Below are 144179 nucleotides of genomic sequence, written 5' to 3'. Positions count from 1 at the left end.
ATTAAATTGTAAAGCTCCAAAATAATCTCCTTTGACTCTGTCTTACATCTAGGCCACACTGATACGATGGGTGGGCTCCCAAGGCTTTGGGCAGCTCTGCCCCTGTGTCTCTGCAAGGTACAGCCCCTCCCCAGCTTCTTTCATGGGCTGGTGTTGAGCGCCTGTGACTTTTATGGGTACATAGTGCAAGCTGTCAGTAGATCTACCATTTTGGGTTCTGGAAGACAGTGGCCCTCTTCTCACAACTCCACTAGGTAGTGCTCCAGTGGGGACTCGTCTGAGAGCTCAAACCCCACATTTCTCCTCTGCACTGCCCTACTAGAAGTTCTCCATGAGGGCTCTGCCCCTTCAGCAGACTTCTGACTGGATATCCAGGCATTTCCATACATTCTCTGAAATCTAGATGGAGGCTTCCAACCTCAACTCTTGCCTTCTACGTACCCACAGGCTGAACACCACAGGGAATCTGCCAAGGCTTGTGGCTTGCACCCTCTGAAACAGTGGCCTGAGATGTATCTGGGACCCTTTTAGCCATGACTAGAGCTGGAGCGGCTGGGATACAGGACACCATGTCCTCAGGCTGCACAGAGCAGTGGGGCCTTGGGTCCGGCCCACGAAACCAATTTTCCCTCCTAGGCCTTCAGGTCTATGATGGGAGGGGCTGTTACAAAGATCTCTGCAATGCCTTGGGTACGTTTTCCCCATTAACTTGGCTATTAACAATCAACTCCTCTTTACTTATGGACATTTCCATAGACAGCTTGAATTCCTTCCCAGAAAATGGGTTTTTCTTTTCTACCACATCTCTAGGCTGCAAATTTTCTAAACTTTTATGCTCCGCTTCCTTGTTAAATATAAGTTCCAGTTTCAGGTCATTTCTTTGTTTACACAGGTGAGCATAGGCAGCCAGGCCACATTTTGAATGCTTTGCTGCATAGAAATTTCTTCTGCCAGATACCTTAAATCATCATGCTCAAGTTCAAAGTTCCACAGATCTCTTGGGCAAGGGCACAATGTGGTTAGTCTCTTTGCTAAAACATAGACAGGGTGACCCTTACTTCAGTTTCCAATAAGTTTCTCATCTCCATCTGAGAACACCTCAGCCTGGACTTCATTGTCCATATCACCATCACCATTTTGGTTAATTAAATAAGTCTTTAGGAAATTTTGAACTTTCCCTCATCCTCCTGTCTTCTGAGCCCTCCAAACTGTTCCAACCTCTGCCTTTTACCCAGTTTGAAGGTTGCCTCCACATTTTTCAGGTATCTCTATAGCAATGCTTCACTTCTCTCTGATACTAATTTTCTGTATTAGTTCATTGTCACACTGCTATAAAGGCATAGCTGTGACTGGGTAATTTAAGAAGAAAAGAGGTGTAATTGACTCACAGTTCTATAGGCTATACAGGAGGCATGGCTAGGGAGGCCTCAGGATATTTACAATTATGGCAGAAGTTGAAGAGGAAACAAGGCACATATTCGCCTGGCCAGCAGGAGGGGGGGAGGGGGAGGGGGAGGAGGGAGGGAGAGAGAGAGAGAGAGGGGGAGAGAGAGAGAGAGGGAGAGAGAGGAGAGAGAGGGAGGAGGGAGAGAGAGGGAGGAGGGAGAGAGAGGGAGGGAGAGAGAGAGGGAGAGAGAGAGAAAGAGAGGGAGAGGGAAAGGGAGAGGGAGAGGGGGAGAGAAAGAGAGAGAGAGAGAGAATGAAGGAGGAAATGCTACAAACTTTCAAACAACCAGATCTTGTGAGAACTCTATCATGAGACAGCACTACAGAGATGGTGTCCAAGCCATTAGAAACCACCCCATGATCCAATCACCTTCCAAAAGGCTCCACTTCCAACACTCCAGATCACAATCCAACATGAGCTTTAGGTGGGGACACACAGCCAAACCATATCACCTGCCTAAGAGGAAAGGAGACTGAGGTGGATAAAACCAACTCCTAGCACTCATTGGTGGAGGGCTGCTTCTGTGCAGTGTTACTTCTCACTTGCTACATACACAGGCATAATGAGCAGGGTGGGCTCTCACAGCCAGAGAAGGGCCTCATGCCAAGTGATGCAGATGCCAACATCTACAATCCTGGTTGATGTGCCAGAAATGTAATTGCTGAAGGGATATGGGTGGGCATCAACAGCAGCTGCTGTAGTCAAGAATTTTAGAGCCACTGAAATTGTCTCTTACACTTAAAGACAGCAGGACATGTCCAAATAGTCAAAAGTTCACAAAACACATCTTTTAATACAGTACCTGAAGGAAGTGTTACAATGGACTTTGTGGTATAAAGAACTGCAAGACTGTCCCATGAGGCTTTCAACAAGTAGCTCTTCTACCTTATTCACAGAAGGAACATTTCTAAACCGTTCCTGATTTTCTAAATAACACTAATGAAGTTTCAATAAAAATTAATACTAACATTAGTTGAACTTTTGGCATGTGTTATACTCTTCTAAGCACTAGACATATATGATCTCATTCCATTCGCTGAACAACTCTTTGAAGCAAACACTATTATTATCCATATTTCATCGATGACAAAAGCAAAGCAAAGTATAGGTAAGTAAGTTTCCATGTTCTCTCATTAGTAAGTGGCAGAGATAGGGTATCCAGTCTTTGTACCTTGAAATGTGCTCGCTTCAAAATAATAGCCTGTTAAATTCTAAGAGCAAATAAATTTCGTGTGGATGCAGTGTCATTAGAGCAGGCACCATGTCTCTCATGTTCACTGTTACTTCCTCAGGTCCTGACAGAAAGCCTGGTATAGATTAGAACCTGCATATATATTTAACAAAAACTGATTTTCATTGTAACCTGTATTTCCCGCCAATGCAAAGAATCCTATTGGAAATAAGAAATTCTTCCAGAAAAGACTTTTGTTTTCGGACAGTATACCACCACATTGCAAGTTCTAATTAATATTAAAAGACTATACTAAAGGAAAGTAAAATAAAACTATGTGAGAAAACAAATATAGCAAAAAACAAACAAACAAACAAAAACTAAGTCTTAGTGGTGGTAATTATGTTGGTGAAATACGGTAACTTTGTAATTTAATTGTGTTTTCCTCAGTGGGTGTCAGAGAGGATTCAGTCCACAATAGAGTTGAGAAATTCAGAGGTTCTTTGCAGAACAATGAAAAAGTTGGTGATCTAACTATCTTTGATTTATACTTTTGAGTTACAATTAGGTGTACCTGTTGCAGTTTTGGATCCTAGAGGCCTCAGCTCATAACAACAAATCCAGCAAGCCAAAGCAAAGTATAACTGGGTATCTTTGTGTGCACCTGCAGCAGCAAACAAAATGAAATTTTGGGGGTTTACCATTATTGGGTATCCAGGATATTTGATTTAAATAATCCTGCTTGGGTTTAGTCAGGGTTTATTTTTTTTAGAATTTGAACAGTGCCAATTCCAAATTTTGTTGAAAGGATTTATTAAGTCTTTCTCAAAATATCTTTCTTCCTTATATATTGATTCTTAGCTGGCCTGGAACTGGACTTCATTGCACTGAACTAAGGATTGGTTTCACTTGGCCTCCAAGAAGAATGCCAGCCATGTAAATTACTTTTTGTATTTAATAAAGTCTGTATCTCCAATAATGCTAGAAATTATAATTTTAGCACTAATCCCTAGTTATCAACACTAATATGACTAATGCAATATTTTTACATTGTAATGATCCTTTTAGCTGGTATCAGAGAGAAGGTAATTAGACATTTTCATTCCCATTGCCGACCTCTCCAGGAATCCTGATATTTGTCCTCAAGGTAATGGGTCATCAAAATTACGCAAGCTGCAAGTTGTTCTGTGGGTGTTTTTATATCCACCTTTAGGTGGGGGACCTTTTCACCAAATTTAAATGTGTATTAGTGTAACCCATGCTGTTTGTGACTACACTAATAAAATATTACCATAAATTGTAAATGTGATCATTCTATACACTTTACATCACCAAAGACATATGAAAAAATGGGGACAAAACAAAAATAATGTGATAATTGGAAATGAAACACATGACAAACAAAGGAAAGCAGTATCAATCAGAGACTGGATGTATTATTTCCAGAAGAAAAAAATTTACAGAAAGAAAAATTGTTCTAACATTTTAATAGTGATAGGATTAAAGGGCCTTCAAAAAGAGTCAAAATCACTGTAAATATCAGTTAAAGAAAGCTTTAGACATAAACAAACACTTTTCAAAAGAAAACATGTATGTGGCCAACAAGGATATTAAAAAAGCTCAGTATCATTGATCACTAGAGAAATGCAAATCAAAACCACAATAAGATACCATCTCACACCAGTCAGAGTGGCTACTAATAAAAAGTCAAAAAAATAACAATGCTGAGGTTGTGGAGAAAAGAGAACCCTTATACACATTCCCTGTTCATGGGAGTATAAATTTGTTCGGCCACTGAGGAAAAAAATGGCAATTCCTCCAAAAGCTAAAAACAGAACTACCATTCCACCCAGCAATCCCATTACTTAGTATATACCCAAAATAATATAAATCATTCTACTATAAATAAACATGCATGCCTATGTTCACTGCAGAACTATTCACAATAGGAAAGATGTGACATCAACCTAAATGCCCATCATCAGTAGACTAGATAAAGAAAATGTAGTACTTATACACCATGGAATACTATGCAGTCATAAAAAAGAACAAGATCATATCCTTTGCAGGGACATGGATGGAGCTGAAGGCCATATTTTTTAGCAAACTAATGCAAGAACAAAAAACTAAATAGGACATGTTCTCACTTGTAACTAGGAGCTAAATGATGAAAACACATACACACAAAGAGGGAAACAACAAACACTGGGACTTATTGGAAGGTGGAGGGTGGGAGAAGGGAGAGGATCAGAAAAAAAAAAAAAAAAAAAAAAACAACTGTTGGTTAACAGGCTTAGTGCCTGGGTGATAAGATAATTTGTATAGCTAATCCCCATGACACAAGTTTACCCATGTAACAAACCTGCACATGTACACCTGAACCTAATAAAGAAAAGAAAGCTTTACTTCCTGTCCCTGGTTCTATTCCAAATGTGGTGAAACCTTGCCATGGTTCAATTATTCTCTTTTTTTTTTTTTTTGTTGAAAGGGGTGTATGTATGGGAAGGAGCTTCTGTTTATTACTCTACTAGAAAGTAAAGACTTTCACTATGTTTATTAGAAGGTTAATGATCATTGCCTGCAATAGAACTGTCATGTTCTCTTTTATGTTCCCATCTGCCATTCTAGAGATCTGAAACAGCGGAGGATCCACTCTCAGCTTTTTGAGGTCCTACCCTTCTTCCTCCAGCACCCCTTCTACAGTGAAGATCTCATCTGGTGATGAGATCAGGTGTTCTGGGACCTGTCAAACTTAGCTATTTCTCTTAATGTTTCAAGACTCAAACTTCTAAAACTTCAATTTTTTTTCTCACTTTGAATACTTTTTACCATGCAACAAGGCAAGATGATCATGGAGATGCTTTTCTTAAGAATTTTTACACATTCTTGACAAATCTGGAGTGGAAAGACTACGTTAGTTCTGACCTAGATGTTTAAACAAGCTTCCTTTTATTTTCCTATTTTTCTAGTTCGTGGTATAAGATCTTAGGCTTTTCTGTGAGCTTTCCACATAGAAAAGGACAGAATAAGCCATTTGGCCTACATTTGTATTAGGGTTGTGGCTGCTTCTAGCAATTTAAAATATTTTTTTACCTGAGATTAGGCCTCTCTCCTTGGGTTCTACATAAACATTTGGAACCAAGCCATTGTCCTCTGTACATCTGTTTTTTTCACCTCTACTAACTTGCTGAATGAGCTGACAAGATTGAGATATTTCTTAGGCCTTTACTCAATAGCATCTTTAAAAAAAATTTTACTTTTTATGGGTACATACTAGATGTATATATCAATAACATCTTAAAGTCATCTCTTTGTTATATAACATTATTTCAACAAATTAAGCAAGAATAATGCACAGGAAGCATTCAAAGACAAAATCCCTAGTGGAAAGCCAATTTCCAACACTGGGAGAGATATCTAGAGTTTCTGTTAACAAATGACAGGCCCGGTGAACCCCACTCAGAGTCTATGGGAACAAGTTCTCGTTGTGTAAAATAAGGCTTTGTTTGGGGATGAGGGCACAAGTAAGATTCAAATTGCAAGAAGGCAAAGTCTACAGAATGGGAGAAAGTTTTTGCAATCTGCCCATCTGACAAAGGGCTAATATCCAGCATCTACAAAGAACTCAAACAAATTTACAAGAAAAAAAACAACCCCATCAAAAAGTGGGCACAGGATATGAACAGACACTTCTCAAAAGAAGACATTTATGCAGCCAACAGACAAATGAAAAAATGCTCATCATCACTGGTCATCAGAGAAATGCAAATCAAAACCACAATGAGATACCATCTCACACCAGTTAGAATGGCAATCATTAAGAAGTCAGGAAACAACAGGTGCTGGAGAGGATGTGGAGAAATAGGAATCCTTTTACACTGTTGGTGGGAGTGTAAATTAGTTCAACCATTGTGCAAGACAGTGTGGCGATTCCTCAGGGATCTAGAACTAGAATTACCATTTGACCCAGCCATCCCATTACTGGGTACATACCCAGAAGATTACAAATCATGCTACTATAAAGACTCATGCACACATATGTTTATTGTGGCACTATTCACAATAGCAAATTGGAACCAACCCAAATGTCCATCAATGATAGACTGGATTAAGAAAATGTGGCACATATACACCGTGGAATACTATGCAGCCATTAAAAAGGATGCGTTCACGTCCTTTGCAGGGACATGGATGAAGCTGGAAATCATTATTCTCAGCAAACTATCACAAGGACAGAAAACCAAACACTGCGTGTTCTCACTCATAGGTGGGAATTAAACAATGAGATCACTTGGACTGAGGGTTGGGAGCATCACACACCAGGGCCTGTTTCGGGGTGGGGGGATTGGGGAGGGATAGCATTAGGAGAAATACCTAATGTAAATGATGAGTTGATGGGTGCAGCAAACCAACATGGCACATGTATACCTATGTATCAAACCTCTATGTATCAAACCTACACGTTGTGCATATGTACCCTAGAATGTAAAGTATGATAATAATTAAAAAAAAGAAGGCAAAGTTTAAATCAAGCAGAGCTTCAGAGGCTTAATTTGATTTTTAGTTTATTGGTGTCAAGCATTGGCAGATGGTACTACATTGGCTGCTCTGATATTCCTCACTGTTAACTCATTTTGAACAACTGCATCTAGGTCAAGAAAGTCCACCAACCTGGGCAGCATAATTAGACACCATCTCTATAAAAAATTTAAAAATTAATCACATACTGTGGTGTGTGCCTCTGGTCTCAGCTACTTAGGAGGCTGAGATGAGAGGATCACTTGAGCCTAGAGATTCAAGGCTGAACTGAGCTATGATCATGCCCACTCCACTCCACTCTGGGTGACAGAGTGAGATCTTGTGTCTAAGGAAAAGAGGAGGGGAGAGGAGGGGAGAGGAGGGGAGGGGAGAGGAGGGGAGCGGAGGGGAGGGGAGAGGAGGGGAGAGGAGGGGAGGGGAGAAGAGGGGAGGGGAGAGGAGGGAAGAAGAGAGGAGGGGAGAGGAGGGAAGAGGAGGGGAGAGGAGGGAAGAGGAGGGGAGGGGAGGGGAGGGGAGAAAAATCCGTGATAGGGTTGTTGTCTGAGGGCTGTTTGGAGTCTTTCTGTGGTGTTCCCTCAAGGTGCTCTTAAGTTGGCTGTGAATTCTTCACTGCATGTGTTGGTCTGTGAATTTTTTTTTTTTTTTTTTTTTTTGAGACGGAGTCTCGCTCTGTCGCCCAGGCCTGAGTGCAGTGGCACAATCTTGGCTCACTTCAAGCTCTGCCTCCCGGGTTCACGCCATTCTCCTGCCTCAGCCTCCCTAGTAGCTGGGACTACAGGCGCCCGCCACCACGCCCGGCTAATTTTTTGTATTTTTAGTAGAGACGGGGTTTCACGGTGTTAGCCAGGATGGTCTCCATCTCCTGACCTCGTGATCTGCCCGTCTCGGCCTCCCAAAGTGCTGTGTGGTCTGTGAAAATTTGACCCTCCAAGATTTTCTTATACTTCATTAAATTGTCTCTACCTTTGAAATACCTGACTCAGTGTACTACATTTCATCAGATATGTTAATCAGATGGGGGAGGGAGACAGATACTGGGAAATGCATGAGAAATAAAAAATTAAGATCTGTAAACCTCAAGGCTTTGTTTCTGAAGCAGGAAACCTCTATTCTCCAGGCAGTTTCAGTAAAGCTTCCTAATTATGACCAAATAGCAATATTCCTCTATACTTAAAAACGCTACTGTATTACATTTTGAAATTCAGTCTCAGAGTCACAGAGATATAAAAACGTAAGGCTTCCCTGTGTTCTGCTCAGGAAATAGGAGCAGTGTTCTGCCAGCTGACCATCTCTTTTTTTTTTTTTTTTTTTTAACTAACTCTGATCTCTGGTTCTTGTAGGTGAACAATGTGGTAAAGTAGGAAATAAAAACTAAAAAAAAAAGTCACTGGATCAATTCTGAGGGATCTGGAATACAATTTAGACTGCCAGTAAATAGCTATCTAAACTTGGAGCATTTGTAACACCCATAAGCCAAAGTTTGTTTAATCTACAAAGCAAGACTAAGTATTTGTAAAAATTGAATCCAAAAACATAATAATTAAAGCATTTGTAAAATATCTGTATATTAAAAGTGATAAAAGAGTCACACAGTTCTTCTGATTTAAGAAATTACAATCAGATTATTTTGGTGGACATGTTTATCCATGGCTATAAAATTTTAATATATTTACTGTTTGGTTTATGAGGATTGAGAAAATATGGCCATGCTCGGGAAAATAAATGTGTTGATATGTTACAACCCATCTTATCATGCAGTAATATATTCAAGGTCAGCCAACAGCTATATGCAGAGGGGTTTCGTTTTACTTATATCAATAAATAACTATCCATCAGGAAAAATATTATCAAATATTAATAAGTATAGATGTTGAATAATATTCAACATTTTTTAAAAGGTTATAGGTAGGCCGGGTGCAGTGGCTCACGCCTGTAATCCCAGGACTTTGGGAGGCCGAGGCGGGCAGATCACAAGGTCAGGAGATCGAGACCATCCTGGCTAACACAGTGAAACCCCGTCTCTACTGAAAATACAAACAAAATTAGCCGGGTATGGTGGCGGGAGCCTGTAGTCCCAGCTACTCGGGAGGCTGAGGCAGGAGAATGGCGTGAACCCAGGAGGCGGAGCTTGCAGTGAGCCAAGTTCCTGCCACGGCACTCCAGCCTGGGCAACAGAGCGAGACTCCATCTCAAAAAAAAAAAGGTTATAGGTAAGAGAACAATGATGTCAAGGCTAATTATTTGTGGCTGACACAAAAGGATTGGAGTATAAAAGTAATGCCTGTAAAGAAGCCTAAAATATTCATTCAGTTACTCAAAAGAAACATGATGTTGGAACAGGAAGAAGTTAAATTCATTCATTTAATTAAGTATAAGATTAATGGCTCAATAAATAAATATAATAACCTAAAAATATGACATTATATTGAAAAGTGCATTAAAAATGTAAGATTAACCACATAGTTACTTCTGCTTCATTCTAAAATCTCACAAAATGACACTAGAATGATTATTTAAAAAGGCAAATTAAAAGAAACAAGAACAAGCTAGGATGTGATAGCAGTAAAAGTTTGAAACCTATAAAGCACAAGGCAAAAGTGGCAACTGACTTGATGAACTGGAGGAAAAACAAAGCTAAGTTTACAGGATTCAGGTATGAAGATGAAAATTAGCATAGTAGTTACCCCTGTGCAGAGATAATTGACAAGCAAGGCATGAAAGAACTTTCTAGAGTGATGAATATATTTTATATTTTACAGTAGTGATTATATAAATGTTTAGTTTTTTCAAAACTAGACTATATGCTTAAAATCTATGCATTTTCTTAACTATAAATTTTACTGCAATGAAAAAAAATCTGTATTATCTTGTACTGCTTCCCTTTTTTCTCACATCTCTAAAATAACCTGGAATGGAGCATTGTGCATTCAAAAAAGAGAACTGGCAATTACTTTTCTGCAAAATTTTCATCACATTTTTATTTAAAATCTACAACTAATAGCCTCAGAGAGTCTATTACACATTCGGCATCAAGAACAGGATGTTATAATGCTGTAAAATGTAGCATGCAAAGAATAAAAGGTGCTCTTGAAAATTATATATGATAAAATTAAAAGTAAGCAAATAAATCTTAAGGAGGTAATTTATCAAATAATTAAAGAGTGCACAGAAAAGAATTAATGGACAATAAATAGCTTAAACTCAACCTTGAAGTATTGGAAAATACAACTAGTACATACTGTGTACTTTCTATGTACCAAAAACATAATTAGGTGTCACTCATGTTATATTATTTAATTATAGCAACAACCCCGTAAGAGAAAGAATCTAAGAATATGCCTGCATAAGTCACATAGGAATTTAGTACAGCTGAATAATTCTACTCAAATATATCATTCCAAATTCAGGCTTTTAACCACTATTAAAAGCTGTCTATTTTAGGTGATACCATCTCCTACCCAGAGGAAACCCCGAGCTCTTCTAGATGAGGAAAGGAATCTCAGATGAAGGTTGAGGACACTTTTTTTTTTTTTTTTTGATAGGTATAGGAGGGAACACTTGATCTGAAAAACTTCAGCTCTGTCAGTATGACCTTATTTTGGAACCACAAGCTGTTGAGACACTGTGAGCTGTATAGCATATATGGAAAATAAGCTGACCAGATTGTAGAAATGCCTAAATACCAGACTAAGGTAAGCATTATCCTAGAGTTACTTTAGAGTTACTTAAATAAGCAAATTCTAATGCACAGCAAAATTTTCAAATTATCAAATATGTTGTAAATGTGAATGTTTGAGAACAGATATTTTTAAATGGCTCACCTTTGAAATCAATTGATATAAATGAGTTACTGAATAATGTACAACCAAGTACTCACAAGAGGTTAAATTTTAAGTAATCAATACACATTCACTAGGATGGATTTTAAAAGCTTTAAAACTACCAAAAGCAAGTGACTAGAATTATCCAAGAATGTAATTTGACAGTCTTTTCTGAGGATTTTTTGATAATATATAGTATATTTTAACATATCATAAGCAATAAACTAGCAACTTTGAGTGTAGGAAATACTAAACCAAATAAAGATGTATAAATATGTGCACCAATAAACATGTACAAAAATGTTCATAGCAGTATTGTTAACAGTAATGTGATACCAGAACAATCTAAAGGTCAATAATAATAGAAAAAACAATACATTGTGGTATATTTATATAATGAAATGCTATAAAGTAATGAAAAGAATCAAACTAATGCCACATATTATATGGATGTCATTGAAATAGTGTTGAATGAAAGAAGCCAGACATAATAGTGAATGCTACGAAATGCAGATTCATTGTAAAAATCCACATTCTATAAAAAGACACCTGGTACTTTGGGCTTTGATTAAAGACAAACAAATATTGTAAACAGGCATAAATGAAGTGATATGCCCAACATCTTTCAAATTGTATAATATATTGTGAGCAATTTCCTGTGTCATGTAGTCAAGGCCTAGAAAAATAAAGGAGAGAGTCTACAAAATGCAGTGATAGAGCAAATTCTCACAAGCATTTAGATTCTCTTATAACTTGAAATTGATTAAATAATACAACACAGGCATTATCTTGGGTCATATTTTGGAAGAAATAGCTTTCCTGTTGAGCTCATAAAGTAAAATTTACACATCCATACATGTTATCAAATGAATTACATATCAGTTCAAAATATCTGGTCACCAATAATGTACCTACTTTGTGCTGTTTTTGGATATCCACAATATATACCAATATTTTTGGAAGTTTATATTATATCCATTCTAGAAAGATATTTTGAAAAAAATTATTGCTCATAACCAATTCTGCAATTCATCTACCTTTTAGATGAACTATTGGCTGAAATAGTCATAACTTAGGAAATAATAAATAATGTGGTCTATGTATTAACTAAATATCATAAAGCTTAAAAACTAAATTAATTTGAAAAGAGTAAGAGTAACATCCCCCTTTTCTCTCTGTTGTAAACAAATGCGACTCAGGGGAAAAAAACTCAAGAGGTTCTTGAATAGGTAAAAAAAATTACTTAATTTTGTTGTGGAAATATTTTATTTTCTCCCTCAACTTTTGGGAAAAATGCGGAAATTATTCATTTTTCAAATTATTGACATTGGACCCAACCTTAAACAAACATTTTAGAGAGACATAAAATGGAAAATAAGTATTATTACTTAATCCATAATTTAATTTGCATAAAATGAAATAAATGAGATAGGTCTTGTCTCTCACATAAATTAGGAATAATAAAAAAGCATACAGAAGTCCTGCCTAGGTCACAGGAGATGGGAACATTAATACACTTATAGTGGGGATGTAAATTGGTAATATCTTTCTGAAAGGGATATTGCCAGTATGTATTATTTTCTTAAAAAACGTATTGTCAGAATCAAAGGACTTGGTAGTTTTGGTTCTGACAATGTTTCCTGAAGTTATTCAATGAATACAATTGTCAGAATACTCATCATGGGTTGTAAATAGAATAAAGAAAGGCAATATATGTATGTATTTAACAATAGAAATTGGTTATGTTAGCCATGGAACACTATGTAGTCATTAAATAATGGAGTAGAAATGTAGAAACTATAGAAAGCTTTAGTACATAATTAAAGAGAAAAAATAGGAAAGAAATATGTGTGATATAATAATAATACAAGGTAAAAAAATTCTACATGTATTGTTATCAATTTATTTACTAATTATTGAATAATAGACTATGTATATATAAGATTTACCAATTAGAAATATGTTTATTGACTAACAATTATCATGTGAATATAAAGAATTTTATCTTCACTTTTTAAATTTAGTCTGTTATTCTATAAATGCAACTATTATAGAATAAAAATAAAATTACATTTCAAAAGAAATTAATCGAAGAATAATGCTTTTTTCATTCATATAGAGGATACATATTTGTAAAATAAAGTGTCTTGAAAGTGTGGATTCATGTATTATGCCAAAATAAATGTATTTCTATAGACATATAAATAAGAATGTTCCCCTATAACAGTCCATTATTTTACTTTTAAATATTTCTCCTTTTCTGCATTCAAAATGTTTTATACATGTTGTCATTAATCATCTTATTATTCCTTTCTGGTAAGTAGGTGGTGAAAGCTATTTAAAATCACTCACTGCAGAGTAGGATAATTAGGACATGTATGAACATGGACTACAGATTAGGATAAGGAAATACAAGTGCTAACAAAGCACGGTGACCAATTACTGACTTTTTATGAATTGCAAGTCTAATAGCAAAACATTGTGAGCTGCAAATATAAATAAATTTCCTTGTTTTTTTCCACCAATATGATCAACTTGGGGGTTTATTAACAGCTGCCTGCAATGTGCAGAAAGTGGGAGGGGAAACTTCAGCCCATTTCTTTTAAAATGATTATACTCCCAATGACTACAATATAATGTTGGCTCACTATAAACTAATCTAACTCACACTCTGCCTCTCTTGACTTTCAAATCATCCATTTAAGTCCCAAAGCCTCAAATTAAAGGAAAGTAAAAGGAACTCTGCAGTATATTCTGCAATTCCTTTGAATGTAGTTTGCGATTATTTTCCACGGTGGCCTCTCACAATTAACTAAAATAATATTGAATGTCTATGTCTGTCAATATCTCTATCTCAGTCTCTGTTTTTGTGTCTCTCTCCCTGTTTTGTTCTACTTCTTTCACTTTATTGTATGCAAAAGTAAAAACAAACGTATACTGATGATAAATTATAAAATGTTACTTTCTAGGTAAATGCTGGAGTTGCTCAGTGTGCCCAACAAGAGCGAGAGTTAACATCTTCTTGTAAGCTGTATCTTTAGTCAAGATCTAGGAGAGTGACTTTTTTTTGCTTCATATTTCAATAATGTTGTTCTAAATAGCAAGTGCCCAGCATAATTAAAATCTATATTAAGAATTTGATATTTTTAAAATTAAATTTAAAGGACATAAAGAAAACCTACACCACAAGAGTGATGCATGGATCTTTTGCATAAAATCCTTCTCTAGGAAGGGGCGGTACAGACGTCGGATTTTACGTATTTGGTGTTTAAGTCTGTTTAAACTGAAAAGTTACCATAAATTATATTGCCCTCAGAGTGTATGTATTTTTTCCTTTTTTTTTATTGAGACGAAATTTCGCTCTTGTTTCCCAGGCTGGAATGCAATAGTGCAATCTCAGCTCACCACAACCTCTGCCTCCCAGGTTCAAGCAATTCTCCTGCCTCGGCCTCCCAAGTAGCTGGGATTACAGGCATGCACCACCATGCCCAGCTAATTTCGTACTTTTTAGTAGAGATGGGGTTTCTCCATGTTGGTCAGGCTGGTCTCGAACTCCCAACCTCAGGTGATCCACCCGCCTCAGCCTCCCAAAGTGCTGGGATTACAGGCATGAGCCACTGCATCTGGCCATCATATTTTTAAAGTAGAATAAATTACCCTTCACAAAGCCTTCCAAAAGAGAGAAGAGGAAATACTTTCCTCAGCTCATTATATTATGAGACCAGTGTTAGCTGGACACCAAAGCTAGCCAAGGTATTACAAGAAAAAAATGCAGATGAAAATATCTTACAAATATGGATACAAAAATCCTCAACAAAAGCTAGCAAACTGAATCCAGCAACATATAAAGAATCATTATACAATGGATCAAGGATAGGAATGCAAGGTTGATTTAATATCTAAAAAATAAATCAATGTAATACACCATATTCACAGAATAAAAGATAAAAACTCATAATTTTTTTTCTCAGTAGATGCAGAAAAAATATTTGACAAAACCCAACATCCGTTCATGATAAAATATGCAATAGAAATACAATGAAGCTTCTTCTACCTGATAAAGGACATCCTCAAACAACAACAATTACCATTAAAATTAATGGTGAAAGTCTGAAAACTTTACCCTAATATTAGGAATAAGATAAAAATGTCTACACTCATCACTTCTATTCAACAATATTGAAGGTTATAGCCAGGGCAGTTAGACAAGAAAAAGAAATAAAACACATCCAGATGGGGGCCGGATGCCGTGTCTCATGCCTGTAATCCCAGCACTTTGGGAGGCCGAGGCGGGAGTATCACGAGGTCAGGAGATCGAGACCATCCTGGCTAAAAATACTAAAAAATACAAAAAATTAGCCAGGTGTGGTGGCGGGCGCCTGTAATCCCAGCTACTCAGGAGGCTGAGGCAGGAGAATGGCATGAACCTGGGAGGCAGAGCTTGCCGTGAGCCGAGATCGCGCCACTGCACTCCAGCCTGGGCGAAAGAGCCAGACTCTGTCTCAAAAAAAAAAAAAAAAAAAAAAAAAAAAAAAAAAATACATCCAGATGGAAAATAAGTAAAACTACCTCCATTTTCAAATAACATGATCTTGTATATATAAAATCATAAGGAATATACAAAAGAAAAACTGCTAAAATGAATAAGTTCATCAAAGTTGTGAAATATAAAATTAACATATAGCTGGGTGCAGTGTCTCACACCTGTAATCCCAGCCCTTTGGAAGACTGAGGTGGGAGGATCGCCTGGGCGCAGGAATTTGAGACCAGCCTGGGCTACACAGGGAAATCCCCATCTCTACAATAAACAAAGAATGAGTTGGGCAGGGTGGCACACACCTGGGGTCCCAGCTACTCAGGAGGCTGAGGTAGGAAGTTTGCTTGATCCCAGCAGGTCAAGGCTGCAGTGAGCTATGCTTGTGTCCCTGCATTCTAGCCTGTGCAATAGAGTGAGACTCTGTCTCATAAAAAAAAAAAAGTAAAGAAAAAATAATTAACATACAAAAGCAATTGCATATCAATATAATAATAATGGACAACACAAAATGAAATTAAGAAAAAAATCAACTTATAATTACAACAAAAAGAACAAAATATTTAGACATAAATTTAGCAAAAGAAGCATAAAGTATGCATCCAGAAAACTACAAAGCACGTTGAAGAATTAAAGAAAGACGCAAATAAATGGAAAGACGCCTCATGTTTATAGATTGTAACACTAAATACTAAGATAGCAACACTCCTAAAATTGATATATCGATAAAATAGGATCCTTTACAAAATCCTAGCTGGCTTTTTTGCAGAAATTTCCAAGCTGCTCCTAAAATTCATATGTAATTGTAGGGGACCCAGAAAAAGCCAAAACAATGTTCAAGGAGAACAAAGTAAGAAGATCCACACTTTCTGATTTCAAAACCTACTTAAAAATGACAATGATCCAGATATTGTGCTACTAGCCTAAGGACAGAGATAGAGATCAAAGAAATAGAACTGACAGTCAAGAAGTATTCTCTTACATTTCTGATCAATTGACTTTTGACAAGGGTAAAAAGACAATTTAATGGAAAAAGAGTAGGTCTTTCAATACATTGTGCTGGGTCAAGTGGATATCCACAAGCAAAAAATTAACTCGGACTGTTACTTCATACATATATAAAATCAAAATTGATCAAAGATCTAAAAGGAAGAGCTAAAACTATAATATAAAACTCTTCCACAAAAACTTTGGGGAAAATCTTCATAACCTTGGGTTTGTCATTGAGTTCTTAGATATCACACTAAAAAACACATCAATGAAAGAAAAAATACATAGATTCGATTTGGTTAAAATTTTTAAATTGTGCTTCAGAGAAAACCATAAAGAAAAAAGACAACCTAGAGTGGGGAGAAAATATATGATTTCATGTAATATTGAATATGTGATAAGGAACTTGTATCCAAAATATATAACCCAATAATAAAAGAGACAATAACACAATTTAATAATAGGCAAAAAAATCTGAGTAGAAGTGTCTTCAGAGAAGATCTATGGATGGCTAACAAACATATTAAAAATGTTCAGCCACACATGGACACAGGAAGGGGAACATCACACACCGGGGCCTGTTGTGGGGTAGGGGAGAAGGGGGAGGGATAGCATTAGGAGATATACCTAATGTTAAATGACGAGTTAATGGGTGCAGCACACTGACACGGCACATGTATACATATGTAACAAACCTGCACATTGTGCACATGTACCCTAAAACTTAAAGTATAATAATAAAAAAAAAATGTTCAACCAACATCACTCATCATTATGGAAACACTAAACATGAAAATCCCAGTAAGGTATAACCCCACACTCACTCAAATGGCTAAAATAAAAAAGACAAGTGTTGGAGAGGATGTGGAGAAATTGGAACCTTCATATATCACTGGCAAAATTGTCAAATAGTGCAGTCACTTTGGAAAGTAGTTCAGTAGCTCCTCAAAATGTTAATAATAAAGTTATCATATTACCCTGTAATTCCACTCAAAGATTTTTATTGAAGAAAATTTGTATTAGTCCGTTCTCACAATGCCATAAAGAACTACCTCAGGCTAGGTAATTTATAAAGAACAGAGGTTTAATAGACTCACAGTTATGTAGGCTGTACAAGGAGTCATGACTGGGGAAGCCTTGGGAAACTTATAACCATGGAGGAAGGTAAAGGGGAAGCCAGCACATCTTACATGGTGGGAGCAGGAGGAATAGAGCAAATGGGGAAGTGTTGCACATTTTTAAACAACCAAATCTCATTAGAACTCATTTGCTATCATGAGAACAGCAAGGGAGAAGTCCATCCCTATCAGCCAAACACCTCCCACCAGACTCCTCCTCTAACACTGAGGATTACAATTCAGCATGAGATTTGTGTGGGCACACAGAGCCAAACCATATCATTCCACCCCAGGCCCTCCCAAATCTCATGTCGTTCTCATATTTCAAAACACAGTCATGTCTTTCCAACAGTATCCCAAAGTGTTAACTCATTCTAGCATTAACTCAAAATTCCAAGTCCAAAATCTCATCTGAGACAAGGCCAGTCCCTTCTGCCTATGAACCTGTAATATCAAAATCAAGTTAGTTACTTCCAAGACACAATGGTGGTACAGATATTCAGTAAATGCTCCCATTCCAAAAGGGAAAAATTGGCCAAAACAAAGGGGCTACAGGCCCCATGCAAGTCCAAAACCCAGCGGGGCGGTCATTAAGTCTTAAAGCTCCAAAATAATCTCCTTTGACGCCATGTCTCACATCCAGGACATGCTGATGAAAGATTTCCTGGTGCATGGTGCAAGCTGTCAGTGGATCTACCATACCAAGATCTGGAAGATGGTGGCTGTCTTCTCATAGTTCCACTAGGTAGTGCCCCAGTGGGGAACTCTGTGTGGGGCTCCAATCCAATATTTCTTTTCCACACTTCCCTAGCAGAGGTTCTCCATGAAGGCTCCACCTCTGTAGCAGTTTTCTATCTAGACATCCAGGTATTTCCATACATCCTCTGAAATCTAGGGAGAGGCTCCCAAGCCTCAACTCTGACCCTCTGCCCACCTGCAGGCTTAACACTATGTGGAAGCTGCCGAGGCTTGTGGCTTGCACTCTCTGGACCAGTAGCCTCAAACATATTTGAGGCCCTTTTAGTCACAGTTAAAGCTGGAGTGGCTGGGATGCAGGACACCAGGTCCTGAGGCTGTACAGAGCAGCAGGGCCCTGGGCCTGGCCAATGAAACCAGTTTTTCCTCTGGGCTTCCAGGCCTAAGATGGGAGGGCCTGCTGCAAACGTCTCTGCAATGCCTTGGAGGCACTTTCCCATTGTCTTGGTTATTAACATTTAGCTTCTCTTTACTTATGTACATTTCTGTAGCTGGCTTGAATTCCTCCACAGAAAAATGGGTTTTTATTTTCTACCACATGGCCAGGCTGGAAATTTTCTAAACTTTTATGCTCTGCTTTCCTTTTAAATATAAGTTCCAGTTTTAGGTCATTTCTTTGTTTATGCAGATGAGTGTAGGTTTTTAGAAGCAGCCAGGTCAAATCTTAAATGTTTTGCTGCTTAGAAATTTCTTCTGCCAGATACCTTAAATCATCATTCTGAGGTTCAAAGTTCCATATATCTCTTGGGTAGGGGCAAAATGCTGCCAGTCTCTTTGCTGAAGCATAGACAGAGTGACCTTTACTCCAGCTCCCAGTACATTCCTCATCTCCATCTGAGACCACCTCAGTCTGGACTTCCTTGCCCATATCACTATCAGCATTTTGGTTACAACCATTCAACAAGTGTCTAGGAAGTTTCAAACTTTTCCTCATCTTCTTGTCTTTTTCTGAGCCTTCCAAATTGTTCCAACCTTTGCCTGTTACCCTGTTCCCAAGTTGCTTTCAAATTTTCAGGTATCTTTATACCAATGTCCCATTTCTCTGGTACCAACTTTCAGTATTAGTTCATTGTCACACTGCTATAAAGATATACCCGAGACTGGGTAATTTATGAAGAAAAGAAGTTTAATTTACTCGCAGTTCCATAGGCTGTACAGGCGACATGGCTGAGGAGGTCTCAGGAAACTTACAATCATGACAGAAGGTGAAGGAGAAGCCAGCATGTTCTAAATGGTGGGAACAGGAAATAGAGATGAAAGAGGGATGTGCTACAAACTTTTAAACAACCAGATCTCCTGAGAACTCACTCACTATCATGAGAACAGCAAGAGGAAAGTTTGCACCTGTGATCCAATTACCTCCCACCAGACTCCTCCTTCATCACTGAGGATTACATTCAACATGAGATTTGGGTAGAGATACAGAGCCAAACCATATCACAACTGAAAACATATGTCCACACGAAAACTTATAAATAAATATTCATAACAACATTATTCATAATGTTTGTAATAGCCAAAAAGCGAAAGAACCCAAATTCCATTATCTGATAAATGGATAAACAATGTATGGTCTAGCCATACAATGGAATATTATCTGAGAAAAAAGAAAATGAAGTACTGATATATAAAACTACAAACATTAAACTAAGTGAAATAAACCAGTAACAAAAGACCACATATTTTACGATTCCAAAAATATGAAACCTCCATAATATGCAAATATATAGAGACAGAAAACAGATTAGTCATTTCTAGCACTAATTAGTATTAGTGGTAATGGTACTATGTTTTAACAGTACTACAGGGAAGGAAGAATGGGAAGTGACTGCTAATTAGTGTGGGGAATCTTTGGGGGATGATAAAACTTCTCTAAAATTAGGTAGCAATGATGCTAGTACACTTCTGTGAATACTAAACATAACTGAACTGTACACTTTAAAAGGACGATTCAACATATGTGAAAGGTGATATTTGAATAACATGTTATTAGGGTTAGGGGCACTGAACCCCTGCACATTTTGAAAATCCTTGTGTAACTTTTGACTTCCCCAATATTAACTACTAATAGTCTACTGTTGACCAGAAGCCTTATCAATAATATAGATAATCAATTAACTCATGTTTTATGTATGTACTATATACTTTATTCTTACAATAAAGCTAGAGAAAAGAAAATGTTTTTAAGATAATTATAAGGAAGAAAAATATGTTTACTATTCATTAGATGGAAGTAGATTTTCATAAAGACCATCCTCCTCATCCTCATCCTCACATTGAGTGGACAGAAGAGGAGGAGACAGAGGAGGACTCAGTGTTACTGTCTTGGGGTGGTGGAGGTGACAGAAAATTCACACATAATTGGACCTAGACAGTTCAAACCCATGTTGTTCAAGGATCAACTGTATGTCTCAATTAAAAATACTTTTTTCTAGTCCTTTATTAAACTGACCCTATGTTTGTCTAATTTTATGATTAATTTTTGGGAGATATTAGGTCATGATGTCTCTATGCAGACACCATTGAAAGATTATTTTTTTTTTTACTTCGGGAAAATCCAATTATCTCAAGTCCAGGCTCCCCATCTGTGACATAACATTCAAATTATAATAATAAAGGCATCTCACTGTGGTCATTCTCTTTCTCTTATATCTGGTTTCTTTCTCTGCTTATGTGCTCCAGCAAAATCAAACTACTCAGTTCTTCTCAAATGTACCTACTATATTTCCATTTGAATGCATTGATTCACCTTGTTTTCTCATGAGGAAGGGTTTCTTTCCTCCTTATCTTTACTGTTGAAATTCTGTTTTCAAGACCTAGTTGAAATGTCATCTTCTCTATGTAGCTTTTTTCATTTCACCAAACATAAACAATTGTTTTGAAATCCACACTATTATAAACACTTAGTACCACTCATTAACACTCAGCAGATTCTGACTTTATTATCATGAGATATTCAGTAAATTTTGAATTAAATGTCAATATTTTTTATTAACACTGAAGAATAAACCTAAGCAATTTTTAATCCTCTCACCTCAAAATAGAAAAAAATATATTTAAAAGAACAGGGCTAACTTTCTTCATCATGTTCTCACGGTTCCTAACTGCTTAGGGAAGAAAGGCAGGTCAATTGTAGCCACACTGATTGAACAAGCATGTTTTTCTTCAGTGATAGCCAAGGCAGAGTTTGAGTGTAATCGTTCAGGGACTGTGTGACTATTGTATTGGGTCAATCATCTGTTTAAGAAATGAACTGGACAACCTTCAAATGACAATGACTTCAATTCCTTTGAGATTTGAATTGGCCATAAAACTAACAATAAATTGTCGTGTATGTAGTGATTTCCTGTTGGCAAGTTCCATGTACTCTACAAATATGTCTCAACTTAGATGGAAAAGATCATTATTACTATTCAGATTGAGAAACTCTAACACCAAGCCATTAAATGTATCGAGCAAGGTCAGAGACTGAAAATGAGAATATCTCAGAGGTTCCAAGTTTTGGTCTACCTGCCAGAAGATATAATTTCTTGGTAAAAGTTTATTGCTGTGCCCCAGTGTTCTGAGAGCCACAGGCAAGCTCTTTCAAAATGATGTTATGTCCCCAAAGTAAAAACTTTGAAATTAATCTATAATATACCAGTATAATATTTTTATAAAATTTACTCTCTAGCAACCAAAACTTACTGGAGCACTTCTGAGAAACCAAAAAAAGCATCGTAAAAATAATACACTGAAGTCCAAACCCTACTTAAAAGGAGTCCCTCAAACTATCATTCAGTATCCATGTTAGTTCCAACCATCTGATAGTCTTAATATAATAATCCACAGAGAAGTAGTAGAAAAATTGAAAGTGAAAACATATGCTTTTATCACCAGTTTCTGTCAGTTTTGCCTCTAAAATTTATACTTAATATATCTTGTCCTTCTCATGGCTAGACTAACATAATTTCTTATGCCTAGACTAATGCAATCCCTTTCTAACTGGTCTCTTTCTTCCCACTGTTACTTTCCTACATTACATTCTGCACAAGGCAGCCAGGCTTATCTTTTTAAAGTATAAAAGTAATTATGCTTACAGTAGTTTGTATACTACTATACATAATATACTACTATATATAATATACCCTATGTATATTTTATATATATATTGTATATATGTATATGTATATATGTGTATATATATGTATATGTATATATATGTATGTATATATATATCTATGTATATATATGTGTGTGTGTGTGTGTATATATATATAGTAGAGAAAGAGAAATTAGCCAGATGTGATGGTGTGTACCTGTAGTTGCAACTACTCAGGAGATTGAGGTGAGAGGATCATTTCAGCCTGGGAGATTGAGGTTGCAGTCAGCCATGATCCTATTAACTTTATTCCAGCCTGGGCAACAGAGCAAGAGCCTGTCTCAAGAAACAGAACCCCAGAAATCTATTGTTTCATGGTTCTGAAGGCTGGAAGTCTGAAATCAAGGTGTCAGCAAAGCTATGCTCCCTCTAAAGGCTCCAAGGTAGAATCCTTTCTTGCATCTTACAGCTTCTGATGACTGCTAGCAACATTTGGCATTACCTAGCTTGTAGATGTATCACTCCAATCCATGTATCTATCCTCACATGGACAGATCTGCTGTGGGTCTATCTCCCTGTTTTCAAATGTCTCTCTTTCTATTATAAGGACACTAGTCATAAAGGATTTAAAGATCACACAAATCCAGTAAGACCTTATTCTTACTTGATTATATATGCAAAGAACCTATTTCAAATAAGTAACTTTCACAAGTTTCACATCCACATGAAATTTTGCAGCTGCAACATTCAACCCAGTATATCATCTATGGACCTTGTTATTAAGGCACTTGAGGGTTGGTTAGCCCATAGCTTCTCTGTGCATCTATATATATTTTCATGTTAAAACAAAAAAGGAGCCCTTGGATCATATGCAGAGCAATTTTCTTGATTTGATCTGGAATTTCTGTGTGAATTCAAATAATTTTACATTTGATCTAAGTCATGATCTGCATATCATATATAAATAATAATCAGAGCAGATTCTATAGGAGCAAAAGACTTGAAAGAAGCTTCAGAATTCCAAAGTGTTATAGTTAAGCACATTGATTTATTATTAAAGAGACTAGTCATTTTTAGTTTACTTACATTAGCACTATTGAACATATTAGCTATCTAAAACTCTGCTGGATGACCATAAATGAAGAGGAACGAGATAGGGAGAAGAATAAAAATGAAGAAAAGGCATATACTTTCAACACAGCCTGAATAAGAATTATTAAATATTTACAGGCATCTACCAAGTGTTAAGTGATCTCAGAGAAGGTGACCGAAAGGGAATTTTGTTTGGGAAAGAAAAGTGGGGAAGACTACCCCAAGCCAAATAAGCGGCATATATATAGTTTTGGTATGCATTGGAACAAAGAAGGAGCATGTGGGTGCAGAATAGAGAGAAGACTATTGAGAAAAAAAGCATTGTAGCAGATGATGCTTAAAAGTGAGGATGGAGCCACATTGAGCCATATATGTGAAAAGTAAATCCATGGCCATGACCAAATATTTTCCTCAATAAATTGAGAATTCCTTAATTTTGCTACCTGGAAAATAGAATCTTTGTACAGATGGTCTCCAAAGTTCACAGAGAAACAGTTTTATCATACTACAATAATCATTAGGATTTTGGTTTCCACTCATTTCTCAAAGACCATCTCATATTGTTTTTGCAAACAGTGTTCTTTCTTCAAAACAGCCTGATGACAATCTATTTCTAGTAAAGTACTGAGCAACAATATAATAAACTTGGCAAGGTCAAATTCGTTTTTGTCTTTTTGTTTGTTTTTTGAGATGGAGTCTCGCTCTGTTGCCAGGCTGGAGTGCAGTGGCACCATCTCGGTTCACTGCAACCTCCGCCTCCCAGGTTCAAGCAATTCTGCTGCCTCAGCTTTCTGAGTAGCTGGGACATGTACAGGCACACGCCTAGCTACTTTTTTTTTTTTTTTTTTTTTTTGTATTTTAGTATAGACAGGGTTTCACCATGTTGCCCAGGCTGGTCTCAAACTCCCGAGCTCAGGCAATCCGCCCAACTTGGCCTCCCAAAGTGTTAGGATTACAGGTGTGAGCCACCGCGCCCGGCCGATAATGTCAAATTTCAAGACATTTGAGTCCCAATTCCAACCACAATTAGAAAAATTTACCTGTTTATTTTCTTTAATACCATAGTTACTTAACTAAATCTATCTTCAGTATTTAAATGAAAATAAGTAGACCTGAGGTATTGGTGTCAAAACAAATCAAGCCACCCTTGAGTTAAAACTATGGTATTTACACGCTTTGGGTAACATAAACATAAAATTTAAAAATACTCTATCATTTTAGAATTCTTCAAATTCTGTTTTATGTCACTATAAAACTATAATTTTGTTTTATTAGAAAGTAAGTATCCTGCATCCCCTAAATGTTTAATAAGCTACACAGTGCATGTACCTACTTTAATGAAAAGGATAAAATGGACAATGTATTGTATAAGTCTCACTGCAATAATGCTGAGTAAAACTATTAGGTTATATCAAAACATGCTCTTTACAATCAGAACAAAATAATAACATGTCTCATGTAACTTCTGGCAAAGTAAGAAAAGAAAGAAAAATACGGAGAATCAATTAAATGATTTATCTTTAGTTTTGAACAACATATTTTCTATCCCTTGTAAAAACAAAATATATATTATTAGTTTTGGTTAAAAGCTAGAAAATGATGAGAGTTAATTATTAAATTTACATCTCTTTATGTACTAAAATCGAACATATAAAGGAAGTAAAGCTAGCCAGTTTAAAAGTGGAAATAAAAATGTATAATTCTCACTTTAAAATTATTTTAAGGAAGGATTTGCAATGAACAATTTTCCCATAAGCATACTTGTTATTCTCTGCAATTCAAAAGGCCTGACCCTTTCTCCATAATACCCTCTCTGCTTTTAATTTATATTGAGTCTCTCTCCATTATAGCAATCCAGATTGCTGTTTGAGTTGCAAGCATGGGAGGCTTAATTGGCTTGCTCCTCATTTACTATAAAAATATGCTTGGAATTATTCTTCAAGAAAGCAACAATATAAAAAATAAATTTGGCATAGAAGAACAATCTATGATCTCTTACCAACACAATACAAAGTAATCATCTTTCTTATAAAGGCTTGAGTTCTTCTTTTAACACACTAAATTACCTAATGTCATGGGGATTAGAATTTCTAGCGCATTTTGGATGAATTTGATGCAACTGACTCATTGGTGTGTTAATGCAAAAGGAGGCCCTGAGAGCATAATATACTCAAGTGAATAGCAATTCCTTACCAAGTCTGGGACAGCTGATTGAAGACTTTAAATAATATACATAGGATCCACTTTACTCCTATGCACCTGTACACTATGCATTGTCAATTCTCTTTTGAAAAAGCCATTTTTCATAAATGTGTTCTTGTTTCAATTCAAAACCAATATGTGATTTTGAAAAAAAATTATAATTGGCTTCTGGGCATATAGATAATCATCACCTACTAGAAGGGACTATTCCATACACAATTTTTAACTTTAAAAAACTGGAAATACATTTTCCTTTTGTGATGAAAAATTAAGTAGCACATTATTTCTTCCAGAAAATAAATTTGGAATGAAGCAGCAGATAAAAATAAAAGAAAAATAAGGCATTCAGGCGGAGAGAGGGGAAAGGTGTTCGTAAAACAAAGGCCATAAACATACTAATTGTGTGAATTTCCAACACAGGATAAAAACCTGAAAATGTTTTCAATTCAGTATGCCCTAGTAAAACTTAGCATGATTACTTTTTTCAATAGAACAGCCCAGAATCTTACTTGTCATTAGAAAACTCTTTTCAAATACCTTGGGCGTATATAATTATATATAAACATCCTTATGCTTTAGACAAGTTAATCTACACATGAAATTGATTTAATAAGTGAATAGTTGGCATGCAAGGCTTTGAATTCTCCAAAAGCATTTTTTTCTTATACTTCAAAGAAGTTTTAGTGATATTTTCTTGAAATTAACTTTCCAAATGGGGAGTTGGAACTGTGAGGTATACAAACTCATTACATTACAGCTCTTCTTTATACATGCCAGGCTCATTCTCATCCAAGATTCTTTGAATTTTCCTTTTTTTTTTTTCTAAAAGAAAACTGTAGAAAATTTTTCTTCTCCCCCTTTTGGTGTTTAACAAAATGTCAGTTTTCTAGTATAGCCTTCCTTGTTCACTCTAGTTAACATTTTTACCATACCTCCGTACTCCCTATCACCCCTACCTGCTTTATTTGTGTTATTAGCACTTATCATTAATATGCCATATACTTTTTATATGTATCTATTTATCTTTCTATCTGATGTTTTTCTGTCTTTTCCCATTAGAAGGCACACATATTTCTCTCTTTCTTACTGTAGAACCTAAAACAATAGCTGGTAGAGTGGACTCACTAAATATTAGTTGCATGAACAGATAGTCCCCTGCTAACTCTGAAAGCACATGGGAGCCCTGGCACCTCTTAGGTGATTCAAGATATCTTCTTGTGCACTGTTCTGCTTAGAAATAACAAAATGATACACAATTGCTTGAACAGTATTATAGTCACTAAATTTATCATTTCATCGTGCTCCTTATAGATAAGGAATTTTGCAATTATTGGCTTGTATCATTATCAAAATATTATTTTAAGGTAATCAGTATACATTTTACAAATGAGATAATAGAAAGAGATAAAATAACTTGTAGTGATGGAGTATGAATTTGAACTTTGGCCTTCAAAATTCAAAAGCCACTGCCACGTAATGACAATATTCTATTTACAGCTACTATGTGACTGATCCAGAATGTGAGCCCCATTCTGGGTTCACAGTCCATGGTTTTTCACTTATACTATACCACCAACCTAAGAAGTTTCTACACATTGAAACTTGTTATAATATTTGTATTTACTTTGCTGGAGTCCTACAGAGTTCAGGAATCCTCAAGACCTCCATCACTTCTGATACCAACTACAAGCTTGAAGGTTCCCCAAACCAGTTACTTTTGATACCAACTAGAAGTCTGGGCGTCCCCAAGACTTCCCTCACCTGCCCTCACTGCTAGCACCAACTGAAGATTCAGAAGTCTGCCTAACCATCTTGGGTCTGACAGTTCACTACAAGAACTCACATAACTCACTTAAAGCAGTCTTCCTTACAGACATGGTTTACTACGATAAAAGAATACAAATTCAATGTATTAGCCAAAGAAGAGGCATACAGAAGAGGGTACAGGAGAGTTTCTGACAAGGAGTTTCCCATTGTCTTCTCCTAGTGGAGTTGAGTAGAGAGCACTTATTTTTCTAGAAATGATGTGTGACTATAAACACAGAGTATTGCCAGCCAGAGATGCTTACTCAAGCCTTGACATTTAGACGCTATGGTGGGACTCAGTTATCCAAATATAGTTGACCACCCACATGTCTGATCTTAGTCTCCAGCTTCCCCGAGGTCAAGTTGATATCACATGATTCAAGGTCCCCTATCATAAATCACATTGTTAGCACAGACTATCTGGCATGTCCCAATGCTCCCAGGTAAACCAACACTTTTATTAGGTAGGACATACCAAGGGCTTAGAAGTTATCTCCCAGGAATTGAGAGAAAAGGCCAAATCTCTCTTAGGGCAAAGTTGTCTTTGTTGAACAGGCCTAGACTTCAGAAACCACTATTCCCAAGATCTCTGACTCACATTCCAGTAGGAAGATTTTCATGTCCAGTCATCATGAGCTAACAGTTTTCACCAGGAGTAATATCTACAATTGCATTATTTATTCTTCATTTGAAGTTTTTGTAATATATACATTTGCTATTCTCCTATGGCATTCAGAGGCATGTTTTATAATTCAAATTTTGGAAAATTTTATTTTTCTTAGACCTAAAGATGGTCACATATTCTGGAACAATTGAAAATTGTATATATATTTTACAAAAATTCCTCATATATTTTACTATATTAATTATCTTGTATGATATGGCTAAAGCAATATTCAGTATTAAAATTAGGCCAAAATGAATTTTACTACCATTAACCTCTAGAGAGTATATATAACCTGCAGAGTATGAGCCCTGAAATAATTAAATATGAAGTGATACAGTTTGAATATATGTCCCCACCAAATCTCATGTAGAATTGCAGTCCCCAGTGCTGAAGGTGAGACCTGGTAGGAAGTGTTTGAGTCATAGGGGTGGATCCTTCATATTCCTTGTGACAGTGAGTGAGTTCTCAGGAGACCTGGCTATTTAAAACTGAAACTCAGGGTCCATTAAACCTCTTTTCTTTATAAATTACCCAGACTCAGGTACGTCTTCATCAGAAACATGAGAACAGATTAATACACCCTCCCTTTGATCCTGCTTTCACCATGTGAATTGCCTGCTCCCACTTTGTCTTCCACCATGAGTAAAATCTCCTTGAGGCCTCCCTAGAAACCAAGCAGATGCTGGCAGCATGCTTTCTATACAGCCTTCAGAACCATGAGCCAATTAAACCTCTTTTCTTTATAAATTGCCCAATCTCAGGTATTTATAGTGACGCAAGAATGGCCTAACACAGAAAATTGGTAGTAAGGAATAGGGTATTGCTATAAAGATAACTGAAAATGTGGAAGAATTTTGGAACTGGGTAATGGGAAGAGGTTGGAAGATTTTAGAGGGCTCAGAAGAAGACAGGAAGATGAGGGAAAGTTTGGGACTTCTTAGAGACTGGTTAAATGATTGTGACCAAAATGCTGATCATGATATGGGCAGTAAAGTCCAGGCTGCCAAGGTTTCAGATGGAAACAAGGAACATATTGAGAACTGGAGCAAAGGTCGTGCACATTATGCCTTAGCAAAGAGCTTGGCTGAGTTCTTCTTCCGCCCTAGGGATGTGCAGAAGGTTGAACTTCAAAGTGATGATTTAGGTGGCTGGGCACAGTGGCTCATGCCTGTAATCCCAGCACTTTGGGAAGCCAAGGCAGGTGGATCACTTGAGCGCAGAAGTTTGAGACCAGCCGGGGCAACTTCGTGAATCCCCATCTCTACCAAAAATACAAAAATTAGCCAGGCATGGTGGCATGTACCTGTGGTCCCAGCTACCTGGGAGGCTGAGGTGGGAGGATCACTCTGGAAGGCAGAAGTTGCAGTGAGCTGAGATCATGCCCCTGCACTCTAGCCTGGGTGACAGAGTAAGACCCCATCTCAAAAAAAAAAAAAAAAAAAAAAAAAAAGTGATGATTTAGTCTATCTGTTTGAAGAAACTTCTGAGCAACAAAGCATTCAAGATGTAGCCTGGCTGCTTCTAATAGCCTATGCTCAGATGCAGGAGCAAGGAAATGATGTAAAACTGGAAATTATATTTAAATAAGAAGCTGAGCATAAAAGTTAGAAAAGGTCGCAGGCTGGGCATGTGGTAAAAAAGAGAAGCCCAATAACGGGGAAGGAATTTAGGCAGGCTGCTAAGCAATCAATTGCTAGAGGAATTTGCATAACTAAAAAGGAGTCAAACACTAATAGCCAAGACAATGGAAAAAAGGCCTAGAAGGCATTTTAGAGATCTAACAGGCAGGCTTTCCCATCACAGGCCCTGAGGCCTAGGAGGAAAGAATGGTTTCAGGGGCCAGGGCCCAGCTGCCCTGCACTGCTCCCCACATTCAGGATGCTCCAGCTCCAGTTTCAGCTCAGAGGACTCCAGATATAGCTTGGGCCACAGCTCTGGAGGCCGCAAACCTTAAGACTTGGCAGCTTCCAAGTGGTGTTAAATCTGCAGGTGCACAGAATGCAAGAGTTAAAGAGGTTGGGCAGAATTTCAGAGGATATTCCAATTTCAGAGGATGTATGGAACAGCCTTGGTGTCCAAGTAGGAGCCTGCTACAGGGGTAGAGCCCTCACAGAGAACCTCTACTAGTGCAGTTCAGAGAGGAAATGTGGGGTCAGAGCCCACAGATTCATAGGTAAAAGGAACTTGCCTTGTCTCAGATGACACTTTGAACTTTTGAATTAATGCTGAAATGAGTTAAGATTTTGGGAGATGACTGGGAAGGCATGATTGTATTTTGCAACGTGAGAAGGATATGAGATTTGGGAGCCAGGGTTGGAATGATGTAGTTTGAATAGATGTCACTGTTGAATCTCATGTTGAATTGTAATCCCTATATTGAAGGTAGGGCATGGTGGGAGGTGCTTGGGTCATGGTGGTGGATATCTCACAGTATGGCGCTATCCTCATGATAGTGAGCAGGTTCTCAGGAGATCTGTTCATTTAAAAGTGTATGGCACCTCCCGCCTGTCTTACTCCTGCTTTCACCATGTGAAGTGCCTGCTCCTTCTTTGCCTTCCATCATGAGTAAAAGCTCCTTGAGGCCTCCTTAGAAGCTGAGCAGAGGCTGGTATGAGGCTTCCTGTACATCCTGAAGAATGAGTCAAGTAAACCTCTTTTCTTGATATATTACCCAATCCGAAGTACTTCTTTATAGCAATATAAGAAAGGCCTAACACAGAACACCCTTAAAGACTTCACAAGGAGGATTAGTGTTGGTATTTCTCAGAAAGTACTCTAGCATCCGTACTTCTACTTGCTGTTAGATCAATTTCAAGTCATATCCTAACCAGAAATGTTCTCAGCTTACCGAAAGCTGAGATGGAAATATCCCACCTTTTTGTTGAGCACAGTGATAGAGAACATCATTATATAATACTGAGCTCTTAATTAGAGAAAAAACTTCAGAGTCCTATACACAGAGAGGAAGCTGATCTCAGCTAAAGCATATTTAAGTTTGGACAACTAGAGGTTTTGCTGAAAGTTAAAATATTTAAAAGCAAAAGAAAGGTGTGAAAATTTGTCTTGGAATTATTAAAAATAACTTGATAAAAGAAAACAGTATCATAAACAAGTAGAGAATTAGACAGTGGTGGGGAGACACAGCAGAGGAGTAGCTGACATGAGATAATATAAAAGAAAAGCATGCCTCTCTGAACCTATCCTGCCATATCCAGGGGCTTCTTGACTAAAAATGAATAAACAAATGCCATTTGTCTGAGTAGAAGAGACAATTATCTTGGCCATGCCTAATGAAACATTTCACTACTTCCTTTATGATGCATCATCTGGAAGCATACTTTAGCTCACCATAGAGAAATGCATGTATACATTCTCGTTGTTAGTATGGCTTACTCACTTATAGTTAATAGGCTAATGGGCCTAGATATTTTATATATCTTCATATATGTGTGTGTGTGTGTGTGTGTGTATACAAACATAAATATGTCTGTATATATTCAATATATGTATATATGTACATGTGAACATATTTGTATATATTATATATAGAACATATACCCATATATAATAAATCTACACATATATGTAGATATGTGTGTACATATATAATATACACATATATTTGTGTACATATTATATGAACATATATTAGTGTGTGTATATATGTATATACTATTGAATCACCTCAGGTACTGTTAAAGATGAATTTATTCTGACAGGCTGGTTCTTCCAAGATGCTGCTGTGCAGAGTGGGGAAACAATCTGGAGCACTCATCGAATGTTAATTGAGGTGATATATGTCTATAACCGAGTTCTTGAAACACAATAAGCAATGCACATGTGGTGCCTATTACCGCTACTTAAAATTTAAAATAGAGAATTATGTTTTTTACCAAAGAATATCTAATAATAGCTAACATTTGTTTAATCAACAAATAGTTTTGAGCCCTTATTTTTGTTGGGTTTTTTTTTTTTTTTTGGCCAGGCAGGGTGGGAAGCGGGTTATTTCACTTCCTTTTCCTGTACAAGTTTTATATAATCAAATATTTTAAAGAGTGCTGCTTTACTGTGATCACTGCTGTACCTACTGCTTTCTATGGATTATCTGAGGTAATTATTCCACAATGCTAAGGTGTGGGCTTGAATCCAGATGAAAAAACTGAAACAGACATAAAAATTATGTATTGTTAGTAGCAGAACTGAGATAAGAAGACTGGATTCCCTAACTTAAGAGCCCAAGCTTCTAACCAAGGAATCAGTGATTACTACCTCCGTACAATGCCACTTCAGGCAGAAAGAAGGAGACTTGTAGTAGCTTTGGGTTCCATGGCATATCAATTACAGGAAAATACTATGCATATGGAAGCTCTCTGCAAAAGTTTGTAGCCCATTACTGATACACACTAATATTTTCACACTAACTTGTTGAATTAATCAAATCCCTAAAGGCATAAAGAGACACATACATTTTCAGTGACTAAATAATTTTCTGAACAAGTGAAATCCTTATTCATGTGTTAACAGGTATAAACCAAAATCTGTTTGATATGGATAATTTGTAAATACTTTCTTTTAGTATTGTTTCTCCATGAAGGCATGGCTTTATGAACCTAGATATTGCTTTCTGCAAACTCCTCAGTGTAAAAAAGCAATCCAGAAGACCAGATCATAACTTTGAAGCACAACAATGTCAAATTCATTTTTAAATGAATGAGTAATCAGTCTTTTCTTGTTCTGGACTAAATTGTGCCCTCTCCAAGTTTATACACTGAAGCCCTAACCATAGTACCTCAGAATGTGAGTGTGGAGATAGGCCCTTTAAAGAGATGATTCAGTTAATATTAGGTCTTTAGGGTGAGTTCTAATATAAACTGACTGCTGTCTTTATAAGAAAAAAATTGGACACACAAAGAGACACCAGGGATATGTATGCATAGAGAAAAGTCCATGTGAGGACACAAGCAGAAAGTGGCCAAACTGCAAGCCAAGGAGAGAGGCTTCAGAAAAAAACAACCCTGCTGACACCATGCTCTTAGACTTCCAGCTTCTAGAATTCTAAAATAAATTTCTGTTGTTTAAGCCTCCAAGTCTCTGGTATTTTGTTATGGCAGTCCTAGCAGACAAATATACTTCTTTGCTGTCATTACCCAAAATTAAAATTCCTTATATCTGTACATTTAAAAAATGGATTGATTAATTAGGAAAAGGTAAAGTGAGGGAGGACATGGTGGAAAAGCCATTATATTGACAATTCAATATCATATATGTCAAAGGAATCATTTCCTAGCTAATTGTTTCTCTTTTTTCAACTGGTTTTGAACCAAGGGAATGTTATTTTGTTTAAAAAATACAAATCTTATACAAACAATTTGATAAATCCAGGCTCTCTGAGTGACCAAGTAGATGAGATATCTCTGCACAATTTTATTAAAATCTCTCAACCAAGCCCTTTAAGGTAATCAGAAGCACAACTCTAACAGTTAACTCGAATTTGATTTTTTAACTCTGTTAAAAGAAAAACTTCAGCTGAATTAAATTTAAGGGAGTTGAACTGAACAAATATAGACCAATGGAACAGAACAGAGCTTTCAGAAATAATGCTGCATATCTACAACTATCTGATCTTTGGCAAACCTGACAAAAAGAAGAATTGGGGAAAGGATTCCCTATTTAATAAATGGTGCTGGGAAAACTGGCTAGCCATATGTAGAAAGCTGAAACTGGATCCCTTCCTTACACCTTATACAAAAATTAATTCAAGATGGATTAAAGACTCACGTGTTAGACCTAAAATCATAAAAACCCTAGAAGGAAACATAGGCAATACCATTCAGGACATAGGCATGGGCAAGGACTTCATGTCTAAAACACCAAAAGCAATGACAACAAAAGCCAAAATTGACAAATGGGATCTAATTAAAGAGCTTCTGCACAGCAAAAGAAACTACCATCAGAGTGAACAGGCAACCTACAGAATGGGAGAAAGTTTTTGCAATCTACTCATCTGACAAAGGGCTAATATCCAGAATCTACAAAGAACTCAAAGAAATTTACAAGAAAAAAACAAACAATCCCATCAAAAAGCGAGCGAAGGATATGAACAGACACTTCTCAAAAGAAGACATTTATGCAGCCAAAAGACACATGAAAAAATGCTCATCGTCACTGACCATCCGAGAAATGGAAATCAAAACCACAATGAGATACCATCTCACACCAGTTAGAATGGCCATCATTAAAAAGTCAGGAAACAACAGGTGCTGGAGAGGATGTGGAGAAATAGGAACACTTTTACACTGTTGGTGGGACTGTAAAGTAGTTCAACCACTGCGGAAGACAGTATGGTGATTCCTCAGGGATCTAGAACTAGAAATACCATTTGACCCAGCAATCCCATTACTGGGTATATACCCAAAGGATTATAAAACATGCTGCTATAAAGACACATGCACACGTATGTTTATTGCAGCAGTATTCACAATAGCAAAGACTTGGAACCAACCCAAATGTCCATCAATGATAGACTGGATTAAGAAAATGTGGCACATATATACTGTGGAATACTATGCAGCCATTAAAAAGGATGAGTTCATGTCCTTTGCAGGGACATGGATGAAGCTGGAAACCATCATTCTCAGCAAACTATTGCAAGGACAAAAAAACCAAACACCTCATGTTCTCACTCATAGGTGGGAATTGAACAATGACAACACATGGACACAGGAAGGGGAACATCACACACTGGGGCCTGTTGTGGGGTGGGGGGATGGGGGAGGGATAGCATTAGGAGATATACCTAACGTTAAATGTTGAGTTAATGGGTGCAGCACACCAACATGGCACATGTATACATATGTAACTAACCTGCATGTTGTGCACATGTACCCTAAAACTTAAAGTATAATAAAAAAAAATTCACAAATCAGGCAGCCCCCAGAATCACAGCAGATTCAGAGAGACTCCAGGGGTACCTCGTGGACAGAACAAATTTATAGACAAGAAAAGCAAAGTGATGTACAGAAATTAGAAGTGAAGTACAAAAACAGCTGGATTGGCTACAGCTCGGCATTTGCCTTATTTGAACACAGTTTGAGCATTCAGCAGTGTATGACTGCTTGAAGTACGGCTGTTGAGATTGGCCAAGATTCAGCTACTGTTACAGGCACATACTCCTAAATTAAATTTTCAATCTTATCTACTTAATATGTTAGATTGCAGTTCATCCACAAGGACTCAAATATAGAAGTATGGAGTCCTTCTCGGGCCATATTCAGTTTGCTTTAACAACTCTTACTGTAAATACAGAAGAGCAGGGCACATTAGTATAACCACTATGAAAAACAGTATCGAGATTCCTTAAAAAACTGAAAGTAGAACTACCATTTAATCCAGCAATCCTACTACTGGGTAGCTACTCAAAGTAACTCAGGAATGGAAAACCAAATAAATGTTCTCACTTATAAGTGGGAACTCAACTATGAGAATGCAAAGGCATAAGAATAATTAATGTAAAGGACTTTGGGGACTTGGGGAATGTTGGGGGTATGAGGGATAAAAAACTACATATTGGGTATGGTGTACACTGCTCAGGTGACAGGTACACTAAAATCTCAGAAATCAACACTAAAGAACTTATCCATGTAACCAAAAGCCAACTATATTCCCAAAAGCATGGAAATAAAAATTTTTAAAAATCGGCTGATGTAATTTTGACATAAATTATCAGATTCTCCTGGCAAGTATTTTTAAGGCTTCTTTTTCATAAATTTGTCAAATGAAAATGTAATCTGATTAGAAGAAACCCTTCTAACTGCAACTAAAATAAGCAATACACTGTTGCTGCTGTAATAAGGTAAGCCAAAGGGTGATATGAAAAAACATGTACTCATAATACCCTATGTACAGAATTAGTATTAAAATGCTCATTAAACTTATATGTTTGGAAGAATTTTTAGGATTTCTGGGAATGAAGGAGTATTCCAGTGAGTAACAAACAGCCTAAAATACGGTAGTGACAACCAAAATGAGTAACTGAGGCATAATAAATCTTAAATCATCAAGGTTTATTGAGCCAGCCTGAGGGTGCACCCGGGAAAAACTCAAGTCACAGGCACATGTGGCTGTTTTGTCCAAAGAGGTTCTCCAGAGGTTTAGTATTTGTATATTTTATTTAAAAAGTGGGGAGGAGGGCAGCAGTGAAAGGAATAAAAACATACTGGTAAGACTTAAGTTGGTGTTTGGTAAATCTACTTTTTACATAAGATAAAGTGAACATTTGAAGAAAAGGAAGTAGAGGAAGTGGACATCTCAGGGAGGGATGAAGGAAGGATGAATCTCATTTTGTCTTTGTTCTGTACCTGGCGAGACTTTTGAAAGAGCTGGTTTCTGTCTAGCCCTGAGGGAAGAAAGCCTAATGACAGTTAGCAACGGAGTGGGGATATAACGCATGTCTGATCCCCCATCCCATCATGGTCATGAACTCAGCTTCCAAGGTTTCCATGAGGTTCCCCTTGACAAAGAGAGGGTTGGTTCAGTCATCTGGGGGATAAGAATTTTATTTTTGTTTCTCAGTGGGAAATTTGTAAAGACAAAAAATTTTATTATGTCAAATTTTCTTTCTGGGTGACTTTGAATACAACAATGTCAAAGCAAAATATCTTCTCAAATCTTTATTTTTCAAACTACCTAGGAATTTTATTAGTAAGACTAATTAGATGAATGTCTGTTTTAATATGCAAGTTTCTCTTCTTTCATTATGTTAAAAACTGAATAACATTTGGATTTTAGTGCATCAGAATTAAAAATAAATGTTAGAGATTTTCGTCAGTTTTCAAGTAGATTAGACAATGAATATTTCTCATCTAGAAATGCAACAAAGTAAAATACCAGAATTAGGCTTTCTGAAAAAGGACTTTTTCAGATACCAGACAGCAGTTACAGGATATACACATGAAGGGTCAAAGCAAATGGAAATTGAGAACCAGGTACAACAGGTATCTAAGAAAACTGTGTGGTCAACATATAGAAGAATTAGTTCAGAAGTTCAACTGTGTGGCAAACACCATTACATGAGCAGAGGTTCCAAAATACAAGCCACACAAGGAACACCGCTTACAAAAACCAGAGCAGAGCAGTTAAGAATATAGAGGTGAGGTAGCAAAAAAGATGCAGTTGCCTGAAGGCTGACAGATAATATTGCAGAAAATTTCTCTATCAATTAGTTAGCTAGTGTCTGTTTTGGGTAAATAACAAACCTAGTTTCAGAATTTCCATAAATCAGTACGTGGAGCAGTTACGTAAATCTTGAGCACAAGGACTGTGTCATGTGTTCTATTTAATCCCCAGGGTATATTTAGCAAGGTGCCTATCACGTAGGTAGTGCTCAATAAATGCTTGTTAAGTAAGTGACACAAACCATGAACTTCCTAATGTCATAGTCTGTTATATACCACTGTGCTATTCACAGCCCCAAGCACTGTGCTTGTCACAGCTCAGTGAATATTTGTTGAAGGGATGACAGTGATGGCAGTCTTCAAATATTGTCATGAAAGATTAATTTTGCAAGGTTTTCAGGGTGTCGAGCTGTCCCTAGCCTGCTCTGAAATTATTTACAAGGTTTGTAAATCCCACCCATTCTCATAGTGAGTTTTCAGTTCTTAGTCTCCTATTGAAAAGCTGCTTGTCAAAAATATATTTATCTCTCACTGGCTTTTTAACACTTGGGCTTATTAGCCATGTTTTTTATCAAATAATAAAATTAAATTTTACAGTAACTATTTTCTACCAGTAAATTTTGTTTTCTAATTCACCTGTAATTGCCTTATACTTAAGATTTTTTGGATTCTAAAAGTTGTATTGATTGTAAATTATTTCTTGGATTAGAGAGTAATGCCACTTAGAAAATTAAAACCAGAACTACATTCAAGCACCTTAGACCAAAGTCCAGTTTTAAGGCAGTTCTACAAACTGAGGTTATGAGTCATGGACTCAATTTTCACTTTAACCAGCTAGTTTCACACTCTACCCTTCATCTCAGGCATATTTTTAGCAGCTATATATTGTTTAACATCAATGACTTAAGGTATAAAATGTGAATGTCAGTAGTGAATATCCATTTTCACTAAAGAAAAAAATCAAATTGAAGGTTCCATTGATGTTAGAGCAATAGCTTCATTTAAATAAATGAAGTGCAGCACATACAATGTCTTAAAAGCACATTTATTCTGTTTGCACTGAGCTTGTCAACTTATTGATAGACCTTGGTACCATATGAAATACAGGAGGACTCAGAAGATGGGCAAAATAATTAACGAAAAATGTTTTCTTTTACATAAGTAAATAATGCTATAGATCTTCGCAGTACATTGGAAGCACATTCTCTTTTATATGAAGAAATGAGTAAACCTTGGGAAAGTCATTTTACAAAACTTTGTCTTCTTTGGTGCTGTTTGTTTTACATTCTATAAAACAGTGCATTTTGCTAACTAAAGAATACTAACGCTTCCTTCTTTTTCAAAGATACTAATATTCTCCTAATTACATATTCAACTCACGTGTATGATTATATCCTGCCCAAAGTCTCTAATTAAGATGCTCAACATTATTCCAGTTCCATTATCCTTTAATTCTATATATCATTCTGATTTTTTTCCGTGTCAGGACCTATGAACAGATCTGACAGTGAGACGGGAAAGGCAGGCTGGCTGTATGTAAGTCAGCTTGTCTATGCTGAGAGCATCCTTTGCCAACCTGCACAAGCACGGTTTGGTGAATGTTGGACAATCGCTTGTCAGGCATTACTTTCAGTGTGCAATGAGGCAGAGATGAGCCACTTTGTAATATAAAAACAAATGATTAACTGGCAAATAAGCCCAGAAAGTATTTCAAACCAAACCTGACAATACAGTATAAGTGGCTCAGGTAGGAAAGATAGCACGGCATGTCATATTATAGATTTTAATTAGCAGGTAGAGTGGACTGAAAAGAAACAAAAGGAACTTCCTTCATAAACAAAAGGTTTTGCTACAATGATTGGTTAAGATTTGCTCCCGTTTTGTAAGGCCAACATCTAGGGCACATAATCTAAGTTGTCTGTCTTCTTTCTCTCTTTCTTCCCCCTCCAACTGTTCTTTCCCTCGTACTTTTTCAAATATAGCTAATTGGGGGATGAAGTGGTGGGCACAGGCACAGGGGGCTTAGAAGAAAAAGATTGTGCTATGTATCTGGGTGTTGTGGGTTGGTTGTATTCTGTCTCCCTGCCCCTCACAAAATTCATATATTGATGCATTCATCTTTAATAGTTCCGAATGTGATGGTATTTGGAGATGAGGTCTTTAAAGAGGTAATCAAGTTAAAATGAGGTTAAAAGGGTGGTCCTTTTTCCAATATGACTACTGTCCTTATAAGAAGAGGAAATTTGGAAATGAATACAGAGAGAAGACATGAGAAGACACAGAGAGAATATGGCCAGTGGCAAGCCAAAGGGAAAGTCCTGGAACAGATTCTTCTTCGAGGCCCTCAGGAACCAATCCTGCTGACATCTTGATCTTGGACTGTTAGCCTCCAGAACTGTGAGAAAATAAATTTGTTAGTTAAGCCACCGAGTCTGTGACACCTTTTTTATGGCAGCTCTAGCAAACTCATATACTGTTTTTTTACAGAATTCTTTATTCATCGTCAATGAGGCTGTACAGTTTTTTCCAAGTGAGATTGTCTCCAGCTGAGAGTCAAAGTATGTGCTTCTAATGCAAAAAGCACTGTACCCTGGTGCCTATATTGAACTGTTGAAGGCATTTTACAAGTGAGGCCTGTGTTGAATTTCTGAATATTAGTTATACCCTCATCCTGGTTTAATATCCCTTTGGAAAAAAATCTGGTCATTTAAACTTGCCAGTAACTAAAATGGAGAAGGTATCCACATAGATGACAAAACCTAAACAATTCTTCTGCCTCTAGGGAAGTAACCAAACCAGGAGTGGTTGCTGTGGCAGGTTAAAGATGGTTACAAATTCTTGACCATTCCTACCACCCAGAGATGGAGATCATTTGTGTACTTGCCAAATCTGGCTGAGCCAATAAAATACGATGGAAGTGACATTATGCCAGTTCCAGCCCAGTCTTTCGGAGGACTGGAGGCTTCCATTTCCTCCTTCTTGAATGGCAGTCACCATGTAAGAAATCCAACTCCTCTGAGACTGCCATGCGGTGGGAAGCCCACCCTAGTTTCACAGGGTGAGAAGGGCACGTGGACAAGCCTGAGTTGCCACATATGTGAGAGAAATCTTTGTGGCTCTTGCCACCATCACAGCCATTATCCAAGGACAGGGGAATGACAGGCTGTAGCCAACAGCACAAACTGAGGTCACACATATGGCCCTGCCTTTGTCAGTTCAGGCTACTATAACGAAAGACTTTACACTGGGTGGATTATAAAACAAACATTAATTTCTCACCATTCTGGAGACTGAGAAGTCCAAGATCAAACTGCTGACAGTTTCAGTGTCTGGTGAGGGCCCATTTCTCAGTTCATACTCCCAAGGGCCCTGCCCCCAAATTCCATCACAATGGGAATATGATTTCAACATATAAATTTTGAAGAGACACAAATATTCAGTCCATAATAGGCCCCAGGCAAACCATTTTAGCCAATCCACAGGTGTATGAGTCACCCCAACTAACCCCACCTGACTCTATGAAGCAGAGGTGAGCTACTCTGCATGTTTCTGACCCTCAGACTTGGGAGCAGAGATTTGGAGTACTTTTTTATGCAGAAAAAGGTAATTGAAACAACTTAAATAAGCCATTGAGGCTTTATAAAGATGTATTTAGAAACAGTTTTTATGCCATGTATCTTGAATATAAATAGTTTTGTATCAGAGAAAAAGAAAGCATCTGTGAAACCAGATAAATGTTGACAGATTAGGAGCTCTCAAGTAAGTGAGAATTTTTATTTGATTCAGTTTCACTCTTGGGTGCTACAGTGTTAAATAGAACTTTCAACAGCATTACAGTTCTGTCACTAACTTGGGAACCTCTTTGTAAGGGAAGTTCATTAATGGATCCCTTTGGTCGTTACCACAGCCCTTTGGACCTGGTAGGCAGCTTGGAGATTAGCTAGCTCAACTTTACCCAGCGAAAAGGAAGGCTTAGAGAGTTTAAGTGACTTGCCCAATGTCATAGGACCTATATTTGACTGGGGCAAGATCTCGGATCACCTGACATGCAAGGCAGAGCACAGAATCTGCAATGCAATTTTAATGAAACTTCTAAATTATTAAAGATGATCCTTTTAGTAATTCCCATATTTAAAAATTCTACAAAATTCAACATTAGGATGCACCAAGATCTTCATCTTTGTCCAGCACCTTATTGCCACCATGTGTGTGCATACATATACACACACGTGTGTATGTATATACACACACATACATATATTTCAATATGTACTTGTTCCTAGTTTAACTTTTGCATGTGTATATATAAACATACAAATTGTTATAATATGGACATTTTTTCTGTGCATAATGTATTAGTGTCATGAAGTAGGGTACAAAACTTGGAGAATTTCTGGAAAGAGTTCAATGAAATGGAGATTGGTAAGCTATTAATATAATAAAGGCCACTTGTATCAGGCATTACTGAATGAGAAAGACCTGCCCCATCAGTTTAAACCCAATCTTCAGAGGCTGCCAGCCATGTGCAACCAGAGATGATGTGTTCCACTGTGTAGCTGGAGCTCTGCGGATACTGTGATGAGAGTCAGTCGGGACCTCTGCGCAGAAAGACTGAAACTACTTCCACATTACAGTGAACACAAAAGAACAAAAACCTTATTAAACACAGATTCAGCTCATTATTCTATAAATCTCTCCCTGAAAACGAAGCTAATCCTTTGTCCCCGAATATTAAACACAGCACTGATATTATAGTGAAGATAGAGATAATACCCTCCTTTATGTCTTGGCTGACCCCTGTCATATCAATGAGGAAAACATGTAATTGCTGTGGCTAGTGCCTGTGAATAAGAGGGGCTGCCCACTAGATCTGGAGTCAGATTCCTCTAACTGGTTAGCTACACCACCTTTCCTGAAAAATCTTTCCAGACTGATCTTCACTCAAAAGGCCTTCAGTGCATGTTAATCTGGGGTTTGAAGTTGCAAAGGTCTTGGATGGCAAACGTTATGTTTGTGTTCTTTAGTAATTATATTTGATTGAAAACACATTTGCAACTGGCTCTGCACTCAGATTAGGAACTCCCCAGGGCCAGTGTCAACACCTCAGTAAGGCCCCTCAATTCGCACACGATTGGAGAGTAGCTTAGATTTATGCACATCTGCCTTTTTCCCCAATAAATACATTTGTTCGTGGAAATAACAGAATCTCCTCTATTTCTGATGATGTCATGTGCTTAGACTTTTGCTAAGTACCATTTTTCCCTTTCAGAGAGTTGGATGTGAATGTTTTGTATCAGCAGCTGTCCAGTAAAGTTTAGGACTAACTCAAACCTGGGTCTATTCCCAGACAAAGTTGAAAATGGAAAAAGTGTAATTCTTATAATAATTAGTCATTGCCTTCATCCCTTAAACATAAAAGCAAAGTTTTTGATTGATATTTGGTATAAATTGTGGAAAGGAAAATTAATAACAATCAAGAGACAGAGAAAGAACAACAAAAAAGAAACAAGATAGAATTAACGAATAAGGGCTAGAAAACCAAGATGTTCTTAAACTCTAACTATGCTTATTTTCCTGTTGTCAGCTGCTTTATTACTGCCAAACATTTTCTCCATCGGATTTTTTCCATTAAATATAATTGGCAACACAACACAATAGGACTAGACAGATGAGTCCGATTTTATTCCCTTATCTAAATTCATACTCAATGTTCTAACAGCTGGGCTCATACAAATTAATCAAATAGTGGCTCCAAATTTTTATTTTTTTTCAGATATGAGATGGAAGGCAGCTTGCTGGGAACCAATCATGGGTATTGAAATCACATGTCAGAGTGGGAAAAAATTCCAAATGTCAGAGTGGGAAAAAAAACATTTACGAATGTTGCCTCTCTACCTATAAACCAATAAAGATATAAAACTAAATTCTCCTTGTCAGGCTATTGCCATTTTCACAGATGAATTTTCATTTTATGTTGAATTATATCCTCTATTTTTGATGTTTTTTTAGGAAGAAGGTGACGAGTTAAAACTGCTGGTATTTCATCAACAGATCTAGACATCTTTCAGGTCACAAGCAAAGAACGTAGGATTTTCTTACCCCTCATGGACTAATTTCTGCATAAATTACTGTACATTTTCCAGTCTCAAGGTTACTGTGCTTTTAGACAAATGAGATGAAGTAAAGTGGGAAGAGAAAGGCCTCAGGTCTGTATGTTCAGTGACACTGCACACAGAGTAGCTGTACTCATTCATTCAGTTATCAGTTTCTTCCTATTCATCCAGTTAACCTGGGGCAGATACCTGTGCCATTTTCCCATGTATATATTACCTTTCCCAACTACCTATCTTCGTCTTCTCAGCTATTGTCAGTTTATAAACATCTTATCAGTTTTGAAGGACTATTTTAAAAACAGCCTTTTTATTTAATTATGAAAGACTTTTTTATCATCTGGACTCTTATAATATACAGTCAATAACAATCATTTTTCAATTTTAAAAAAATTCTTAGATGTTGCAAATGATATACTGAAATAATTCGAATAAAATAAAAATGTCAAAAAGAAGATCAAATCCAGAAGCTAAAAATCAATAAACTGAAATGTATAAAGATATAAAAGTTCTCTCTGGAAAGTGTATCACATATCACAAAGTTTCACTTCATTTTTTCTATTGATTTTGTAAAAATTACTGAGAAACTTGAATAATATAAAACTATGCAAAAGTATGAAAAAGTAGTTAACAGAAAAAGAAATTTGTGTAATGAACAAAACATAAATATTACTTTACCTATTAAAAAAGATCTAACTCAAATTGACTTATTGTTTTCATTTGTTGTATTAGTCAAAATCCAAAAGTTGAAAGTATCTACTCTTTCCTGCACCACTAAGCAATATGTTGGGGTGATTAACACCATACAGCTGAACTGCTTGTGTTCATAGTATATTTTCATTATTTATCAGCCACATGACTTTGGCTAAGTGATTTAGCCACTCTACTGTGTTTCAGATCCTTCTCTTTAAAATATGGGGCTGGGTGCGGTGGCTCAGTCTGTAATCCCAGCACTTTGGGAGGCTGAGACGGGAGGATCACCTGAGGTCAGGAGTTCAAGACCAGCCTGGGCAACAACATGGTGAAGCCGCATCTCTACTAAAAATACAAAGAAATTAGCCTGGTGTGGTGATACATGTCTGTAATCCGAGCTGCTTGGGAGGCTGAGGCAGGAGAATCCCTTGAACCCGGTGGGCAGAGGTTGCAGTGAGCTGAGATCCTGCCATTGCACTCCAGTCTGGGCAACAGAATGAGACTCCATCTCACAAAAAATAAATAAATAAAAAATTTAAAAATAAAAATAAAGGCTGGGCACGGTAGCTCATGCCTGTAATCCCAGCACTTTGGGAGGCCGAGGAGGGCGGATCACGAGGTCAGGAGATCGAGAGGCCATCTTGGCTAACATGGTGAAACCCCGTCTCTACTAAAAATACAAAAAATTAGCTGGGCGTGGTGGACACCTGTGGTCCCAGTTACTCGGGAGGCTGAGGCAGGAGAATGGCGTGAACCCTGGAGGCGGAGCTTGTAGTGAGCCAAGATCACGCCACTGCACTCCAGCCTAGGTGACAGAGCGAGACTCCATCTCAAAAAAATAAATAAATAATAAAAAATAAAAATAAAAAAATAAATATGTGTAGCGATATAGTGTCTAAAGCAGCGTGAGGATTAAATGAGTTAATACATGTCAAATGTCAAATATAGCAAGTTGTAAGTGTTTAGCAGTGACCACTCTGGAAAGTTAGCTATTGCTGTCCACTTTGGGAGACAAATTTTGTACAACATATATACAAAAAAAATTAGCAATGTTCATCAACATTTTAAATGACAACACTCCTTTACCTAAGAACTAAACTTCTGAAAACTTACCACATAGATTTGATAGAAAAACAAAAATGAGATAGAAAAGATACAGATTGCAGCTTTCTCATTGCACAATATAGATCTAGTATCATAGCATATAAATGAGAAGAAATGTTTAAGTTGGGACTTTAATATAATGGAAAATTATGCAGACTGAAGCTTTCAAAAAATGTGATAGAACCATCTAAGGATATGAAAAGAGTCCCCAGAGTGTCATTAAGTAAAAGAACAGATGTGTAAGATAGGATATGTGCATGGTCTCTTTTGTGTAAATAGAACGACACATACTACACATAGTGGTATGTGTCTTTTTATTTGGAAGAATAAACAGCAAATTAATCCTGGTTAGCTTTGCAGACAAGTACTAAGGAGGTGACGAAGATTTTCTTTGCATAATTTTATGCCTTTCCTAAGTTTTTGAATTCTCTAATCAGTAAAAGTTTATGCTTCAATTTAAAATCACATGAGATTATCTGGTAGGTGAGATTATAGTCTGCTTTTATTTTATTAATTTTCAATATTAAAATATATATGAGGGCAAAAAGAAATCTACTTAAACTTAAAAATTCTAAAAATGTGTTATATTAGAACTTAAAATTCTAAATTAGAACTTAAAAATTCTAAAAATGTATTATATTAGAACTTAAAATTCTAAATTAGAACTTAAAAATTCTAAAAATGTGTTATATGACAGTACCACATTTATTATTCTCTTTTAGAAACATAATCCAGTCTTTTCAGTTTAAATTTTTATAAACTAAGAATATTATGTAATGTTATATACAAAAAAACTGTATATAAAGTTACATGTAGACTGATTACAACTAAATGGAATATTCATGTTAAAAAATGAATACTGGTTAAAAAAATCATCTTAAGAAATATATAAATATATTCAGAAGATATATGCAAAGTAAAAATTTATTACATTGGAGTAGTGTTTTTTAAATAATTATTACCATAGAAATATGAAAAATTATAGTTATATGTTCATAGAATTTTATTGGTATGTCTAAATTTAAACCAATTCCTAATTAGAAAACCAATTAAGAAGAAGAATGAGGCTATTTTGATAACAAAAACTGAAATCAGACATTTGATGACAGATAAGATCTTATATCAACCTCAGCATTTATGAAATGTATACAAAACATTGGTGGTTTAAACCGAACTTTAACTTTCAGGAATTGTTGTGTTTTATAAAACAGACTTTTAGTTTGTACTCTTCAGATGGGCATTTGGTCAATATTGCAGTCGGGATATTTGCATGTTCACTTCTTCCACTAGCTCATAAGCTCCTTGAAGAGAGCAGCACAGAATTAATGCAAACATGAACTTTGGAGCCATATCCAGGTTTGTATCCCGGTTCCTTCCTTTTCTGGAAGGGGTGTGACCATGACCGGATTATTAACCTCTCTTAGCCTCTCAGCCTCGTGTGAATGGAGGGATATTAAGCCTTTCTCACAAGATTTTCTAAAGCATTAAATGAAATGATATGTTAGTAGAAAAGCAATTAGTTCAAAATAAAGTACATACCCCCAAAATCTCAAAGCCTTTTCCCCTTTAAATATGTTGACATTGTCCCAAAGTCTTTTTAAATTATTAAGCATAGTAGGTATTTAATTCATATTCTCCACATGATAGAATTAAGGGATGGAGACAGCGAGACTCCGTCTCAAAAAAAAAAAAAAAAAAAAAGAATTAAGGGATCCTGTAGAACTTATATCTCTTTTATATTCAAGTGGCATGAAGTGGAGTTATCTTGGATCAATAGCAACAGTAAACTAATTTTTTAAAAACAAAACCCCTATTCCAAAAATTGCTTGGCAATTTGATAAGCTGGCTGAAGATGAGATGGATTGGATGAGAAAAAAAAGATAAACTTTCTGCAAATTTGAAGAGAAATCCAGATGCTCTAGCCAGTGAAACAGTTGTCAATGATTTCGCCATTCATACCCCACCCTTTAATGCATACCATAAAATGACAAAATGGTGTATTTTGTTTTCTTGAAAGCAATTAACTGTAAGTCCTGCTCTGATGTTTATGTTAGATTCCCCAGACTCTAACAGAGGTAATGCTGGAATGGGGAAGGTAAAGAATGTGTAGATATGCTGAGTGTCAGTAGTGAGGGCCACATTTTCAGTAATGATGGTCTCAGTTCCTGCATTCACTGAAGCCAAAGCAAAGAAGTATGCGGGTTGGGAATCACCGGACATAGACAAAGTCTCTTTACTGATTGTTTTCTCAGAAGATTCTCAACTTTTGGTAGTTTTTATAACGATAAAGGAAGTTAAAGAACGCTAATGAACACAACCAAAAATGCAGTTGATTGCATTGTCTTAAGTACAGAAACTAAAGCCTAGAGACTTCACTAAATAGATTTCCTCAACTAAAAACACCACATCCATAGATATCTTTTAAATAAAGATTAGTATCTTCCTTCCTTCCTTCTTTTTTCTTTATTTCTTTCTCTTCTTTCTTTCTTTTTGAGAATGGTTTCTCAGAGCATGGGTGTAGACTTTTATTGTGCTTAATCTCCATATTCAGAACTAATATGCTTATATTGCTATTTTGGACATACATATTCTGTCACCCATGCTGGAGTGGCACAATCATAGCTCACTGCAGCCTTGAATTCCTGGGCTCAAGTGACCCTCCTGCCTCAGCCTCTGGAGTAGCTGGCACTATAGGTGCACACTGTCACACCCAGCTAATTTTTTAAATTTTTGTAGAGACAGGGTCTCACTTTGTTGCCCAGACTTAATTTCTATTTTCCAAGCCAAAAAAAAATGTGTTTATTCTCACTAAAATATCAACTTAAATGTTCTGAAATTATAATTCTGAGTGATTATCTTTCATTAAAATATACAAAATGTGAGACTAAGTAGCAGGAGGCCACATTGCTGTATTAAAGATTACTCTCTTAACATTTTTATGATTGAATGTTTAGGCATAGAAGCTGTCTCTTAATTTATCAAAATAGGTATTATAGTGATCATTCTGTTTGGAACTTCATTTACTCTCTTCTCTAGTAGATTGGCATGCATAAATTATTTTAGCATTAAATCGTAGAATTCAAATGTTTGAAGGTAACCTGAAGATCATCTATCAAAGGACTCAGTTTCAGAAGGAAGAAACTGAGCTCCAAAGAAGGTAATGTTTTACAAGTCAGTGGTGTGGCAGGACAAACACCAGGATCACCTCTCTCTTACTTTCATATTGCATGTTTCCTAATAGCATTATTTTATTTAATTCTTTGAGACAGTCCTTCCAACTCTTTAAAAAGCCTGAAAAAAAAGGTCATAGAGATATAGAATAGCAATATCCCGATGGAAGAAAATTTGGATGTAAGCCTGATTGCATTCACACAATATAAATACATCTTTGGAGAGTTAAACTTTGGAAAACAAATTTTTAACAAAATACATTTTACATTGTTAAACCAGGCCATCCATATAGCTATCAAAATTTAATTAATGCAAGGAAAGCTTTAAAGCAATAACATATTTAAATATATTTCTCTAGAATTATTTGATACAATTTCTACACTAATAGCTCTCTCTTACACAGTACAAAACAAAATTGTTCTTTAAAAAAAGTCATTAGCCTAATTTGTCTCAGAGAAACCTGTGGTATCTGAGAGTTCATTGCTGACTTTTTCTTAGAAATTTCTTTTTAAATTAGGGTTAGGATATTATAGAGTATTAAGAACAATGTACTCATAACGTAAGACTATGTGCTTGGTATTCCTGAGACAGTAGTAGATAGGCACTGTCCAAATATTTAGGATTCTAGATGTTGCCCCTTGCTTTCATTAGATTACAGTCCAGCAGGAAGCCTGACATGTAAATAATGAATTCAGTGAAGTGTCATGTCAGAAGTATGCCCATTGGACAATTAGGTCTAAAATTAGAGAACAGTTGAATATCTCTGTCTTTTAACTTCTCTCAGTTCAATTTTCCTCAACTATAAAATAAGATTAGATTGCATCAATGCTGGACTCTAACCTCAACTCTAATATCTGTTGGTTTTATGAGTAAGTATTTCCAGTTTTACATAAAATTAGTCCAAATCATATTTGACTATATTTAGCTCTTTATACATTAGACAAGTCCCTGTGTGGGCCAATTTTTCATCAGAATAGTTCAGAAGCCTAGTATTATCTTCTTTAAAGGGAATGCTTCCTCCATCTATGACTATATAACCTAATTTATTAGATATTAGGGCTAATATAAACAAGGTCACAGGTATGTTCTCCACCTTTAAGCCAGTCAGTTTCATTTGGTTCACAATTATAAACTTTTTATCAGCCAGCTGACTTACATATGCATGCTCATAGTGTTATAAAAATGACCTTTCAGGAAAGTGAAGATGGATTAATGTCACTCTCTTGCCATTTTCAGCAAAAGCACCGTAAGTCATGTCTCTACTTCCAGACATGTGGAGAGTTCTCCCTGTTGTTGATTTTGTTTGTTCTCCTATTATATATGAAAATGGTACAGAAGAAAAAACTTTGGTGTACATAATTCTCATGACTCTGTTTAGTCTAGAAATTATTTGAGAAACAAGTCATTATGTTAGTCAGTGGAATTCTGTTTCCCCTATGAGTGTACTTTAGAGCAGGCAAATATGCTCTCTAAAATTGATAAGTCCAAAATAGCAATATAAGCATATTACTTCAGAATATGGAGATTAAACACCATAAAAATCTAGACAGTTGAAATTGGTTTAATCTTTGGGGAGTCACTGGGGCTAAATTAAGGTAGAACAATGAAGTTTTACATTTAAATATGAGCCTTCAGTACTGTTTTATTTTAATTGTGTGCTATAATGTAATACAAATTACATTATGACATTGTATGTGCAAACTGACAACAATGTCGAGTAAAGAAGTAGAATTTGACCAATAAAGATAGAAAATAAGAAAAAATACTTGATCTTGCATAAAAGTCACACATGTTAGTCCTTCCTAAATTAGAAAAATAAAAGGGGGGGTGCTGTGTGAGGGAATTTAACTTAAACCCTAATAGAAATTGTTTAAAGGCAGGCACTTAAAATATAAATAAAGAGATGAGAATAGCCCACTATAAACCAGCTTGAGCTATATGAAGGGGAGAAAAACACTGTCATTGATTGTAATGTAATAGGCTATCTCATAATACCTAGAATAATATGAAATCAAGTTTAAGGGACTAAATAATCAGGGAACTCTTAGAAATCTCTACAGCAGAAATTTTTGGATCTTCATTCTACAACAAGCTTGTCTATCCCATGTCCCTTGGCCCGCACACGACCCAGGATGGCTTTAAATGCAGACCATCACACATTTGTAAACTTTCTTATAATATTATGGATTTTTTGTGTGTGACTTTTTTTTTTTTTAGCTCATCAGCTATCATTAATGTTAGTGTATTTTATATGTGGCCCAAGATAATTCTTCTTCCAGTGTGGCCCAAGGAAGCCAAAAGATTGGACACTGCTGCTTTGCAGCCTCACCTTTACCTTGGTTCAGGTATTAACAAGAGTTATTGAGAAAGACAACAAGAGAAAGAGTAAGAGAGAGAGAGAGCACAGAAGGAGCAATGGCACAAGCTTTTACTCAAACCTGCTTAGGATCCAGATTGAAACAAACCAATTTAAGAAGATAAACTGAAAAAATGAGAAAATTTTTAGTGCTATCTAATATTAGATAATATCAACAAATGATTTCTTTAATTTTACAAGATGTTAATAACATCATAGTGGTTACGGTAGACAATGTTTTTATCTTTTGGAGATACATACTGAATTACGTATGGATATGTCATGATATCTGGTATGTGTTTTAAAATAGTGTAGCCCAAATGGAGAAACTAAAAAAATCATAATAGAGAAGAAAAAATAAACTTTAAAAACATGGAAAAATTGTGATGGTTGAATATAGGTGAGTTGTATATAGGGATTAATTATACTATTTTTGTCTATGTTTGCATATTTTAAATTATTTATAATAAAGCATTTTTAAAATCTCAATGAAAATGAGCCCAGATACTAAATAGATAATACAGAAAGATAATGAATGCTAATAAATATCTCACCAAAAACACAAATAAATAGCCTTCATAAAACTGGTTCTGAAACAAAAGCAGGAAGAAATCTGATCAGAACTGGTGGATATGAAAAATCATTTTTAAAATCTAAATCACAAAATCAATAAGCAGGATAAATTCTAGGCTGTAGACCATGTAACACAAAGAAGTAAAATAAATTGCAAGAGAGTATGAAAGAATTAATTTTGTAGGAATTCCAGAGAAATTAAAATTTCAAGAGCAGTTAAGAGACAAGAAAAATAAAATGGGAGGATTTTAAAATTAGACCAAAAAAAGTTCCAACAGAATAAAACGGACAAAATGGCACAAAAACAGTATTTGAGAATATGTACTTAAGAACCATTATAGAAAAGCTAGAGTGAGGACTCACATTGAAACATGATTCAGAATCAAATGATATAAATAAAATGACATGTAGTGGGAAGCTGCAACCATCAAGGATAAAGAGAAAGAAAAATCCTCAGTTAACATACTGCAAAGGTACATTCCTGATTGTATCAGTTAATCATTATTGAATGCATTTTTTATTTTTGTTGTTTTTTTTTAAGTAGTGACTATCAAATAAGGCTTTAAAAAATCATTTATTTCTATAGGAATGAGATATATAGAAATGGGCAGTACAGGTCTAAATAGAGTGGGTTCACAATGCCATGAAGTATCTAGCCTCTTTCTCTTAAAGTATGATTTTAAAAAGAAAAAATAAAGGGTATTTTGATAAAATGTGTAATGCCATTAATAAATTAAATAATTATGTAGAAGTGTCAGAGGCATTGGAACCAGAGTGTGTGACTCCATTTTTAATAGTGGCTGAGTAAAATGAAGCTGAGACTTGCTGGGCTGCATTCCCAGCAAGTCATAGGATGAGTTAAGAGGCCTGCACAAGATACAAGTCCCAAAAACTCTGCTGATAAAACAGGATGCTGTAAAGATGCCAACCCAAAACCTGCGAAACCAAAAAAAAACCAAGATGGCAAGGAAAGTGACCTCTGGTCATTCTCACTGCTCATTACATGCTAGTTATAATGCTTTAGTCTGCTAAAAGATACTCCCACCAGCACCATGAAAGTTTACAAATGCCATGGCAACATCCAGAAGTTACCCTATATGGTCTAAAATGGGGAGGAACACTCAGTTCCATTTCTCACCCCTTTCCAGAAAAGCTTATGAATAATCTACCTCTTGTTTAGCATTTAATCAAGAAATAACCAAAACAATAGCCAACCAGCAGCACTCAGGGCTACTATGTCTATGGAGTAGCCATTATTTTATTCCTTTACCTTAATAAACCTGCTTTCACTTTACTCTGTGGACTTGTGCAAAATTCTTTCTTGTGTGAGATCCAAGAACCCACTCGTGGGGTCTGGGTCAGGACCCCTCTCCAGTAACAGAAGCGAGTGTCATGTTTGGAAAAGAATAGTACTAAAAATATGGTAATAATTATTCATAACATATGTAAGGTGCCTACTGTAGTGTCTGACATATATTTAGCTGTTTAATACATTGCAAAAATTGATAGAATGTTTTTATCCAAATATTTAAAAATACCATAAATAAATTACATTATTTATAAACTTTGACAAATAATTTTCTTAAAAGAAATCACTAAGAAGAGTTGCTCGGCCAGGCGAGGTGGCTCATGCCTGTAATCCCAGCACTTTGGGAGGCCGAGATGAGTGGATCACTTGAGGTCAGGAGTTTGAGATCAGCCTGGCCAACATGGTGAAACCCAGTCTCCACTAAAAATACAATGAAAATTAATCGGGTATGGTTGTGTGCACCTGTAGTTCCAGATATTCAGGAGGCTGAGGCAGAAGAAATCGTTTGAACCCAGGAGACAGAGGTTGCATTGAGCCGAGATCGTGCCACTGCACTCCAACCTGGGGGACAGAGTGAGGCTTCGTCTCAAAAAAAAAAAAAAAAAAAAAAAAAAAAAAAAGGGAGTTGCTCAAAGGCATTTAAAGGAGAAGGTTTTGATTGTGGTAGAGTCTTAACTAAGGCCCAAATGCCATTTTTTCATCTCATGTCATTCCAGCAACCAGCATGGCTTTCTGTTAATAGTATATAATTTATCACAGCTAGACACCATGGTATGGACAATAAGTCTACATTTATTTCCAAGGAATTTGAAGATAAGCACCTTTTTTCTGTTTTTTTTTTTCATTCTGCCTTAACTTTAAGCAAGCATTGAATAGAAAGAATGCTACAAACCCTAAGATTGTAAAAGAACATTGACAAGCAAAGCTTGTCAAAGTTGGTTTTCTTCAATGAATCAGTTTCATTGAGCATTTTTTCTTTTGATTTCTAAAATTTAATACTGGAGTTATCTGAGTGTTAGCAGTGAAGAATCCCTATTAAGTCTGCGGCAACTTGATTCTTGCCTCCTCAGAGGAAATAATTTGGCTGAGGGGCATAAGGCAGAGTGAGAGACTGAGGCAAGTTTGAGAGCAGGAGTAAAAATTTACTGAAAAGTTTTAGAGCAGGAATGAAAGGAAGTAAAGTATATTTGGAAAAAGGCCAAGTGGGCAACTGAGAGATCCTATTGCACTGTTCAGCCCTTGACTCATGGGGTTTTATACATTGGCATGGTTCTGGGGTTTCTGTTTTTCTTCCCTTGATTTTTGTCTTGAGGCAGGCTGTCTGCATATGCAGTGACATGCCAGCACTTGGGAGAGGCCACATGCACAGTGAGTTTACTGAAGTTGTGTTCATGCTCATTTGAGGTTTTGTCCCTCACCAGCTGAGCATTCCTAGAGGAAGGTCATATACTGGTTAAACTCCTCCATTTTGCCTCTTAGTGCACATGCTTAAGCTCTCTTGCCCAACTCCTGAGATCTTATCAGGAAGCTACTGATCACCAGCTTCAGGTGTTTTCCGTCTATTGGGAGACTGCCTTTCCTTGGTGCTGGCTGTGACCAATTACTACTTTTAAGAGAAAGTGTAACAACCCCCTGACCATTACCTGATGGTCAGTGGATATTCTGGGGGGATCGGGGGACATCGTCTGCCTTGCTCATATCTGCCTTGTTACCTACTCCAATAAGAGGTTTCTTTTGTTATTGTTGCTGCTGTTGTTCTGATTACTACTATTGATTTACATTATAAAAGGTTCTTGTGCCACTTTAAACATTATTTTGTAACCTAACACAAACCTTAATCAATAATTGAAACATTTAACTAAGCCATATCTCTAACTCAATTTTTTAACATTTTACTAGATTTTTTAAATTTATGTTTGCAAAACCTATTATGATAATAATGTCAGAGCTCCTTGTTCATATTTGATTATATGTGATAAAAGATTGAATATTTCATGCTTCATATAATCTCTTATGCTGACAGGTTCATGAAGCCCCGGTTTGCAGGCCAAATAAATGGTAATCCAACCAGAGGTTTTAAACAGATACTTCCAATCTCAGACTATCCAATTTTTATATATATGCAAATTACTGTTTTAATGATACAGTAGTGTACTAATACATTATTCTTTTTTTCTTGGCATATTGCTTTCCAGAGTTCATATGATAGAGCAATTTTTACCTATTTATTATGGAAAATAAAAATGATGGTGATAAACTGAATACACTTCAGTTTTAAGTTTACCTTGCAAAATACTAGCAATATTTTCTTAGAAGCTATAATTTAGTTCTAACATAGGAATTAATCCATACATTAAAACTAAAACAAAATATTTAATCTTTTCAGATTTTTGACATTAGAACAGTAACTGTAACAAAAAAATAGCATATTAAGAAAACAGTACATGACTTTCAGTTTCGGCTCTAACATATGACTTGGAAGTTGTCACTCCTGTTCTTACAGCAGGAAAAAATTGGATCAACTGAAAATCAATGAGTTTTCTTGAACCTATCAAAGAACTGAGGTTTCAGTGCAGCTTCTTCAAACATCTAGAGAGACAGAAGCATACAGAGAGTTACAACAGAAGCCACTTCTAAAGCCATAAACTGGTAGAGAAACAGAAATATTAATTGTGATAAATTTCTGCAGGGTAAGTGTGGACAAAAATAAGAGTGAGAAACTCTTGGAGTTGTAGTTGGAAAGGCCCCCCATACTTCTATGGGCTTTACTTCTAGTAACTTCACTGATTTCTTACAGATGTAAAATCCTCTCAGGGCTTTGGTTAGGTAAGGGGATAATAGTCAAAAAATGCACCAACAGCTTCTCCATAACAAAGGCCTACTCTTTAGAGAAAAATACTTTGCCAGAGCCTTATCTCAGCTGGGAAAGGGAAGTCATCAGGTTTAAATCTCCCTGAACCTTCCTGCTCCACCTAGGGAAAAAAAGCCACTATAGTCAACAGAGATTAGGGCTTCAAGGAAAAAGATTAAGAAGGTTGCAACCAGCCAAGAAAGTAAGAAACAGGAGAAGATAAAAGGATACCACTGTAGAAACACTTACGAAGTTCACACCTCCAAGACAGGAGGTTCACATAAAGACTGAGGTTTAATCAGAATATTACAAAACATTCTCCTATTTCTTGCCTTACCATAGCACTAACAAACTTCCACTATTATAATAGCTGATTATAGCTGAAAGAGCTTCTAGCACAGGCTCTACTCTGAGAATAGAACTTAGGGAAACCTAAGTCAAGATGGAGGAGAAAAACAAGAACACTAAGTAATTTGAAGTATCTGACACCTATAGCTACAACACACATTTAACAGTTCAACCAACAGCCAGATTGACAATTGCTATTTAACTCAGTTTCTATTACTTGATACAGTATGTCCTGCTCTCAATAAAAAAATTATAAGACATGCCAAAGGTAAGAAAAAACAGTTTAAAGATACAGAGCAATAATCAGAACCAGAATAATATGACACAGATATTAAAATTACTAGACAAGGAATTTTTAATAACTGTCATTAACATAGTAAGTCCCCTAAACAAGTAGACATCATGTAAGAATAAATGAGTAATGTAAGCAGAAAAAATGATACTCTAAGAAAGAATCAAAAGAAAATTATAAATTATTAGAGGTCCTTTGTGGCTCCATTAGAATTTTAGGATTTCTCTTTTATATTTCTGTGAAGAATGTCATTGGTATTTTGATAGAAATTGCATTGAATCTATAGATTGATTTGGGTAATATGGATATTTTAACAAGGTTAATTCCCTCAATATATGCACGAGATGTCTTTTCATATCTGTTATTAGTATCATCTTCAATTTCTTTATCAATATCTTATAGTTTTTATTGTAAAAAGTATTCATTTTCTTGGTTAAATTTATTCTCAGGTATGTTTTTTGCAGCTAGAGTAAATGAGATTGCTTTCTTGATTTCTTTTCCAGATCGTTTATTACTGGCATGCAGAAATGCTACTGACTTTTGTAGCATTTTATATCCTGTAATTCTACTGAATTCTTTTATTTGTTCTAACATTTTTGGTGGAATCTTTTGGGTTTTCTACATATAAGGTAATGTTATCTGCAAATAAGGACAGTTTGATTTTCCCATTTCCAATGTGGATGTCCTTTATTTATTTATCTTGCTTAATTGCTCTGGCTGGGACTTTCAGAACTGTGTTGAATAAAAGTAGTTAAAGTGGGCATCCTTGTATTGTTCCACATCATAAAGAAAAACTTTCAACTTTTTTCTATTCAATATGAAGTTAGTTGTGGGTTTGTCATAATGGTCTTTATTCTGTTGATGTATGTTTCTTCTATACCTAGAGTTTTGAAAGTTTTTATCACCAAGTCATTTTGTATTTGAATTTTGTCAAATGCTTTTTCTGCATCTATTGAAATGATCATATGATTTTTTTGCATGATTATGTTAATGTGATGTGTCACATTTATTGATTTGTGTACATTGAACCATCCTTGCATCCCTGGGATGAATCTCATTTGACTGCAGTGAATAATTTGTTTAATTAACTGTTGAATTTGGTTTGCTTGTAGTTTTTTGAATATGTCAGCTCCCAGAAAGAGCCTGCTGGCCATGAGAAATCAATGCCCACAGCTAAAGCTGATTTTGCTCTGTCTCTTCTCTATGTGAGCAAAGCATTATTCTATTCAGTGCTTGACTGCACTGTGTTTTTCTTGACAACTCTGATACCAAGATGTAGTAGGTAGAAGTGTGCAGAATTCTATTTCCAATAATAGGTGATAGATTCTACTTGCTCAACAGTAGATATTAATCCAATTGTATTAACAATCACTCTAAATGTAAATGGTCTAAACACACCAATTAAAAGATATGTATTTTCAGCATGGAAAAAAATAAGTTTCAACTATATGTTGTCTACAAGAAACATACTTTAAATATAGAAACTAAAGAAGGCTAATAGTAAAGAGATTTAAAAAATACTAATACTAGTCAAAATATTACTGGAGTAGCTACCTTAACTTCAGATACAGCAAACTTCAGAATAACAACAACAAAAAAAATGTCAGTGATTAAGAAGGACATTACTTAGTGAAGAGGTCAAATATTCAGAAAGACATAACGACCCTAAATGTGTATATGGATTAGAACAGAACTTCAAAATACATGAGACAAAAGTGATTGAATTGAATGAAGAAATAAACAAATCCACTATTATAACTGGAGAATTTGAAATATCCAGTCTGTAACTGGCAGATAAAGCCAGCAGAAAATAAGGAGCATATAGGTGATCCAAACAGCACTAACAATCTTGATCTAATTGACATTTATAGAATATCCCATCCAGCAACAGTAGAATACACCTTATTTTCAAGTTCACATGAAATGTTCACCAAAACAGATCTCATTCTGTGTCATAAAACACACTTTAATAAGTTCAAAAGAATAGAAATTATACAAAGTATTATTCTCTGACCATGATGAAATTAAACTAAAAATCGATAACAGAAATATAGCTGGAAAATCCCCAAGTATTTGGTAATTCAACAATATACTTCTAAATAACTCACGAGTCAAGAATTCTCAAACGAAATTTAAGCATATTTTGAACCAAATGGAAATGATAATTAGAGCTGAAATTAATTAAACCAAAAATAGGAAAATAGAGAAAATCCATGCAACCAAAACTGTGTTCTTTGAAACAATTGATGATTGATACATTTCTAGTCAAACTAAGCAGAGAAGGAAAAGAAAAGACACAAATTACCATTGTCAGAAATGAAAGAGGGATCATCACTACTGATATCATGGATACTAAAACAATAATGAAAGAATACTACAAACAACTCTATAATCATAAATTTGATTCCTTAGATGCAATAGGTAAACAGCTTGAAGAACATAAATCACCAAAATTTACACAAGGAGAAATAAAGAACTTAGATATCTCTGTATCTATAAAATGTACAATAATCGAATAAATAATTAAAAGTATTCTAGAAAACACTAGGCCCAAATGATTTCACTGGTTAATTCTACCAAGTAATTAGGGAAGAAATTTATGTACATGTACATATGAATATGCTAGTGTACATACATATGTCGCCTTGCTCGGTCAGTTGATTGGGCTTAGAAGTAACAACACACTAGTAGCAACAAGCACACCTAGTACCCAGATCTTGTTTCTTAGTTGAATTATTTAATAAAAGGAACCAGCCCTCCTTGGAGAAATGGCTGATTCCAGGACTGGGAAAGACAGTATACAAGATGAGCCTGGAACACCTCGTACTGCTAGAAAACACATTGTGTTTTTCTTGGCAACTCTGATACCAAGATATAGTAGGTGGAAGTGTGCAGACTTCTATTTGAGGTACTCAAACTTCTATTTGAGGGACTTCTATTTGAGGTACTTCTATTGAGAGGTACTCAGCGCGTGGGCACGCACACACAAACACACACAAAGATGTGCTTATGTTAAAATGACAAAACAGGCAAATGAAAGAACTTCCAATAGCCAAAGCTGGATCAATTTGAATAACAAAATAAACGAAGTAATATTGGACTATAACCTAATACACAAAATAGGTATATATGATTCATACTGATATAAGTAAATAATTCAATGAATAAATAAATGGAGATGAGACAAAACTCCCATGTAGAAGAATTTTTGAATAATTTATGGAGACACATTGTCCTCAAATCCTTAAGTGTGGGCTGTGCATAATGCCTTCTTTTCAAATAAGTATAGAAATGAGAGGGGAAAGAGTAACTTTTCATTGGAGAAAACTGGCAAACACTACCACAGCCAGGTGATCAATGTTAACATCAGCAGTGGTGAGTCATGTTGATAGTATGTAACTTTGATATGATGTGATAATAATGGTACTTTACCTCTGTGGTCTCTTCCCCCAATACCCATAATCCCAGTCTAATCATGAAAATAATATCAAACAAATTGCAATTGAGGGACATTCTACAAAATACCTTATCCGTACTTTTCACATTGTTAAGGTCATCAAAAACTAGTAAAGTCCAAGAAACTGTCACAGTCAAGAAGATCCTAAATATAATTTTTGACATTCTGAATGGAATCTTGAAACATAAAAACTAACCATATGTAAAAACAAAGAAAAATATGAATAAAGTATCAATAACGGTTCTTTACTTGTGAGAAATGTATCATACTAATGTAAGATATTAATAATAGGGAACACCATATGTTGGGTATGTGGGAACTCTCTGAACTATCTTTGCAACTTTTCTGTATATCTAAAACTATTCCAAACTAAAAACTTGACTTTAAAAATACTATACATACAAAATATATTTTGAGAATATGCTTAAATCGTGTAATGTATTTGACAAAGTAAAGAAAATTTTTCCTGAAGTTAAAAATTCTGAGATATAAAATACATTTAAATGTAGAAATATAGTAATTGACTGCCTTAACTTGTAACTTATTCTAATCGAATGGTATTATGTTTGTAGAAACCAGCCTTAGCAGATAGAATATTTTTTAAATTGTCAGTTTTAGTACTCAGATAATATTGACCAGTTTTTCTTGAATTATAGTATTAAAAATGTTTGATATGAGTTGCAATGGGAGTAATTATTTTATCCCCTTTTTGAGTGTTTCTGGACATAAAATACAATGTTGCTTCTTGCTGACATTAATGATAGTTCTGTTTCTTTGTGCCTCAAGTAGGGCTGCCTTCCTTTAACTTGCGTAAATGCCCTACAGAAGAGCAGACAGACAGAAATGTATCCAATACAAGCATTACTGATTGTGATAAAATTTAAGTAAGCCTTTCTGGAAATGAGTCACTTTGAAAAGATCTGTATTACTTGCTTCATCTAGGTATCTGTTTAACCAAATAATTAAATACACAAACCTTTTTTCAAGACTTAAACTTGAAATTTTAAAATTAAACAATAACTAATTACAAATATCTACTACATTATTAGGAAAATATTACTGCTATAAAATAATACATTAATTTGTAAAAGCGTTTTAACATTTATTGCAAAATTTTGCTATAAGTTGTACCCTTTTTAAATTATATTTTAAGTTTTAGGGTACATGTGCACAACGTGCAGGTTTGTTACATATGTATACATGTGCCATGTTGGTGTGCTGCACCCATTAACTCGTCATTTAACATTAGGTATATCTCCTAATGCTATCCCTCCCCTGTCTCCCCACTCCACGTAAATTGTACCTTTCTAAGAGAAAATGCTTAAAATAAACATACACAGACTTCTGAAAATAATTTTCATGAGAGTGTCTTCCTACTTTCAGTGTAACATAAAGACAATAGCAATTCTCATAGTTCTTTATTACTGTAGATTAATTCATGAAAGCTTGCACAATGTCACAGAGCCTGTAAGCATTAGAGCTGAGATGTGAATCCAGGCAGTCTGGCTCCAGAGTCTGTGCTTTCAACCACTCTACTCTCTCCAGGACACAAGCTGATTGTTGTTAAATCTTAAAGTCTTGTTAATTAAGAGAGATGACAAACAAAAGACAGGAAGAAATATAAAGCTCATATTTTAGGGGTCCTTCTGGGTGTGTCCTGGGGTTGATAATGTATGATTAAGACATCCAAATGTTATTCCCTTGGAAATCTATTCTCAGGGTTTCTTGAAGTGATTCTTAGGGTTTGAGGGAAAGTAGGGGGTATTCCATTAAGGCTAAAATAATCAGGACATTTCAGAGCCTGACTGAAAAATGGCAAAATTCTATTGATTGTAAAGAATCAGAGTGAGTTGTCAGCATGAAGCATGTGATATAGGTAACAAAGAGTGCACATGCTGTCATCCTCACTTGGGTTACAGCAGGAAGTAGTGACAACCTTGCCAACATGAGGTATACTTCTTATTCTTTTGTTCTTTTGTTATCAAGTATCAGGAGAAAATCTCTGGATAGCAACATCATTTGTCAGCCAAAGTTTTCTAAGTATGAGGGAAAATCTCAGGTCTAAACTGATTAACATGTAAGCTCCCTCTAGTCTGACCCTCTTGTATTCCCTTGATGCTATACATTAAATGTTTGTGTCCCCTCAAGAAAATCCGTATGTTGGAATCCAAACCTCAAGCTGATGATATTAGAAAGTGGGACCGTTGGGCGGTATTTGAGTCATGAGGGTGGAACCGTCATAATTGGGATTAGTGCCTTCATAGAAAAAGAGACCACAGAGAGCTAGCTTACCTCTTCCACTGTGTGAGGACACGGATAAAAGAATGAGAAAGGGGGCCGAGCAAGGTGGCTCACGCCTGTAATCCCAGCACTTTGGGAGGCCAAGGCGGGCGGATCACGAGGTCAGGAGATCGAGACCATCCTGGCTAACACAGTGAAATCCCGTCTCTGCTAAAAAAAAACACAAAAAATTAGCCAGGTGCGCTGGCGGGCACCTGTAGTCCCAGCTACTCGGGAGGCTGAGGCAGGAGAATGGCGTGAACTCGGGAGGCAGAGTTTGCAGTGAGCCGAGATCGCGCCACTGCACTCCAGCCTGGGTGACAGAGCGAGACTCGGTCTCAAAAAAAAAAAAAAAAAAAAAAAGAATGAGAAAGTGCACCTTCGACAGAAATTGAATCTGCTTACACTTCGATCTTGAGTTCACAGATTCCAGAACTGTGAGACAATAATTTTTTGTTGTTTATAAGGTACCCAGTCGATGGTATTTTGTTATAGCAGCCTGAATAGACTAAGATACTTCATGTTTATGGCAACTCCTCTGCCCTTTTTGGTCTCTTGAATTGAAAGGGCTGCCTTCCCTCCCTTACCTGGATACTGGGTGAAATGGAAGCTAGAGGATTCTTTCCAAGGTGAGTAAAATAATTTATCCTATTTCATTTGAGGCAAAGTAGAAATTAAAATTAAAAAAAAAAAGACATACAAAGAAATGAAGACCTCACAAACACATAAGTGATATTGCAAACTATAGATTCTTAATTACACTCATACCACTTTTAATGCACCAAAACCTGATCTGAATCTCTGATTTAAATGTTAGCTGGAATGAATGCAGGAGAATGTGGGCTACCCTCTTATACTCAACTCTTAGAGTCTCTAATGGGCAAATCTTAAGGGCATCTTTCATACAACTTAAGCCTGTCACAACCCCTATTGTTTATCACTGCTCCAAAATTCTACACTCTACTCCAGTTCCACCTCCAAGTTGGAAGGTAAGAAACTGATGCTACACATATTAGTTTCCTAGGGATGCTATAACAGAATACCACACACTGAGTGGCTTAAATTAAGGTTGTTCCCTTGTAGCTCTGTAAGACAAAATCCAAAAGCAACGTATTGGCAAGTTCACCCACTCTCTGGAGGCTGTAGGGCAGGATTCTTCCTTGACTTTTTTCTAGCTTCTGCCTGGCAATCTTTGGAGTTCCTTGACTTGCAGCTGCATCACTCCAAACTCTGCGTCTGTATTCATATCCCTTTTCCCCTGCTCATCTGTGTGTCTGTGTTTTCAAATTTCCCACACTTACAAAGACACCAGTCATTGAAATAGGGATCGCTGTAATCTAGTATGACCTCATTTGAACCTGATTACATAAGCAAATACCCTATATTAAAATAGGGTCACATTCTGAGGTTCCAAGTAGACATGAATTTTGCAGGGACACTATTGAATTTGTATCTGGGCCTGGAATCATTAGCTTGTAACCTTGATTCAAGATATTACATTTGTTCTGCCAGCCAGCTGTGTTGTATGAGTCCTTCTTGGGTGGCTAGCAGTGGGTGCAAATATCTTTGGTATATTTCTCCGAAGAACTGCCTCTTTACCATATTGCATCATTTTAGATTTGCACTATCCTAGATACCCAAAACATGTGAGAATAGTAACCTGAATCTTTACAAACAGATAAACATATATGATTCAGTTGTATCATTTTATATGCTAAAGTCACAAAGACATAAATAACTATAACTCAGTATTCAGTGATTCCATGGAATGATCTGTGAACACAACTGTCATATAAAATAGATTTTTTTCTCCCAAAGAGACAAAGCTCCAGAAAAGCAAGGTAAACAATCTGCTTTTGCTTCAGAAGGTTAGACAACATAGCGATTTTAACATCTGGTACTGCAATCATAAGAGAAAACTTCTAAAAACCAGAATGATGAAACTAATGTTCCATAGGAAATAATACTCCATTTTTTGTAGCTAAAGAAATTATTCCAAAAGAAAAAAATATAAATTTTTCTTAAAGAAGTGAAAATGCATACAACTCAGTGACTTTATGTATTAAAAAGTTATGGTTGTTGGTGCCAAGAAATATGTAAAGATAAAAAAATGATGTTACACTAGAGGCCTACAGACTACAAGGAGAAACTGTCAATAATCTGGTCAATTTCTATACTGTTCACAAGGCATTTTAATCATTTTGACTTCATTTCTTTTTCTCCAGTTAAAATGGAGTTTTCATTCCTATACACCAATAATAGACAAACACCCAAATCATGAGTGAACTCCCATTCACAATTGCTATAAAGAGAATAAAATACCTAGGAATACAACTGACAAGGGACGTGAAGGGCCTCTTCAAGGAGAACTGCAAACCTCTACTTAAGAAAATAAGAGAGGACACAAACAAATGGAAAAGCATTTCATGTTCATGGATAGGAAGAATCAATATCGTGAAAATGGCCATACTGCCCAAAGTAATTTATAGATCCAACTCTATCTGCATCAAGCTACCATTGACTTTCTTCACAGAATTAGAAAAAAACTACTTTAAATTTCATATGGAACCAAAAAAGAGCCCACACAGCCAAGACAATCCTAAGCAAAAAGAACAAAGCTGGAGGTATCATGCTACCTGACTTCAAACTATACTACAAGGACATAGTAACCAATTTGGTACCAGTACAGCATGATACTGGTACCAAAACAAATATATAGACCAATGGAACAGAACAGAGGCCTCAGAAATAACACCACACATCTACAACCATCTGATCTTTGTCAAACCTGACAAAAACAAGCAATGGAGAAAGGATTCCCTATTTAATAAATGGTGTTGGGAAAACTGGCTAGCCATATGCAGAAAACTGAAACTGGACCTCTTCCTTACACCTTATACAAAAATTAACTTAATATTGATTAAAGACTTAAACAAAAGACCTAACACCATAAAAACCCTAGAAGAAAATCTAGGCAATACCATTCAGGATATAGGCATGGAAAAAGACCTAATGACTAAAACACCAAAAGCAATGGCAACAAAAGCCAAAATTAACAAATGGGATCTATTTAAACTAAAGAGCTTCTGCACAGCAAAATAAACTATCTTCAAAGTGAACAGGCAACCGAAGAATGGGAGAAAATTTTTGCAATCTATCCATCTGACAAAGGGCTAATATCCAGAATCTACAAAGAACTTTAATAAATTTACAAGAAAAAAAACAATGCCATCAAAAAGTATGCAAAGGATATGAACAGACACTTCTCAAAAGAAGACATTTATGCAGCCAACAAACATATAAAAAAAAGTCTCATCATCACTGGTCATTAGAGAAATGCAAATCAAAACCACAATGAGATACCATCTCACGCCAGTTAGAATGGCGATCATTAAAAAGTCAGGAAGCAACATATGGCTGGACAAGGAGAAATAGTAATACTTTTACCCTGTTGGTGGGAGTGTAAATTAGTTAAACCTTTGTAGAAGACAGTGTGGTGATTTCTCAAGGATCTAGAACCAGAAATACCATTTAACCCAGCAATCCCATTACTGGATGTATACCCAAAGGATTATAAATCATTCTACTACAAGGACACATGCACACATATGCTTATTACGGCGTTGTTCACAATAGCAAAGACTTGGAACCAACCCAAATGCCCATAAATGATAGAATGAATAAAGAAAAGGTGGCACATATACACCATGGAATACTATGCAGCCATAAAAAAGGATGAGTTCATGTCCTTTGCAGGGACATGGATGAAGCTGGAAACCATTATTCTCAGCAAACTAACACAAGAACAGAAAATCAAACACCACATGTTCTCACTCATAAGTGGGAATTAAACAGTGAGAACACATGGACACAGGGAGGGGAACATCACAAACCAGAGCCTGTCTGGGGATGGGGGGCTAGGGGATGCATAGCATTAGGAGAAATATCTAATGTAGATGACGGGTTGATGGGTAAAGCAAACCACCACAGCACGTGTATACCTATGTAGCAAAGCTGGATGTTCTGCACATGTATCCCAGAACTTAAAATTTAAAAAAAAAAAATTTTTTTTAATTGAGGGTTTTTTTGTTTTTTGTTATGGTCGTGTTTGTTTTTTTGAGAAAGAGTCTTGCTCTGTTACCCAGGCTGAAATGCAGTGGGGCAATCTCGGCTTACTTCAATCTCTGTCTCCCAGGTTCAAGCAATTCTCCTGCATAAGCACACACTACTAGCTGGGTTTACAGGCGCCTGCAAACACACCTGGATAATTTTTGTATTTTTAGTACAGACAGGATTTCACCATGTTGGCCAGGTTGGTCTTGAACTCCTGACCTAGGTGATCCAACCGCCTCAGCCTCCCAAAGTGCTGGGATTACAGGAGTAAGCCACCGCGCCTGGCCACAAATGATTCTTCGTATTTTCCACAGAGCCCAGCCTAGTGATTGGCACACAGCAGATCTTAATAAAAGCCTGTATAATGAGGTAATGAAGCAAATTCTGAACGACAATTTTGCTATTCAAGCAATTGTATACAAGTAGCTCTTAAATGAATTGCTATTATAAAAACTGATATAGAAAGTAAACCCAGTAGTTGATTTTCATAAAAATACATTTTCTGGCTGATATTTTCTTTGAGTTGAGTTCTTATTTTGGTGTTGAGATTACTCTAGATGAATAAATATTGAGTTAGATGAAATATAACAGAATAGTTGCATTAAGAGCACAGCTTTTATCAGTTTTATAATTCATCTTCCCAGCACCCTGATGAAGGGCTAAATAGCCAATTCTGTTAGTCTTTGCAGTCACAGCCAAAGCATAACAGTATCTGTGCCTGACAAGGAGCACATTATCAAACTAGATAACAAATAAAACAAAAGAAATTGGCTCCTGGGCTTTCAACAAGTCTATTGTTAATCTTGTTAAGATTTTAATAATTTCCCCATGCCAAACTGGCCTGGTTAATTACCTTTGATTTTGCTGTCAGTTCCATTTCTAACAAATGTTAGTCTCATTTGCCATTTGATTATTGTCGCTTTGATGGAAAAATATTTAAGTTCCCTTGGGAAGGTTATTACGTTGGCAGCAAAGATAAAAGCAGTGAAAAAATAATGATTACTACTAGAAATCCGTTAATATTGAGAATATTGAGTCAAAATGAATGAAAATAACAGCAACTAAAAATTTTAGTAAAATATAATCAGATTTTTATATAAGCCTTGGAAAGCAGTGGCTGTTTCTGGGAGTAAATACACAACCAGGCAACAGGAAGAAACACAATGATACATGCTTCGGTTGAAGCAAGGTTTCAAATCCTTCAAGATAGAGGCGATGTCAGAGGCCTGTCTGCCTAAAACTGCCCTTGGTTCAACACTCCTCCTGGGATCTGCTAAATGCTTCCTCAGTACTACAGAGTGAATAATTCATTCCCTGGGCTTCTCCTCACAGTCAACATGAAAGTGGAAAGGTCTTTGAAAGTTCACTGGTTAGTGAATAATGACACTACTTACAAGTGCACCAGTGAATAAAATACATGTGAGGCACCAGCAAGTGATGGACTAACTCAGTACTGTCCAATAGAAATACAATGCAAGCCACATACAGAATTTTAAATTTTCTAGTAGACACATTTAAAATTAGAAACAGGTGACATTAATTTTAAGAAAATATTTAATCCAACATATGAAAACATTTCAACATGTAATCAATTTAAAAAACTATTGATTACTGATTCAATCTCCTCATTCTTTACTAATCAGCTTAGATTTTTCTATTTCATTATAATTCAGTCTTGGTACATTATAGTTTCTAGGAATGTATCTATTTATTTTAGCTTATCTAATTTGTGAGACACAATTGTCGATATTACTTTCATATGATCCTTTGTATATCTGCAGTATCAGTTTTAAGGTCTCCTCTTTTATTTATAATTTTATTCATTTGAGTTCTCTCTTGTTTTTACTTCAGTGGCCTAGGTAAAGGGTTGTCAATTTTGCTTATCATTTGAATACAACCAACTCAATTTCCTTACATTTTCTATTGTTTTTCTATTCTATTATTTATTCCTGCTGCAGTATGTCTTTCCTTCTGCTAATCAGGGGCTTGGTTTATTCTTTTTCTGGTTCCTGAAGGTGCAATGTTAAGATTTTTCTTTTTCTTTTTTTTTTTTTACTTATTTTAAATTCAGGGGAACATGTGCAGGTTTGTTATATAAACACTTGTCTTGTCTTGGGTGTTTGTGATGCACAGATTCTTTTGTCACACAGGTATTCGGCATTTGTAGCTATAAAATTCCCTCTCAGGACTGCTTTTGCTACATCCTATAAGGTTTTATGTGTTGCGCTTTTATTTTTTAAGATTTTTTTGTGTTTTTCTTTTGATTTCTCCTTTAACACATTGGTTGTTCAAGATTCTATTATTTTCACATTTTTGTGAATTTTCTAATTTTCCTTATATTGATTTCTAATTTCATACCACTGTTGTTGGAAACAATACTTGATATGATTTCAAAGTTTTTTAATTTGTTGAAATGTGTTTTGTAGCTTAATACATGATTTATTATGTAGAATATTCTGTGCATGCTTGAGAAGAAGGTATATTTTGTTGTTGTCAAGTATAATGTTCTGTATGTATCTGTTAGGTCCATTTGGTTTATAGTGTTGTCCAAATCCATGGTTTACCTTTTCATGTTTTCACTCTTTATTATATACCTATTGTTGAGAGAGGGTATTAAAGTCCTTTACTACTATTGTTTTGCTGTTTATTTATCCTTCCAGTTCTGATAGTATTTGCTTTATATATTTAGGTGCTCTGATGTTGGGTATATAACTATTTACAATTGTTATATTTGCTAGGTAAATTTACCACTTTTCATCATATAAGGATCCTCCTTGTCTCTTGCGATTGTTTCTCACCTAAAGTGTATCTTATCTGATATAAATATAGCCATTTATGATCTCTTTTGGTTACTATTTGCATGGACTATCTTTTTCCATTCTATACTTACAGCTTACATGTGTCAAGTCTAAAAAAATCTCTTGTTGCAGCTTTTTTATCTTGCTTTTTAATCCATTCAAACACACTATGTCTTTTGATTGGATAATTTAATCCATTAACATTTAAAGCAAATATTGAGAGTTAAGGACTTACTATTGCCATTTTTAGAATTGTTTGTTTTGGCAGGGATAGACTTTTGCCAGTTAGTCCAGCCTAAAGTTCTGGATAAGTTAGCTAGTAGTATCTGTAGGTAGGCAAAGCTTGCTATCAGAGTCTCTAGTTGGGCAGAGTCACTGTGCTATGAAATCAGGCAGAGCTAAATTCTGAACTCCATAGTTGGGTGGTCTGCTAGCTGAGCTTCGGGTTTAGGCTGTGTTCTGTGGCCAGCTGGGGTCACTACTGGTCTTCCAGTTTAAGAGGGGCTATAGGTTGTACCCTGCAGTTGGAGGGGGCTACAGTCTGGGCTCCTGAATCAAGCAGAACAGGCTATCCGTGTATTTGAGTGGAATCACTGGCTGAGCTTTGTACCTGGGCTGTGCTCTGTAATTCGGCAGGGCCTTAGTTTAGGCTCCACAGGGAGGAGACTGGGCTTTGCCACAAGGCAGGGCCATAAGCTATGCTCCACGACCAGGAAGGTTGCTTACCAATTGTATTAGTCCATTTTCATACTGCTATAAAGAACTGCCTGAGACTGGGTAATTTATAAAGGAAAGAGGTTTAATTGACTCACAGTTCAGCATGGCTGGGGAGGCCGCAGGAAACATACAATCATGGTAGAAGGCGAAGGGGAAGCAAGTCACCTTCCTCACAGGGCAGCAGGGAGGAGACGCGGCAAGTGAAGCCCCGGGGAAGAGCCCCTTATAAAACCATGGGATCTCGTGAGAATTCACTCACTATTACGAGAACAGCATGGGAGAAACTAGCCCCACAATTCAATTACCTCCACCTGGTCTCTCCCTTGACACGTGGAGATTACGGGCATTACAATTCAAGATGAGATTTTGGTGGGGACACAGCCAAACCATATCACCAGGCTTTCTTATTAGGTGCATCTGCAGGCTATGCTCCTCAATTGAACAGGGCTTCTGGCTTGGCTTCCTGCCAATCCAGAACCACACTCTGGGCTCTAAAAATGGGCAGAATTTCTTCCTGGGTTCCTTGGTCAGGCAGGACTACAGGCTATATTCTGCAGTTGTACAGGGTTGCTGAATGGGCTACCCGCTTAAGAAAAGCCAATAGCAATGCTCCAAGGTTGGGCTGGACCACTGACTAGGGACCCCAGCTGGGGAGTACTGAACTACTGGATCAATTCTGAGGGTAGGTAGAGCCACTGGTTGCATTCTGGCTAGATCACACTGCCTGCAGGGATACAATGCCTCTGCCAAGTTCCATGTGCTGACTGCTGTAAACCCACCCCCTTTCTTTGTTCCTATGTGACCCCAAGTAGTCTAGTCCCCCCAGTGCTCTCTGTGAAGAAGGATAGAAGTGGCCCTTCCAGGAGGCACGTCAATATGCTTGGGAAGCTGTATATTGTTCTTGGGCTCTCTTTTCCCCACTGGACAAACTCTAGGCCTAAGGAAATCTCTCATGTGGTGCTGTGCCAGCCTGGGGCAGGGAAAACACAGTGAAGGGGAAAGTGTTCTTCTTACTTTTCTAATGTGGCTTTACGGGGATTTTTGCAGTTTTAACGATGCCTCACCCTCAGGTTCTGGGATTTTCACAAAGGCATCCTTGTCAGTGACTAGTTGCTGGTTGATATTTCTATGAGGAGAACTAGAGGTAGGACCTTCTATCCCTCCATCTTGCTGATGTCACTCTCTAATGGTTACCTCCTAAAAAGTGGTTATGCTCATGAGGCATTTGATAAGATAATAACCCAAGGAGATTTTCTAGAATATATTTATCATATGCTTCTATTTTTTAAAATTAGTCTATACGAGTCCTTAAATTACACCGAATTTTTAAATATGGGAAATTGAAAACAACTAGCATAGAATTATTGGCAAAACTATACCATGTGAGTGTAAAGTAAGACACGGTGTGCTAACCAACTCTTGCTCACAGGCAAATGGAAGTAATTATAAGCCACTTAATCAAGACCTAAATCCAACTTTAAGCTGGGGGAAATAGAGACTCAGAACCAGGGATACAGCACTAAATATTATTACTGGAGTTGTCTTATGAGCAAGGATAATGCCTTAAATATAATATTCATGAGTTTCAAAGGGCCATCTGGTGAGATTAATTAATCCCAAGCTTCCATCTGACAGTAATTAAAAATTACAAGCTAAGGAGATATAAGTAGAAATTCAACTATTATAAAGAGGAACAAAAGAAAGGGGAAAAATGGCAGTTAATTGGAGAGAAGATAAATTTTAAAAGTCTCCTTCTTCCTGAAGAATTTAAAATTTCAGAGCTTGAGTAGGTTTTTTAACACAGAGACCAAAAACTGGCTCCAAGCAATCAAGGAAGGCAGGAACCAAAGTTGAAGACAGTGGTCTTTCTTTCTTTCTTTTTCTTTCTTTCTTTTCTTTTTCTTTCTTTCTTTCTTTTTCTCTTTCTTTCTTTCTTTCCTTTCTTTTCTTTCTTTCCTTTCTTTCTCTCTTTCTCTTTCTTTCTTTTTCTTTCTTTCTCTCTCTCTCCTTCCTTCGTTCCTCTTTCTTTCTCTCTTTTTTTTTTTTTTTTGAGACAGAGTTTTGCTCTTGTTGCCCAGGCTGGAGTGCAATGACATGATCTTGGCTCACTGCAACCTCCATCTCCTGGGTTCAAGTGATTCTCCTGCCTCAGCCTCCCAAGTAGCTGGGATTACAGGCATGCGCCACCACAATCGGCTCATTTTGTATTGCTAGCACAGATGGAGTTTTGCCATGTTGGTCAGGCTGGTCTCGATCTCCTGACCTCCGGTGATTCACCCACCCCAGCCTCCCAAAGTGCTGGGATTATAGGCATGAGCCACCACGCCCAGCCAGTGAAGGTGTGTTCTCAGGCTATGGATCAGACTGGTTCAATAATTTATTGTACTGTGAATAAGGACACCCTGTGCATTTGGGAAATTAGAAATATAATGTCTAAGATGAATAAAATAGTTCCAATTAGTAAAATGACACCTCTACTGAGAAAATACAGAAAGAGAGCAGGAGAAGAGACAAAAAGAGAGAGAGGTCCCATTACTGAGATTTTGCATTTCATTTAGTATTTTTAGTTTCTCATCAATCTTAAAAGTTATATACTTTGCTTGTTTTAATGAGAAGGAAACAGAAGCTTAGAAAAGGTAAGTGAATTTCTCAACGGTAAATAGCAAATCTGCCTAATGCTAGACTCTGCAAACTTGTGAATGTATTATATAGTAAAGCCACAAAGTCTTGCTCTAGCAGAGTGAAAAGAAATCTTTATCATTTATAGAGACTGGCATGTGGCAGAACTGCTTAAGAATTTGAGAAATGAAATAAGTAAATATCAAAGCTTCTGACATTTATTAATGCTGAAGGGTAAGCACATAAAATAAATAATTGTTTGCTTAACAGAGCAACTTCATTAGTTTTGGGTAGTGTCAAATCAGATCCTGAGCTTAGAGTGGGTGAAGTGAAGAAGTGCACAACTCTACATTAGAAAGAAATGAGGGCCGGGCGTGGTGGCTCACGCCTGTAATCCCAGCACTTTGGGATGCCTAGGCGGGTGGATCATCTGAAGTCAGGAGTTCAAGACCAGCCTGGCCAACATGGTGAAACCGCATCTCTACTAAAAATATAAACATTAGCCAGGCGTTGTGGCACACACTTGTAATCCTGCTGCTCAGGAAGCTAAGGCAGGAGAATCACTTGAACCTGGGGAGGTGGAGGTTGCAGTGAGCCGAGATAGCAGCACTGAACTCCAGCCTGGGCGACAAGAGTGAAACTCCATCTCAAAAAAATAAATCAAAAAAAAAAAAAAAAAAAGAAAAAAAAGAAGAAATGGGATTTTAGCACTTGGAGGAGGGATTTCTGGAGAGAAAGATATTTAGCAACTCAAGAAAACGCCTAAGTAAGAGTTAGGGCTTAAGAGTAGAAATTTCCAGAAGTTTTGGATTGCATTTTAGGGTGGTAATATTTAATATTCCACTGTATATTATTGCTTGTAATCCTCTTCTGTTACTCTCAAACCGACCTTTAGGAAAAGTTGATTTAAAAAAATAACTTTGTATTAGTAAAACTTTGTGAGAATAAAAGAATCTGAAGAGCATTCTGACTGATTTGAAGAAACACGCAAAACAATTAGCATCTTAAGGGGCAGAAGTAATAACAGGTAGGAAGCAAGTCAGACTAGACTGACCCAGTAGAGATGACACCCTAGGAAACACTAAAATATTAGATGAGACTTTCTACAGCATGAGGCCGGGAGATACAAGGCAGCATCTTAGAACGCTAAAGCAAACAGCAACCTCAGAAGGCTGAAGGATACAGAGATATTTGAGCTACACAAGAAAAGGGACTGCCACCCTAAGGTAATTCTCTAAGTGTTGGCAATGAATTTTTGAAAGATAGGATCCATTTTACCTAGTTCTGGGCAATAACCCAGTTACTGAGGGGGCTGATGCTGTTTCTGATGGTGGCTCATTTGCCAGTCTGCGGAACTGAGATTATGAGCCTTTGTGGCAAACATCACCATCTCAAACATTTAAATTTTTCCAGTCACAAATTCATAGTACTCTAAAAATGTTTCACAATGTATCATTTCAAAAATAGGTGCAAAAGTGATAACATAGATGTAAATTTGTATCACTCCTTTTGTCAGAAAAAAACCAAATTCTTAAAAATACTGTCTATGGATATTTCTGAGTAATGCTCATGGAAGCTCTGAGGTAAATGAATTTTGGTTTAGAAACCAAAAACTCTTCTGTAATATGCTTTTTCAAAATCTGTGACTGTTAACTACATAGGAGAAATTACATTAAAAATGAAAAGGTTATTTAACAAGCTAGTGAGTGTCTTTTTTTTTTTTTCTGATGAATTCTGTCTTTTGGGAACACTGCAGGGCAAACAAACTTCTGATTGATTAATGACTGATCCAATAAAATTAATACTCTCCTGTAAGTTACATGAAGCACAGGTCCAAGGAACAGATGGTTGAATATATCTGTAGAGCCACACTGACAAACTGCAGATAAAGACCTAATGAAACTATTAAAATAAATTTATATATGTCAAACATCTGTTCTTTTATAGCTAGTACAATAAGTAACAGAACAGCAATGGAATCAATTTTGTCCCCAAAATAATTGTTGCATTGTTTAAATTTTGACATTGCCCAGATGTTTAAAGGTGGTCTCTTGATTAACATATATAGGATTATTCCTTTTGCAAAAGCTTAAATAAATTAAAAGAATGAGAACAAAAGATGGTAGCTAATTTTTCTCATCTGTATATTTCTCAAATACTCAGTGTTATATTTTATATGTATTACCCACAAAGCAGTAACAGTTTTGTCTTCTTACCACATTAAAAACATTTCATCTTTTGCAGAACTGTCTTTACCACTCTTGATGCTGTTGACTTGCAGGCATCAGTGTCTACTGGTGGATATCAAGTTTAGTCCATATGGTCAAAGATAGGTGATGGATTGTTTTAAAATCCTGAATGGATTCAAGAGAGATTTGTTGTCAAAGGAAAGATAAAAATTTAGTGTAATTGTATGTTTCCACAGTGCTGTCACTTTTCACAATCTCTTTACAAACTCCTATTAATTTATGTGAATTTTAAAGTATACTAAGAATATCTCACTAAATATGTTGATGAGTACAACTGAAATATATTATGGAATTTTATCTAAATGTATTACAATTTTCTATAATAATGTGAATTTGGTTAGGGAGAAGCAATTAGAGTATTCAGAATATTTACAACGCAGTTAATTATTTGTTTTTTTACATTAGGTGATTAGTTATGCCTCATGACACCTATTATATCTATTCTATCAAATTTTGAGGGCAGATATTAAGCTGCCTAGCTACAGCCTTCAATTAATATATTTTCTAGGATAGTTCAACCTAATTAGCATGATGCCAAGAGATTATCAAAAGCTTTTCTATTTTACTAATGACTAAAATTTAGCTCTTTTCCACACTGATAATAAATTCAAAATAGCAAAATAATGTGTACGTTTTCTTATTAATGAGATACAATCACAAGCAACTGATTTCCAAAAGTGTCAAATTCTGTTTGATACTATTCCAGTATATCTACAATTTACTAGAGTTAATTTTATAATATAATATTTCGGAATACAATTTTGATAGAGGGCTAAATAATTTAATAATTTAAAAAATTTATAATGTATAGGCAATTTTTAAAAAAGTGGTGTTTCTACTTTTTATACTGTTCTACAGAAAGAACGATAACTTTCTAAAACAGCCTAAGAGTATAGGCAACAATATTCAGTGTGACAAATACGAAAGATATATTTTGATGACAAATCAACATCTCTCATTGTATTTGTTAGCCATTTTTCAATACTACACATGTCATACAAATACCATGAGACCACACTATATAACACATACATCAATAAATAAAGGAAATGTGGAGATTGATTTGATTTTTATTTTTAGTTTACTCTGCTCAAAAATATTTTCCTCTGAAATATGAGATAAAATAAATAAATAAATAAATAAATAACTTTCTCTTCAAACTGTTATTAGAAACCTATAATTTTTAAAAAGGGACAAAAATTAGTAAGTTATTTCTATGTAAAATGAATATTTAAATACCCTAAAAATTAAAACAGCGTAACTTTAAATTGGTATACTCTGTTATTTTTCAAGATACCATATTTTTTTCTTGATTTTTAAAGAAAGAATAAATTGTGAATAACTTTAGAGTTATAGCATATTATTGTACACCTTTTTAATGCAAATGAAGCATCTTTGTGTAGTGTAACTAATATTAAAAGGCAATCATTTAATTAAATTCTATATTCCCTTAAATTTCTAAGTAAATATGGATTTTCTGTATAATGAGAAACAAAATTTCAAAGTATATTTTTCTTAGATTTTTCAATCTTATTAAAATACTTACTGTTACAAATTCACAAATAATACCTTAAAATAGCTTGCAATTTTAAAATACTCATTCATTACCCTGTTAATGATCTGGAGCACATTGACTAGATACAAAGATTATATATTTAAATACTGCTATTCCTAAATAGGTTAAGGGCACATTTTTGATGATTTAACCAAATAAAAAAAGGAAACCAAGCAATTCAGAATTATAAATAACATTTTAGTGCTCTTTGCTCTGTATCTTTCTGTTTGTCTGATTAAAGCTTTGTATAGCTAACCAACCATCTGAATAAACAGAATATGTAGGACTAATGTCAATATGGCAGTCATGAATAAAACAAAGCACCAATAAATATATTCACTGAACTATTACGAAGCTCATATAAGATAATGTACATGAAAGCACTTAGGAAACTGTGAAGCAGTACATAAACGTAAGGTGTTATTATCATTATTATGTGCTTCTGACTGTACGTACACGAGAAGAATAGCAGTCAAATCTATTGTAAAGTTGCATTCTTAGAAGACAATGAACTTAATATTCTAAAGCTGATTCACAGGTGTACTTTTGTATTTGAAACACTAGACAAAATGAGCAATCTGAAAAAAAAATGCTGATAAAACTCACAGACATCCCAGAAACTCTCTCTTATTGAAAAGAACATGTGTCTTTATTTTGTTACAGTATAATGGGAGTTTTTACATGTCTTTTTCGATGCTTTTATAGAGTTAAAAAAGAGTCAAAGATAGGGAATTAGAAATCTGAAATCTGGTCCCAATTTTACTCTAGTTTACTACATGATTACAAGGAGACTTAATCTCTCAGACTTCAGTTTTTACACTATAAATGTGTCTAAAATGGCTTTCTCAGAAGTCTTGATAAACTAAAACATTTGAATACCATCCACTGATCTGATGTGTAATACGTTTAAGTATAAATATTTAAAATAATCTTTAAAAATTTCCCCCTCCTTACCAGCCTGTTATGAACTAATGTTACCTTAGCATGTATTCACCAAATATTTTGGGCACATTGTCTCCCACTTGCTCACACATGGCATCCCACCCTACAAACATTTCCCCAAACTATTTCTGGAAATCTTCCCCGGCATCTTGTTTGGCAGCAATGGAGATGCATAGATCTGACCACTCATGAGTATTCCATAACCAGACATTTTTCTGTGTTTCTCTGGTCAGGACACTCTCCCATACCTCACAGCATATTTTTCCGTGCTCCATTTTCTGAAACCTTTGAATCAACCACTTCCCATCTAACTTTTAGTGGATGATATTTTGTCTGACTTTGCAAAGAAAATAGAGACAGAAGAAGGGTGAGTAAAGTTAACAATATTGCATGCTACACTGTAAAATAGCTACAAGAGAGGATTTTGTTCTTATCACAAAGAAATGAGTGTTTGTAATTTTAAAAATGCTAAATACCTGGATTTGATCATTCCACAATGTATATATGTATCAAAACATCTCACTTTACTCCAAAATACTTACAATTATTATGGCTTTATTTAAAAAAAGGAAAAGGAAACTAATACTACTTTCTTTTTCTTGTACTGCCCTTTTCTCCTTCTCCTGGCTTACAATGAAGTATTTGTCGCTTTTATGTGAGTGTAATCTTTCTACCTGCGCTTTAGAGCAGTGTTCCTCAAATTATCTTTAAAGAACAAATTTTTAAAATTCTCAATCCATACAAGCTGACATTTTTATTAGATTCGACTAATACAAAATGACTGTGTAAAATTAGTATAAAAGTTTCTGAATGCTTATTTTCAATTTCTGTACCTCACCTCACAAATCAGTAACAAACAGTTGATGAATCAAGACCAGTTCTTGGACCTGACTTGAGTAGCATTTATTAGTGTGCAGCACCTCTCATCTTTTTAGGGCCATTGAAGTACGAATTATCCCCTCTTCTGCATCCTTCTCCTCCTGTGTTGGCTTCCTCATTCACATTTAAGCATGCTCATGTTTCTTCTCCCTTCAAGCTACCATTCTATAGCTCAGCTGTACTTTTCATCTAACAGTTTTAAAGAGTGATCTGCAGTAACCATAGGGCTGCCCTCTTCTCTACCTCACTCCTAAGCTTATTGCTGTCTGACTTCCATCTCAATTGTGCCACTGGAACTACTCTTGCCAAACAAATAATCAGGGATTTTTTTTCCCCCTGAGACATCTGGCAATGGCTGAAGACATTTTGTCACAACCGAGGCATACTACTGGCATCTAGTGGGTAGAGGCCAAGGAAGCTGCTAAACATCCCACAATGGACAGAACAGTTCCTCAAAATAAAGAATTACTGAGTCCAAAATGTGCTGAGATTGAGAAACTGTTTTAAAAGCAAGTGCCACATTTCAATCCTAATATATCTTGACATCTTCCAGGATCTGACACTGTCAAATAATCTCTAATTCCAGATTCAGAGGCAGCATCCAGTTGGCTGAGTTCAAGTCATTCACCCAGGCTCTAGCTGACAAGCAACAGAGAGAAAGAATATCTGCTCCCCTTTGCTCCTATGTTTTCTTTCCATCTAGAGATTCCCCTCTAATCTGTATTCAGATGATAGATAAACGAAATGATGAAGGTTGACTATAGCGTCCAAACCAACTATGCATTTCCTCAAACCTTCCATGCTTAACTCATTGACATGGCCCAAACTCAGAGTTGCCACACCAAACCTGCCTCTTTTTCTTTTATTTTTTTTCTCCTCTTCCTCCCTACCATCTAATTACCAAATCATGCTCACTCCACTTGCTATTATCTCAAATCTACTCATTCCTCTTCATCTCAATCTCCAATTTCATTGTCAATAGGAAGGCTGAAGAAACAAGCTTTAAAAATGGGCAGAAACCAAGGGCCTCTGAGTCTGGAATGAGTGACCCAAAGAAGCAGGAGATGGAATAGAAGTCATTCCAGCACTGACAGTGGCAGAAGTGGCTCCCAGCATCTTGTGGCTGTGGTGCTGGGTTATCCAGTCTCGGTGAGACTCCTTGTGTTACATGAGTATTTGCGGATCATCATTTTGCTCCTATACTCTTATTAAAGCAACCTGTATCCTGATTTCTTGCTCTTAACCTCCTCCCAAAACATTCTCAAAACTGCATTCGGAGTTGTCTTTCTAAAATACAAATCTAACCAATTCACCCCTTTTCATTAAAACCATTCAACGGCTTCTAATTCTCCTGTGGATAAAGGCAACCTCCTTTCTAAGCTTTGTCCAGCTTTGTGATCTAGCACCTGACTACTTCTCTGTTCTCAACTTTGATTCTTTAGATTCGACATATGTGTGAGATCATACAGGATTTGTCTTTCTGTGCCTGCTTATGTAATGTAGCATAATGCCTTCTAGGTTCATCCACGTTAATGCAAATGATAGGAATTCCTTCTTTTTTAAAGATTTAATAGTATTCCATTTTTATTCATTCATCTGTTGACAGACACTTAGATGGGTTCTATATCTTGGCTACTGTGAATAATGCTTCAGTGAACGTGGAAGTGTGCATATCTTGAGATAGTGATATTATTTGCTTTGGATATGTACCCAGGAGTGGGATTGCTGGATCATATAGTGGTTCTTTTTATAATTTTTTGAAGAACCTTAATACTACTTTCCATAATGGCTGTACCAATTAATAGTCTCACAAACAGTGTATAAGGGTTCCCTTTTCTCCACATCCTTGCCAACACTACTTGCTCCTTTTATGTTATCAAAGAATACACAGTCCTCTCTTTATACTATTTTGTTATATGTATGTACACATTTTATTTATCTGTATTCCTTCTCCCTTTATGGAGAGATAAACCCTTTCAGAGCATACATTTAATATGTTGCATTCATTGCTTTATCTCTTGTCCCTAGTTTATCACTGGGCACCTGGGAGGTGCTGAATAACCAGTTTATGCGACAATAATGCCTGGATTCTGTTTCCTCCCAGTGCTGCTCCTTCTTTCCTGCCAAGGTCTTTGTTCCCTTGTACCTTGTCATGGTCTCCTTGCTTACCATGGATTCCCCAAGAATAACACTACCTTTCCCAGGGCATACTTTGCCCATTTTTACCCAAAGCAAAGCATGAGGGTTAGGAGTCACAAAACTTTGCTACATTCCGTCAATTCTTCGCTGAACCTGAGTCACACTGGCTCTTATGGAAATGGTGAAAATGCCTCTCTTCCTGGTATAGTCAAACAAGTCCCTGAATCCAGGCTTGGACTACATGCTGTTCCTTCTATTTCTGTCTGTCTTCCACTCCCACCTTTTATTTTGCCTCAGACAATATCTTCAGAAAACATTCTTCTCACATGTCTATCCCATGCCCTCCATATAAATTATCTATATAAATGAACACCAGCTTCCAGCTTACACTGAACCAGGACTACCTCTAAGAAAGAATATATAAAATTATATGCTTGCTCATATTCTTTGATTGTTATAAAATGTCCTCAATGGAAGAATCAGAAATACACCCTCAGTTGAGTAAAAGTTAAAATGTAGGTACAGCATATATAAGCAATATTATTTTTCACATCTTTTGCACACACTAAACTTCCATTTCCATTTATAAGAATCACTTAAATCGGAAGAATGGACCCTCAGCCGACTATAGGGGTCCTTAACCCAAATGTGAAAATGTAATAGATATGTTGGCTCTTGGAAATAATCAAAGAAAGAACATTTTAATAAAAATAAATAGCAAAGTTTCTAATAGTGTATACAATAAATAAAGCATTTTTATGATAAAGTATCACTTCCATGTCACTCGAGAATGTTCACTAATTCTGCATTCTTAAAGCAGAAGTAAAAAGCCAAGATGGGAGCCAGAATTTATGATTGTTATCTACTATGTAACCTCAATATTTAATTTATAATATGAAGAACTCTAATTTTTCTATCATAAGAGGACATTTATAGAATTTTAGTCCTAAGTTTTCAGGAAAAAGAAATGATAGCTTTCAATATTTAATTGTTGTTATTTACAAATATTGCTCCCACTCACAAGTACTAGAAGGGAAATTATTTCCATAAGAGATGTAAATTATCTGTAAATATCTTTATCCATAATGGCACATCAAATCATGAGAGACTAGTAAATCATTTGTCAAGGCACATACAATGATCATATTGAAGAAAAACTCTTTGACGTTCATACTTCATGCAAATTTATTCCCACACTCTACCTAGATCTTTTACCTGTTCATCTGCTTGCATGTGTTGCAGGATTGCTGTTCACCATCTACTTCCATGTCTGTGTATAATTTTCACATTGTTCTGGAATTTATTGAACTATTAAATTTATAGTTCTGACTCATCTGTACAACTTGGGAAAATTTTTGAGACAGAAGCCAATTCTCCGTGGATATGTTCCTTCTTCATTTTATATACTACTCTTAGTTTCTCTTAATCTTTTTCCTGCTGAACTATATCTTCTCTGATTATCATGCTATCTCAAAAGCGGAAGAGTATGTTTCAGATGTTTTTATGTAAAGAGAGAGACTAGCATTCTTATCCATTAAAAATCATTTCTGTGTTTATAAACCAAAGCTGTATTTTCCTCCCTCTCTCCCTTTCTTCCTTCCTTCCTTTCTCCCTCTCACTTTCCCTTCTTCCCTTCTTTTTTCTTCTCTGTGTGTGTGTGTGTGTGTGTGTGTATGTGTATGCATGTGTCTTTCTTGTCTCTCTGTCTGTTTCTTTATTTTCAATGTGGGAATTTGTTTTCTAATTGCATGGCAAATATGCACTTGCTCACTATATTAATTCTTTTGTATGCCTGTGATTAAATCCAACTCTACTGTTCAGTTGCGATTTGCTGGCCTTTTCATTCATACATGTATATATATATGTATATATATATACACACACACACACACACTCAATATGTTATATATATACATATTCATATGTTATATATTATATATACATACACTCATTGATTCATATATATATATATATATAAAATCATGCATGGTCCTTTGAACTAGGTCTCAAAAACTACAGATATATGATTATATGTGTACATATATAATATATATTTATATGTCCATGACTTATGCTGTCCTTTTCATTCATATATATTATATATACATATTCATATATTACATATGCATAAACATATGCATATATGAATAAATATATAATAAATATAATAAATATATAATATAAATAAATATATAAAAATATGAATAATATATGTATATAAATATATAAAAATATAAATTATATATGTATATAAATATATAAAAATATATATAAATTGTATACATATATAGGTATATAAATATATAAATACATATATATGCATATATAAATATATAAATACATATATATGCATATATGTATATAAGTATATAAATACTTCTGTGTGTGTGTGTGCGTATGTGTATGCATGTGTCTTTCTTGTCTCTCTGTCTTTTTATTTTCTTCCGCTTTTGAGATAGCATGAAAATATTTGCAACCTACTCATCTGACAAAGGGCTAATATCCAGAATCTACAATGAACTCAAACAAATTTACAAGAAAAAAACAAACAACCCCATCAAAAAGTGGGCAAAGGACACGAACAGACACTTCTCAAAAGAAGACATTTATGCAGCCAAAAAACACATGAAGAAATGCTCATCATCACTGGCCATCAGAGAAATGCAAATCAAAACCACAGTGAGATACCATCTCACACCAGTTAGAATGGCCATCATTAAAAAATCAGGAAACAACAGGTGCTGGAGAGGATGTGGAGAAATAGGAACACTTTTACACTGTTGGTGGGACTGTCAACTAGTTCAACCATTGTGGAAGTCAGTGTGGCGATTCCTCAGGGATCTAGAACTAGAAATACCATTTGACCCAGCCATCCCATTACTGGGTATATACCCAAAGGACTATAAATCATGCTGCTATAAAGACACATGCACACGTATGTTTACTGCGGCACTATTCACAATAGCAAAGAGTTGGAACCAACCCAAATGTCCAACAACGATAGACTGGATTAAGAAAATGTGGCACATATACACCGTGGAATACTATGCAGCCATAAAAAATGATGAGTTCGTGTCCTTTGTAGGGACATGGATGAAACTGGAAAACATCATTCTCAGTAAACTATCGCAAGGACAAAAAATCAAACACCGCGTGTTCTCACTCATAGGTGGGAATTGAACAATGAGAACTCATGGACACAGGAAGGGGAACATCACACTCCGGGGACTGTTGTGGGGTGGGGGGAGGGCGGCGGGACAGCATTAGGAGATATACCTAATGCTAAATGATGAGTTAATGGGTGCAGGAAATCAACATGGCACATGGATACATATGTAACAAACCTGCACATTGTGCACATGTACCCTAAAACCTAAAGTATAATAAAAAAAAAGAAAAAGAAAAAAAATACATATATATGCATATATGTGTATAAATATATATGCATATATTTATATATGCATATATAATATACATATATTGATGTACATATATGTACATTTTATATATGTACATATAAAATCATGTATGGTCTTTTGGACTAGACGTTAAAACTACAGACAGCTGAATGCATTCTCCCAGTTAGCAGATGTCGATATGACACCTACCAGCTATAGAATAAATGATATTTTATAAACCAGGTTATTAGTTGACAGTTTGAACTTTCTTTGTTTTTCAATTTTCTCCCTATCTAATCTTTACAAATATGCTCTTTTATTTGTTTTGAAGTCTCAACTTCAATTTAACAATTCAGGGTACAAACTATAAGAAAGTTTTATATGGCTGAAGTGTTTTTCATGTTACGTAACTAGCATCTCCATTCTTTAATCAATTCTTACAAATGATTGCTATGGTGTACCTATGTGTTTGGAAGAATTCAAGTTGCTTTGTATGATCCCCCAAGCACTCCAGTACTTGCATTTTTACCAGCATGGGTCTTCTTTTGTCATGCTTGCCTTATATTGAGAATTTTGCATGTTCTTATTTGTTTTGACATTGGTAAACTTTTATGTATTTATTTTAAGTTATAGTTTCCTCGTAGGCTCAAGACAAAAACCCTAAGCACTGTACTGGATTTCTCTTTTTCTTTTACTCCACTCTTTACAATCCCTCAGAACAAACTGTCTACTCAACCTTCAAAGTACCCTCCGTGTCTTAAAGTCTTTTACCTCCTCTAACTGCTCCCCAGTCCAATTCACTATCATACCTCATTTGAATCACTACAGCAATTCAGTACGGGTTTCTCTGTTTTCATTCTTGTTCTCCGGTGCCTATTCTCAACTCAGCAACCACACAGATCTTGATAAACCTTCATTCTTGTGTTAAAACCTATGAAGGGCTTCTAACAACACCTATAATAAAACAGGAAGTCTTTATGAGGAGCAGAAGGCCCTATGCAATAGGGCTCTTAGCCACCACTATATGTTCAGCTTCCCGAATTTCCCTCTCACATGCTGCTCTGACTACACTAGCCATTTTGCTTTTCCACAAACTTGCCAAGTTCCTGCCTGCCTCAGAGCCTTTCCTATAATGTCTCCTCTGTCTGAAATGGTCCATCGCCAGGTCCTCACATGGCTTCTCTTTGTATCATTCAGGCCACTATGATCATATGTAAGTTCTATGTCCTACCCCACATCATTCTTCCATCCCCTTATCTTGCCTTATTTCTCTTGTAGTCTTTATAATTTCCTGAAAATAGATTGTTTGCTTATTTTTACATTATGTATTGTCTGTTTTCTTCTTTAGAATGCAAGTTTCATTAGGGAAATGACTTTTTCTTTCCCTCTCTGTGTCTCGAGCACCCAATAGTAACTGACATATGGTATATAATGAATGGATATGAAATAAGTATCATGTGAAATAGATGTTCTTCTTCTTATTATTTTACAGCTATAGAATCCAAGGTTCAGAAAGGTAAAGCAACTTGTTTAGTGTTAGTTTGCTGGTAAGTGACATAGGCCAGGTTAGGATCTGAGCACTCTGCAGTGTGGGTTGTTACTCAGAATGATAAATATATCCCCTTCCAGCCACTTAACCATTCTGCAGGCTCTGGTCATTATGTGCAGTTTATTCCCATCTGTAATATTAAAAAATAAAGAACTTAATCCTAACCCCTATGGCAGCCCATTCACTGGACACTGTGCATGATAAACACAGCCTTCTTTCTTGGTCTTCATATTGTACTGAACAGTTTTCATGTCCCTGTCATCGAAGAATTACAGACTGTGTTCAAGATGTGATTAACTCATTAATCTTCACAAAACCTAAGCGAGGTTAGTAAAATTATTCTTATTTTACACCCAAAGAACAGTGACCCACAAAAATTATTAGGTGTGCTCAAGGTTATATGGTAAGTTTAGGCCAAGAACTCACAGAGCTATATCCACATGTTTATTAGAGAAGCTTTTAGTCTATGAGATGACATAACATTTAAATTAATAGCAGCAATTTTATTTACAAAAACACACTATGAGTTGTTATTAACAATCAAACATAAGATTAAGTCATACCCTCCCTTTGATTAATCCCATGAAAGAGATGTGGAGTGGGAGCTGATGTTTTCTATAGCCTCTTCTAACTCCATGGTTCCCAGATTTACTCTAAGTATTTGAAACATGGGGCTAGTTGAATGGTGTTTTCATTTTTATTCTGGAATGTAATTTCAGTAAAATCCCAGAAGCATATTGATGTGAATTGCTATTAAAGTACAATGATATTGGTGAGGCAGTGCTGTACAGAATTTGCAATTACCCTCCTGGGTTGATATCCTAGCTCTGTCATGCCTTACCTTTGTCCCTAGGTTAGTATTTAAATCTCTTAATCTGTTTCTTCATCTGGTAAGAGTGAACAGTAGTAATACTGATCAGAGAATACTTTAGAGTGTTCATGACAGAATACACTTTCAGGACCTGGCACTCAGTCAGCTTCCAATAATAAATGGCACTTACTATTATATTTATATTATTATTAGAAGAAAGGAGCTGTGATTATTTCATATAAACAGAACAAAAATTAACATTTTACTATTTGTGAATAATATTTTGAAAAGAAACCACACTGGGAAAATGTGTGCAGAAGCATTCAGCTTCCTTGTGAGCAAGCCTGTTTCAATCACTTTATAAATAAGCATCTATTTGCTTCCACTTGTATGCTTTGTATAGGACTTGTATCTTTTAATGCAGCCAGCAGGACTTACTACTGGTAACGATATACACCATTAACTTCAAGTAACCATGGTAATGTCAAGGTATTAAACCCATTTTTATTGATATTATTTAAAAAAATTTTAAGTGATTATTTTCATCTATTTGGAACTCCTGAGAGTTTGCACTTTGGGTATCAAAGTTGGTCTTGAGAATAGTTTGGTTGCTGAACAGAAACTAGCTTAAAGCAGATTTGGGGTAAGGATCTAAGAACATCTCAAAAGTCTCAATTGCAGTAGGCCATGTGAGATCTCACTGGAACTGATGCACTGTTAGGCAGCTACTCTCTCTCACATCTCATGGAATCTCATGCCTGCTCATGTGTTCATGACTATGCATATGTTTGTGTTTGTGGATTCCATTTGCCTCTGCGAAAGATTCATTTTTTTTTTAACTTCTATTTTAGGTTCAGTGGGTACATGTGCATGTTTGTTACCTGGGCATATTGCATAATGCTGAAGTCTGGGGTACAAATGATCCCATAACCCAGATACTGAGCATAGTACCCAATAGTTAGTGTACCAGCTGTTGCTTCCCTCTCTCCCTTTCCCTTCCAGTGGTCCTCCATTTCTATTTTTACCATCTTTATGTCCATGAATATCCAGTGTTAAGCTCCCACTTACAAGTGAGAACAAGTGGTATTTGGTTTTCTGTTCCTGTGTTAATTCACTAGAATAATGGCATCCAGCTGCATCCATGTTGCTGCAAAGGACACGATTTTGTTCTTTTTTATGGCTGCACAATATTCTATGATGTTTATTCACAATAGAAAAGATATAAAATCAACCTAGGTGACCATCAACGGTGGATTGAATAAAATACTTATTCTTTGCTTCTCCATTACTTTTCAAGTGACTCTGTGTTGCCAGGTCATCTAATCTGGCCTGACCTCACTATGATATCTCAGTCTCAGTACCTAACCCCATTGAACTGATTCAGTACCTGGAGGTTACTTTCAAATTTCTTGGAGACTGCCGTGGACTTTTGTGTCCCCCTAGAAATCCATATACTGAAGCCCTAATGCCCAATGTGATGGTATTAGGAGGTGGGGACTTTGGGAGTTAATTAGACTTAGATGATGTCATGAGGGTGGCACCCCATACTGAGATTAGTGCCCTTATAAGGAGATTAAGGGACTAGAGCTATTTCTCTCCATGTGAGGATACAGCAAGAACCAGAAGGAGGGCTTTCACCAAGGAACCAACTATACTGGCAACCTTGTCTTGGGCTTTTAGCCTCCAAAACCATGAGAAATTAGTGTTTGTTGTTTAAGCCACTCAGTCTATGCTATTCCATTATACCAGCTAAAACTGAGGCAGATATATAATCTGAGTGACCCAGAAATGCTCAGCTTCTCTCTGCTAGTGTAATTATCCACATCAATAATGAGGTATCCTCTCTAAAATGGTGTGTAGCAGGGAGGAAATGATGAGCACCTCTACTAATGATGTATAAGATAACAACTTCACAAATGAAATTGACTTGGTGGTTTGTCTATTTTTTACCTATAGTTTTACAGGACCATTGTTTACTTATTTCTTAAATATCTGGTTTCCCCAGTATCTGCAATTTGAAAAAAGATCATCTGATGAATTGATATCAATCCTGCAACTATACACTGGCAAATTTTATGTGCCACATTCTGCATGGTCCTATGCAGAAACAGGGATTTTAAAAATACTGCTAATTATCTAGGTTATGCAGTAGAAACTGGACGAAATGTAAATAAGTGATTTATAAATCAGATATTTTTATGCAAATGGGTCATTGATTTTGCTTAATTATTGAAAAAGCCTTGGATTGCTCAAATGACTGATGAAAAATAAAGTATCTCAAGATAAAATTATTTTGAATTGAGGATAGACCCTGCGTCCAATGACCGGTGTCTTTATAACAGAAAGGAATAGGAAGTTTGAGACAGAGTCACACAGGGGGAAATACCATATAAAGACTGAGGCAGAAATTGGAGTTATACAGCCACAAACCGAGGAACACCATCAGATGCAAAGAAAGATTCCCTTTTAGAGTCTTTGAAGTGAATGTGGCCCTGACAACCTTGAATTTGGACTTCTGGCCTCCAAAACATTTACTCATATAACACCCAAGACACCTCTCTCACAGAACTATGAGAGAATACATTTCTTGTTAAGTCACCAATTTTGTGATAATTTGTTGTGGCCATTAGAATTATCTCCCACTGCGGTCAGAAAATAATCAGCAAGATAAATACAATTTTAATTGCACACATGTATATGTATAAAAGTTACATAAAGCTATGCACATGCAATACATGATGATTGATTTAATAAATAAAAGTAATAACAAAATGATCCCCAAATGTTTGGGCTATTGGCATTATGTATATCAGTGTTTCACAAACCCAACGGTGCAGTTACTTGTGGAGCTTTTTAACAATACAAGTTCTTTGGGCTCCAGCCCAGATCTATTAAATAAGATTTTCTAAGGATTGAGTTTAGGCGTAGATATTTTAAATCTCCACAAGTAAGAAATAAAAAACCATGCCAAACCTACTACGACAACGTTCTAAAAATGCTGAGCAGCATTTATATATATCTTATAAGATGCGTATTATTTTCTAGAAACAAAAGATTAATGAAAGCAGCTCATAACATTAAGTTTTCAAAGAAAACATTCAGAGAATGGGCACTCTTTTAAAGACTTGGTTTATATTTTTAAAAAATGCTTTCACTGGTACGTTTCTGAAGCAAGGTTAACAAAAACTTCTAACTATTACTTGTTAAATAACTGACTTGCAATTACAAATTACAGGTCAGGCTGTACTCTCCAAAGAAAAATGTCATATTTTGTTTAACACTTGCTAGATTCAATATCATCCAGAGTGCCTACTTCTATTGCGTCTCAATCAGAAGTGTCATCCCCCAAGTAAAGTTTCTTGTCTTTTCAAATATCTGTAGCCAAGTAGAAGGCAGATAAGTAAAAAGGAAAAAAAAACAAAAAAACCTCGATTTTAAAGATGGAAGAGAGATATGTAAAATTCTAACCCCTGTATGGTTAAAATTAACTTTTCCAGATCATTTAAAAAAATCTCCTGAAAGACAGGAGAATTGCTTGAGCCCAGGAAGAGGCAGTTGCAGTGAGCCAAGATTGCACCATTGCACTCCAGCCTGGGCAACAAATGTGAGACTCTGTCTCAAAAAAAAAAGAAAAATCATTTATTTTTGTTGAATAGGACCACTAATTATAAGAATACAAAAAAAGAAAAAAAAAACAGAAAAAGGCAAAGAATAATTGCAGACAGACAACTGAAGTCTGTTAACCTGGAGCACATAGCCAAATAGTTGCATACTAGATAGGGAGGATTTGGATATGAATTCTAAGATAATTCTACCAAAATTCAGGATGTTTTCATATTTTAATTAAGGAAGTGAAACTTCAACTCAAATATGTGGACATTGGAGTAGAATTACTAACATTCTTCAGGAATTTCATATGACTCAACTTATTTTTTTCCTCTAATATATCCATGTTTGTTCATGTAACACCTAAGACAATATGGATGAAAATGAAGCGTAACCTAGATTCTCAGTCTATAAAGTATACTAGATTGATCAATCAGCAAGATTAAATTGAGTGGTCTGAGCTGGATACTACTTAACTATACCCAAGTAATCTTTGCATCGTGACTACTATATATAAAATAACAGAAAAACTATTATCAAACATTTTTATTTGTTAATAATTGTCTTAGTTCAATTTATGTTAACTTTTATTTTCCTTTTGGTTTTCTATGTCTTCTACAGCTTTCCATTTTACCAGGCTCACCCTAACTTGTTTTACATTTAAGATCAGATAACATTTTTCTTAAAACTCTAAGTATATTTTTCAAATTGAATGAAAATTCATCAGAGAGATAAATAAAATTAAACAACAGGACAAAATCAAATGCACTTTCCCCACCTCTCCTTCATCTTAAAGATAAGTTTGTGAGGGGACTCTGATGCAATGAATTTCTCATTGAATCCAGTGATCTCTGGAACTATTAAAAGATAGTTAGATAAAAGATATCTAAAAGATAAACAAAAATTAATAAATTATATAAAATAAAAAATTTAGATACTAGTAGATATCTAAAAGGCAGAAAACTAGAGAGGAAAGGTGATGGCACTGATAAACGAAGGTGAAGTTTTTAACACTTACTGAAGTCAAGGACTTCATTTTGGAGAAGTTAATAATTTTAAAATGTATTTCCAAGGCTCCATTTGGACCTAGTGTCTATTCTGTCTGTTAATATCACTGACACCATCACTATCACCCTTTTGTTGATAGTATAAAGATCTTCTGTTTTATGTTTAAGTAATGTTAATTCCATACCTGGATAATTGTAAGCACTATTTAATTCAATCGTATTTCAGGAGAAAAAAAAATTGATTTTAAAAAAAAATGCCTCCAGCTCACTGCCCTTAACTAATCAGAAAGGTTAGATTAACTAGTTACCAATAATTGAAGTACAAAATACACAGCTTTACAATTTGTGTAAGAGATATTGATAAGATGTTTTAAATTAATTTTCCTTTTCACCTCTGAAGCACCTATCATCCATCTCCTCCATCACATAACAACCTTAACAAAAATATGACCCAAGGAAGAATAGGGTGTGAAAACGCCTGACCTTGGCTCCTCCATAATTTCAGTAGAGAAAATAGACCTTGGAAAATGCACTTGCAGGTAAATGTTTTTGTTTTATTTTATTTTTATTTTTTTGAGACGGAGTCTCGCTCTGTCACCCAGGCTGGAGTGCAGTGGCGCCATCTCGGCTCACTGCAAGCTCCGCCTCCTGGGTTCATGCCATTCTCCTGCCTCAGCCTCTCTGAGTAGCTGGGACTACAGGCTCCCGCCACCACGCCTGGCTACTTTTTTTGTATTTTTAGTAGAGACGGGGTTTCACTGTGTTAACCAAGATGGTCTCGATCTCCTGACTGTATGATCTGCCTGTCTCGGCCTCCCAAAGTGCTGGGATTACAGGCGTGAGCCACCGCGCCAGCCCCAAAAGATTTAATTTTATATATAATTTTACTTCGGGATTTTTCAAAGGACTGCACCATATAGCAAATGTCAACTTTGGGAAATTTATGCATGGAAAATAAATTTTGTGAATGATCTTGGAAAATCTTTTACTTTTTATATAACAAACATGTCAGTCCAAAATAAAAATATGAAAATTCAAATATTACACTTAAATAAATTACATACTTAATTTTTCTTTTTTTTTTTTTTTTTTTGAGACAGAGTCTCGATCTGTCACCCAGGCTGGAGTGCAGTGACACGATCTTGGCTCACTGCTGCAAGCTCTGCCTCCCGTGTTCACGCCATTCTCCTGCCTCAGACTCCCGAGTAGCTGGGACCACAGGCGCCCGCCACCACGCCCAGCTAATTTTGTTTTTGTATTTTTAGTAGAGACGGGGTTTCACCGTGTTAGCCAGGATGGTCTCGATCTTATGACCTCATGATCCTCCTGCCTCAGCCTCCCAAAGTGCTGGGATTACAGGCGTGAGCCACCGCACCTGGCCCCACATACTTAATTTTTCTAATTTTTCTCCCAATCCTGTGCATTTGTATTCATTCTCATACATAGTTGTAACATCATTCTTTGTAAGAATGTTTGTGATGGATTACATAGTCTTTACAATTCAACTAAGTTGGCATAACACTATTTATATTACCACATCTCAATGTTTGGGCATTTACTCTTATGACAACTTTTCGGACAAGGTTGACCTTACCAATAATTGCCTTACCAATAATTTTGTATTCCAGGGAGAAACAATAGTAATTTTAATGTATTCCTGTGAAAATAATAAAATCATGATTAGTAGAGAACAACGCATTGACACAATGGGATTCCTGAGCGTGTCTAACTATAGACACTGTTTTGTGCTATACTCTTTAAAAAGTTCTGAATTATCTTCAGTCTTAAATTACACACGTATTGTTCTAACAGCAGACATTGTCAACACTTGACTAGAATTAAACAAGCACAATCTTTTATATAAACCAGACTGTATTTCAAACACTGAAAGGCATTTATGCCTAGAGAGTATCTGCAAAATCACATCAGGATTTAAGTTTTCAGTTACAATATTATAAAAGGTCACAGCATTGATCCTTTTATTTTATGACGTTATTTTTCTCTGTCTGTATTTCTTTCATTCTCTCATTCAATAAGCATGTGCTGAGTTTCTAATGTGCATCAGGCACTGAGCTAAACCCACTGTGTATGTGTGGATAATTCACTGTCTTCTGTCTCCTTCCATCTATATTAAGGTTAAGTATGTGTGTTTCTGTTTCTCTGCTTCCAACTTATCTCAGAATCTTCCATCCATTTTACATGCTTTTCTATCCACCCATTTCCTATTTTCCTTCCTCCCTTTTTATTCATCTGACATTCTTTTTTATCTAGACATTCCTTAATTCAAAGATGTGTTTGGTCTTTGTATTTACTAAATAGTTTTGTAGTTTCCATTCTTAATTTTCAAGAACGATGTTGGATATTTCACACAGTTCATTTTTTAAGGTAAATTGAACACATATATTTGTTTAATGCAATTAATCATATAATAGCAATCAAAATAACTATTCTTTTATATAAGATAAATAATACCCAATAACAAGTAAAAAATATGGAATTTTTAATTAATTAGTAACAATAATCTTTAATGCGAATTTTATTATAAACTAAAAGTCTGTACAATATTGGACTGCATAATTATACCATCTTATTTTTTATTTAAATAATATATTTTAAAAGATAGGCTTTACCAAAACATGTGTATATTATTTTGTATTCAAATGGCATTTCAATGTTTCTAATTGAGATTGTAAAACTTCTTTGAAGTAGCCTATTTCCTATCCTGTTTAGCTCAGAGGTATCCCCGTCCTCTTTTTTCCACATATAACAACACTTAATACTAGAAAGAAAATAGATAGTAGCACAAAGTAAATGCCATAAACATAACTTGGGAAGCATAGAAGAGGTCTAGGTCTTCTATTCTCTAAAAAGATGAGCATTTCACAGCTTAAAAGAAAGAGAAAAAAGGTGCAGGTGATGGAAGCCAGAGTTTGGTAAGAAAAAAATAAATAAAATAAGGTGCCGCCACCAATCGGGTCCACTCTATCCACTGCCTTTGCCAGAGTCTCAGGATCTGAAACAGAATCCACAGCATCAGTTACCACTGACTATGCACTGATAGAGGCAAAGAGCCATTTCAGGCTCGATTCAGGTGCCCTATGGTGAGAACTTCTCACTTTGCTGACTCTCCATCAGGAATGTCTCCTGTGTCTGCCCAAAGCTTATCTCGGCCCCATCCAAATTATTCTGGACTACTTCTCAATGGCCCAAGATACTCATAATCCTCTTAAATGGAGGGTGGGGCCCTGGACACTGAGGAAGGTAGCAAGACTACGGAAGGGGAGCCTCCCTGTGCCTTAAGAGGACAGAGCAAACTTAATTTCCCCAGAGCCAGGACAAAGATGGAGGAGGGGCACTCATATTAGTATAGAGGTATAAGTGGCATAACAGACAGAAACAAGAAACGAGGTTCTCATTTCTACTTCGAGGGACTTAAATCTAGTCTTCTGGATTTTTCCTTTCTCTTGTCTCTCTCTTTTCACTCCTGCTCCTTAGCTAGAAGCACATTGGCAGAGTAATGAAAATCAATGTTGTTTTTTTCCCCCAAATATTTCAAGGTTTCTATACAGGTGATTGATATAAAAAATACTGCAAACTTTAACTGTAGATTCCTCAAGGCTAAATTTCTGACAGATGTCAATCAAGTGGTGGGGATTTGAATTCAGTACAACAAAAATTTCCAAGAGTGCTAGATAAAAATGGCATTTTGTAGCAATTAGCATCTCTCACTGAAAGAGCTCAAATACTCACTAGAAGATAATTACTATCTCATATTCAAATCCCCACTGGTGTGAAGATGAAAATGATTTCAAGATTGGGCAACTGATTGTTTTGTTTTGTCTGGAGAAATAAAAAAGTGCATTACTTTCTGAGATCTAACACAGAACACCCAATTCCTACCATGCAGAGACTGGTTAAAACGTGCCTTCTGTAAGAACTTGGTACTTTCATTTCATAATCTAAAATTTATATTGACAAATAAAAGAATAAACATTTTATATTTAATATTATTATTCTGCCAATCTTGAACATTTTGAATCTTTATAAAGAAATAGGCATATAGGAACTGGAATATTCTTATTCCATAATTTCAATTTTTTACTCAAGAAATACAACAAATATGTAATCACAGAGATTAGCATATTTCTCCACCTGAATGCTCAGACACTTCTCTCTTTGTATCACATACAAATACATTCGCACCAATACATACATAGTTATCTATTCAATTTTTTAAAATTCCATTATACTACGTGCCTAAAACTAGTCTAGGCACTGGGAATACTGTGAACAACCCAAACAAATTCCTGCTAACACAAATTTTATGTATTTTTAAGTAAATACTCATGAAGCTTTGTACATTATTGTATTAAACAAACAATAAACTTCAAGAATGACAATAAAGAAAGATGTTTCCTCTACTGATATAAATTTTCTTTAAATTGGTATATTTATATCAATACTATAACAATTATAGTTGTGCTCATATTTAATGGTATACATAATCATGGTCCTAATGGGATTTAAGCATATATAGGAGGTAGCTTACTCAAAAGGCTGAGATGAATATTTACTTTGTATATAAAAGTAATACCTAGTGTTCTCATTTGGGTCATTCACTATTTAAACTTCAAATTTTCTGTGACCCCATATATTGGCATACTCTTTAAGTTTCATTATAATTTATACACCACACACAAATGAGTGCACACACACACACATACACGCACACACACATACACACAGATTTCCTGATCTTATTTCTTACTAGTGTAGTTTGGGTGTAGGAAGGCTCTTTTTATTTCCTTTAATATATACCTCTTTATAAATTTATTAGAGTTTTGGCAGCACCTACTAATCCTGAGCTTTGTTTCCCTGGTTGTTGAAATGTATGAAATCACAGATCACTGAGCTATGACTGGCTTTCTCTTTTTAAATTTTTATTTCAATATTTTTTGGGGTACACGTGGTTTTTGGTTACATGGATGCGTCATTTTCGTTAATTTTTATTTTAAGTTCAGCAGTAAAAGTGCAAATTTGTTACTTGGGTAAACGTCTGTCATGGAGTTTGTTGTACAGATTACTTCATCACCCGGACATTAAGCCTAGTACCCATTAATTGTTATACCTGATCCTCTCCCGCCTCCCACTCTCCATCCTTCAAAAGGCCCCAGTGTGTGTTGTTCTCTTCTATGTGTCCATGTGTTCTCATCATTTCGCTCCTACTTATAAGTCACAGCAAGAAGTATTTGGTTTTCTGTTTCCACATTACTTTGCTAAGGATAATGGCCTCCAGCTCCATCCATGGCCCTGCAAAGGGCATGATCTCATTCTTCTTTATGGCTAAATAATATTCAATTGTGTATATGTACCACATTTTCTTTATCCAGTCTACTATTGATGGACATTTAAGTTGATTCCATGTCCTTGCTATTGTGAATAGTGCTGCAGTGAACATAAGCCTACATGTGTCTTTATAATAGAATAAATTATATTCCTTTGGGTATATATGCAGCAATGGGATTGCTGGGTCAAATGGATTTCTGTCTTTAGGACTTTGAGGAATCGCCACACTGTCTTCCACAATGGTTCAACTAATTTGCACTCCCACCAATAGTATATACGTATTCCTTTTTCTCCACAACCTCGCCAGCATCTGTTGTTTTTTGACTTTTTAATAGTAGCCATTCTGACTGATGTGAGATGGCATCTCATTGTAGTTTTGATTTGCGTTTTTCTAATGATCAGTAATGTTGAGCTTTTTTCATGATTGTTGGCCGCATATATGTCTTCTTTTGAAAAGTGCCTATTATGTCCTTTGCTCACTTTGTAATTAGACTATTTGCTTTTTTTCTTGAAAATTTAAGTTCCTTATAGATGCTGGATATTAGACCTTTGTCAGATGCATAGTTTGCAAAAAAATGTTCTTCCATTCTTTAGGTTGTCTGTTTACTCTCTTGACAGTTTCTTTTGCTGTGCAGAAGCTCTTTGGTGTAATTAGATTCGGTTTGTCAATTTTTGTTTTTGTTGCAATTGCTTTTGGTGTCTTTTCATGAAATCTTTGGCCCCTGCCTATGTCTCGAATGGCATTGGCTAGGTTGTCTTCTAGGATTTTTACAGTTTTTGGTTTTACATGTAGGTCTTTAATCCATCTTGAGTTAATTTCTATATAAGGTGTAGGAAGGGATCCAGTTTCAATCTTCTGCATATAATTAGCCAGTTCTTTCAGTCACATTTGTTGAATAGGGAATCCTTTCCCCATTGCTTGTTTTTGTCAGCTTTGTCAATGATCAGGTAATTGTAGGTGTGTTGTTTTGTTTCTGGGTTCTCTACTCTGTTGCACTGGTCCGTGTGTCTGTTCTAGTACCGGCACCGTGCTGTTTTGGTAACTGTAGCCCTGTAGTATAGTTTGAAGTCAGGTAGTGTGATGCCTACAGCTGTATTCATTCTGCTTAGGATTACCTTGGTTATTTGGGTTCCACATGAATTTTAAAATATTTTTTTCAGTTCTGTAAATAATGTCAATGGTACTGTAATGGGAATAGCACTGAAGCTATAAATTGCTTTGGGCAGTATGGTCATTTTACCAATATTGATTCTTCCTATCCATCAGCATGACAGGTCTTTCCATTAGTTTCTGTTATCTCTGAATTTTCAGGCAGTTGTTTGTAGTTCTCTTTGTAGAGATCTTTTACCTCCCCAGTTGGCTGTAATCCTAGGTATTTTATTCTTTCTGTGGCAACTATAAATGGGAGTTCGTTCATGACTTGGCTTTTGGCTAGACTATTGTTGGTGTATAGAAATGTTAGTGATTTTTGCACGTTGATTTTGTATGCTGAGACTTCACTGAAGTTATCAGCTTAAGAAGCTTTTGGGCTGAGATGATGGGGTTTTCTAGATATAGGATCATATCATCTGCAAACAGGTATAGTTTGATTTCCTCTCTTTCTATGTGAATGGACTTTATTTCTTTATCTTGCTGGATTGCCCCAGCTAGGACTTCCAGTATTATGTTGAAAAAAGGGGATGAGAGAGGGCATCCTTGTCTTGTACTGGTTTTCAGGGGAAATACTTCCAGCTTTTGCCTATTCAGTATGATGTTGGCTGTGGGTTTGCCATAGCTGGCTCTTACCATTTTGAGGTATGTTCCTTCAATACCTAGTTTATCGAGAGTGTTTTTTTTTTAACATGAAGTAATGTTGAATTTTATTGAAAGCCTTCTCTGTGTCTATTGACATAATATGTGGTTTTGTCTTTAGTCTGTTTATGTGTGAATCACATTTATTGATTTGTGTATGTTGAACCAACCTTACATCCCAGGGATGACGCCCACTTGATCATGGTGGATTAGCTTTTTGATGTACTTCTGAATTTGGTTTGTCAGTATTTTGTTAAGGATTTTTGCATGGATGTTCATCAAGGACATTGGCCTAAAGTTTTCATTTTTGTTTGTATCTCTGCCGGGTTTTGGTATCAGGATGATGCTGGCCTCATAAAATGAGTTAGGGAGGAGTCCCTCCCTTTCAATTTTTTTAGAATAGTTTCAGCAGGAATGGTACCAGCTCTTCTTTGTACATCTGGTAGAATTCAGCTGTGAATCTATCTGGTCCTTGGCTTTTTTTTTTTTGGTCAATAGGTTATTTATTATGGCCTCAATTTCAGAACTTTGTATTGGTCTATTAAGGGATTCAGTTTCTTCCTGGTTTAGTCGTGGGAGGGTGTATGTGTAGGAATTTATCTATTTCTTCTAGATTTTCTAGCTTATGGGCATAGAGTTGCTCATAATATTCTCTGATGGTTATTTGTATTTCTGTGGGGTCACAGGAAATATCCTCCTTATCATTTCTGATTGTGTATATTTGAATATTCTCTCTTCTCTTTTTTATTACTCTAGTTTCTGTTCCATCTATTTTATTAATTTTTTCAAAAAACCAGCTCCTGGATTCGTTGATCTTTTGAATGGTTTCTCGTGTCTCTATATCCTTCAGTTCAGCTCTGATTTTGGTTATTTCTTGTCTTCTGCTAGCTTTGAATTTGTTTGCTTTTAGTTCTCTACTTCTTTTAGTTGTGATGTTAGGTTGTTAGCTTGAGATCTTTCAAATTTTTTATTTGGGCATTTAGTGCTATACATTTCCTTCTTATCACTGCCTTAGCTGTGTCCCAGAAATTTTGGTATACTATATCTTTCTTTTTATTAGTTTCAAAGAATTTATTGATTTCTGCCTTAATTTCATTATATACCCAAAAGTCATTCAGCAGCAGGTTTTTCAATTTCCATGTAATCGTATCATTTTGAGTGAATTTCTTAGTCTTGAGTTCTAATTTGATTGCTCTGTGTTCCGAGAGACTGTTTGTTATTATTTCAATTCTTTTGCATTTGCTGAGAAGTGTTTTACATCTGATTATATGATTGATTTTAGAGTAAATTCCAGGTGGCTATAAGAAGAATGTATAATCTGTTGTTATGGGGTGGAGAGTTCTGTAGATGTCTATCAGGTCCATTTGATCCAGTGCTGAGTTCAGGTCCTAAATATCTTTGTTAATTTTCTAACTCAATGGTCAGTCTAATATTGTCAGTGTGGTATTAAAGTCTCCCACTATTACTGTGTGGGAATCTAAGTCTCTTTCAAGTCTCTAAGAACTTGCTTTATGAATATGAGTGCTCCTGTGTTGGGTACATATATATTTAGGATAATGAGATCTTCTTGTTGAATTGAACACTTTACCATTACGTAATTCCCTTGTCTTTTTTTTTTTTATCTTTGTTGGTTTAAAGTCTGTTTTGTTTTGTTTTGTTTTGTTTTCCAGAAACTAGGACTGCAACCCTTGTTTTTTTTTCTGTTTTCCAACTGCTCAGTAGATTTTCCTCCATTTCTTTATTTTGAGCCTATGTGTGTCACTGCATGTGAGATGGGTCTCTTGAAGACACATACCAGTGTGTCTTGGTTCTTTATCCAGCTTGTCACTCTGTGTCTTTTAATTGGGACATTTAGCCCATTTACATTTAGGGCTAGTATTGATATGTGTGGATATGATCCTATCATTATGATGTGAGCTGGTTATTTTGCAGACTTGTTTGTGTGATTGGTTTATGCTGTCACTGGTCTGTGTGCTTCAGTGTGTTTTTGTAGTGGTTGGTAACGGTCTTCCTGTTCATATTTCGTGCTTCCTTCTGGAGCTCTTGTAAGGCAGGTCTGGTGGTAACAAATTCCCTCAGCATTTGCTTCTCTGAAAATGATCTTACTTCTTCTTTGCTTATGAAGCTTAACTTGGTCAGATATGAAATTAGGGGTTGGAATTTGTTTTCTTTAAGAATGTTGAATATTGGTCCACAATCTCTTCTGGCTTGTAGGGTTTCTGCTCAGAGGTCCATGGTTAGTCTGATGGGTTTCTCTTTGTGGGTGACCTGACCTTTCTCTCTAGCTGATTTTGACATTTCTTCTTTCATTTCAACCTTGGAGGATCTGATGATTATGTGTCTTGGGCATGACCTTCTTGTGAAATATCCACTGGGATTCTCTGCATTTCCTGAATTTGAATGTTGGCCTTTCTAGCTAGGCTGAGGAAGTTCTCATAAATGATATCTCGAAATGTGCTTTCCAGATTTGTTCCATTCTCCCATCTCTTCAGGTACATCAATCATTCATAGATTCAGTTTCTTTACATAATACCATATTTCTCAGAGGTTTTGTTCATTCATTTTCAATATTTTTTCTCTATTATTGTATGCCTGTCTTATTTCAGAAAGGTAGTCTTCAAGCTCTGAGAATCTTTACTCTGCTTGGTCTATTCTGCTATTAATACTTATAATTGCAATATAAAATTCTCATAGTGTGTTTTTCAGCTCTATCAGTTTGACTTCATTCTTCTCTATACTGGCTATTTTGTCTGTCAGCTCCTGCAATGTTTTATCGTGATATTTAGTTTCTTTGCATTGGGTTACAATGTACCCCTTTAGCTCAATGACTCAGTGACATGAATTCTACTTCTGTCATTTCAACCATCTCAACCTCAGCCCAGTTCTGAACCCTTGCGGGAGAGATGATGTGGTCATTTGGAGGAAAGAGGGCACTCTGGCTTTGAGTTTTCAGCATTCTTGCACTGATTCTTTCTCATCTTTGTGGGCTTACCTACCTTCAAACTTTAAGGTTGCTGGCCTTTGAGTGGGTTTTTTTTTTCTTTTAACAGTCTGGCCAATTTTCCATAGGGCTTCTGTGTTTTGTGTGGGTCTGCTCCAGTCCCTAGTCACCTCAGATATTCCAGTACATGAAGGTATTGCCAGTGAAGGCTATGAAACAGCCAAAATGGCAGCCTGCCCTTTCCTCGGGGAGCTCCATCCCAGGGAGGTACAGACCTGTTACTGGCCTGAATGCACCTGTAAGGAGGCGGCTGGAAACCCTGGCTGGGAGGTCTCACTCAGTCAGCAGGCATAGGACTGGGGGACCCACTTAAAGAATCAGTCTGGCCATGTTTTTGTACAGCAGCTGTGTTGTGCTGGGGTACTGCTTCTGCTCCTGCTCCTGGTCAGCTTGGGCTCCCAAAAGCCTGGAGGCTGGAATGGCTGAGTCACCCAAGCAGCGTGGATGGTGGCCCACCTATCCCTCTGGGTGCTCTGTCACCAAAAGTTTTCAATTCTTTGTTGGCCAGAGAAAACTGGCAGGTTGGCAGGAAGTCCACTCAGTAAGGAGGAATGAAATAGGGGACCCACTTAAAGAAACAGTCTAGTCATGCTTTCATAGAGCAGCTGTGCTGTGTTGGAGTACCGCTTCTGTCCTGGTTGGCTTGGGGTCTCTGAAGCCCACAGGCTGGAACATCTAAGCAGACTCCTCCCTCTGGGAACTCTGTCAGGAGAGAATTCAAATCTCTGATCAGCCAGAGAACACCAGTGGGGGTGTCTGGAGGCCACGGTTAGGAGGGTTTGCCTAGTAAGGAGGAACCAATCAGGAACGTGCTTACAGAAGCAGTCTGGCCACATTTTGGTAGAGCAGCTGTGCTGTGCTAGGGGGTCCCTTCTGCCCTAGTTGGTCTGGACTCTCCAAAGCTCACAGACTGGAATGGCTGAGTCATCCAAATAGCAAAGATGGCAGCTTATCCCTCCCCCTGAGAACTCTGTCACAAGGAGGCACAATACTGTTGCCAGTGGCTTGCTGGATTCCAAGCCAGTGGGTCTTATCTTGTAAGATGCCATGGAAGTGGGGCCCGCACACCATTGCTGCTTGGCCCCTAAGAGTCAGTCTCTTTCCTAGGGGTATGTAAAAAGGTCCAACCTCCCATCTTGCCAAAGTTGCAGCTACTTTTGCCGGGAAGCTCAGAGCCAGAGTATGTAAAGCTCCTGGAACTCCGCACATGCCTAAGTCGCTGCTCTGCCAAGACTCCACATAGCTTTGTATGTTAGACTGAATGCCCCGGTGGAGTGCGTTCATGAGGGGATCTCCTGACCTGAGGGGTTGCAAAGATCCATGGAAGAAGCCTGCTTTCCCAGGGATGCACATTCACTCACCACTTCCCTGGGTGGGGGAGGTTCCCTTGGCTCTGTGTCCCTCCCAGGAGGGCTATCGTTTTTGCCTTGCTTTTCTTCATTCTCTGTGGGTTGAGTCGTTTCCTTTAATAGTCCCAATGCAAGTATCTGGATGTTTCAGTTGAAAGAGCTGTATTAACTCACCACTTTCATTCCTCTCTGTGAGAGATATGCACCATAGCTACTTCTAGTTGGCCATCTTGGCCACTCCCAATAAATACTTGAACGGTGATTTCTGACAGTTTAGTCCACCTGTCACCCAAGAAGTGTACACTGTACCCAATGTGTAGTCTTTTATCCCTCACCCCCCTCCCAACATTTCCCCTCAAGTCCCCAAATTTCAGTATATTATTCTTATGCCTCTGTTTCCTCATAGCTTAGTTCCTACTTATAAGTGAGTACATACAATATTTGTTTTTCCATTCTAAGTTACTTCACTTAGAATAATGGCCTCCAGTTCTATCCAAGTTGCTGCAAAAGACATTATTGCATTCATTGTTATGGCTGAGTAGTATTCCCTGTTGAATATATAGCACATTTTCTTTATCCATTTGTTAGCTGATGGGCACTTAAGTTGGTTCCATATCTTTGCAATTGCAAATTGTGCTGCTATAAACATGTGTGTGCATGTGTCTTTTTCATATGACTTCTTTTCCTTTGGGTAAATACCTAATAGTGGGATTGCTGGATCGAATGGTAGTTCTTTTAATTTTTTAAGGAATCTCCATACTGTTTTCTATAGTTGTTGTACTAATAATTTACATTCCCATCAGCACTGTAAAGTGTTCTCTTTTCACTAAATCCATGCCAACATCTATCGTTTTTTGACTTTTTAAATTATAGCAATTCTTCCAGGAGTAAGGTGTTATCTCATTATATCATTATGGTTTTAATTTGTATTTCCCTGATGATTAGTGATATTGAGAACTTTTTCATATGATCGTTGGCCATTTGTATATCTTCTTTTGAGATTTCTTCTATTCATGTCCTTTGCCTGCTTTTTGATGAGATTATTTGTTTTTTACTTGCTGATTTAAGTTCCTTGTAGATACTGGATATTAGTCCTTTGTCAAACGCATACTTTGCAAACATTTTCTCTCATTCTGTGGGTTTTCTGTTTACTATGCTGATTGATTATTTCCTTTGCTGTGCATAAGCTTTTTAGATTAATTAGGTCCCATGCACTTTTTTTGTTGTTTTTGCATTTGCTTTGGGGGTCTTAGTCATAAATTCTTTGCCAAGCCAATGTCTAGAAAAGTTTTTCCAACGTTATCTTCTGGGATTTTTATGGCTTCAGGCCTTAGATTTAAGTCCTTGATTCATCTTTATTTGATTTTTGTATGGGTAAGAGATTACAATACAGTTTTCTTCCTCCACATGTGGCTTGCTAATTTTCCCATCACCATTTATTGAATAGGCTGTCCTTTCTCCAATTTACATTTTTGTTTGCTTTGTCAAAGATCAGTTGGCTGTAAGCATTTGGCTTTATTTCTGGACCTTCTATTCTGTTCCATTGGTCTATGTGCCTATTTTTATACTAGTGACATGCTGTTTGTGTAACTATAGCCTTGTAGTACAGTTTGAAGTTGGGTAATGTGATGCCTCCAGATTTGTTCTTTTTACTCAGTATTGCTATGCAGACTCTTTTTTGGTTCCATATGAATTTTAGGAATGTTTTTTCTAGTTCTGTGAAGAATGCTGTTGGTATTTTGATGAGAATTGCATTGAATCTGTGGGTTGCTTTAGGCAGTGTGGTCATTTTATACAATATTGATTCTCTCTATCAATAAGCATCGATGTTCCCATTTGTGTCATCTATAATTTCTTTTAGCAGTGTTTTGTAGTTTTCCTTGTAGAGATCTTTCACCTCCTTGGTTAAATATATTCTTCAGTATTTTATTTATTGATTTATTTTTGCAGCTGTCATAAAGGGATTGAGTTCTTTATTTGATTTTCAGTTTTGTTGTTGTTCACATATAGGAGTGCTACTGATTTGTGTACATTGACTGTATGCTGAGACTTTATTGAACTTGTTTATCAGATCTAGGATCTTTTAGGATGAGTCTTCAGGTTATACAATCATATCATCTGCGAACAGTGACAGTTTGACATATCTTTTGCTGTTTGGATGACCTTTCTTTCTTTCTTTTTTCTGATTGCTCTATCTAGGACTTCCAGTACTATGTTAAATAGAAGTGGTTAAAGTGGGAATCCCTGTCTTGTTCCAGTTCTCAGGAAGAAGGCTTTCAACTTTTATCCCCATTCAGTGTGATGTTGGCTGTGGGTTTGTCATACATGGCTTTTACCACTTTGAGGTAAGTCCCTTCTATGCCTATTTTGTTTAGGGTTTTATTATAGAGGGATACTGGGGTTTATCAAATAATATTTTTGTATCAATTGAGATGATCATATGGTTTTTGTTTTTGATTCTATTTTTGTGATGTATCACAGGTATTGACTTGTGTATGTTAGACCATTCCTGCATCCCTCGTATGAAACCCACTTGATCACGATGTATTTTCTTTTTGGCATACTGTTAGATTCAGCCAGCTGGTGTTTTGAGAATTTTCACATCTAACTTCATCAGGAATATTGGTCTCTAGTTTTCTGTTTTTGTTATGTCCTTTCCTGGTTTTGGTATTAGGTTGATACTGGCTTCATAGAATGATTTAGGGAGGATTCTCTCTTTCTCTATCTTTTGAAATGGTTTCAGCAGAATTGGTACCAATTCTTGGAATGTCAGATGATATGATTCAGCTGTGAATCCTTGTGGTCCTAGGCTTTTCCTTTTTAGGTATTTTTTTAAATTACTGATTCAATAGTACTGCTTGTTATTGCTCTGCCCTGGGTTTCTATTTCTTCCTGATTTAATCTAGGTACATTTGTATATTTTCAGGAATTTAACCATTTTCTCTAGATTTTCTAGTTTCTGCACATAAAGGTGTTCATAGTAGCCTTGAATGATCTTTTGTGTTTCTGTGGTATTGGTTGTAATATCCCCAGTTTAGTTTCTAATTGAGCCTATTTAGATCTTCTCTCTTCTTTTCTTGGTGACTCTCACTAATGGTCTGTCAATTCTGTTTATCTTTTCAAAGAACCAGCTTTTTGTCTCATATGGCTGGCTTTCATTAGCTGGCATTGGCACTATGGGGAGTGGGCGTAAAAGACCTCTGGATCTCCAGGTGTGTGATATTCGGGCAGAAGGATAGGAAAGACAGAAAAGATTAAGATTAAAAGATAGGAAAGAGAAAGAAAGAGAATTCGGATATTTCAATGGTTCTAAATGGCTGTCTAATATTTTCCCTCTAGGAGCCAAAATGAATAATGCAGATTTATCTTCAGGGCTTCTCATTCACATGACTTTGAACACTAAAAGAAGTCTTCTTAGCTGAGAGCTGCTGCCATATCTGCTTGAGAGGATCTGAAATTCCTTCAGTGCAGTTTTCATAGATGCCAATGTCCACAGGGCCAGGTGGGAAATGCAAATAAGAGCAGCAGGGTTGGAGAAAGGAAAGAGCAAGACCAGCATTTCACCAATAAAAACATATTATTGGAAGAAAGCAAAAAGAGGGCTTAAAACAGCTGTCTTAGGTTTATGGCCCTTCCTGCAAATTACTAGCTTTGGCTGATCACTTTTAGAATTAAAATGAAAAAAAAAAGCATACAGCTATGTAATATCACACTAATTACATTAAAGTATTTTAAATTACAGACATTTTACCAAGGAAAAAATTTATATAGTTTGTCGGCCAGGCGCGGTGGCTCAAGCCTGTAATCCCAGTACTTTACGAGGCCGAGGCAGGCAGATCACTTGAGGTCAGGAGTTCGAGACCAGCCTGGACAACATAGTGAAACCCTGTCTCTACTAAAAATACAAAAATTAGCTGGGCATGGTGGCATGTTCCTGTAATCCCAACTACTCGGGAGACTGAGGCAGGAGAATCACTTGAACCCGAGAGGTGGAGGTTGCAGTGAGCTGAGATCACGTCACTGCACTCTAGCCTGGGCAACAGAGCGAGACTCTGTCTCAGAAAAAAGACAAAATTATATAGTTTGTATAAAATACCTTCATTTTTAAATATTGGCATGTAATTCAAATTACGTTTAAACTATTATGTACCAATATCAAAGGATACAAAACTTAAGTTAGAAAAGAGGAGTAAGTTCAAGAGATCTATTGTACAACATGGTGACTGTAGTTAATAACAGTGTGTGGTATTTTTGAAAAATGATGAGAGTAGATTTTAAGTGTTCTCACTACAAAAATACTACATAAGGTAATGCATACATTAATTTACTTGATTTAGCCATTCCACAATGTATATATATTTCAAAACATCATGTTGTACACAATAAATATATACAATGTTGTCAGTTAAAAAATATGTGAAACAATAAAAATACATAAATATAGAAAAAGATCAAGTAAGTTCAGTGAAAAAGATATTGTTTACCAAATATGATGCATATTCGTAGGGCAAGTTGCTGTTTTATGGTCCCTGCTTTAATAAAAGTTTTTAAAAAATTATTTTAGTCAGAATTAAGTAGCTAGAAAATGCTAAGAGATTTAATAGAGGAGAATGAATATGTTTCAGTCTGAATATAAATGACTACCAATCCTTTCCTGCTTGAGGACGTATATTTAAAGAATGAGAAGGGAATGGAGAGAAGGATATTATATAGAAGAAAGGGTTACAGAGGGATGTTGAAGACTATAATAACTAATTGGTAGATTTCACAATTCTGCAGCCAGTTATTTGACCCTTCCTCAACTCTGCGTGGGGCAAGGAGTAAGAGCTGGTCCAGAGTGAGGTTTGCTTTTGTGTAGGGTGCACCCTAGCATCTTAACAGAAAGAGGTCTCACTGTATAATCACTTCATGGCATATTTTGTGTCTGTAAATATTCCTGATACTAAAATATTTTACTCTGTTTTCCAACATCCAATTACATTTAAAAGAAGTTCCACCAAAAAATAACTGAAGCACGATCTTTGAGAGTTTATCCAGTCACAAGTATTTTTAAATGCTCCACAGACAATTATGAATCTCACTAAAGTTGGAAAATTATTGCCCCATAACTTCACGAGATTAAACAATTAAGGTAAAGCTCACAGGGTATAATGCAGTTGTTCCTGCTATAAAGGACTCATGAAGTGGGGAAGATAGAGGTGACTGGGAAAAACAAGGCAGGAAGGAGTCCCTGGGTGTGAAGAAGGACATAATGTGAAGGATCAAAGTACTTCCCCTTCTGCCACCTGCCTTCAGTTCTCCTGTATGTATACATGGTCTTTTTCACAGAGTCCAAATTTCCAACCTTTATCATTCACACTGCATTCTTTTAGCCCATCTCCTTGATTTGACACTTCAGCCTTATTTTCTCATGGTCTTTCTTACTGTAATCAACTTCTTCTATTTAACCATCTCAGTCATTCCCAACTCATCATTTTTCTAAAAACTTTTAGAAACAATTATCCCATTTTAATATTCCATACCTTGATGATGGTGGTGGCTATACAACTCTGTGCATCTGTCAAAATTCATAGAACTATAAATCTAAAAGGTAAATTTTACGTTATGTTTAGTATACTTAAATACTTAGTATATACTTTAGTATACTTAAATACGCCTGACTTTAAAAATAAAGCATATTCTTTAACGTTCTATTTTCAGTCCCAGTCACTTTTTTCAGACTCTACAAATAAAAGGGACAAGAGAAGAAATAGAAAAGAAGTGGGCACAAATTCGGGAAGGCTTATGGAAATAGCGTACTATATGTGTGCTATGGTATACCTTTACCAAGTTGAGTAGTTAATGTAGCTTTTATTTTAATCTCAAATTAGGACTGTTGGCACAACCAGTACAGTGTGGTTAATAAAGCATAAATTAGGGAAAAAGTGGTAAGGATACCTTTTTACTATTTTAGTTTGAGGTTCAAGTTTTTCCTGGATAGAAAGAAAAAAAAATAATCTTTTTATCATTGCCAACTTTTTTGGTGGAGAAAAATTACTCTTTTTAAGTAGAGATCAACTGGAGTCTGCCTTTGACAGTAGACCTTCCCTTAAGTTCTCATCAGTAGAGCTCTTGGATGATCAAAGGACAATACAATTAGCAAAGTGTGATAAACATGCTTCCTCCTCAGAACTGTTTCATTAAGTGCTTTTCTCACTAGAATTATAGTGAGAGCCGTGGAGCTATAGTAGCCGAGATTGGGGGTAATAATTCATCAGGTTATGGAGCTCTTACAGAAGTCCAATCCCATAAATTTTCTTTAATACACTCTCTTGGCTGAGTTTTAATTATAATAGGTCATGTTAACTTGATCAATGTTTCTAAGTCCATGGAGATACAGAGCTAAGGTACCACCTAGGAATATTAGTTTAAATCTCATTTGTGTCCACATACTCTTATGATAAATTGCTAATGAGATTTCTTAATATTAGAATTGTTTCTGTTGAACACTTTGGTAGATTTGTTTTGGTGCGTGCTATCTCTTTTCCCTCTGTGTAAGTCAATATTTTAAATCTATACTGTGCTTTTATTTCTCTTGTGCCCACATCTAATAACAACCTTATTTATAGGTTTTCTGTCAACTGCCTTTATCTCCCAATAGCATGGCATCTATCAGAAGAGAGAACTGCTAACATTCCCACTGACTCTCAATCAAGAATTTTCCCTGTTTGGTTTCTCTTCATAATTAGTAACTCCACTCATCTATGTTTCACAACTGCATTTCAGATGGTCTGGGCTAGGGTAATAGAAATAAGAGGAAATGTGGCTACTCGGCTACCAAGCTAACTGGTGGCTTTGTAAACTGGAAAGTACATAGTTTCTGATATCATGCGATTTTCAAATCCTGGAAAGACTCTTCTTTTCCAAACTGGTTCCTTATTTATGAAATTTCTTTCACTGGTCATCTAACTTCATGGGACTTCAAGCTAATCATCTTTCAACTCTTGAATACTTTCCTGCACATCTGTGCTTTAAGATCTTCCAGAAACTATAATTTCAACATTTCAGATATTTGTTGAAAAAGCTTTTAAAATCAAATAACTTTAAGGAGAAATATCATTCATTGATGCCTTAATGTGAATGAGTTTTACATTAGAAGGTAGAGTGGAATGAGAGGGAGAGAAATAGAAGATTATTTTACAGTTCAGAAAGGGTTGATTTTCATCTAGGATATAAAGGCTCAGGTTAACCAGAGGTCTGTTTATCTCACACTCATTCTTAACTTTAAGATTTATATTTTTTTTTAACTGAAAAAAGCATTTATACATAAACAACAGATAAAACCTGCAGGCTAAAGGGAAGAAGGTCCTCATGTAAGAGGCCTGGTGTAAGAAAACAGGGAGAATATGTTAACCATTCAGAAAGTTTTTAAGCGATGAAATAATGTATGGCATAAAGATCCAGAAACAACAAACAGGATAGAATTCTTATTAAGATTGTGAATCCAATGGGATTCCTTGTCAGATAATTCAGGTACTGTTTGGAATAAGGTTTTCAAAAGTGTCCATAAAGGTTAACAAATTAGTTTTGATTTGAAATATCACAACCATTTTTTCTTGCTTTCTTGGGATTGAGGCTGAAAGAGTTTCATTGCATTTTCACTAGAAATGAGCTCTTTCAGTGGGCTCTTTTAAATGCTATTAAGGGCTACCTATGGTCTGAATAATCTATTTTTATAAGCAAAAATAATATATGGGTAAGTTACCAGATAATGGGTTTTCAGATCTCCATTAACAGCCATCTGCCAAGATTTCATGTTACTACTTTAGTGTCTATGTTTAGGACACTGTTTAATGAATCAGACTAAGTGGCAGCTCAGTTTCACAATCTAGGTCATGTGATCACAACTGTGGAAGAGAGAAGTGGGCATCTGACCCATAGAGAGGTCCTTTGCCACCATTTCCCTGCTAATTACATTATACATAAACTATCTCAATTGAAAAGCTCTCATGCAGGTTTTTTTGAAATCCTTGTTTGTTTCCACCTGCTTTCATTGGAAGCAGCTAAATATGAGTCCTCAAGCTAAAAATCTGAAAATTCGTTTTGATTTTCCTCTATTTCTCATCTCTCACTTCCTAACAATTGCCAAGTCAATATAATTTCATCATTATTTTCTTCTCATATTTTATCACTACTGTGTTTAAGAAACTTCCCAGTATCAACGAAAAAAAGAAATATTTTTATGTATATATTCTTATAAATTATATATATGTTACTATCATTTCTACTACTTTTGGAGCCAGATAGGTCACTTCATCCCTCCACATATCCAGCACCCCAGACACGCTAGGAGACTGTCTGGTACCATTGCTGGTTCTTTCAAATCTTAATTCCTGCTTTTCCCTGGGCATGAAAATTCATCTCATCTTGTCTGATTATTGAAGTCATACTCATGCTTCAAGACTCAAGACTTTTCATTAGACATTTCAATGAACAAATCTGTTTCACGTACCTACTTGAGCACATTAGGCTGCGTGCCAAGTGCTGGGTGCTCACATGTGCACTCCTCTGTCAAGTCATCTCCACACTTCTACATCAGAAATAAGAGTGACTCATAAGTGGAGTTGAATAATGAGAACACATGGACACAGGGAGGGGAACATCACACATTGGGACCTGTCGGTGGGTGGAGAGGCTAGGGGAGGGAGAGCACTAGAAGAAATACATAATGCAGATAACAAGTTGATGGGTGCAGCAAACCACCATGGCACATGTAGACCTATGTAACAAACCTGCACATTCTGCACGTGTATCCCAGAACTTCAGCTATAATATAATAAAGAGTGACATTTTCTGCTCCCTTCCAGCTCTCATTTCACCTCTACTTGTGTTAGTTACCTGTTCAAATGCTTGTCTTCTTCATTGTATTGTAAGCTCTTAGCAGAATATGCTTAAGAACTACTATGATCCTTTATGTATGAAGATTCTTTTGTTGAAATAATAAAGGAATTAATGAATAATGATTAGAATATAGGTGAATGGACTTCTTGTTCCAAATATAAATTAGACACTCAAGTTTACTCCTCCTACATCCCACTAAACACTGAATGATTGTAAAGTTATTAAATAAAGAATAAATTCATTAAAACTCTGAGAATGGAAGGAAGTGGAAAATTAAACTAAGATTAAGGCACATTTCACACAAAAAAAGAAAGGTTCCCACGGGAGAAAAATGCAGCAGAGGAAGGAAGTTGTGTGTGTGTGTGTGTTTTAATTTTATTTGGTTTTTGTTTGTTTGTTTCTCATGAAGAAATTCTGTGGTGTTGATAAATATAACAAGTCAGAATAGGAGACAGAGCACAAAATGAGATGATTGATCAAAAACTGCAATTGTATAAGCTACACAAATCAGTGTCCCAAACAAGTGCAGTAGCCGTGTTTACCCCCTGGGCTAACACCAGAAACATACTAACTAAGGAAATTAAGCAACTGATACAGGTGAAGTTAGAATGTTCTAAGACTGGAGAGTTGTTCCTATTTCAGTTATCTATTACTGCATGATAAAATGTTCCAAAAGTTAGCAGTTTAGCTCATAAATATATGGACCAGGATTGGGGGCAGTGAGAGTTTTCCACTGCACAAGGGTTATTCAGTCAGCTGCCGCTGGCTTGCAGCTAGGCTGGACTAGAAGGTCTGAGAAAGCTTCACTCACATTGCTTCCTCAGTGTGCCTCCACGTGGCAGCCCTCTCTATACATGGCTAGCTTGGGCTTCTCGACAGCATGATGACCTTGAAACAGTGGCTCTTCTCACAGGGCCATTGGCTTCCAAGTGGTAAAGGCAGAGGCCATAGACTTCCCAGACCGGGAAGTTTTATGTAGTCCCTTCTGCTATATTCTGTTGGAAAAACAGATACCAAGGAAAGCCCAGATTCCAGCAGAGGGGAAATAGACTTCATAATGAATGAGGTCAAGGTAAAGTCACACTGCAAAATAGCACATGGGATAACAAGTATTTTGGGGATCAATTTTGGAAACACACCTACTGCCCTCAGTCCACAAAAATTTCCTCTCTCATGAAAAACACACTCGTCACTCTCCCCCAAAATTTCATTCTATTACATCAGACCTAGGCTTGAGGACAAGAACGTCTTTATCTAAATTGGGTCCAGGTGAGAATAAGTTCCTTCAGGTGTTATTCTTTGGGCATCTTATCTTCAGAGATGAATGGATAAAAAACTAAAAGATATTTTTCTTGACCCATACCCAACATATATTGGGAAAATAGAGACAGAATAACTGCAACAGCCCCTGTCATTCAAAAAAGGAGTAAAACAGGAAACTACACAGTAGTCGGTCATCCACAGCAATTTTGAAATCCTCCTAGCATATGTCGTCAACCCCTGCTGCTGTGGGGAAAATAAATGTACACTGATTAAAGTCCAGCTCTGCTCTCCAGAAGTGGGTCTTCTGGCAGTGTAGCTATACCGTGTTGCTGTACCATGTTGCAAAAGACATTGCCCATGTTTGCAGCTGAGTGATTTTCTCAGCTTGTTTCCTGTGTGTGAAAGTTTGCGGGCCCATAGGCCTCACTTCATTTTGAAATCTCTTGTCCATTTCAGTCCAAACTGGTACAGTTTCTATAAAAGATATGTGTCTTTTCTATACATTGAATTAAAACCCACTCCTTAGACAAAAAGATACGTGCCCCTCTGCTTTAGTTTGTGAATCAGGGTGCCATGGGAGAAATCATTTGATATCCTCAGGTGCCCTTTATTCAAGCAGAGATCAAAGCAATATACCACGAAATTTTCTTTTTTTATTTCTTCACGAAGGATCTTCCAGGAAGATCTTTGACTTAATATTGACCCCAAAGCCACATTTTACAGGCAGCACCTTGGATTTAATTTTGGCTCTGCATCCATTTCCTAATTTGGAGACTGTGCCAGCTGGAGAAGCTGGGAATGAGACATAGTTTTATTTTCTAACCTGGCACGTCCTAAGCTAAAAATAGTTCCTGTAAATTCTGCTTGAATATGAAACAGATCCTTTTTTGGTTGATTTCTCTCACTTTATAATAGACAATTAAAAGAGGTCAGTTAAAATTTCCAATATTCTCCCAGGAAACTTCATTAGCCATATCCACTCAAAGACTAGGCTTCTTGTGGGCTGCTCACAGCTACTATCTGAGTGTGGTAGGATACTAAGGTAGGCCCCTCCATACAGTAACAAGTACATCTAAAATTAAAGAGTTGAAACTACAACCATTGTATTTTGTTTATGATGCTTTGGATTGTGATTTTGGGTAGAGCAGTGCTTCTGCTCTGCGTATTTTTGTCTGGGATCAATCTCTTAGCTGGTAACTGGGCTGGTAACCGGGCTGGGCAAAAAGATCCAAAAAGGCTTTGTCTGCATGTTTGTCATCACCATGACTCTTCATGTAGATTTTCTTTCTTTATGTGGCTGAAGTGATTTTCTTCATGGTCATATCAGGGCATTTAGACTTCTCTCATGGCATCTCATTTCCAAAAACAACAACAACAAAAAGAAATAAACAAACAAAAAAAGCCTTCTGAGCAAATGAAAAAAGCCTTATGAGCAAACGACATGGAAAGAAATTACATGATCTAAACCTCAGTCTCATACATTACACGTAATCATTTCTGTTGCATTCTTTTGACCAAAGCAGGTAACATGCCAGCACAGATTTCTGCAGAGCAGAAATAAACTCCACATTTGATGGGGGCATGTGTGGCAACCATGAATGTGAATTACTCGGCTGTTCTGCAACAGGGACAGTGATTGGTTGACATCTCCAGCTGTTGCACTCTGACTGTACCACCATAATACACTCAAAGACCACACTTCCTGCTCTCTCAGCCAATGACTGAGAGTCACAGGAACACAGAGGCAGGCTCATCTTACAAGACGCAGAAATTCTTTAACATGCTACTTTGTCCTGAGAGGTTCCCAAGAGCCTGGCATAATCTTTCTAGGAACTGTGCTGCCGTCTAAGACGACCTATTCTGCCTTCCTTCCTTCCCTGTCTTCACAGAGGTAAGGCTTGCCTCATGGTCAGAAAACTCTCTGCACCTTATCTTCCTTTCTCCCTTGTTCCTCTAATGGGTGTTTTCCCCAATTAATGTCTTGCACCTCTAATCTTGGTATCTCCTTCTCAGGGGACCCAGACTAACCCAGCTTGAAAAGGTCACAACAGAGCATGTGGGACGAGACCCTGTTGTGGTTTGCACACTAAGAGAACCAAAGGGTTTACCTGAAACCTCACAGTCAACATACCCTGCCAATATAGACAGCTATCAGAGAAGAAGTCAATAACAGCAGAAAAGACCAATTAATCTACCTAATTCTTCATTCATAAACATGAATAAACAGCCACAACCCACCAGACACTTAAAGTAGAGCAGCATCAGAAAGGAAAGGCCTATGATAAACAAGATAAAATACTGTTTTCCAGAGGAAGTGGAGATGAGAACTTCCATCAGAATTTTTCTTTCCTGTGCATTGTTTTTGAAAAAATTAAGGATATAGTTCTATAAACTGAAAAATAAGACAAGCAGGGATAAATATTTTGGGGGAAAAATATCTAGATCCTTTAGGGTGGCCTAGAAGGCCTTCTGCAGGAAGGTCCTGGATTCATTTTCCAGTCCTAAACCTCAGAGCTGGTCTCCACACATCCTGGTGCATGACCCTTATTAAGAGCTTACAGTTTTCTCCAAGATTAGGGCTGTTCTGAGTCTCAATGTCCCAGCTCCTCTCTCACTGCACACATGCTAAGATATGTATGTCTTGAAGTTGGAATTAGATAAACACTACACTCACTGAACTCTGTTTCTTCTTCATCTTTTCCTCTTTTCTGGATATTGTAGAAATTTCTATGTAAGTCACAATTCAAGAGACTACAGTATTAATTTATATTATATAGCATTTTGTCTGAGACTTTAAAAATTGAACATTATGATAAATGTGTTCTCATGAACTCAAACTGTAAAGATTCAGTCTCTTCATCGTAATATTAGTTTTATTTTATGTGTAAAAAAGCAGATCAATGTGGCTTCACAGATATTCAGCATTTGGGTTATATAATCTTTTGTTTTTAACATTTTCTTATACTTCTTATCTCCATGGCATAAAAGTTGCCCTCCTGAATCAAGTTCCATCTACCATTTCCAGAATAGTTAATATTCTTTTCTGGTTCTTAGTAATACGTTGGTTAGTTGGTTTATGTTCCTAATGTTGGAAGGGAAACAATGTAAGCTTTTTATTTCTTTGACTATAAAAGGAAGTTAACTAGAGAAATGGAAATGGAGAAATTCTAAGTCAAAAATAGGACAGTGGCTAATATTATTAGTATGGCTTTAAGTCCTATCGAATGAAAGTCTTCTCTAGGTATGTATTATAAAATGATGGGCATAACATGAGGAAGTTACAGAGTGGTAAGCTGGACAGCTAGAAGGTATTTGAGTTTTGTTACTTTCCCCTTGAAAACTGGGAAAGTACCAAGACAGGCCATTAAAACAGGCAGAGTGAGAGAAATAAACCATTGTCTTTATAGAAGTGCACATATTACTTTTATGAATATTTTTTTAAAGCTGAAAGTAAAGAACATCAAAAAAAAATTAGTAAAGACCATCTGGACTTGGCAGAAGCCTAGGGATGTGCCTTCCTTCCATCTGAGGTGAGGTTCCATCCTCCAGGAACGAGGGCTGTCAGTCTTACCTTTCTGGCTCTTTGTGTCCATCTGTCACATGGAGTCGGGACTAGAAAATCGCCCAGGATTCTTGCAGTCCACAGTTTAAGAACACTATGAAAACTCCAGTTGGGCTGGATCATTTCCTTTCATTTATTTCAAAGCTATAGTTAGATTCATGTAGGTGCCATTCGAAAGTGCAGTCTATTCAACCCATACATATGAAATCAGCAGAGTGCCTCTAGCAACCACACTGCAGTAGCCATACTGTCCACAACCTCAGTTCAAATTCCAGTGTTATACTCAGACGAAAAATGCTCTTCTTTTTTGCACTTAAATATAAGAGCAAACTGGTAGAGTAGAAAAAAACATGTTTATAATCCTAAAAATCCTCTTATTGTTCTAATTAGCATATATACATAAACATGAATTCATCTCAATGTATGACACCTAATTTATGAGTAAAAATGCTATGTGAAAGTTCCAAATATGTATTCAAGTGAAATGTTTTACATATTGGTACTTTATTGTTTTTTAATTACTCATGTATAAGCGATTTGGAAAATGATTTGGAAAACATTCAGCATCTTAATGGAAATAAATACCAGAGTTTTGCCTACAGGGATGATTTTATATTGAGAGAGAAAGACAGAGAGAGGAAGAAAAGGGGAAGGAAGAGGAGGGGAGAGGAGGAGAAAGGATGTGAGAGGAGGCAAGGAAATGGGAGGGAAAACTGCAGTGCCTAAAACAAGTCTGTCATGATTCTTATTCCCACATAATTTTAAAAAGCACTAACAGTTGTGCTTTGTTATTCAATAACTTAATTACTTTACAATTACCGTCTTCTAATTTTACCTTGAAAGAGTGTGTAACTAAAAGAAACAAGGGTGGCATTGGTGAAAATAACACAAAAATATACATTTTAAAAATGTTAGATACATTTGAAATCAAAGAAGTGAAAATGCTTAAGAAATTTGTTTCTGCACCGAAATCTATGTGCATGAGAGCACATATAAAAAATAAGACTGTGATTCCAAGTTGTGGTTTAACATCCAGAATTTTATAAGGTTATTAAGTCGTACCACAGTATCTATTAAGTACTGACCTTTGCCACAGAAACTTGGCATGGACTGTTCTCTTTAGGAAACAGATACAGCAAGAGAGCCTCTGGTTTCTGTTAGATTTATACAGAATATTGAGCTGATCAAGCCATGTTTATGGTAACTGTCCAAATATAGACTATAGAAAAACATGATAAATTATCCTTAAAGTGGAAAGTCTGAGTGATATTAAGTGGCCTGAAAATTTAATTTCAATTAAACCATTCTTAATGAACTTCCTGGTGATTAGGCAATTCTTTGCTTTGTTTACCCTATTAGTGTAAGAAAACTAGGAAAATGTCATAATGATACAGGAAATACCAAACATACAATAAAAGAAGACATGGACTCTGGATGAGATTTGATATATGGCATCATTTTTCTGCCTTAAATTTTTCAGCAGTAAACTTGGCATCTGTCCAATACTTGTGATTTTTTTTTTTATGTATGTGCAAAATCATTCCATTCTCACAGGTATCTGATGAGGCAGCCAGCATTATTATCCCCATCTTTTATATAAAAACACTGTGGTACAGAGAGGTAAACAACTTGTCACTAGCCACACAGCTTCCCTGTGGCTTTGCCTGAAATATCTTTCGTAACACACAAGGCCCATTCTGATGTGGTCTCTGGTACACATATAATTTTCTGGTACGTATGTGTAGCCTCTGGTCTCCTCAAGAGCCAGGCTTCCCTTCTCTTAAAACCCTGCCTGTCACCATGCTAAATTTCTTCAGTTCTTTGAATAAATGATACCCTATTGGAGAATAATTATTTCTGCCTTCATCTTGTGATGGTTATAATATTGAATAATTGTGCGATATGAAATAATAACAGATGGATTTGTCTTTCTATATAGCAACTTTCAATTAATAGGTCAGGATTATTATGTTGTCCCCTCCTTACCATGCTGAGATATAATAGTATAAAATTAATGAATTAGAACATATTTAGAAAAAATACAGAAAAAGGAACATTTCCATTTTCCTGAGTGAGGGGCAAATAACTCTACAAATCCAAAGTGTGAAAGAAAGCATTAATTGATATTTATCAAGCCTCTAGACATCAAAAGAAAATTTAGTGTATGGAAGAAGAATTAAAAGACTAACTAGATCTCTGGAAGCAAAATATATCCTGGCAATTCCCAGACATAATTTATCATGAGTGTCATGCATGACTTACAGAAATGCTAATAGAATAAACTGATTTCTGATTGCACCAGCAAGCCTACTTATAGAATCAGATACCTTTAAATGTTTTAATATCTATGGCTGATGTATGTCAACTTCCCAGAAACAATTTCAAGTTAACAAGTATTTGTATGAAAGACCTCTATATTCTAGGATAATATGTCCAAAAAAGGGAGCCAGTACTCTGAGAAAGACAATATTCAAGAACAGCTGCACATAATAACAAATCCTCACCAATGTGCTACATCAATTATTTTGGCTTAACTGAGTCATCTTCCTCTAACTCCTGAAAATGAAGAGATATCGGCAGTGACTAGAATGACTCATAACCACAATAACACATTTCACAAACATTCTCAAGAGCTTGAGCCACAATTCATAAGCTAACAGCTATTAACATGTAAACCAAGAGTCCCTTATAACAGAGAAGCCAGATTGTAAAAAGAAGTTAAATTATACAACATTCTACTGGTCAATACATAAATGTTTACAAGTATCACTTTGGCTGTTTAGTTAATCATTGCTTCCGTTTCAAGATGAGTCTTTCACTTTTCAATCTCAAATTAGGAAATCCTTTCATTCTCTTTTAGTCTTTTCTGAAATATTCTTTTAAAATGGTTTTCCTAGTGGTTTAAATTCTGACATTTTATATATTTCTTGGGTTTGCAGTCTTAAATATTTGAAGACATTACTCTACACTTGGTCTAAGAATTTTCCACCTAAGAAGGAAATATTTATTTCAACTTAAAATAATTCTTTAGAATCCAATGACATGAAGGATTATTGTCACATGGGAGGAATCAAAACCTCTGTCTAATACATCAAATCTATAGTCACCATATTTTCTTCAAACTATCTAAATTATTATGTATTTTAAAATATTTAAAATCAAAGAAATCTGTAATGAATTAACATTTTCTTCCATTTTTTCTGGATCTAAGAAGTTTTTATTTAAAAAAATAACACTGCAATAAATCAAATCAAATATGGGCATTTCTATACAATATCACATTTTTAATTTTTAAAATCAAATTTTTAATTTTAAAAATTTATAGTTTTATATATACATAGTATTAAAATAATCAAAGTTATAAATGAAAAAGTCTGTTCAGATTATAAAATGGGTAGGATAGGACCAATATACAACCTAGTATATAATATTAATTCCTACATATGGGCTTCGTTACATATAGTCCTTTTCTCCTTCCAAATCCAAATCCTTCCAAATCTATCAAGCATGTATCCTGGGAGGCTGATTGATATAGATGACACAAATGGTTTTCTTTACCCCATGGCTTCCCCAGTAGTAGGCACTGGCAGGAGAATAGTATAGGGAAAATATGGTAATCTGAATGATGTTCCCTCAAAAATGTCCATATTCAAATCCTCATAATATATGAATGTTACCTTATATGGCAAAGGGGACTTCGCAGCTATGATTAAGTTAAGGGTTTTTGATATGGAGAAATTATTCTGCGTTATCTAGTGGGCACAATCCAGTCATAAGTTTCCTTACAAGAGGAAGGTAGGAGGGCCAGAGTCAGAGAGAGAGTGAGAAAGAAGGTGTCGTGAGGACAGAAGCAGAAGTCACAGTCAGGGAGAGACACGAAGATGCTACACTTCTGGCTTTGGAGATGGAGGAAGGGAGCACAAGCCAAAGAATGCAGGTGTCCTCTAGAAGCTAGAAAAGGCAAGGGAGAAGATTGGCCCCTGGAGTCTCCAGAAGGAGTACAGCCCTGCGACACCTTGACATTTAGCCCAGCAAGACCCATGGGGGAGTTTTGACCATCAAGAACTGTAAAGTAATAAATGTATGTTGCTGTCAGCCACTAAGTTTGTGAATATTTATTACAGCAATACCAGGAAACTAATACATAAACACAGGGTAGTCCTTCCCTCAGCCCCTTGTCTGCAGATTAACTATGAGCTGAACGAGTTCCTCTACTGAAGGCCAGCTCTGGTCAAGTGGCCTTCTCCATGCAGCTAGCTTCTCTGGGATCTGCAATCACTCTATCCCTCCATTTTTAGGCCTCAGGGCCACCTGCACTTGTTAGTTTCTAATTAATCCCTTGTTAGTTTCATTAATCCCTGCCCAAACCTATGTAAGTAAGCAAACTGTCTAATTACCTGAATTTCAGTGTGATATGTTTCCTGCTGAGACTGTGCGATCCTGCAATATGCAACTAAGTCTTGACTAGAAACTCACTCGAAGTTAGTCCTGCCAAGTATTCCTCTATGTACTTTATTTGTGTGTGCATTATGTCACACTTTTCATGGGATTCCATATTCATCTGTTTAAATCCATTCATTTAACATACATTTTTGATTGCCGACTATGTGCCAGGCTTCATGCTAGTTAGTGGACATACAGTGTTGAACAAAAGTAGGCAAGGAGTTGCCCTAATACAGCTTACAATTTTATAGAGGAAGGCAGACATTAATAAATGAATCACAAAATAAATGTAATATTGTATAAGTGCAATGAAAGAGAAGTGCTATAAGAACTTAGAAAGAATTTTCCTAGCCAGGAAGGCCAGGTCAGACTTATGTGAGGAAGTAACATGTAATTGAAAAGCTTAGGATAAAGAGGAGGAGGAGGAGGAGGAGGAAGGGCCACATCAGGCAGGGCGAAAATATGTGCCAGGTCACTATAGCAGGAAGGAACATGGTGAGTATCAGGTCATGAAAAACAGACTGCAGTGGACGGGACAGAGAGTGAGGCAGATATAAGACTGGAAAATGTGAAGAGGCCAGACTATCAATGTTTATGTTAATGAGTTCTCTGTTAAGTGTATATGTAATGGGAGTGGGGCAGATGGGTAGCAGTTTGATGTGTTTGATAAGGTCTGCTTTATGTTTTCAAAATATCATTCTGAAAGAAAAGTAGAAAACTCTTTGGAAGTAAATAGAGTATATTCATTTATATATTCATTTAGTCATCCACAAACATAATTGAGATTTGCTTAAGTAATAAGCACTCTTGTAGTTACTGGTAATATAAGGAGGAACTAGGCTGTCAAGAGTCCAGCCTTATAAAGCTGAAATTCTAATGAAGGAGACAAGATACTTTGACAAGTATGTACTGAGTACATACTATACACCAGTGAGTGCCCTAGGTACTCAGGATAAATCAGTGATCAACACAACAGAAAATCCTGCCCTCACTGAGTGAACATTCTAGTAACAATAAATGAATACAAGTTATAATATGATGTAATAATAGAATTTCATGCAGAGAGAAGTGGTACAAAGGAAAATATTATAAGGTGTACTTACAAGGGTGGACACAGAGGATGTGCTGGCGTAGAAAAGATAGCAGGTGATTACACCATCCGAATAAAATAGGGAGTACCTGGAACAATAGTTTGAATGACATGAACATAGAGTGAAGTAGTTTGATTCAATAAATATTTGGAGGAATTTTTGCTGAGTTGGCAGCGGCTCTGGTATGAGTGTGAATAAATAGGAGGTTTTGAATATGACTGCTAGATGTTTGGGGTAATGCCATTCACAAAGAGAGAATACTGGAAAAAGGCTAGGTTTGCATGAGAACATCATGTGTTTATTTTTATATGTGTTTAATTTGCACAACCTAGTTGTATACACAGATTTATTGTTTCGAAAATAGATCTGGTCCAGAGAGATGAATTTGTGAATGTTCTCATTTAAATAGTAAATGAATCCAGAAAAATAAAGATCATCAGTGGAGAAGCTATACATTTAGAGAGATTTTTATCTTGAGTAACTACACATTTAATTTTGAAATAAAGAAGGACAAATTTCCTAAGAAACCGGGAAGGTACGGTCACAGAAGAAGGAGATAACAGTGTCATGAAATTCCTGAGAAGAGAGGGCTATAAATCTATCTGTCCTTCTGGGATAGTGGTTCATTGAAGATAAGTTTAGGTAATTCATTTTCATATCATTCCCCAGCTGCAGACACATGGCACAGGGGTATGCACATAGAAGATATTTTAAAAAAACAGTTATTTAAATACACATGTCCCTATGTCTATTTACTCTAACTGATTGGTGCCTACACAGGAATGCTTTCACTCTGGTAGTACCAACCAGGCATGCATGTGGCAGGCTCTTTCTTACTTCCTCTCTGCATTTTTCTATTTATAGAGTGAAAAATAAAATAAATTAAAGCAACATTAAATATTTATAAAAATAAACATCCAGCAAGTAATTAAATGAAATAATCATTTTTGTTTTAAATAATTTGCTGCTTTCTAAGACAACAAATGCAATGAACTGAATACTTGTGACTCCTCCAAAATGTATATACATATAAATTCTACCTCCCAATGTAATATATTAAGAGGTGAGGACTTTGGGAGGTAATTAGGACATGAGGGTGGAGCCCTCCTGGTAGATCAATACCCTTACAAAAGAGACCACAGAGAGAGCTTGCACTCTCTTTCTACCAGATAAAGATACAACAAGAAGTCAGTAGTCTGTAACCAGAAAAGGACCTTTGCCAGAATTCAATTATGCTGACACCCTGATCTCGGACTTTCAGCCTCCCTGCCTCCGGAACTACGAGAAATAAACTTCTGTTGTTTAAACCCAAACTGACTAAAACAGCAATACAGAGGCACTTTAATAATAGTAAAGAGGCTTCCCCAATCACCATTCTAGAATTGGGAACAAGCTAAAATTGCAATAAAGGCAGATAGTCCTTATGGTTCTTAAATGTATGCTTTAGAATTGCTCTAAATTCCTACCAGATTAGATAAAGGTCTACCCTATAATGCTAATGTTATAACTACATCTCTGAATACTCTTTAAATCGAAATATCTATTTCCCCATCTATTTTCATGAGTTGTTACGATAAAAATTAAACCTGTAATCTAGACCTATGAATGACATACATTTTGTTCACATAGTTAAAAAAATGAAAAAGTAAAAGAGGAAAGCAGCATTAATTCCTACATACAGATGACAGAAAGGAGTGAGAATTTGGGCAGTAAATCTCTATTTGAATGAATTAATTGCTTAATTTACCCAGAGATAAGTCAGTTAGATAGCTTTTTCAAAGAGCAGGAACAAAATTAGGTATAAGATTCCTGTCAAGTGCATCTTCAGCCAATTCCTTAATGTTTCCATGAGATATTTTGCAACCTACTTTCTCGTTTTAATTTTATTTTGTTGCTCAGAATCTCAGATCAGATTTAATGAAGATTTTTATGTGCTATTTATAGAAAGAAAGGGTGAACCAATTTTTATAAACATTCCATCAATAGCCAGCCTAAGTTACCCTAAGGGCTGAGAAATATGAGATTTTTTTGTGTCCATATGGGGAATTGAATGGCCCTAATCAGAAATGGTTTCATCAGACTAAAATTTAAATTGGCTAGAAGGGATAAAATTGGTAAGGTCGTAGGCCAATTCTGTGCATTTTCAGTCCACATGTTTCAAACGGTAGTAAATAAAGAGGTCTTTAAGCTGGTGCTTGCATCAAGTAAAGAACAAGATTGTTAGTTAATTTAAAAAAAATGCTGGCTACTTATAACACAGAGTGTTCTAAATACCTAACGAGGATTTGTTTTGAGCAGGTATAGTAAGACATACAGACACAAAAACTATTGCCATGAAGGAAGAAGTTGTTACTACAGTCACGGTCTCCTAGAAACAGGTGGCACGGCACACCGCAGAGCCACACGGGGAAGCACTGGAAGGAGATGAGCAAGCGAAGAGAGAAGGGGACTTTGTGGGAGAAGCCTTTATTGTGGTTTCTAGTTTTCAAGGGAAGGAATGGACAGAGCAGGCTAAACACATGTTAAAATTTAAGATTGGATGACTTGAATGATTTCTGTAGAAGTCTGAGAAAAGGAGATGGGTGGGGGTGTGAATTCAGGGTGGATTGGCTTGCATATCAAAGGTATATTGGCAGGGAAGTTGGTTGTTATCTCTAGGAAGTAGTTAACCCTGGGAGAGGCAATTCTCTGTGTTTGCCAGGCTTCAAATGCCAGAGCATCAGGGATACAGAAAACGAGAAAATATACTTAAGACATAGAGATAAAAAAGAAAAGGAAGATCCTCTTTGCTCCATACCCAAGAAAATATACTTTGGCATAAAATCCAAAAATTGAGATGAAGAATAAAGGCACATCAGAACGTCCATATCTGGCCATTTGTGGCTCACGCCTGTAATCTCAGCACTTTGGGAAGCTGATGTGGGAGAATCACTTGGACCCAAGAGCCTGGCCAACATGGTGAAACCTCCCCACATCTACAAATAAATGCAAAAATTAGCCAGGCGTGGTGGCATGCACCTGTAGTCCCAGCCACTCGGGAGGCTGAGGTGGGAGGATTACTTGAGTCCAGGGAGGTGGAGGATGCTGTGAGCTGAGATCACACCACTGTACACCAACCTGTCCAACCTGGGTGACACAGAGACCCTGTCTCGAAAAAAAGAAAAGAAAAGAAAAGAAAGAAAGAAAAGAAAAGAAAGTAAAAGAGAATGCCCATATCTGAGAAAGCATTTTCTGTGGCTACCTTCTCTCCTAAATTTTGTTCCTTGATTTCCATCCATACTGGTGACCCCAAACTCTAATCTTTGTCTCTTCAGCCCAGCAAGAATGCACTGCCAAGCTTAAACATTGTCCCCCCTGCCCCCAGAAACTATAAAATACTTTTAGGAGAAAATTCATAATAAATATGAAGCTCACCTCATGTACTTTAAACTCTTTCAAGGATTACAGCCCGGGTTTTCTGTTTTATTATCTTTTGAAGTCGAACAATTATTTTCTTTTGGTGTTATTTTCTTGTCCAGCTTTCATAATTTGCTACCATACATAAGTTAGTTCATTTTGCCTTCTCATCTTCCTTTTTGAAAGACATTTTTCACTGGATATGATATTCTAGGTTATTTTCTTTCAGTGCTTTGCAGATATTATTCCAGCATTTTCTGCTTTCATTGTTTCATTGGAGTAGTCAGTCATTGAGACAATTATTACTTCTTTGAAAATAATCTTTTTTTCTTCCACTTATTTTAATGTCTGTTCTTTCTCCTTCCTCCCCAGGGGTTTTACTATGAAGTGCTAAGTTATAGATTTCTTTTTACTTATATTTCTTCTGATCCTTTAGGTCTTCTTGAATCTGTATCTTGAAATCTTTCTTCATTTTTAGCAATTATCTTCTCAAATATTCATTCTGTCATTTTCTTTCCTCTCCTCCTAGAACTCCAGTTACATGCATGTTACTCCTCTCTGCAACTCTTACTCTCTTTCTTTTCTCTATTTTCCATTATTTTGTCTCCCTGTACTTCAACCTAGCAATTTTCTTCAGTTTTGTGTTTCAGTAATTTCTAACCTGTTATTAACTTTATCAATTAAATTATTTATTTTGGTTATTTCATTTTTTTTTAGTTCTAGAATATGTATTTGTTTCACATTGTATTGTTTTATTCTCTACTGAAATTCTCAGATTTGTCTTTTAAGGCCTTTTTCATATTAAGCTAGTTATTTTAAAGTCTGTAACTGATAATTACATTATCTGAATCCTCTGTGCCATTCTTTATGATTGCATTTGTTTCTCTTGATTTTCTAACGTGATGGCTTCTTTCCTTACAGGCCTCATATTTTTTTCATTAAATGCTTGATATTGTATATAATTAATTATAAAAGTAATTTTTGAATCCCAGGTCAATCTTTTCTTCCTTCTTGAGAAGATTTATATTTGCATCTGACAGATGTTCAAGGATCCTAGTAATCTGGAATCACACAATCGATTTCAAAAATTGAGATGGTTGAACGGTGAGATTTAGTGCTCCTGTGGGCTGGTATATTTCCACTTTTCCTCTAAATAACAGACATATCAAAGGGAAAAGCTGTTTCAAATATTATGCTCATCTATCTATGCTTTGTTCTTCTCTAGACCTTAATTCAGTTGCCTTGCTGGATTTCTTATGCTTCAAGCAGCTATTTTAAATATGTTTTATTAGTTTTTATAGTTGTTCTCTGTGGATGGACTAGTTTGATTTGCCAAGTAATAACTGGAATTATGGGGTATGTTTATTTCTCATGGCATCCTCAGAGCCAACTATTGATTATTTCCCTGGTACCCAACGTATATTTGAAATGGCCATATTTAGAAGCTGGCAAAATCTTCACAAGGCAAAATCTTGACCTGCAGGGTAAGAGCCATGTAAAAGCCCCTGAAATGCCTTCCCTCTGCTAAGGTGGTGATACAATAATGCGTCATGGAGGAGTGCAGGTATTAATGCTCTTCTCTAAGATTTAAATAATATAGCAGTAGTAACCCCATTCAATTCACCAGCTTGCTCAGTCCAAAAACTTAATGAATCATGGTGGATAATAGTAGCCTACTGCAAACTTAACCAATTGGTAGCCCCAGCAGCCACCGCTGTGTTAGATGTGGTTTCTCTTCTAGAGCAAATTAACACAATTTTGTTTACATAGTATGTGGCTGTTGATCTAATGAGTACTTTCTTTCCTATAACCATTAAAAGAAAAAAATCAGAATCTTTTGCATTCACCTGGGAGAGATGACTATATATATTTCTGGTTTTCCTGAAGACTATAGTATTTCTCTTGCTCTCTATTAGAATATTGTATGAAGGAACAAGAACTATCTGGGCATCCAAATGAAAATGATCCATTCAGTAGAGAATATATTAATCTACTATATTGATGATATTATGTAATTGGTCCTGATGAACAAGACATGGTGAGTCCTCTAAATACCTTAATAAGACACATGCATTCTCAAGAATTAGAGGTAAGCACTGCAAGGATTACCTCAGTGAAGCCGAAGCAAAAGATGTTTTGTGCCTTGCACCTCATGTAACTAAGAAGGAAGCAGAACACTCTTTGAGATTTGGAGACAGCATATATTGCAGTTGGAAATACTGACCTAACCTGTTTGTTGGATGAGACAGAGAGTCCTGACTTTGTGTGGGCCCAGAACAGGGCTCTACCATTTAGGGCACATGACTTGAAGGTCCCATGGTAATACATGCGTCTGAGGTGGAAAAAGTACCATGTGGAGGCTCTGGCAAATCCTAATACAAGATCTATAATACAATCACTTGGAACCTGTAGCAAAACCATGCCATCCACAGTAGACAACTATACATTATTTTTTAAAATAGCTTTTGTTTTGCTAATGATCTCTGATAGAAGCTGACTGACCAAACGACATCAAGCAACCATGCCGCCGGGACTACTCATTATGAAGTAGGTATTATCAAACCCTCCAAGTCACAAGGTCAGGGATGGGGAGACGCTGTGCAACAATCTATCATGATATGGAAATGATATATCTAGAATTATGATTAATTCTAGAGAGCATAAGTAAGATGTAACACAGGAGGCCAGGACTCACCATGTTTTTACCACTCTTTCACTGATGCTTCTCTCAGCTCATGGCCCTAAGGGAGTTTCCCTCTGATGAGCTTACAGAGGAGGAAAGAGCCCAATCTTCGTTCATGGATGTATCTGCTTGGTATGTGAGTGCAAGCCAAAAATGAACTGCTCCTGGACAAAACCCCTATTTAGCAGTGGCCTGAAGGACTGCAATGAAGAAAATACCTTCCAAAGGGTTGAGTTTGGACAGTAAATCAGGTCATCAACTTTATTTGGAGAAAGAAGTGGCCAAGGTATACCCAGATTCGTGGGCAATGGCAAATGCTTTAGACAGTTGACCAGAAACCTGGAAGGAATAGTATTGAAGGACTGGGGAGAGACATGGATAGAACTGTGGGAGTGGATACAAAATGTGAGTGTTTTTCCGTGACAGACTATCATAAGAAGAAGAGTCACCAAATAAACAAGTTGATAGAATTACTTTACCAGCCCTATGCCCCTCGTTACTCCTCTTTTTTTGAAGAGTAGAGAGAACTTACACAATAAATTATGTCAAAAATCTTCACCTCACATTCTGACCTATGCCAGGGTAGATAAAACCACCCAACTGTCAAATAAAGATGAAAGACTACTTCTCTTGGACTAAAATTTGAGGAGTAAAATAATTCTCCAAGAATTTGGGGCCATCAGCCTTCCTTCATATGGGCTCAAAATTTATACACACATTGTCTGTATATGGAAGAATCCCAAAATAAATGTCAAAAAATTCACTGTATGTAATCCAGGTTGGTAATAGTTCCATGTGCCTCAGTCCTTTTAAATACAAAAATAAATTCTCTCTGCAACAATGTATGCTCAATCAAGGTCTAACATTTTTTCCACATTAAAAACCTGATGACTATGAATTCATCATCTCCAATAACAAAACACATGAATAAACAAGCTGTCATGTGTGAGAAACAATAAGCGACGTAACTAGACATTCTAGGATATTACATATTTGAAGTATCTCATGCAAAATAATTAAACATAGATGTTTAAAATATTTAAGTTAACTAAAGAGGCAACACAAATAAGCAAAGAACACAAGACTATGAATAAATAATGAAGATTTAAAAATATACCTTCCCTCTCAAAACCAGGACTTTGGAATATCTCCATTTCTGTCATATTCAAAATCAATGGAATTAAAATAAAAATGAACGTGGATGTCAACAAACCGATCCTGATGTTTATGTGTAAAAGTAAAAGAAGCAGAATAGCCAACATAATACTGAAGAAGAACTAAGTCAGAGGATTGACACTATCTGACTCACTAACTTCCAGACTTGCTTACTATAAAGCAATAGTAATCAAGACAGTGTGGTAATGGCAAGAGAATACACAAAGTAGATCAATGAAACTGTTTACAGGGCCCCAAAATAGACTCACACAAATACAGTCAACCAATCTTTGACGAAGGAGCAAAAATCATCTAATGGAGAAAGTTAGTCTTTCAGCAAATGGTGCTGCAAAAACTGGACATCCACATGGAAAAAATAAATAAATAAATAAATAAATAAATAAATAAGAATCTAGACACTGACTTTACAACCTTCACAGAATTGACTTGAAATGAATCAATTACCAAAATGTAAAATGCAAAATTAAAAAACCTTCTGGAAGATAACATAGGAGAAAAACTAGATGATCTTGGGTTTGGCAGTGAGTTTTTAGATAAAACACCAAAAAACAGGATCTAGGAAAGAACACTGGATAAGTTGGATTATATTAAAATTAAAAAATTCTGTTCAATAAACGTCACATAAAGAAAATGAAAAGACAAGCCACGGACTGAGATAAATATTTACAAAACACTTACCTCATAAAGAACTTGTATTCAAAATATATGAAGAATGCTTAAAATTTAAAAATAAGGAACCAAATGACCCAGTTAAAAAGTGTTCAAATAGCTGAACAGACCCCCATTGAGAAGATATGCTGATGGAAAATCAATATATAAAAAGATACTTCAACTCAGATTATCAATTAATTTTAAATCAAAATAACAATGAGATACCACTACAAATCTATTAGAATAGCCAAAATTCAAAACATTGACACCAAATGTTAGTGAGGATGTGGAGCAACAGAAACTCTCATTTGTTGCTTTTGGAGATACAAAATGGTACATCCATCATGGAAGACAATTTTGCAGTTTCTTACAAAACTAAATATAATCTTGCTATGCAATCCAAAAATTGTGCTTCTTGGTATTAACCGAAAACATATTCACACAAAAAGCTGTGCATGAATGTTTAACACAGCTTTATTTATAATTGCCAAAATGTGGAAGCAAACGAGATGTCCTTCAATAGGCGAGTGAATAAACAATCCACACAATTTACATCCACACAACGGAATATTAATTATTAGTGACAAAAAGAGATGAACTATCAAGCCATGAAACAACAAGGAGGAACCTTAAATACATATTGGCAAGCCAGTCAAACAAAATGCCCTGTGTGATTATAAGACATTTTGTAAAAAGCAGAACTATAGAAACATTAGATCGGTGGCTCCCAAAGGTTTGGGGAGAGGGCAGTGAAGAATGGAGAAGGATAAATAGAGAAGAAAGATTTTTTAGGGCAGTAAAATTATTCTGTGTGATTCTGTAACAGTGGACATATAACATTAGGAATTTGTCAAAATCCACAGAACTGTATAACACAAAGGGTAAACCCCAATGTAAACTATGGACTGTTGTTAGTCATTGTTGGTTCATCTATTGCAGCAAATATAACATATCAAGGCAAGATGTTAATAATAGGGGAAATTGTAGACAGAAGGAGAGGAAATTTATGGGAATTCTTATACTTTCTACTCAATTATTCTATAAACTCAAAACTGTGCTGAAGATTGTCTCTTAACTAAAAATTAGTTAGGTCATTAATTTGAAATAATCTCAATGGACAATTAAATATCAGATTAGATATAGCCGAAATTAAAATTAGTGAACTATAAAATAGATCTTTAAAATTACACAGACAGTAGCAGAAAGATATAACACTATAAAAATATTAAAATAGATGATTTAAGAGATAACATAGAATGATAAAATCTGCCACATGCGCTTTATTTAAGTGTAAGCAAAGATAATAGTGTTACTGCATTAGTTGCAATACTTGAAAATATATTATCTAAGAAATTCCTAGAATTGATCAAATATATGAATCTAATGAATGAAACTTTAAAACTGCCTTTAATAAAGAAAAGAGATGATAATGATATTAGAGCAGCCTCATAATTATCAACAGTGCAGACCAGGTGGCCATCATGTGATGGCTTAAAAACTGAATTAATATAATTCTCAATATTAGAAAAAATATCAGTGTATAGTTGCCTATTAGAAAACTAATCAAGATTTTTATCCACAAAAATTCCATGTAACATATATTTTAAAATATCACTGACATAAATAAATAAGCAGTTCAACTGAAACTTGTAGCTAGTTAGCAAAATACCAAAAAATGCTAATAGCAGAAATAATGTTCCTTTTAATAATGAGGCATAAAAAATTAGGCAATTTAGAAAAGCTAATGTCAGTTTGAAAGGAGAAAATCTTAGAGGATATTTAGCGAGCTTAAATAACTTTAAGCAAAAAATTGTACACCTCAAGATTTAGTCTAAAAACAGTTAAAAGACAATAAAACATATACTTGCATATGATTTAGTGTCAAACAGTATAGAAAATGAAACTGATTATTATAATAATCTTGAAGCACTATAAAGTTTTAAAAAAATTATGTGGAGAAATTTAATAATCAAGTAAAACCAAACTTGAAAAAGGACTAATGAAATTGATATAGGCTTATGTTAAATGTATCTCTACCTAAGCAAAATAAATATTGGCTCTTCAGTTTATTCTGTCATAAATTCTAATGGAAAACTGTGAATATATACACCATGACCAAAGGGAGCACAAACTTAGCACAGAAAGTGGGATGTGAGAAACGAGCAAAGACTTATATAAAGGCAAGAGACTCTAACATAGGTTATAGTTATTAAAAATGTGTAGGAAATTTGAAATGTGGGTAAAAAGATTTTATTTAGGGCTTTGAATCTAACAGATCCCTTGAGAAAAATCATCATTACAGGAAAGAAATTAAAAAATATATATAAATAGATTATAGATCCATACTTTTCTATATTAAAAGAAAATTCACATATATTATGTTAGGATTACAGATTTCTTCTTTTTTTTTTATATTAGTCTTCTAAAGTAAGATATAGTAAAGGTAGGGAAATGCAGAAAAATGCAGCCTGCTCTGTGATTTGGAAATGTGAGCTCTGAGTAGGCAAGAAACAAAAATCCAATAACTGCAAGTAACTCAATAATCCAGAGTTTGTGGAAATTTAAAGAAACAATAATTGTAGCAGTTGGAGAGAAAAAATGACTGAGCTGTGTTACTATTCATGCTCTTCAGAAAACATTATAGCAAAGTCAATAAAATATAAACATAAAGAAAACAAACTGCATTTTAAACAGATGTTGAAGGGAAGCATTTGACTGGGAATGAAATAAATGGCAGACCAAACACTGGAGGATCTTTACTTTATCAAATCATTTATATGATGCGACAAGGGAGGAGAGTCTGTATTTTAAAAGGGAGGCTCGGATTTCTTAATAAATGCATCATTATGCCAGATACATTAGTTGATTTGATATAAATATAAAAGACTTTAAAATATATCTATGTACATGCATATCTGTAATTAACTAGACAGAAAGATCTTTTAGAAAAAGCTCAAAATTAAAAAGCTGTTCTCATAGAATAAAGGTTGTCAATAGGTAATTTTATCAAAAATTTGCATGCAGGAGGCACTTGGGACAGAATATGTTATTTGTAAAATACCTATTGTTTTAAATATTTAATATATATGTATGAGCTCAGGCTAGAAATAATAAAAATCCTTGTTTGTATATACATGAAAAAATGCAAAATACATAATTTCCTCCTTGTAATCATAAAAGCTTATGAATTTATGTTTTCAAAAGTGGAGATGGCGATTTGCAGCAGGAGTGTCACGGTGAAGAAAGTAGTCAAAGAAGTTTATGTTTAAAGAGACAGAACATCACAAGTTGGCTACAAGTCCTCTCCAAAGATAGGGAGTAATAAGGGACAGGAGGTACAACTTGGGGAGCGGGGAGAATATTCTATGTTACCCTTATAAGCAAGACTTCAGGAACAGCCAAGAAAAGGCATACTTCAGCCTAGTATATAGCAAGAGGTCACCTAGAGGCATCAGTCCTGAAAAGCAATAAATTTCATTAAAAAATAATAATAAGCTGGCTGGGCGCGGTGGCTCACGCTTGTAATCCCAGCACTTTGGGAGGCCGAGGCGGGTGGATCACAAGGTCAGGAGATCAAGACCACAGTGAAACCCCGTCTCTACTAAAAATACAAAAAATTAGCCGGGCGTGGTGGCGGGCGCCTGTAGTCCCAGCTACTCGGAGAGGCTGAGGCAGGAGAATGGCGTGAACCCGGGAGGCGGAGCTTGCAGTGAGTCGAGATTGAGCCACTGCACTCCAGCCTGGGCGACAGAGCGAGACTCCATCTCAAAAAATAAAAAAAAAATATAAAAATAATAATAATAATAATAATAAGCCACAGGCTGCTGACTGGGAGAAGAGAACATGGTAAAAAAAAACAAAAAACAAAGTGTAACTAGTAAAAAAAAAATGTAACTAGATCAGACCTTTTTAACAATAAATGATTAAGGAGCCCTAATAAACCTAAATAAAACTTGAAAGCAAAGATCATCTTGGAATTAGTGTATAAGCAAAGACAAACTCATATCTGGCTCATACTAAGAATCAGGCAGTTCACAATACGCTAAAAAAAGATGGTAGGTTTAAATTTTATGTAGCATGGGCCAGGCACAGTGGCACACACCTGTAATCCCAGCACGCTGGGTGGTGGAGACAGGAGGATATCTTGAGGCTAGGAGTGCAAAATCAGCCTGGGCAATGAAGTGAGACACCTTGCCTTGAAAGAAGAAAAAAAAGAAAGGAAAGACAGGACAGACAAGAAGAAAGAAAAAGAAAAGAAAAGAAAAGAAAGAGAAAGAAAGAAAAGAAAGAAAGAAAGGAGGACAGAAAAAGAAGAGAAAGAAAGAAAAAGAAAGAAAGAGAAAGAAGAGAAAGAAAAGAAAGAAAGAAAGAAGAGTAAAGCGAGAAAGCAAGAGAGAGAGAGAGGGAGGGAGGGAGGAAGGAAGGAAGGAGGAAAGAAAGAGAGAGAAAGAAAGAAAGAAGCAGGAAAGCGAGAAAGTGAGAGACAGAGGGAGGGAAGGAGGAAGGGAGGGAGGGAACAAGGAAGGAAGGAAGGGGAAAGAAGAAAGAAAGAAAGAAAGAAAGAAAGAAAGAAAGAAAGAAAGAAAGAAAGAAAGAAAGAAAGAGAGAAAGAGAGAGAGAAAGAAAGAAAGAAAAGAAAAGAAAAGAAAGAGGGAGAGAGAAAGAAAGGGAAAGAGAGAGAGGGGGGAGGAAGGAAGGGAGGGAGGGAAGGAAGGAAGGAGAGAAATTTTGTGTAAAATGAAAAATGCACATTTTAAATAGTTAAACTGAAGAATTACCTAATATTAACTTAATGTGTGCACAAACTGACAAACACACAAACACCTCTCCCAAAATTTAAAATGTTATTTCAGGAGTCATAGCAAGATGGTGGAATAAAAAGCTCTACCTTTTGTCCCCCTCACTAGAACACAAACTTTAACAACTATCTGCACACAGAAAAGCACCATCACCAAGAACCAAAGATCAGGTGAGCAATCACAGTACCTGGTTTTAACTTTATATTGTGGAAAGAGGTATTGAAGAGGACAGGAGAAGCAGTCTTGAATAACCAATGCCACCCCTTCCCCATCCCCCTGGCAGCATCTGTCTTGCTACCTGTGACTCATATAAGCACAGTAACATCGCAACTGGTCTACACTGTCTAGTTCACCTACATATGTTAATAATCATCTGCTTGGATGTCAATGTTGCATCAATGTCAAATCCTGTACGTTTTTAAATGCATATTTTCATAGTTTGTACTCATCTCAGTATGAACCAGTAACCAACAGTTGGTAGGCCAGCAATAGTTCACAGGCTACTCCTTGTATAGCAATAATATAAAGGTAAAAGCAATAACCAGATCAAAAGCTCAGGAAAAATATAAAAGAACCTAAAGACAAAAATTACACCTTATAGGGAAAGACATAAAAAGAAGCAATGGATACAGAAAGCATGGCATAACACATGTATTTGAGATAGAAATACTTATATTAATAACTATAAATAGGGAAAGTTCATCCTAAAAATGAAAAAGATTCTCAGAGTGTATTACAAAATACGTATAAATGTAGATGCAAAAATGATAAAAAAGAATTGAGCAGAGCCATGGAAGATAATTACAAAAAAAGAGACAATCTTTCTGTCAGAAAAGGCTAAATTCATGAAAAGGAACATTGAAAGGTAATAATGAGGCAGTTCATATTGCTGAAAAGTAGTATCCACAGTGAATTCTAATATTTAAAAGTATCTATGCCCCAAATAATGTGCAATGAATATTCATATGCAGGAATATCAGGAAATAAAATAAGAAATAATTTTTAAAAAGACAGTTGTAAGTGCTTTGTAAGTAGGTTACAGATCATATAAACAAAATAAAGCAAGAATGGAGAAAACCCAAATAGCCTTCACAATTAGTTAAATCAGTAAACAAAAAAATACCTTATTTAAAGCTTCTCCAAGATTATTCATTAATCTAGCCATATATTAAGCCTAACAAAAATCTCCATACATTTTAAAATAAAAATAGTACCAAACAATATCCTCTGAGCATAATGCAACTAAAGTAGAAATGAATAACACACAAACACAAACAAGAGCATCAGAAATATTTAAAATCTCTTTTAAACAACCATTAAGCCAAAGAGGAATACTACTTTTGAATTCGACTTTTGAATACTACTTTGTGGATACTACTTTTCAGCAATGTAAACTGCCTTATTTTTCCCTTTAATGTTCCTTTACATGAATTTAGCCTTTTCTGAAAGAAAGATTGTCTATTTTTTTGTAATTATCTTCCATGACTCTGCTCAATTCTTTTTTAACATTTTTGCATCTATATTTATACATATTTTGTGTGTGTATATATATATATGTTATGTATATGTTACATATAGGTAATATATAGAAATACATGTTGTACATTATATATATGTTATATATATGCACAAGGGTACATATATATCTCTTAGTGTTTTCTGTTAGATATAGATAGATAGATAGATAGATAGATAGATAGATAGATAGATAAGTAGATAGATTTTTTGTTTTTTAGTTTTTTTTTTTTTTTGAGACAACCTCTGCCTCCTGGGTTCAAGGAATTCTCGTGCCTCAGCCTCCTGAGTAGCTGCGACAACAGGTGCGCACCACCATGCCTAGTTAATTTTTTTGTATTTTTAGTAGAAATGGGGTTTCACCATGTTGGCCAGCCTGGTCTCAAACTTCTGACCTCGAGTGATCCACCCGCCTTGGCCTCCCAAAGTGCCAGGATTACAGATGTGAGCCATTGTGCCCAGCCTTTATATATATTTTTCTATTATCTGTTGGCTACATAAAAATACAAAAGGACAAAGATTACCATTCTTTGCAAATGTTATTACTGGATTTCTTAGATAAGAGAATCAATATTCTAATCACTGCTACTCCATTAATATTAATGATTACTAAGGCAATACCATTCAGGACATAGGCATGGGCAAGGACTTCATGTCTAAAACACCAAAAGCAATGGCAACAAAAGCCAAAATTGACAAATGGGATCTAATTAAACTAAAGAGCTTCTGTACAGCAAAAGAAACTACCATCAGAGTGAACAGGCAACCTACAAAATGGGAGACAATTTTTGCAATTTTTGCAAACTCATCTGACAAAGGGCTAATATCTAGAATCTACAATGGACTCAAACAAATTTACAAGAAAAAAACAATCCCATCAAAAAGTGGGCAAAGCATATGAACAGACACTTCTCAAAAGAAGACATTTATGCAGCCAACAGACACATGAAAAAATGCTCGGCATCACTGGCCATCAGAGAAATGCAAATCAAAACCACAATGAGATATCATCTCATACCAGTTAGCATGGTGATCATTAAAAAGTCAGGAAACAACAGGTGCTAGAGAGGATGTGGAGAAACAGGAACACTTTTACACTGTTGGTGGGACTATAAACTAGTTCAACCATTGTGGAAGATAGTGTGGTGATTCTTCAGGGATCTAGAACTAGAAATATCAATTGACCCAGCCATCCCTTTACTAGGTATATACCCAAAGGAATATAAATCATGCTGCTATAAAGACACGTGCAAACATATGTTTACTGCAGCACTACTCACAATAGCAAAGACTTGGAATCAACCCAAATGTCCAACAATGATAGACTGGATTAAGAAAATGTGGCACATATACACCATGGAATACTATGCAGCCATAAAAAAGGATGAGTTCATGTCCTTTTTAGGGACATGGATGAAGCTAGAAACCATCATTCTGAGCAAACTATTGCAAGGACAAAAAACCAAACACTGCATGTTCTCACTCATAGGTGGGAATTGAACAATGGACACAGGAAGGGGAACATCACACACCGGGGCCTGTTGTGGGGTGGGGGGAGGGGCAGGGGGAGGGATAGCATTAGGAGATTATACCTAAGGTAAACGAGGAGCTAATGGGTGCTGCACACCAACATGGCACATGTATACATATGTAACTAATCTACACGTTGTGTACATGTACCCTAGAACTTAAAGTGTAATAAAAATATATATATATATATAATATAATAATATGATATTGATGATTTTATTTTTCCCCTATTGTTTTTGACTTTTATTTTAAGTTTGGGGGTACATGTGCAGGTTTGTTATATAGGTAAACTTGTGTCATGGGAGTTTGTTGTACAGATTATTTCATCACCCAAGTATTAAGCCTAGTACCCACTAGTTATTTTTCCTGATCCTCTGCGTCCTCCCACCCTCTACCCTCCAAAAGTTCCCAGCGTGTTGTTTTCCTCTACGTCTCCATGTGTTCTCATTGTTTAGCTCCCACTTGTAAGAAAGAACATTACAGTATTTGGTTTTCTGTTCCTGCATTAGTTTGCTAAATGTTTTTCAAATAAATAACAATCAATCCATTAAAATATGATAGGAAAAATCTAAAATGACATCAAAAAGATAAACAGAGTAAATAAGAATTTTTTGTTTAACAAAATCTATGAAAAAACCTTAAACTACTTCTTTTGAACATAAATACAGATTTTTTAAAATGAAAGAAATATCTTATTCTCGGATAGAAATACCGAAAATCAGAAATTTTCAATGCTTCTTAAGTTAATCGATGAATGTAATTCAGTGCCCCTAAAATGTCAGTGCCTATTATGTCTGTACTAATGTTTATACTCATCTATGATTTTTAAAACTATATTAGTCAATTAAAAAATTCTCCTGGAAAAGTACCCATTGTATTAGTCTATTTTAACACTGCTATAAAGAACTACATAAGACAGGGTAATTTATGAAGAAAAGAGGTTTAATTGACTCGGAGTTCTGCAAGAAGCATGGCTGAGAGGCCTCAGGAAACTTACAATCATGGCAGAAAGCAAAGGGGAAGCAAGCACATCTTAGCATGGCAGAGTAGGGTACAGAGAGAGAGAGAACTGCCACATACTTTTAAGCCATCAGATCTCGTGAGAACTCATTCACCATCATGAAAACAGCAAGGGGAAACCACCCCCATGATCCAGTCACCTCCCACCAGGTCCCTCCTTCAAAACGTAGGGATTTGACAATTTGACATGAGATTTGGGTGAAGACAGAGAGCCAAACCATATCACCCATACAAGAAGAGCAAATAAAATTATTAAAATGTAATAAGGGTATAAATAAAAATATTAGTGATATTTAATATCTTCACTAATATCTAGATAGTACTTTACTAATAAAGATATTACTTTACTAATATTATTACTAATACTAAGTGTTTACATTAGTAAAGATATTAAGTATTACTAATATCTTTAATACCCTTAATATTTCAGACATTATTATTAATATATTAATATATTTACTAGATATTAAGTATTATTTATCCAGAATAAATAAATGTGGCATTGACTCATGGAAGAACTGAAAATTCAAAGCGTAAAATAGAAACCAAGAGATAGTCTTCAATACATCTGGGAACACAGAATATAATAAAGTTGACATTTCAAATTTATATTAAAAATAAATTTTTCTACAAATGGTGTTGGGACAACTGACTGATTATCTGGGAAAAATGGGTTCTTATAACACACTTGATTACAAGTTAAATTTCAGATTATTAAATAACCCAAATCCAAGGCAGAAGTCATTTAAAAAGTTTGATAAATTTGAATGCATAAAAAGTATGTGATGGGAAATATACAATAAGCAAAATAAAAAACACATGACATCTGAAAAACATATATACAGGTATATCGTAGACATACAGCAAATTACCTCAATATATAGTATCTCTACCCAATCAATAAGAAAAACGACTAACAGCCCAAGAGAAACATGGGAGACACAAAGGAAGACAGTTCACATAAATAGAAAAGCAATTGGCCTAAAAATGTGAAAATACTCAGCCTCCCTCATAAAAAAAAAGAGAAGTACAAAATAAAGCCAAAATAAGATAATATTTTAAATAAAACATAGTAATTAGGTTGGAAAAGAAGCAATCTTTAATTTATGTGTGTTTGTGTGTGTGTGTGTGTATGGGTATGTGTGTGTGTGTGTGTGCTTGACAGGGCATGTGCTTGTAACTCAATGAAATATCTGGCAAATCTCTGTAAAGATAACCAAGAAATTGGTCACGTGATTGTTGCTAATAAATAAGACTGGATGCTGGAGAATGGGCAGTCAACTTTATGCTTTATAATTTTTGCAACTTTTGAATTCTATGACATTGCCTCGATTACCTGTTCACACAAATAAAGTTAAAGGAAAGCAAGACAAAAAGAAGTATATTTCTAACTGCAGAAATGGAACTATCTCCAAGATATATGATTAAGTAACTCAAGGTACAAAATTAATGAAACTAATGAAAGTGTGCTTCTGAATGTGTTTAACTCAGTTATGTATGCACTCTTTTTCTGCATTTGTGAAAATCATTTCTGGAATGATATACACAAACTATTGCAAGAATTGCCTCTAGCAAGGACTGGAGAACTGAGATCAACTGTGGGACGTTGACTTGCTTTCTATTTTTTTCTTTCATTGCTGTTTGAATTATTTATTATGGACATGTTACTTTTTGAAAGAAACAAAATTAAATACTCTCTAATAATGTCTCAATTTTATTTTATTTATTATTATTTATTTATTTATTTTTTGACGGAGTCTAGCTCTGTCGCCAGGGTGGAGTGCAGTGCTGCTGTGTCACCAGGGTGGAGTGCAGTGGTGCCATCTTGGCTCACTGCAACCTCCACCTCCTGGGTTCAAGCGATTCTCCTGCCTCAACCTCCTGAGTAGCTGGGATTACAGACATGCACCACCACGCCTGGCTAATTTATGTATTTTTAGTAGAGACGGGTTTTCACCATGTTGGTCAGGATGGCCTCCATCTCTTGACCTCGTGATCTGCCTGCCTCGGCCTCCCAAAGTGCTGGGATTACAGGCATGAGTCACCACGCCCAGCCCATTTTATCTTTTATATCCTGATATTTTTTTACTTTCTAGTTGAATTTTACCTATAAATATTCCAATATATATTTCCTTTCACTTCTTTATTTTATTATTTTGATTTTCACTTTCTTATCTGTGTCTTATTAATTGTGGTGGAGATTTAGGTGCCACGTAGAACTCTGGCTCCTTTGTAGCTCTCTACGAAAGTGCAAGGTCTACTTTTTCTTTTATTTTTTGTACACAGAAAATATTAAATTATCATTGATTGTATGATTGGCAAGTGTGGTTGATATTGTATAATAAAATATATATATTCATATAGATTAAAACAAGCTTGATTAAAAATGAAATGTTTTTAAAGCAACCTACAAAAACACACATAGCGCCTGGGCGTGGTGGTTCATGCCTGTAACCCCAGCACTTTGGGAGGCAGAGGGGGGCAGATCACGAGGTCAGGAGATTGAGATCATCCTGGCTAACACAGTGAAACCCTGTCTCTACTAAAAATACAATAATTTAGCCAGGTGTGGTGGCGGGCACCTGTAGTCCCAGCTACTCAGGAGGCTGAGGCAGGAGAATGGCATGAACCCGGGAGGCGGAGTTTGCAGTGAGCCGAGATCGCGCCACTGCACTCCAGCCTGGGTGACAGAGCAAGACTCCATCTTAAAAAAAAAAAAAAAAAAAAGCACATAGCAAGCCATTCTTTTTTTTTTTTTCAAAAGTAGCCAATAATCTTTTTTTTTTGAAGAGGGCTTCAAAATAATTTTTAAAAAGTATTGAAAGACAAAATTTAAATTTAATTTAATTTAAATTATTTGAATTTAAAGTATCTTAAAAGTCCTTGAGATGCAATGGCTCTTCTCAGATATCTTTATAGATAATGCATTCTCACTTATGTCAAGTATGTGCTCAAATGTCACCTCAGTTGAGAGGCCATTCATAATCCACCTATCTGAAACTGCACTCTCCTTTACCTTGTCTCACTCAGCTTAAGTTTTCTTCTTGCCACCTATAATTACCTGATAAGTAAGTAGGTAGATAGATGATAGATGGATAGATAGGCAGACAGACAGATAATAGATATAATTTAAATTTAATTGTTTTAATTTAAATTTTAAATAATTTAAAATTTTAACATGTGGTTTGATGTGCTGAAAAATCAAAATCAAGTTCAGTTGGACAAAGATAATTATTTGGACCTTAAGCATGTATAAATAGGTGTTTTTACCACTTGCTTCTTAAAGTTGAAAATAATAATAGATTCTGATATTAAAGGAATTTATTTTTGGACTAGAAATACCATTATTCCAAATGGAGCCATCTTTCTCATGAAATCAGGGTAAATTGTGTGTGTGGGTGCTGCATGTGTAGAAACAAAGAAATTATTCAGATTTAAGCAGGGAGAATGTTACCTCTACAGCTTGTTTTAAGCATTTGGCAAATTTACACCCTCTTTATCCTTGTGATTTACTATTCTAAATCAGGCTAATCTGGTTGTATCTCTCAGCATCATCATCATCATTGTGAACTAAAAACCAGTCCCAGAAAAGTACTCACCCATCCAAACACAAGTACAGGCAGTATGGCAGAACTGGTCTCCTGATTTTATATATTTGAATAAATACTTGCTATTATTTCACAAGATTCCTAAACCATTTAGTAATAATTTAAAATGTCAAATGCATTATTCTTATATAAATTTCTCTGCCAAGATACTTTTCCCACTTTTTACTTATTGAATGATACTCTGATAAGCTTTGGTACTCAACATTTGGGAAAAAACAAAGTGCCTGTCTCATCTCAGTTATTTTCACATCCTTACCTTTTTTTTAAATAAGGAGGAAGGACTATTTATTGACTTGGATATTCACAAATCAGCCATAATTGCTAGTTGAAAAATCATTTATTTTCTGAATGAAGACCAGTTTATTAGTAATGAATCTTGCTATTGCTGCCAAAATAAACTTTTAAAAAATGTTTTGTTTATTCACAACAGTATTAAGATGCAATGACATACCAGATCATTTAAAAATTCCCCCGTGTTAAAAAAAAAAAAACTATAAGTTCTAATGCCTTTCAGAAGACTAGAACTTTAGAAATCTACTTCCGCTTTTCATCTAAAAGTTGGAACAGTACCAAAACTGCAACCATTGAAATCAATAAACAAGAAAAAGAGATTAAAAAAGACATGCATATAGAAAAAAACTGTTCACAGCTAGAACATGTAACTGTGGGAAACTCAGTTCCCCATAAGAAAAATCCATTGATTGTAAAACTTCTTAAACAGCAGCTGTATTAGTCCATCTTCATACTGCTATAAAGAACTGCCCAAGACTGGGTAATTTATAAAGGAACCGGTTTAATTGACTCACAGTTCAGCATGACTGAGGAGGCCTCAAGAAACTTACAATCATGTCAGAAAGTGAAGAGGAAGCAAGGCACCTTCACAAGGCAGTAGGAAGGAGAAGTGCCAATCGAAGAGCCCCTTATAAAACTATCAGATCTTGTGAGAACTCACTCACTATCATGAGAACAGCATGGGGACAACCACCGCCATGATTCAGTTACCTCCACCTGGTCTCTCCCTTGACACAAGGGGATTATGGGGATTGCAATTCAAGGTGAGATTTGGGTAGGGACACAAAGCCTAACCATATCATCAGCTTTCAAAAGTGAGGGGACCAATCAACTTCTAGTAAAGATGGAGTAATAAAGTCACTCTATGGAACAATTATTTTACTGCATTTGTAGAAACTGCAATTAAACAAATATTCTACAGGGGCATGAAAATGGCTGGGATGTGTCTGCGTGTGTACACATGCATACAAACTTGCAATAGTTATAATTTGTCCCCTAGACTCCTTATACCCCCTTGCTTCCTCCTCCTTTATCCCCCTTAGCATCCTCATATCTACCACACAGTTGCCCCCAAATCCCCTCAATGCAAGACTTTTCTCAGATATCTTTATAGCCAACTCTTTCTCACCTATTTCAAGTATGTGCTCAAATGTCATCTCAACTGAGAGGACTTTCATAATCCACCTATCAGAAACTGCTCTCTCATTCACCTTGTATCACTCAGCTTGTTTCCTTCTTGCCATGTATTATCTGATAAGTAGGTAGGTAGATAGGTGATAGATAGATAGATAGATAGATAGATAGATAGATAGATAGATAGATGATAGGCAGATAGATGACAGGTAGATAATATTTTTCCCCTTGCCTAGGAAATCAGATAATGGATGGTCTTTTTGCTGTGGAATTTTTAGTCCCTAAAACAAAGCAAATATACTCCAAAAATTAGGGTCAATATAATGGACATCATACTGAGTAGAATTTATTCAATAAGTTACTAGAAAATAGTTGATGACAAATGATTTAAACAACCCAAGCAAGTAAACATATTTTCATTGAGACTTTGTCTTTTTTTAAAATTTTATTATTATACTTTAGGTTTCAGGCATGGAGTCCTAGGTTTATGATTTTTGATTGAGACAAAATGCAAATTAACTAAGTAGATCTTTATCCCATGTAATGAATGTTTGTCTAGTTCAGCATAAATCATTATAAGAAAACTTCCATATAACTGATGCAATGATTAAATCAGTTTTTACAAGTCTTCTCAAATTGCTCTATATTAGCATCAACACCAAAAGTAGAGAGCCAACACATAGAAGACTTTCATATCCAAGGAACCTGCCAACCACACAGGGATGTAATACGGTAGTTAAGAGAGGAATATGAAGTGAGATTGCTGTTTTCAAATTATAGGTCTGTCACTTAATAGCTGTAGAATTTTATGGCTAACTTATTTAGCTTTTCTAAATGCTTTTCTTCATCTATAATAAGTGCTTACTTTTATAGAATAATGCAAGGATTTTTTAATCAACATAAAGTACTTAGTAGTGTTTGGCACACAAAATGTGCCCAATAAATATGAGTTCCTATTAAGTTATGCTTTTTTTGTTATTGTTTTTTATAGAGATAACGTCTCCCTATATTGCCTAGGATTGTCTCAAACTCCTGGTTTCAAGTGATCTACCTGCCATCGTCTCCCAAAATGCTGGAATTACAGGCATGAGGCACTGCACCCAGCCAAGTATTTATTTGTTCTTAAAAGTCAAGAACGGCATATTTTGTTCAGCAAATAATTATTGATTGACTTCCAGGTTTTATATGAATAAAATACTACTAAAATTCAATGATGAATTGAATATTTCACAAGAGCATTCCCATCTTAGAAACTTTTGTGGACATTAAACACTTAGACAAATCATAAAACTACATAATTTTTGGAGGTTTTTCAAAAAAAACTAG

General features: G+C 36.0%; 1 long non-coding RNA gene across 1 annotated transcript; it reads right to left on the bottom strand.

Annotated features, from left to right (window-relative positions):
- Positions 1-38445: 38445 nt before the first annotated feature.
- LOC115837524 lies at positions 38446-115768 on the bottom strand. Its single transcript, XR_004032537.1, has 3 exons — positions 115526-115768; positions 74405-74542; positions 38446-39792 (listed from the first exon to the last, which is right to left on the bottom strand). It is a non-coding gene; the product is annotated as an uncharacterized LOC115837524 (long non-coding RNA).
- Positions 115769-144179: the final 28411 nt, after the last annotated feature.

This window comes from Nomascus leucogenys, chromosome 2 (assembly GCF_006542625.1).
Source record: "Nomascus leucogenys isolate Asia chromosome 2, Asia_NLE_v1, whole genome shotgun sequence".
Classification (NCBI taxonomy): Eukaryota; Metazoa; Chordata; class Mammalia; order Primates; family Hylobatidae; genus Nomascus; species Nomascus leucogenys.
This window is presented reverse-complemented; position numbering and strand designations above follow the sequence as displayed.